The sequence below is a fragment of the Denticeps clupeoides genome, chromosome 16 (assembly GCF_900700375.1).
Source record: "Denticeps clupeoides chromosome 16, fDenClu1.1, whole genome shotgun sequence".
NCBI classification, from domain to species: Eukaryota; Metazoa; Chordata; class Actinopteri; order Clupeiformes; family Denticipitidae; genus Denticeps; species Denticeps clupeoides.
Window position 1 is genome coordinate 8318855 of NC_041722.1, and position 104332 is coordinate 8423186.

At 43.0% G+C, this 104332-nt stretch overlaps 7 protein-coding genes and 1 long non-coding RNA gene across 13 annotated transcripts; 6 read left to right on the plus strand and 2 right to left on the minus strand.

Moving 5' to 3' along the window:
* Positions 1 to 5076: 5076 nt before the first annotated feature.
* Positions 5077 to 6198, plus strand: LOC114766303 (interferon-induced transmembrane protein 5-like). Its single transcript, XM_028956996.1, has 2 exons — positions 5077 to 5343; positions 5475 to 6198. Exons 1-2 carry the CDS (start codon positions 5143 to 5145, stop codon positions 5694 to 5696), a joined length of 423 nt encoding a protein of 140 aa, XP_028812829.1. The 5' UTR covers positions 5077 to 5142; the 3' UTR covers positions 5697 to 6198.
* Positions 6199 to 8325: 2127 nt separating this feature from the next.
* Positions 8326 to 27733, plus strand: kcnq1.1 (potassium voltage-gated channel, KQT-like subfamily, member 1.1). Its single transcript, XM_028956444.1, has 17 exons — positions 8326 to 8740; positions 11273 to 11363; positions 13720 to 13846; positions 14377 to 14455; positions 14532 to 14628; positions 14749 to 14889; positions 15111 to 15221; positions 15363 to 15458; positions 15537 to 15653; positions 15754 to 15880; positions 16065 to 16118; positions 16205 to 16334; positions 24521 to 24596; positions 24691 to 24785; positions 25064 to 25110; positions 25264 to 25325; positions 27214 to 27733. The coding sequence occupies exons 1-17, from the start codon at positions 8487 to 8489 to the stop codon at positions 27421 to 27423; spliced, it is 1914 nt and encodes a 637-aa protein (XP_028812277.1). The 5' UTR covers positions 8326 to 8486; the 3' UTR covers positions 27424 to 27733.
* A 1910-nt stretch (positions 27734 to 29643) lies between these two features.
* cdkn1ca (cyclin dependent kinase inhibitor 1Ca) lies at positions 29644 to 30776 on the minus strand. The gene is made up of 3 exons (XM_028956993.1): positions 30275 to 30776; positions 30084 to 30191; positions 29644 to 29911 (listed from the first exon to the last, which is right to left on the minus strand). The coding sequence occupies exons 1-2, from the start codon at positions 30705 to 30707 to the stop codon at positions 30091 to 30093; spliced, it is 534 nt and encodes a 177-aa protein (XP_028812826.1). The 5' UTR covers positions 30708 to 30776; the 3' UTR covers positions 29644 to 29911; positions 30084 to 30090.
* A 2427-nt stretch (positions 30777 to 33203) lies between these two features.
* trpm5 (transient receptor potential cation channel, subfamily M, member 5) lies at positions 33204 to 44458 on the plus strand. Of its 2 annotated transcripts, none has more exons than XM_028956347.1 (26): positions 33204 to 33509; positions 34978 to 35093; positions 35393 to 35543; positions 35633 to 35813; positions 36364 to 36530; positions 36982 to 37159; positions 37598 to 37662; positions 37950 to 38135; positions 38219 to 38318; positions 38398 to 38516; positions 38633 to 38971; positions 39056 to 39199; positions 39354 to 39477; positions 39635 to 39780; positions 41447 to 41559; positions 41653 to 41751; positions 42015 to 42276; positions 42418 to 42536; positions 42625 to 42757; positions 42832 to 43006; positions 43108 to 43276; positions 43365 to 43543; positions 43630 to 43762; positions 43841 to 43913; positions 44003 to 44093; positions 44181 to 44458. In XM_028956347.1, the coding sequence occupies exons 2-26, from the start codon at positions 35035 to 35037 to the stop codon at positions 44279 to 44281; spliced, it is 3606 nt and encodes a 1201-aa protein (XP_028812180.1). In that variant the 5' UTR covers positions 33204 to 33509; positions 34978 to 35034; the 3' UTR covers positions 44282 to 44458. The 2 variants fall into 2 exon arrangements, with proteins under 2 accessions (XP_028812180.1, XP_028812179.1); XM_028956346.1 differs by having other exon boundaries at positions 35032 to 35093.
* A 2194-nt stretch (positions 44459 to 46652) lies between these two features.
* traf6 (TNF receptor-associated factor 6) lies at positions 46653 to 49940 on the minus strand. 4 transcript variants are annotated; one of them, XM_028956661.1, is made up of 7 exons: positions 49674 to 49940; positions 49104 to 49408; positions 48855 to 49005; positions 48623 to 48781; positions 48429 to 48500; positions 48238 to 48315; positions 46653 to 47825 (listed from the first exon to the last, which is right to left on the minus strand). In XM_028956661.1, exons 2-7 carry the CDS (start codon positions 49406 to 49408, stop codon positions 46956 to 46958), a joined length of 1635 nt encoding a protein of 544 aa, XP_028812494.1. In that variant the 5' UTR covers positions 49674 to 49940; the 3' UTR covers positions 46653 to 46955. The 4 variants fall into 4 exon arrangements, with proteins under 4 accessions (XP_028812494.1, XP_028812493.1, XP_028812492.1 ...); XM_028956660.1 differs by having other exon boundaries at positions 49524 to 49940; XM_028956659.1 differs by having other exon boundaries at positions 48855 to 49408.
* A 359-nt stretch (positions 49941 to 50299) lies between these two features.
* On the plus strand, positions 50300 to 60036 carry ttc17 (tetratricopeptide repeat domain 17). Its single transcript, XM_028956657.1, has 25 exons — positions 50300 to 50504; positions 51193 to 51282; positions 51438 to 51607; positions 51707 to 51818; positions 51917 to 52042; positions 52203 to 52312; positions 52419 to 52566; positions 52794 to 52933; positions 53838 to 53998; positions 54095 to 54207; positions 54304 to 54450; positions 54528 to 54643; positions 54723 to 54876; positions 54988 to 55059; positions 55144 to 55368; positions 55496 to 55682; positions 57220 to 57351; positions 57457 to 57731; positions 57824 to 57974; positions 58054 to 58174; positions 58282 to 58441; positions 58528 to 58611; positions 58734 to 58853; positions 59234 to 59377; positions 59483 to 60036. Exons 1-25 carry the CDS (start codon positions 50337 to 50339, stop codon positions 59612 to 59614), a joined length of 3558 nt encoding a protein of 1185 aa, XP_028812490.1. The 5' UTR covers positions 50300 to 50336; the 3' UTR covers positions 59615 to 60036.
* Positions 60037 to 72636: 12600 nt separating this feature from the next.
* Positions 72637 to 90468, plus strand: hsd17b12b (hydroxysteroid (17-beta) dehydrogenase 12b). 2 transcript variants are annotated; one of them, XM_028956947.1, is made up of 12 exons: positions 72637 to 72655; positions 78031 to 78224; positions 82421 to 82467; positions 82721 to 82796; positions 84277 to 84384; positions 84689 to 84753; positions 84837 to 84881; positions 86023 to 86057; positions 88157 to 88238; positions 88469 to 88534; positions 89523 to 89672; positions 89817 to 90468. In XM_028956947.1, exons 2-12 carry the CDS (start codon positions 78053 to 78055, stop codon positions 89922 to 89924), a joined length of 954 nt encoding a protein of 317 aa, XP_028812780.1. In that variant the 5' UTR covers positions 72637 to 72655; positions 78031 to 78052; the 3' UTR covers positions 89925 to 90468. The 2 variants fall into 2 exon arrangements, with proteins under 2 accessions (XP_028812780.1, XP_028812779.1); XM_028956946.1 differs by lacking the exon at positions 72637 to 72655 and adding an exon at positions 76966 to 77069.
* On the plus strand, positions 80608 to 81753 carry LOC114766267 (uncharacterized). The gene is made up of 2 exons (XR_003742762.1): positions 80608 to 80779; positions 81253 to 81753. It is a non-coding gene; the product is annotated as an uncharacterized LOC114766267 (long non-coding RNA).
* Positions 90469 to 104332: the final 13864 nt, after the last annotated feature.

Genomic DNA, 104332 nt, shown 5'->3' on the forward strand with positions numbered 1-104332 from the left:
GTCCTGTTTCTGAAAATGGTCCTCTTCCCCTACGCACCCTAAGTCGTGACAATGAGAGACTGATATTGTGCTGTTTGACACCAAAAAAATGCCAGTGCAGAGCAAATCCTTCAAAATTCATAGTCATTTGCCATCAGGATTGTGACCTTGGGGGACAGGTATCAGTCCCTGGGGTATGGTGTATAAGACTCTGGTGCTACTCTGTTATTCTGCTCTGACATTCTGGCCGTCATGTCGGGAGAGGGTCTAACTGGCCAGGAGCCATAATCCCAGTAGACTAGTCACTTAGAAAATGTCTGGGGAATTAAAGACTGAAGTTATCTTATGGCAATGACATTATCACAGTATAGTCAGCAAGCAATAAATCACAAGAGGTCACGAGTCTTAGTAATTTTGTCACGGTGAAGGCATGACATTGGTCAGCAATCAGATTTTAAAAAGCATTACATGGCTTATCATGGCATATCCATCTTCATTTCATAGGTTATGAAGCATGCCTTCATACTGAGGTATGTAATGCTTTTACAATTCACTTCAATAAATGGGCTGATCTGGCCTTAATTTATTAGTACTTTTCCGTCATTCTGTATTGTCTTCTGCTTTATTTAGACCCTTAAGGTAAATGAGCAAATACAGTTATACATGGATGTAATTTTGGACGGGAAAAAAAAAAGTCCAATTATTCTATTTTGGGCTTATGAATTTTTCCTTGTTTACCATTCCAGCACTACCTTATTACTTCATTTCACAATGCAGGTAATGCATTTAAATGACATTGCCTCCTCAGAGAAATTCAATCTATGAATTTCAAGCCATGTTGATGCCTTGTCTGGTGCCAGATGCAGAGAATTAAGCCTGTTTTTTTTTTTGTCTTTCTCCCAGAGACTGTGCTTATGTCATTTCCCGGCTCCCAAAACCTATATCATTTCATGTCACTCAAAAAAATTGCAGCTTACTCCCAGAAAAATGCTCTCAGTGACATGTCACATCAGGTCTAGTGGCTGAGACTGCTTTCAGATGACATGAACCTGGGTCTGTCCATTCTGCTTTACACAACTTTCTGCCACGTGGACACATTCATGCTGTATTTTTCAGAAGATTCGCATCTGATCTTTCGCAGGGAGACAGGCCTGGTCCGTTTGGATTTTAGAAAGGCATGTTTTATTCTTGTTTGTTTTTTTCCCCAGCCTGTTCTCCCAATAGGCCTAAGCCATTAAGGCTTGGGACAGCATGATTGCAGTGGTCTTTTTCATCCCAACTAGGTCAATCCAAAATGAAGAGACGCTGTCAAGCAGACTCCGGTGCTAGACGGTAATTGTGTGACACATGAGGGTGTTTTCATGTCCATGTAAGGGCTTACTTGTGTATGTTCAAAGGTGACAGCGCTCATTTCACATTCGTGTGGAACGGTTCACACACTGTTCCCATTGTTTGAAACGCATCATGGCAGTGCCACACAAGTGGCGCCTCTCTTCTCTTGTTATCGCTGCCGAGCCACTCTGTTTTCATCAAGAAAATATTTCAAGCTACGCTATCTCCAGAGGATGGCCTTATCACAAGCAGAAACGCACCAAGGTTAAACCTCAAATGAAAACCAATGTCAGTTTTTCATCTGTGCAGAACTGCCGCATCGTGGCATTTTTGCGGAAAGTGTGCGTGAATTAGTGCCGTGTGGATTTCTTCTGAGAATGCTTCAATACAGGGCAGCTGCACTGCTTTTTTTCTGCTGATGTTCACTCGTCCACATTAATGGTGCTACATCCTGCCTACAGAATGTAAATTAAAGTAAAAGTGATTGTCATTGTGAAACACTGCAGAACAGTACACGGTGACACAACGGAATGTGTCCTCTGCTTTTAACCATCACCCTTGCTGAGCAGTGGGCAGCCATGACAGGCGCCCGGGGAGCAGTGCGTGGGGACGGTGCTTTGCACAGTGGCACCTCAGTGGATCGCGATTCAAACTGCCAACCTTCTGATTACGGGGTCGCTCAGCCAGCACTGCCCAAAATGACATAGGGGACTAGTAGAAATTAAACAGCTGCATTAATAATTCATGGATTAACTCATTTTAAATTACAATAATACAATGACTTTTCACTGCATCTTTTGCTGTCTTTGAAATGTGTATTTGAATATTTCCAGGTTTTCCAGCCCTTCCCACCAGAAAACAATCACTCCAGCCCTTGATGAATATTTCAGTTGGCTTCACTTGCACACTGAGAATTGTTGGTACTATCTCAAACCATTAGTACTGTTGGTACTATTGCAGTATGAATGGAAGTAATAACACCATTAGTGTTACTATTACTATCACAAAGCTTTTAGCTCAACTCACACAATAAGTTCTTTTGGTCTAGCATATGTAAACCGATTTGATGTGATCAGGCATGAAAGATGCCCATGATGAATGTTAAAAAAACATATTCTACAATAAGCAACTTTTGTTGAGCATGCTGTGCTAGCATCATGCATGTTCGATAGCGGATGCCGTCTCAGATGGCCATGCATAACACTAATATTTATATTGTGCTTTTATTGTGAATTTTATTTACTAATTATTTGGTCTAGAGCGAAGTATTTCCATAATTGTGATGTGTCTTTCACCTAGTGGTGGCCTAGCGGCTAAGGAAGCGGTCCTGTAATCAGAAGGTTGCCGGTTCGAATCCGGATCTGCCAAGGTGCCACTGAGCAAAGCACCTTCCCCACACACTGCTCCCCGGGTGCCTGTCGTGGCTGCCCACTGCTCACCAAGGGTGATGGGTTAAATTCAGAGGACAAATTTCACTGTGTGCTGTGCTGCTGTGTATCACAAGTGACAACCACTTCGCTTTACTTTATTGCCTCTGCTGCCATGTCTCTTATCTTGTTGTGATTCCCCTCCACGCCCTTGTTCTCCGCCCTTTTTTGTCAAAAAATGTCAGCGTAAGCATGTCAGCCTCCGATTGGCTTACGCATGTCAGCGTAAGCCAATCGGAGGCAGAAATTGCATTGTGTATACAAATACATGACTTGTCGAATTTTCTTAGGAGTCGTACACTTGTGCCTCTCAAATCCTCCCAACAAACACTTTTTTTCTTTTAATGCGGCAGGCCTAGTTAATGATACAAAATTACAAATAGGCATAATCACAGTAATAGTACTACAGTAACTGCAATACTGCTGGATCTTCTCATGCCATGAGTACTGTGCAATTTTTTTGTGCCTGAAACCATTCACTTTGCATTACAATGTGTTACGATGCTACTGTGTGTGAATGACTGACAGACTCCTAACAGGTGGTGTGGTAAGAGTATCTTCAGGCATAAACAAAACATTTTTTACAACTTTCATGATCTGCTGCCCATGCTGGTCCATGCTGCAGGGTGACCTCCTTCCATTTCCAGAGCCTTGTGCAGGTTAGATCTGAAGCAACCTGATGTTATCATCATTGAACAATAACTTGGGCTGGATTTTTTTTTTTTGTCAAGTCACGGTTAAGTCAGAGCAGTTCAAGTGCTGATCACATTAGGTTAGCAGAGTGGAATAAAAGCATCTCGAAGGGGTAACATCAGTGAGTCACTACCTCATCTCGGGCCATGGCCACTGATGAATGTTGTCATGACATGGCATGACGGAATCGCTTCAGTTTCACAGAGAGGGGGCCACGGACACACACGCACACATGGTACACTGAGTACTTTATTTATTAAAATTAGACACACACTTTGGCGGATAATATTCATTCAAAAGTTACCTATATGCCTTTGGGTCAAATGTAATTGGACCAATTTCGCCTGTCAAGGACTTCATTATCTACTGAGTTTCCAAGCCAGAGTCTCAACACCTGACTGAGCTAAAATAATTGTTACAGCTTAATTTAGATCATTATGATCAAATTCAATCAGAAATTCAATTCATTAATTGAGTTCATTCATTCAGAGTTAAAAATAAAAAGATCATTACATGTCCACCAAAGTCACAGTGTGTATTGTCAACTTAGTTTTGCTCCACTCTCCTCCACCTGCACTAATTGATGTTCATGTTAGCTCCAACATAAGTCTGTGACATTTTCTTCCCCCAAACACCACTTTCTTTTCAGTACACGGTGACACAACGGAATGTGTCCTCTGCTTTTAACCATCACCCTTGCTGAATAACAGAAGGGGACACAAGACTAATGGACATCCTCCTAGGACTCGCAAATGAAGCCACTGACATCATCTATTCCATCTAAATGAAAGTAAAGGTAAATTATAAATCCATCAAAATCCTACTTTATACCCCCAAGAATAAGAATAATTTTTACCTTAGAAAGGAACATCAATAAAGTTATCTCAATAGCCCACTGATAGGACCAGGAAATCTGTCCAGCTTCATTATTCTCTATTCTGAAGTTTAATATAACATTTAATGGGCCTACCTGGTATTCTGATGGAAGAAGTCTGTAATATACACCCGTGTTATGACAGAGGAACTGAAGTATTCATCAGACACCGAGCTGAAATACAGTTTTGTCATTTTAAGGTCTCTGCTTAGCTGAATTCAAGCCAATGTAATTCATGTCACTGCTAAAAATACCCCTTGGCTTATTTCATGACAGCCGGGCTGCTGTCTCTCAGGCCCACTCAGTAACAATGCTGTGGATAATTTATAATATGCTGATTTCCTTTACGCCGATAATAACCCAGGGATTCAAAAATTGGCATTTCATAGGTATGAGGTACCACTTTTGCTGCAGCAAGCTAAAAATAGTGGTGTTTCATGCAATTTATGAGTTCATAATAACATTATTATCATGACTTTACTTTAATTAAACACTCTATTCAGTCAAGGGAAATTCAGATTTAATTGCTTATGAAATATTACCATGCTAATTTTGACAACCCTGCCCCCTGGGAACATGCTCTTACTGTTACTGTTATTTTAAACTTTTAAACAAATTTTTACAAACGTATAAATCTGTCCTCAAAGATCCTAAACCCCGCGGCAGCACAAGGCCGTCACAGTGACGTATCAGGGTCACAGCCACAAAATGACAGCCCTCTGGGCCCTTCCCTGCATAAATGCTGCACTTCCACCCCACCCTAAAAGAACAGCGGCGCACTGGGACTGTGTGAGAGCAAGTCCAGGGCTAAACGCTCCAACAGAACAAGGGATCAATATGGATAATGTCACTTACTACTGCTCCAGTGACTACACCCCACTGACCAGCAGCAAATCAACCCGCAAAGCTGCCCACTCCGCTATCGACGTGGGCCACGCTGACAAACTGCCCAAGGACTACTTGATTTGGTCCCTGTGCAACACTCTATATGTCAATTTCTGCTGCCTTGGATTCTTGGCTCTCATTTATTCAATAAAGGTTAGTTGTCTTGCTTCTGTCTAAAGGTGGTCCGTTCTATTTTTAGGCTTTAATCAAACCAAGAATGTTCAAGAACATTGCATTTCATATTTTATTTGGTTAAGTGATAACTGACTGTAGAATCTCTACAGACACGGGACCAGCAGGTCTTGGGAAACGTACGGGCAGCGGCGGAATGCTCGGAGAAAGCCAAGTGGTACAACATCCTGGCATCAGGCTGGAATCTGATGGTGCCTGTCCTAATTCTGGGCTTCCTGGTGCTCCTCGTGCTCTACCTGAGAAGCACTGATGGATCGTTTCAGATTGGTGGACACGGTGGCTTTCAGAGCTTTCTGAACCTCTTCCGTAGGTGAACCTGTGTTTTTGCTGGTTTCAGCCTCTCAGGAAATCTGACAGGGAAGAGCACAATGCATAGAGCAACGTTTTTTATAACCCCACCTTTTATTATCGCACGACCCATTGCATTCAGATTCTTTATTGATTTACACTTGCTTGCGTGACACGTCTCATTCAATCGGCCACTGGCTACAACGAACATCTACATGCTCATTAATATTTTATGCTAACATATGTCTATAGTCTTGCAGGACTTCTTTTTTTTAGGTCAAAATCAACATGACTGTTTTCCTTGCTGATTTGTAGATTTGTTTAATTTTGACAATGGTGAATAATCCATTTTATACAGCAGTAGCTACAGTGAGTGCAACTTGTAATCAGATTTACAGTTACATGCGGTGTCACGTTCCCTTTTTTTCACTTTTCATTCATTTATGTATGTAAAATGTGCAATGTGTGCACGTTTGGCCAACAGAAATGAATAAAAACAGACAAAATAAACGAAACAGAAATAATTCCTCCAAGACTGCTTAGTTTTGCTTTGTTTTACTCAAAACCGCTCCTTCTCGTCCGACATTTCAAATTGACCTTAATTGCAGGTTTCGTTGCCAGCTTACTATTCTTGCCGCGCAGGCTGGAAGCAGATGTAAGTTATTTAAATTTATGGTCCCAGACATAAGTGCTCATCCTAACATAGCAGGGAAAGGCATTTTTAGATGTACGAACACAGTCAAAATATACTTTCTTGTGACCTTGTTTCAATTTACACCGTTTACATCAAATTCAATTTATTGACTGGTTATTATAGTTGGAATGCATTCGTGTTTGTATGCTATGTCTCACTGTCAGCTATTTAGTTGCACTTAGCATATTTCCTGTCCATCTGCAATAACAGGTTTCTTTCTAGAATTTCTAATACTTGTGGCGATTAGCCACAATGGCGCTGGCGTGACGTGGGTTTAGAGAAAAGGTGGTGAAATGGTGCTCCCTGCTGCCATTGAGCAGCTATTACAGATCATCATTCCAAGCCACCAACATGTAGAGGACCCAGTATCCATGAGCATGAATAATACAATTATATTTTGCTGCATACAACTATGTCAACTGATCTTATGCATCATACCAAACATACTGGAAGTGACCAGACATCAAATATAAATGTCTGTGTACAGTCATGACATTATGACCGCCCATCTAAAATTGCGTCCTTTTCATTTCACTTTCGATCAAGTCCCACAAGTCGTGATGCGGTGCGTAAATGGATCAGTGCATAACACAAATTCTGGACTGGACTGAGGCCTAGTCAGCACCTCAAACTCGCTGTTGTGTTCCTCAAGCTACTCTTGTGGCATGGCACATATCCTGAAAGAGGGCAATGCTATCGGGGAATGCTGGTCCCTGGTCCCTCCATCTCTGAAGGTAAAAGGAAAACATTCATCTAGACTCTTCTCCGTCTTGGCCCCTCGGTGGTGGAATGAACTTCCCCTCGAGGTCAGAACAGCTCAGTCACTGAGCACCTTCAAACGACAGCTCAAGACCTTCCTCTTTAAAGAATGTTTAGATTAAATTGTAATTTTCTTGTTGTCGAACTTTGTGTACAGAATCTACAACAGAGTGAATAAAAAGATTGTGTTCATAGTTGGGGTCCTAGTGAACCGGAATTGATCTCTTCATCGATGGTAACTTGAAAGCACGTTGTAAGTCGCTCTGGATAAGGGCGTCTGCCAAATGCCGTAAATGTAAATGCTGATTCCACAAATTTTGGTCTGCAAGAATGCTTAGGAAGGTGGTGTGTTTCAATTTAACATTTGTCAGTGGAACGACCATCCACATGACGTAAAAGAAAATCTAGTAAACACTTTGTTTTACAGCATCTGGACCAGGATACCGTCTTCCATGGTTCCTCCATGGTCCTGTTCTGGTGCTTTCAGGAGCTTTCGGAGGTGGACACGGGTCACCGTGGGCACCCTGAATGGTTGGTGGCTACCCACTGCAGCGGTGACACCTTTCAATCTGAGCCAGCAGGAATATTGTTTCACAATCCTTACACTTGCCCATTTTTTTTCTGGATCCAACAGATCAACTTCAAGGACAATATATCCCATCACTGCCTGCTATGCAACTAGTTCCGTATTTTCTTAACAGCGTCTCCTTCCAAAAGAAACAATAGTGTGTTCTGTTTTTTTTTTTTTACTAATTATAAAAAAAGGATAATATGAGGCCGACAACAGAACCTGTCGCCATGTAATCTCCACGCCACGGAGGGAAAAGGAAACATGTTCCACGAAATGAATGCGTCTTAATTCTCAGGGCGGGCGCGACAGTGTAGCCCACGGTCAAGGTCAAGGTCGTCCCCGCGGAACCCGCTGTGCCCCCCAGAAGGTCACAGTGGACGCGGCCTTCTCCCTCGGCCAAGGCCGCTCGCTGCAGAAGCGGCCACGCAGGCTGTCCTGCGTGTCTGCCCGTGGCACGCGTGTCACCTCCACGTCGTGTCGTGGGTTGTGATTGTGACTGTGAACGTGATTACAGGGTAGTTGTTTTTTTGTTTTTTTTTCTGGTGGTGAAGCTGGCACGTGACTGGCCCTCAGGCCGATGATACCCCCCCCCCAAACTTCTCTTTCATCACCTATTCGTTTACAGAGGTGGAGTGAGAGAGAGAGGGAGAGAGAGGGGGAGAGAGAGCATCTTTTAAGATACCAGTCACACTTTACAGCCGCTGCTTTATAAAGACTTTACCAGCTGCCCTGTCCTCCGGACACTCGGACTAAAGCTTTGGAAGAGTCGGCGTGTGGGTGTGGGGGGCCGGAATGTCCTCCGCCGGGAATAACCGGAGCGCCTCGTGGATCCTCGGCGGGTCCGAGGGCCGCCCGGACGTGGAAATGTGCGAGCCGGCGGCGGCGGCGCGGCGGGCGTCGAACCTGCAGGGGCTGAACCTGAACCCGCGGGTGTCGGTGTACAGCACCACGCGGCCGGTCCTGTCCCGGTCCTACCTGCAGGGCCGGGTCTACAACTTCCTGGAGAGGCCGTCCGGGTGGAAGTGCTTCGTCTACCACTTCACAGTGTGAGTGTCATTATTACAATACGGTGATATAGCGCATTATTATTCTTGCACGTTTCACGATATCATTTATATATATATATATAAAAAAAAAAAACGCTAAATAAATGTGCCACACGTGCGACATAAGTGGACCGCGCTCATTATCGGCCGCGATAGGCAGCGTGTCCCTGTCTGGTCACCCTGTGACATGCTGGTGTTTAAAAGAGATGCCAGCAGAGTGTCCCTGATGTGTGACACTTTAGAATCGCACAACTCTGCTCATTTCGCACATGTTCGTCTTGTCTTGAGTGTCCTGCGTCCTACACGATGATGTCCAGTTATGTCCCGTTCGACCTGTTCATTGTGCAGAAAAGTTCTACTTTTCTCTGATAGAGATCTGTACAGTGTTTTACTTTGTTTAGTATGTTTAGTTTAGTGTGTATATACATATATATAATTTTTTTAAATTTTATGATTGCACTATGGGGCGGTCTGTGTGAAACATTATTTTAATACACGGTATACTGTGTATACTGTTGTACAGAATATAAATCAATCTCGAATCTTGAATTTTGAATCTTGAATCTATGCCCGGTTTAAAAAAATGAAGCCATCTTGGTATAATAAATATTTGAAGCTGCTAAATTTCCGTTATACTTCTATATAAATTTCTCCAGTAAAAACAGCCAGAAAAAAAAATACTGTCCTTGTGCGAGTCAAAGGTGGCCAAGAATTTGTACGGCCTTATCACAAGTCGAGGCTTTGGAAGGTTGGAGGGCTCTTATCATTACTGCATGACCAACGTGTGTGTGTGTGTGTGTGTGTGGGCATGCATGTGTGCACCGTGTATGACAACAGAAGGCCTTTTGTTTTCACAGTGACATTTATTTTAATTATTTCCAATTCACAAGCGATCAGTGGTGGCACTTTCTTTTTTTTTTTTTTAATCGTTTTATTTTATTATACAGTAATAAAAGCCAATTTGTCATTTTTGTGCAATAACTGTTGCTGTATTACTACAGTCGTTGTTTTGTGACAGTAAACATCGACCCTCGTGCGCTTATAATATCAGAAGTAAGTGATAACATTGTGGCCAGCTGTTGCTAAAATTCTCCCTAGAAGGCAATAGCTCAAGGCCTTCTGATGGCAGGGTGACGGCAGCGGTGACGTCACGGCGAAGCCATGGCGATGCGGCGGCGTGAGGATCCTCACTCGCGCCGGCGGCGCTCCTGTTTGTTTGTTTGGTCGCTCGCCCCTCCCTCGACGTTTCTGCTGAAAGCTGCGCTGAAAGGGGCAGGTGAGATGTCTTTGTGGCGCCAGCTGTTGCCGTTTTTGGGCTTTTGAATTTGCCCCTTTTTATTGCATCATTGTGTGTGTGTGTGTGTGTGTGTGTGTGTGTGTTGTTTCACACTGGACAACATCCAGTGAAAGGCCACACCCCTGTATTCTCTAACTCACTAAACCCCGGACGAGGGCGCGTACCTTGTCCAAGGGATCCTCGCTGCACCCCCGTCCCGTTACATATATTTCAATTAAAAATTAAATTGGTTGTTTTTGTCATTGTAATGCACAGCACGGCACACGGTGGCACTGCGAGTGTCCAGTGGGTTGTGAGCAGTGTGCAGCAGCGCGTGGGGACGGGGCCTTGCTCCAGTGCCACCTTGACGGCCCGCTTCCTTGCCTACATTGTCCCCTCTCGTCCAGCTCAAAGCCATTATCAGGTTCCTCATGTTTACAGTCACTCATGTTATCATTTCCAATAGCGAAGACAAACAGGCGATTAGATGCGCGCAAGGTTAATGTAAGCCCGGCTACCGCGTGACGTAGCACAGAACACGCTGTTTTTTCAGCCTTTACTTTGTCCTTAAGATATAATTGTCCTTTATTGTCCACTGTTATACTGAAAATGTGCCGTGAACTTGTCTTCTGCAGGAGCCTTTAATTGCCCCTGTTTTTTCGTTGTGAGTTTATTCGCTCATATTGACATAGAGTTGGTTTTTATTGCGTTTGTGTAAGCAGGGTATTGCGGAGAGCGTATGATCTCGTAAAAATGTCTTTTTTATTTTTTTGTGCCGTGGCTCTGCATTACTGCAGCCAGTGGAAATGAAGCACATTTCAGGTGAGATAAGGCTCTGTGTGCTCCCACCAGGGACTCAACACAGCGCAGAGGTCACGAACGCTCGGTGGGCCAAAGTGAGGCCCATATGTACACGTGCTCAGCATCAAACCGCTGGATGCTGCTCCAATAGAAAATGGCTGATTTACACAATAGAATAAACAAGAAGTGGCACGAGGCCCGACTACGCTCTACCTTACGCTCCGCTAAATCAACAGGGAAACTTGGCGGCGTCGCACACTCCTCCTGTCCAACGGCAGCATGTCACTTGCAAGTGCTCAAGACCAGAGCTGGTGCTCAGTGTTACATGGGTGTGGTTTGTGATGGGGTGGGTGTGATCGGGTGCATGGCGTCACAAGCGCGCTGTTCAGGGGAAAATGCAACTCATATGTGTGTCTATCTCTCTTGTTGTTTTTTTTTTTTTTTCTTTTTTTCAGGTTTCTTATTGTCCTGGCTTGCCTCATCCTCAGTGTGCTTTCCACTATTGAGCAATACCAGAATTTGGCATATCGCACACTCTTCTGGGTGGTGAGTTTTCTCTTTGTTTATAAAGCTGCATATACCTTGTGCAATGTATTTTTATGCAAATTAGCATATGGGTCTTGGAAACCTTTGACCTCAACGTACCCATTTGTAAATATGGCGTGGTAATGTGTGACTGGCCACCAGGGGGCAACCCATCCCATATAAAAAAGGCTCATGTACGTTAACCTAGTCTTTTAAAGCTTAAATGCTAGTCTTTTATTCATTATCAATAAATCAATTAATGTCCCGATTATAAAGGATTAACTAAATGTGTGATTTGTGGAATTAAATACCTTCAGTCATTTGTCCATTTACGTCCAGTTTAAATACGCTTAGCAAATCATAATTGTCACTTCTGTTTTTCTGAAGGTTACATAGTCCACTAATACCAACCTTATTTAAAAAATGGTGAGTTTGTGAAATTCACAATTCAGCCAGTCTAACTGCCAGACGCCAGAGATGAACAATCCCACTGTTCACAATACATTTTTGCACAATAAATCTGCTTTTCAGTTATCAGAAACATGACAATGGCTAAAAAAAAAGGTAATCAGACCCTTTGAAAAGGGAAAGCGAGGGGGTAAGATTAAGGGGCAGATTGAGTGGGGCTACAGTTTGGTGGCTGTAGACATTCAGGGTCAAAGTGCAACTAAGGCAGCAGCTAAAGGGATTAAAGCGACACGGCTTGCTCAGTGCAAGGTCCCCCCTCTGAATCACGAGTTATCTAGCCGACCAGACCTAGAAATGTCCACTTGTTTCAAGGCACTAAGCTTCTTCAAGAGCACGACAGGTGTCTCCTTTTGTGCTTTTTTTAACCTCAAGGGTTGAACCCCAAAAGACTGCCGTGCATCGCCGCAGTGAGATTCCAGCAATGACTGTCTGTAATTTCTCAGATCCTTATCTGCCTGCTTATATTTATTTACATTTTTTTATTGAACTAAATGCTTATATTTACTTCAGAGAATTAACCCTAAAAGAGGATGGTTATTCAGCAACAGCTGAACATTAATTTCATTCTTTAGATACAGCATTAGATAATGTAGATAGTAAGAAGTTTAGGATGCTTTGACATTCTTGTTTATAAGACATTTATTTTGCAGACCCTAATTGGACCAGATTTCAATGCAATTTACGCCAGTAAATGCTTAGCAAAGAATTTTCAATTAATAAAACTTTTGTTTTTTACATGAATACATAATTGTGATTTATTATTTTAATTGACCTCAATTTAAAACTACAGTAGCAAATTTAGCAAGATACTGCAGATTAATACATTACATGCAACTCAAAGGAAGTACACTTGAATTGAAGTGAAAAGTCAGCAAATTCACTCTTTCTTAGGACTTAGCATGTCAACAGCTCTCCATTTTTGGTGGGAGAATTCCAGACCATGGCACCATAGTAACTAAAAGCTTTCTCCTCACTCCTCTGGATTTGAAGGATTACCAGGAGGGATTACCAGGTACCAAGTAGGGGCGTATTAAAATTTGCAATTGCCCGTGAACAGCGACTTTATCAGTCATAGAATTTGCAAATAGTTTTATTATTACAATCAGAAAAGCTGATAATTTTTAGCTGTATCACTGTGTGACAGGACACAGGGCACTATTTTTGAATTGGCCCTGAGCTTGTTGAATAGTATATCATCAAATACGTCCTTGGGATTTACATAAAGAAAGAAGTAAAACAAGAAAGAAATGAGGCCTTTAAAGGAAATGTCCCCGTTGGCGCGCTGTGCCTTTCATGTCCCCAGATATCAGAAGGGCTCTAACTCCCGTCAGATCAGCTTTCTTTGTGAGCGTTTGCACTCAGAGTCGGGTCTGACTAACCTTTGCTGTCTGTCTGCCCCTCACCAGGAAAGGGTCACCCCTTTCCAGACTGCTGGCAAGGTCCCTCCTGCCCAATTCTCAGGCCTTGCCTCGCATTTCACTTCTCCCGACGTGTCAGGGAACAGAGGGCTCCCTGGCCAGGCTCATAACTCATACTTGTCTGTGGCCCTGTATCAGTCAGTGGGGGCCTCAGGCAGCAGCTCTCTATTGTTTACCTCCAACTCAGCAGCGAAACAAGGGCAACTGCTGTTGTCGGCCATGTCCGTGAACCATCCCTTCTGTGATTTCACATAACCTCATGTCAGCTCTTTCTGCATAACAGTGTGTGCCTATTGGTTCTGTCGTGTAACATTTGCACACTTGCAGAAGAGGCTATTTGTTGCATTTAAAGTGGGTGTTTTTGAAAAAAAAAATCAGATATTCTGATTTTTTTCATATAAAAGAAGTATTGTAGAGGAGCCTTCAGTAGAAAACGGATGAAAAGGTGAAAAAGTGTATTGAAATAAAGCCACCTGCCTTTGTCCCCACAGGAAATAGTGCTGGTTGTGTTCTTTGGTGTGGAGTATGTGGTGCGGCTGTGGTCAGCAGGATGCAGGAGTAAATATGTTGGTGTCTTGGGGAGGCTGCGTTTTGCGAGGAAGCCCATCTCCGTCATCGGTGTGGTAAATTTACTAGACAATATTAATGTTTGCTTGTTGTATTGAATGCATGCAATAATCACTACTGCTGTGGTTCTCAGACTTTTTGCAATGACTGCTACCTCCAAGAATATTTGGCTTACTGCCATTAGAATCAGCCTGTTAAGCTTATTTACACAGGAGGTAAAATGAATATTGTTCATTATACAATTATCCACTGTAAATCCACAAAGTTTACTATGTTGAAGATATTAAGAACAATATCAACACTGTATTAAAATAGTATGTGAAAGTGTGTAAATTAAAGTTAGTATTTGTCATAGAGGACGCAGCACTCATGTGTCCTCCGCATTGAACCCATTACCATTTGTGAGGTGCCCAGCTTATCTCAGTGGCCCCCTTGATGGCTGGTGGATTCGAACCTGCAACCTTCTGATCACAAGTCCTCTTTCTTAACCACTTAACCCACAAACCCTGTATTAAACCATATTTTGAGAACCAAGGCAATCGTGGTTATTTGGTGTTTGATTACCTGTTTGGTGTCGACAGACCTGATTGTGGTGGTGGCCTCTATCATTGTCCTTGCTGTGGGCTCCAATGGGCAGGTTTTTGCCACTTCTGCTGTCAGGTAAGAGCAGAATTACAAGTCGAAAATGTCAACGAATCCACCTTGATGGTAATAATAATGGTAATTCTTGTCCCAGAGGGGTTCGTTTTCTACAGATCCTGCGAATGCTGCATGTGGACAGGCAGGGCGGAACCTGGCGTCTGCTTGGCTCTGTGGTCTTCATACACCGTCAGGTTTGACAGATCACAGATTTATAGAACAGTCAGACTTGCATTGTTCATTATATTAATGTGTAATACTGTGTGTACAGTACGGCTCAATATAGTACAATATGTGTCTGTTCCTGTTCCTAGGAGCTGATTACGACGCTGTACATTGGGTTTCTGGGCCTCATCTTCTCCTCCTACTTTGTGTACCTGGCTGAAAAGGATGCAGTAGACAGCAGTGGAACCACAGAGTTTGGAAGCTATGCTGATGCCCTGTGGTGGGGAGTGGTAGGATGGATTTATTCAGTTCCTAAATTGATATTTAACTAGTATCTGTCCTTTGATGTTAGAGTACTTATCCAATTTTGGGTCTATAAATGGTAGGGGTCAGTAAAATTATATAGCCATTAATGACACTTTAAGATGACTGATATGTGTAATGTGTAAGTTCTTAACGTGCATAATATTCAGCAGTGATTTCAATGTCCATTTACGTTTTTTTTCTGAAGGTGACTGTGACTACAATAGGCTATGGAGACAAAGTGCCCCAAACATGGATCGGCAAAACCATTGCATCCTGTTTCTCGGTTTTTGCCATCTCCTTTTTTGCACTTCCAGCTGTAAGTTTACATTTTACGCAACAATGTACTGTCAATGCATTGCAAAGAAAACTACACTTTCACTGATGTAGAGTGCATTGACTGACAATGGCCTGATAATGATATGTAACAGTGGTTTTTAATTAACTTTGGCTTTTCTAGGGAATTCTGGGTTCAGGCTTTGCCTTGAAGGTTCAGCAGAAGCAGAGACAGAAACACTTCAACAGACAAATCCCTGCTGCTGCATGTCTTATCCAGGTCAGGACTAAACATTGATTTTCTCGTAATGAACCCTCATATGTGCATTACCTTTCTCACCATAACTTTGTCCTTTAGTCAAGCTGGAGGTGCTTTGCAGTGGAGAACAATGAATCTGCCACTTTTAAGCTGTTTGTACGAAAGAAGTTGTTTCTTCCAAGTACCGATGTCTCCAGCCCCAAACCCAAGAAACCGGTATTTCAGCTGAATTCAGCATTTCAAATAATAGGCATTCTAAAAAATATATCTATATTTTAAAGCATATATTAAGCACCATTGGGGTTTTCAACTGTAGGCAAAAATGAGGAAGAAACAAAAGAGCGTTGACAAGGACAGTGGCCCCAGTTCTCCCACTATACCCACTATTACCTACGACTTTGAAGACGGGAAAGACTCTGATGCCTACAACACCCAGCACTCAGGTAGACCATATGCCTGTTTATTTTTTCAGTTTTCACTTTGACATGTGCAGGGCATCAATCTTTCTATTCTTATACTGGCAACTGTAGAGCGTAGCATTCACTCATCACAGAAAATAATAATATAATGTGACTGTGCTGATCCTGTACTGTCTTCTGTTCAGCTGAAACACCTTTTTCCTTTCAGATCGACAGCAGTCATATACTTCCATCTCGTCCTTTCAGTTCTCTCCACCGCCAGGTAGTCACCCAGTCTTTCCATGAGCTTTTTATACTGAAATCCACACCAGTCATCTGAATGATCTTCTGTAATCTCTGCACTTGCAGTTAAAAAGAGCTCAGGGTTGTTGGAGGTTCACTCCCCTCCCCCAGTCCACCGGAACATGAGCTTTGCGGATGACCTGGACCTGGAGGCAGAAAGAGATACCACGCTCACACCCGTCACACATGTGTCACAGTAAGTGTGTTACAGATATCTCTGTCTCCTGCCTTTTGTGTAAGAAGTTGTAAGCTTGTAGTTTGTATTATGTGTTTAGAGTCCATGCAACGCACCCGTGGTGTTCCATTATTTTTTTCAGTTGTTCAGTACTGAAAAAAACACCCATTCCTAACATGGACATCACTGTTATATGCAGAATACACTTTACATTCCTCTGGGTGCGGATCGCATGCAGCGGTGCCATTAGCAAGACTGCTGGGTCCCATTAACTGTTAGCATGTGGAACAGCATATGGCCCATATCTGGACCTTTGTGTTTATTTGTGTTCATGGCTCCTAGACAGTCATCACCTCTGTATATACTGTGCTGTGGTCCTGGGACCTGGGACAGTAATACAATTACTTGGACCACAAGAGGGCATTGGAGATGTTCCCTTACGTCATCATACAGTGTTAGCAAATAGGAGTGATGAGAGAGTGACAACGCACTTGTAAACACAGTGGTTATGTAGATTTGATCAGTTTTGTGTTTATTATTATGATTGACGTTGCTTCAATCTAATATAATTTAACATTTACACTTTAATTGACACCAAACTGCACATTTCCATTTATTATATCTCATAATTTCTGTACATTAAGCATAATTAAGATATTATCTGGAGTACAAGTATTTTCTAATTCACCTTTTCTAAACGTACAGTTAAATGTGGCTTCATGTGTGAATCAAGGGAATTCATGTGTAAGAAATCTGATGGAATGAACCAGAAATCTTGAGATCAATTTGCTGGTATTCACCCTAAAGAGATAGAAAAATTGCCTTTTGTTGCTGAAGTTAGGTTGAAGTGTAGGATCATGGTTAGGTACCGAAGAGTCAGGTTACACTGAGGTTCGTTTATAGTATATAAGTTATATGTTTATTACCCTGGACTCGCCTGACATTTTAAAGACAAATGTGTCTATGCATCTGTGGGAGAGCTATATGGTGCAATATATTTTATTTTATAGCCTTGAAACTAATACCCTTTTATTATCACATGGCAGATATTAACTGTTTTATGTCAGAAGAGTTAGACATTTTTTCAGCACATTAGATTTGCAGTAAATTCAATTAAATGTTATAAAGGGATGTGACAGTTTGAACTGGGAAAAATGCATTTGTGCATGTTGGAAATTATAAATGTATTTTGTATATGTTACTTCATTTAAAGTTTAATGGATGGGATAATGACATTACGGTGAAAGTACAAACAGGAGCGGATTTGATTAGATAAAAGATAAACCCGATAGTGGACAGGCCGTATGTTAGCTCGCTGTGAAAGGACCCCTGTATTTATTCTGCACAATAGGCTAATTTATGACAATTTCACTTCTTTCACGTATTTTTAAATGTCCTTCTGCTGCCTGCCAGCCTCCATTTTAGTCTGAAATGTTTAATGAAGCCTTGCTCGACTCACACCAGGACGCAGGCTGAAGGCTTTCAGCACAATGGTGACAGCTGGACCTCTCTCTTTACTTTTTTTTGTGTGTGTTTGTATTTGCATGTTGCCAGTGAACTAGAAGCCAAGTGAACCGTCTGCCCTCTCCTCTTTCTTCCTGCACTCAGGCTGTCTGAGTCCTCTCATGGCACTTTACGTCTGCTGTGACCTTTGGCTCTGGCCTGTTGACTCAAGAAGTTAAAGAAGTACAATAGCCTCCTCGTGCCTACAGCTCAAAGAACTTCGCAGGGTTGGGGATAGGGGGGTGGGGCGGGGAACAATGGTGCAGCTACGCCTCTGCTGCTATGTGTACATATATAGCCATATCATAGATAGATAGATAGATAGATAGATAGATAGTCTGTTCTGCCATTAAAAACGAGCTCAGTGCTACAGTTGTTCTGCATGCAGCCGTGGAGAGGAAGTTTTGGCTGAAACGATAGATTTATACTCTGAAAACAGAGAGGGCCTTCTAAATGAGGGCTCGGCCAACCAGAGTGGCCCTCAGCTCCAGCAACCAGACAAAGGGCCATTGTCACGGCAACAATAGCCTGATTGACAAGCGGTCTCAGCCCAAGGGCTTGTGTAAGAAGGCTGCAATGTCAGCTTTGTTAGCAACACTCTTATTGTAAGGAACAATCGCTACACTCTGAGCAAGCACTGCCATTTCATGCAAGGGTTTTATCCTTATAATAAGCATGCACACACAGCTGCAGGAGAACTATTATTCCTTTTTCTATTCAGTCGTCCTATTCAAAGTGCCATTTATTGCACATTTGCTACATCAGAAATTAATGCAACATAATCATCATGAACATAACTTAAGAAGAAAAAAACACTGCTGGATGTTTGTTGAGGGAATTAGGATTCTGGAGAGCCAGTAATATCTCAGTTTGGCAAAATATCACATGCCTGGTTTCTTAATTTTTTCTTTATTTGTTATGCATGCAGGCCCAGCCACTAATAGCTGATTATGAATTTCCTTCAAGGAACTGGGTTTAGCTGACAGTGAGACACATCGCATATGTGCTCAGTCAAAAGGCAGCTGGTCATTGTCTGTACAATGAAAACTGGCAGGTTACGAGTGCCGCAATTAGCCAGGAAGGCGGGATTAAGTTTGGCACTTAGTGAAGATGTGATTAAACGTGTATGGAGCGAAAACTGCAGGTTGGATTTGAGTTTAAAGAAGAAAAAAAAATTCTGTGCTGATTGTCCTGGTTTAAACAATTGTGGCATAAAATCCATAAGACCACTTGACCCCGTGGTCAGTGGTGCATCCATAAATTTCACACCGCACAGATGCTCCATCAGATCTGGGGAATTTGCAGTCAGCACCTTTGTGTCAAATTATTCCTGAATCATTTTGCTGAAATCAGGGAATATTGTTTTGAATGGGTGTCTATACAAAATATTTTTGTCCTTGTCAGTGTAGAGATAAAATGTTTTTTACATGTTACATTTTCTTTTACATAGTTTTTTACATATTTTACACAATATTTTAATATTTGTCTGCCACATTTAGTTTCATTTTGATAGGCCAAGTGTGTGTGTGTGTGTGTGTGCACGTGTGTGTGTGTGTGTGTGTGTGTGTGTGTGTGTGTGTGTGTGTATATATATATATATATATATATACTGTTCCACATTTTTAAAGTGTAAGAAGAATGTAAAAAAAATCAACTTATCTCATCAACTTATGCTTATCTGCGTGGTGTTTTCCTTTTTTTTTTAATCAGTAGTTTGAATTGTTAGTGTTGCAGACAGTGTTTAGAACCACTTCCTCTTGCATGCTTTACATGAAGGTTGTATACAGAACAGTGTGTTTCCCATACTCGGAATGTATTTGCTGGTGTGTTGGTCTCATCTCACACTGTCAGTGTTTACTGCTTCATCTGCTAAACAGTGAGGAGCACGCATGGGACTTTGTTTCCTACACCGCCATGATTTGAAGATGCCTTGGTCTTGTGGTGTGACGTGTGTTTCCTACGTCGGTTTGTTGATTTGGATGTATTAGAGAAGGTAATACAGTACATTAGTAAAAATGCGATTTTTGCATTTCAATCACAGTGGCTGGATTTCTAGATCTGTTGTCTCTGGGTTACAAATGACAAAAAAAATCTGATCATTTCATGTTTTGTCTTTGTAGAGTGAGAAGGAAGAAGTTTGGCCCCCGGGCCAAAATTTAGGCACTTTTGGAAGAGAAAAACTTTTCTTCTCAGCAGCAAACATGTTAACATGTAGCAAAGTAACAAAAGACCCTTCCTCAAATGCTGAACATTAATATTATATCAAATGTTTTGCTTGCAGGAAACTGAAAAAGCTGAACCTTTTCTGAAAACCTTTTTAATATATTTGTTTATCTTGTCCTTTTTTTATTCAAGAGTTCGTCTAAGATTTTGGAAATGCAAAAGAAAATTTGCTGAATCCAATCATTTAAATGATCCAGTTATGTGTCCAGCTATCCCATTTGCAACCTTTTTTGTATGTTTATAGTGTGTGAGTGTGTTTGCGAGTTAGTTTGCTTTTACTATCGTTTAATAGGTTTTGTTGTGCTATAGAGTACAAGACCACTGGCTGTGAGGGGTGGCACAGGATTCCTCGGAGAAATTCTTAATAAAGATATTTAATACCATCTGTCAAAGCCCAGCTCTTTGATGATGGGGATGAAAGAGGGGATCAGCTGGTGGGAGCCACAGGGTCTCCTGCTGCAGACTGGACCATAGGGGGAGTTGGGGGGCAAGCATGTGTGTGACAATAAACAGGGGTCCCTAAGGTCCCCTGTCCTGTGACAGAAGCTCATATGCTGCCCCTGGTCAATGATTATCTGTCATTAAGTCAGTGGTGCCCGCTTATTAAAGTGTCCTGTTTGACATTTGAAGGCATTGATCGAGGAGATACGGGCACTTTATTGCGCACAGCCCCATCCCTGTGACCTCCAGCAGCGGCAGCGCTAATCAGCTTGTCACGTCTCCCCTCCCCACAGGAGTATTCTTGGACAGCCCGGACTCTGTTCTGCCTCTTAAAGCTGTAGCCATGTGCGGAGGCCCCTTAAACACCAGCAGACAAAGGGGTTCAAATTTTGCCTCATGGTGACGGGGGCAAGAGTGCAAGCACAGTGAGGAATCTATTATATCAGCATCACGGCATGCAGCGGGACGCATGAAGACGTTATTTACCTCTTCATTTATTCCCTTATAGAACAGCGATAGAGATGTTTCGAATGCATTCATTTCGTTGAATTACTTCATTGTGGCGGAGCGCCACAATGAGCGCCATAAGGCAGATTCCCGCAGAACACGGCAAAACAACGACTCCGTTTCCTCCGCTGTTTTCCGCCCCAGTTTCTTTTTAACCCGTTTATATAATGTTAATGCGAGACAGACAGCATACATTGATAGAAACAATATATATATATATTTATTTTTTACTAATTATGAAAGAAAACAGTATAAGAGAGGGACAATCTCACAGACCAGTAATGTCATGTAATGTCAATGTCACATCTGTTCATTCCAATGGACAAAACAAATGTAGTTACCACTTAGCTCCAGTCCGGTTTTTGAATGTTCATGGGATGTCATGTTGTCTTTTACCACTAGTGTACTATAGTATCTCCATTTAAACACGAACCCTGCAACACACACACACACACAAGATTTTAACGTGACACTTTTCTACACTTTTCTTCCCACGGTGGCCATTTGACAGGAATGTCTGCAATCAGATTTCTCAGGGCCCGGTGAGGGTTAATCTCTGGCGAATCTAATTGTTTGCTTTCCTGTTTATCCACTCCCGATGGCTGATGAGTGGGCCGTGGGGGCGAGAGAAGACAACCAGCAAGTCGCGGCTCGAGGCAGAAGCCCCCCGATGGCACACGGTACACACAGCCTCAGAGCGGGGCTCTTTGTTGCCGGCAGGTGATCGGCCGTTTGAGAGACGGTGTTAAAACGCCGGCCCTTCTTCTGCCCTCGCGTCGGTGGATTTTGCTCCATGCTTGTTTGTTTTACGCTGTTTCCTTCCCAATTATGTCTCTCTGAAGTGTCTGGAGTGTTTACGGGCTCCTGAGCTCCGGCCCTCCAGCACCGCGTTCAGTGCAGCCGTAATCAGCGCTGGAGATGCAGCAAACACCCACATTGTTTTACGGGATACACCCTGTGCGTGAGGCGGCTGTTAAAGGCTTTTTTGCGACGGGGTGTTGATTGCCGTTGCGCTGTTGTCATTTCCTGCCCCGCGGCTGCGCTTTTGAAGTGTGTCTCTCTGGGTGCGACTGTGATGTTCATTGTCAAGCGTATCCGTTGTGTGAAGTGCAGCACGCAAGCTTCGCACTCTGCTACTCGGCTAACGGGGATGACGTGGTGGCAGCTTCTTAATGGCAAAATTGGTTGAGGGCCGGGCAATATATCCATAAACTACTGTCATTGTGATTTAAATCATGATTTCATGATTTCTTGAGGATCCGCTTCTCATTGTCAGGTGTAATCAATATAAATAAACTATAAATATATATATAGTTGTGCATTCGTTTTCTTTTACTGTAGATATTTCAATATTGGTCGCTTTGCAAAAATAATAATCACAGTTTTTAGTGATCTTTAACAGAGGAGGGGATTCAGTGATCCTTTAGTCATTGGTTAAAACACATGCCAAATATAGATATGGGTCACTTAGTGATCTATAGTTGGCATGTGTTTTAACCAACCAATTTAACCAATAAATCATCAGTTACATACAAAATGACACAATATGTATTATATGTATATACACACACACATATATATATTATAAATCTTGTCATTTTGCATGTAACTGATGTTACATGTCATGTTTTTCTTGGTCCAGTAATATTTAGCAAGGATACCATGGTTGCGATTTTTTTTTTATCTCAGGTTTTGGGTGGGCAGGGACTGGATAAGAGGTGCAAACGCAGCTGTTGATGGGAGATGGTCCAAGGTGTTAAAAGCGTCAGAGTGCGTTGATGGGTCCATCACTCACACCCAGCTTCACACGCAGTCACCGAGAGATCCTCCTCACATCCGCTCTCGGCCAGCTTTGCCCAGAGCCAGGCCTTGTTGCCTGTGCCAGGAGCAGATGGTGACCCTGTGAGGTCATGCGACCATCATCAGCGTACATGCATCCAGGACCAGAACAAGAAATGCTGCAGGGACAGATGGGCCCATTCCAAGCTCCCCTCCCTAAAACAAGCAGGCCTGGGGATGTGCCCTCTGCCTCTCGGCTCTGCTGGTATCTCAGGCATTCAAGGTGGTCTGACTGCTGGAGACAAACATGCCCTTCCAGTAATCGCAGGCTGCTCATTTCCCCTCATCTGCGCCCTGCTCTGCTGATGAACCTGCCCAACATTTACAACCCATATTCATTCTTCTGGTAAGGTCACGTCCCAGACCACATGTTTTGCTGTCCTGCATTCTTCTTGGATGGTTCACATTGTGAATTTTTTTTTTTTTTTTTCGGCGGTATTTGGATGCAAATAAAACGACAGCGATATTCAACAGAGAAAAAAGGCCGATAACACTGATTTGATTAAAATCAAAATTAGCAGCTGACTGACTGATCAGTCAGACAGTTTCAACATTTCAGTACCTTCGTCACCTCATTAAATCTTCCGAAATGTTGGAAATGTCTGCATTGTAGCACACTCAAAGAAAATGTTTAGATAATGTTTAACTTCTGATCCTTTCACAGCCCTCTTTATTATTCACTATCCTTAACATTATTAAACAACACTGAGTCAGCATATAGAATGGGCTTTACCATCAGGCCCTAGGTGCGTTACTACAGAAAATCAAGAGCTTTATGCTTAATGCCTATACAAAAATGACAAAACCATAGTCACCAGAGGCACAAAGGTCTTCATATAGCAAGAAAAGGAATCACAGGGTCTATTCTGAGGACTTCCAGCAAGTAACAGGACAGGAATATATAACGCTGCTTGTTTGATTGTCTATTTGCCTTTGCTCAGCAGGAAGAAACCCAATCTCATAAAGCAGGCCTCAGTTCATTTTCTCCGCTTCTAAGCTTTCTCCAGAAGACGCCCATGGTCCGCATCCATTAAGTTAATGAGGCCCGGCAGTCTGTAGTCTGCGGTCCGGTCCTGCAGTTAAGAGGATAGCTGGTGTTTAACTGTGTGGAACTCGGTCTGAGCTAAAAAGCCCCACAAAAGTAAACGTGAAATACAACCCAAACAGCGAGTGGCGCTAACAAAGAATCTACAATTAGAGTAATCTGTCAGACTTCCACAGCGACGGGGACTGGGACCTCCGGCAGCTCGTAGCAGGCTGCACATCTGCCATATTATCTTAATAATACTGCTAACGCTCGTTAACGCCTGAGATGAATATCGGGGAACGCAGAATGCACGCATCCTGCTTCTCTCCAGCCAGTTACAGTCTTGTCATTGCTAATAGACGTTCCAGCATGACAGAGACCGGCCTACTTGGTTTCATCATCATGGGTGCCATCTGGTCTGCGGGTGAAATTTACCTGAGGGACTCTTCAAACAGATGGGGCAAGTGCGTAGGAGTTAATAGGCAGATGGCTCACATGCAATGTCTTGGCTGAAAAAAGGCACTCCAAGAAGGGCCTAAAATTCAACATGCCTTTCGTTTAAGTTTTTAGCTTTTAATCTCATTAATTTTAAGGCATGACCGGGTTAGATTTGGGTTAGTCAAGTAAAATCATGCATTTATTTTACTTTAATGTCTTTTAAATGCAGACTGCAGGATTCCCATAAGGTCGCAATCAGGGTGATCCAGCGCATGCACTACTTCGTGGCCAAGAAGAGGTTTCAGGTGAGAGTTCACAGGTCCAACCCATGCTGTGAGTACACCTCAACAAAAAGCTGCTTACACCTTGTTTTTATGCACTTCATGTGACATTTGGTAGCAAGCACGCAAGCCATATGATGTGCGAGACGTCATCGAGCAGTACTCCCAGGGCCATTTGAACCTCATGGTTCGAATTAAAGAGCTGCAGAGAAGGTAGGAAATTATTTGAAAAAAATATTGAAAAAATATTTTGAAAAAATATCCCTGTGTTTCTTTTGAACTGACTCTGTACCGGTACTGGCACTTTTTAAGCAAAACCCATCAAATTCTGTCATTCCTGATCCAGATCCTTAAACACATAAATAGCATTCACATAAATGAAGTGAACCAGCAAACGTTCTGATTCTGGCAATTTGAACAAGTATATGTTTACTGGGGTTTTCAATGGCATGGCGTCATAGAACCCGACTTTTGCACTGTGATTTTTCCAGGCTGGATCAGTCGCTGGGGAAGTTATCAATGTTTCAGACCAGCTCAGGTAAGAAACCAAAACGTGTTCCAAATCCCCAAAACAGTATGTGGAGTAATTCATTCACATAGAACTGATTTAACAAATTAATATCTCGAGCTTTCGGTTAAGGTTGCTATAAAGCTTTGTTCAATTTGAATACTTTTGTTTTCATTAATCTAGAGCGGACTAAAGATAAAGGCACTAACACCATTGGTTCCAGACTTAACAGAATGGAAGATAAGGTACGGTGAATTTGACCAAATATGTGAGAGTCGTAAATCTAAGTAGAAACAACTTGGGACATTAGGAGAACTTTTTCACTGTTTAACTTCCTTATGAAACTAGCTTAAATAACTTCTTCAGGAAGTGTCCAGAAAGAACTTCATCCTGTTTACAGGCTTCTGCTGATTTTTGTGACAGTAGCTGAGTAGATAATTGGAAATGGAACAGATATGTCAAGTGGCAACATGGGACAGAGTAACAGTCTTCATGTTAGGTTAATTTCCAAAATTGTCGTGTACCTAATGATATAATAAACATGTCTGTGTAAAGACAGCTGCGCACAGCTACTGGACATCTGCCTACTTCTAATTTAGCTGTCAAATGTGCATTTGATTTGTGTGTGAATCAGGAGAACATTTTTATAAATTAGTATTTCTGTGTTTTGACCACCAACTGCACACATTGGGATCACAAGTAGACAATTAATTGAATCAGAAGGGGGAAAAGTGAGGAAAATGTAAGTCTGTGCCCTCCCACCGACCCCCCAGCTGGATCTGAGCTCCCTGTTGTACAAACATTTATGGAACTCTGAGATCTGAGATGTTTCTCCCCCACTGCTGTGGATCCACACATAAGATTACAGACCCTCAGACATGCTCTTATGTTCAAACACACACATGCCCTCCTCACACGTTCAAGTTTCACATGGGTATGTGGGTATCTGCATCAGATAGCGTCACACTTAATCATCACTCGCCATCCTGTGGTTGGAACTTCTGAAAAGTGAACTTTCAACAAAGCAATTCTAAAATCACTAATATTTAAAGTGCAATTTTCTGTGTTTACTCAGGAGAGTAAAGACCCCTGAGATCTTCGGGCCTTTGGAGCTCCTTATGTTTACTCCTAAAGGTCTCTTTATTTACAGACTTAAGGGGCAGTTTGTAAAAAAAAAATAATGAATTAGTGTTACCCTGTTAGAGTCTCAGAAACATTTTCACAATGTAAAAGAAACGTGGCAACATGCAGCAATATAACAAACGGGCTAAATACAGGTTGCAGTAACTACCACCCCTGTTATCCATTTCCATACCGGAAAGCTGAACATCTGCTTCAGAACTGTCAAGAACAGAGATCATGAGACATTATGGGAGTACTTTATATGGAAGCAGGCATGCATTTTACTTTAAGACTAAGACAGAGAGAAAGAAATAAAAGAAGGACTAAACAGATAAGGTGAGATAAGGTGCAGGATCAGTGATCTCGTACAACTCCTCACTATAGTAATTAATGTCTTTAATTAACCAGTTGTAATGACCACAGTATGAGAGGAAAGGGTAACTTGGTGTTTGACAGAAGTTGATTAAGCAAGAAAACTCCATGAATAATATGACATATTAAAACAGGTTTGATTATTATTCACTTTAATTTTGGTTGGTCTGTTCTGTTCTGAGGTCATGACCTTGTTACCTTGCTCACAATTACTGACCTTCTAATCCACAGCTAGTCCCAGGATTAATCCTCCAGAAGTTCAGTTTTACAGAACTTTGTGCTGTCTTGTTTATCTTGTTTATCAGGGACAGGGGTGGCCTAGCGGTTAAGGAAGCGGCCCTGTAATCAGAAGGTTGCCGGTTCGAATCCCGATCCGCCAAGGTGCCACTGAGCAAAGCACCGTCCCCACACACTGCTCCCCGGGCGCCTGTCATGGCTGCCCACTGCTCACTCCCCGGGCGCCTGTCATGGCTGCCCACTGCTCAATCAGGTTGAAAGCAGAGGACAAATTTCGTTGCGTCACCGTGTGCTGTGTATCGCAATTACAAAAAAGAAGAAAAAATAAATTAGGAAGTTATGATATGCTGTTGTGAATGTGATATATATGTTGTTGTGATTTTCTTCCCCTTCCATTTTCAGATCACACGCATGGACCAGACCCTCAGCCGAATCGCAGACTCCCTAAAACTGCTGATGTCAGGAGTGGGACACGGGCAGCTGGGGGACAGCCAGGCGGACAGGGGTGACAGGCAGCAGGACAGACAGAGTATCCCCAGCCAGAGCAGCCTGCCCAGCTACGAGCAGCTGTCCGTCCCGTCCGCCGGCCTCTCCAACGACGAGAGCTGCTGAGAGTATCAGCTCAGATAAGGTCTCGTGGGCCATGGTGTCTCCCGTCCTACTGCTCACACAGTACCATGACCACATGTAGCGGGGGCATGCAGGAGTGAAAATGTGAAAAATGTGCGGGAAGTGGAACAGCAGTCTCATGCATTCTTAAATAACTGTTAAAAACACTGTTAATTACAATTAATTAAGAAAAGGGATGCAGTAGAATGTATGTGCACGAACACACTGAATTTATCTGACCGCAAACATATTCCAAGTTTACTGAAGTCGGTAATTAAACGATTTGTCGAAGGTGAATCCTCTTGTAAACCGGTCTTTATTTATTCTTTTTCCAATGATGTGTAAGTGAGAATCTGTAAGTGTGTAAGTTTTAATTGGATTTGTTTTTTTAATGCTGTGATTTGTTAGTGATCGCCATAACCCGCTGTTAATTGCTGTTCTTTCAGGGTTTTCAGTTCCCAGTTTCATCAATAAACAAATTTATACCGATATTCAATCTGTACTCGCAGCTTTGAACCTGAACGGATGCTGTATTGTACCACGTACTTAGCGAATGTAACATTTTGAAGTTTTATAAGACTTCCTTTCTGGTTTTGGTCTTTAATCTGAATAATCCATTATGTGCCCCAGTCTGGCAGAGGCGCCCTGCCAGGAATAATCTGCGGCCGCGGCTGCAGCAACAGGATGAGCGTGCTGGCAGTCGTGAATGTGCAGACGTGTTACCATGGGGGTCTAAGCCATGTGTTGGCAGATAAATGATGCCTCTTTGTTACGCTTTTAAAAGGACACCAATCCTGCCTCATTCACCCACTCCCCTCAGCAAATCTGAGGCACAAATGCCATTAATTCAAGCTAGTGAACCCATAGAGGTGATCCAGCCTTTAAGGTGCCGTTTGCCAGGACCTTCTCATAATACACAAAAAAAAAAAAAAAAAAAAAAACAGAATGACAGAGAAATCCATTAAAACAAAGTTATGAAAACCATCACTTTGCAACAGTGATGTATACATACATTTATGTATATGTGTGTTTATTTAGACATACATGAAATTCTTTTGCTTTGTATAGCCATGGAAATGAGATTGAACTTTGATATGCCTTAAACTCGTCTCTGTTGTACATAAATAAAAGGCTGCTCTTTCCATTCACGGTAAATGTAGGTCCGGGGTTGCGCTATTAAGATGGCAGACACTCGTTAACATGAAGAAGAGCTTTTGGTCCCAAGGGTCTTAAGAGAAGAGATATTCCCCCTGGACCCGCTAGAGTGACTGAACTCAAGTCAGTGCACCAAGGTCTGGACTTCATTAATTTTGCGTTGGGCTTTAATGATGAGCTTCTGGACAGAGCAGCACTACCGAAATGTGAGTTTGGCTGTAAAGGTGGCGTGAAGTGGCGCACGCATGAAACAGCAAAAGGAGTTTAACTATATTTATTAATCATTTTTTTAAAAAGAGGGTTTCTGTTTTGGCTGTTAAAAATGATAATGTTCCACAAAACTAACTAGAGACATATGATGGAGATTTCAGATCCATAATAAGGAAGGGCTCAATCAGTGTTTTATATGGACAATGGTGCAGGGTTTCTGAGTCTCACCCTGAGCCAGATTATTTTTAATTCCTGATCTCTTACTTTAAAGCCTCTTGACCGAAATTACCGAGGAGCAGACTGTTAATACATTTTATACATTTACATATACATTACACTTTTTCTATATGGCCGTTACATCTAGGCAATTTTCAGTCCAGCAGTAGATTACTGAGACTATAGAGCGACTGGATGCAGATGGGGTGTAGGCAGATGGTTAGCTTTTGTAGATCCACCATGTTGCTGCCAAGGGCTTTAATGGTGTTTGTAAGTGTTTCTTAAGAGAAATTGTTAATAGGGGTTGATAATGAGGGCCTCTGTATGGACAAAGCAGGGTTCCTTAGGCACCTGCTTCTTTCATTATGGGGAGAAAATGCCGTTTTCTATCGCCCTCTATAGTATCCAGCTGCCTTCTTTGCTGAGGGAATAACCAGGCCCACGAGTGAGATGGGTCCTCGCCCTTTTCTTCAGCGATTTGCAGTCCAGCTTTAATCCCGCGGGAGCTTTAAAAATGAAATGATTCGCACCCCCGCTTTAGAACAGTGACGAGAGATCATACCAGCAAATTAGACAAAATATGTATTCTGTTTAATTCAGAAATAACGAGATGTAATATAGCAAATAACAACAATTGTGGGGTTTTCTTTTAAATGCAAGAAAATACATCATTTGCAACTTAAAGGCAAACACACGAGAACAACGGCTAAAAATAATAATTATAATAAAAAATAAATTACATAAATTAACATCGTTTCGGACAGACACGTTAAATAGAGGACGCAGGCGTGGAGATCCACGCGTGAATCCGCAGCCTGTAATACTGTGGGGAGTTTGCTAGGTCCATTCGATCTCCAGGTCCTTCATCAAGGTTCTCCAGCAAGGTTCTGCGCAGCAGAAGACAGCCACCCTGAGAAATAAGTCAAAATTGTATTCCGTCATCTCGCCATAATAATAAATTGCGCGTAATTCTCCCGTGGAAAGGAACCGTATTGATTGCTTGTAAGATCGTGAAATCACACTTATGAAGTGAAACGGGCATCGAAGGGAAGGGGACAGGGACGGGGACAGGGACGGGCTACCTCGCTCCTATCGGCTCCTTTTGCGCGGTTTGCCGTCGGCGGCGGCGGCGGAGCCCGGCTTCTCCGGCTCCTTTGTGCTCAGGCCCCGTTTTCTCCTGGGGAACAGCTCTGGGGAGGGGGGGGAGGAGGAGAGTTAGAACCCGGCGCCGGGCGGCGGACGGCGGGAGGGGGGCGGCCGGCCGGCCTCGTACCTGTGATCAGCGGCGACGGGGACGCGCAGCTCCGCCGGCGACACTTGGCGCTGTCGCCGTGCTTCTCCTGGCTCGCCGGAATGACCGGGCCGACCGACGCGCCTCCGACGCCGTGCAGCGGCTCCGCGCCGAGCGCCGGGTCCGGGTCGGAGCCGTCTTGCGCCGAGTCCCGGAAGAACGGCGGCACCGACGCCGCCGGGACCTCGTCCCACTCGTACCGGCCGGACAGCGGCGTGTGGGTCGCGAAGTTAAAGTTCCAGCGACCGCGGTCGCGCTCGGAGATCTCGTCCAGCTGCGCGGCGAGCTCCAGCCGGACGTGGTCGTGGTCCACCGGCCCGAATAAACTCCGACAGGCGCCGGTCCGGGCGTGGAGAGGGAACGTCCTCCGCGCAGCCAGCCGCTCCAGGGCGCAGGAGAGCCGCGCGTTCGACATCGTCCGAGTAAACACCGCGGGTGGAAGGGCGTCTCCCGGGCCGTGTTACTTCATCCTGCGCCGGTTCGTATTGTGCGCCGACTCGTCTTGTTCGTGCGGCGTGGGGACCGGAGCCCATTGGTCGAGTCACGCCCCGCCCCCAGAGCGACGTCAGCGCCTTCTGAGCTCTGATTGGATGGAGACAGAGAGCCGACACACAACGCAGCGGGTTTATTCGGAGGTGTGATGTGATCCAGCATGGAGTCCTGGAGTCTGATGCTTCGTTCATTAAACGTAAATGAAAAAAGAAATACAGCTGGGTCTGCTTTTCTGGGTCGGAAAAACGGTGGTTTGGTGCATTAAAAAGACACCAAAAGGGGCAACACTCCTGTCCAGCATTGTTCAGGTTGTGAATGACCAAATAGTAGCTGGAAATACCTGTTAATGATCGAATATTTGTAGAGAGTAACTTTATGAGTAATAATAAGTCCAAATGGAATGCCGTGTTCATTAATGCAAGTCTGTTAAAGCTTCAATGAATATAAACCGCGTTAAAGGATCTGAAGAGCTTATAACAGTCGTACTGATTAAAGCTAATAAAAATGGCCAAATTCACACTATTACAGTATCTAGTGCATCAGCAGATGTGACTTCGACTACATCATTAGTTCAAACTAGCTTAAATCACTATTTATAATTACTTTTTAATCTTTCATTTTTTTATGTATTCAAGGGCATTTAAACTTTCGAACGGTTGTGTATATGAATATTTCGTTATTTTCTGAATAAGAATCCCTGTTTAAGCATCCGTGATTTTTTTAAACTCCTCCTTTTTCTCAAAACAGCACAACGTTCAGAACCCTCGATATACGAGACAGCAGATTGCGCGAAATCTTGCCGATGTCACGATCCGGTCCGAAATGGAGTTTCACTGTTGTCCTGTGTAATGTTCCCTAATCGTTCTCACCTGTGTTAATTGTATAAAGCTGCCCTGTTCGTCGTCAGGTCTTTAACGTTATGTTCCGTGTTCACCAATGTCTACGTCTCGGATGTGTCCCCTGTCTTGTGCGTCACCAATTAAACCGCTGTTCCGTGATGTCAGGTGAAAGCGTCCTTCATTCCTCGTCACTCTTCGTCACTCTTCTGACAGCCGATAAATGTCATGATACTGAAATAGATTTTAGTGATGCTGAAGCGTGCAGTCTCAGTTTTAATGGCGCCCCCTAGCGGTGGAGATCACCTTCCTTCACTTGTTGAGATGGAGAAGCAGGGAAAAGAACGAATAGCTGAAAAGTAACTGAGTCGAAGAGAAATGTAAATTATTTCTATTTGAACTCTCATCATCAGTACTTTTACAAATATAAATTTCTCACCAAGTTATAAAGATGGGGCACTGTCCCTGTAACTACTGATTGTAAGTTGCTCTGGATAAAGGCGTCTGATAAATGTTGCAAATGTAAGATGGGGCAGTGGTGGCCTAAGTGCCCCCGTAATCAGAAGGTTGCCGGTTCGAATCCCGAGCCGCCAGGGTGCCACTGAGTCCCCACACACTGCTCATCGGCGCCTGTCATGGCTGCCCACTGCTCATTAAGAATGATGGGTTAAAAGCAGTCACCGTGTGTCACCATGTGCTGTGCTGCAGTGTTTCACAATGACAATCACTTCACTTTCATTTTCACTTCAGGTGCACAGCAGAGGGCGTCATCACATGCTGCATAACAGCATGGTACCCTAACAGCAGCTCAGACAGCAGGAAGACCCTCCGGCGCCTCACTGGGACCCAACTCCCCACTCTGGAGGAGATCCATGACACCCGGTGAAGATGCAGAGGGATGAACATCATCAGAGACAGACACACCCTGCACACACACTCTACACACTGCTGCCTAGTGGGGAACACACTCGCCCAGAGGACTCAAACCCCACTTACTACCAAGAGACTAAACCCTGATTGTCTCCAGGGGGACTGTCACTGTAAATACTGATTGTAAGGCGCTCTGGATATGGGCATCTGATAGTGGCAGTGGCGGCCTAGCGGGTAAGGTTGCCAGTGCCACTGAGGTGCCACTGAGCAAAGCACCGTCCCCACGCACTGCTCCCCTGGTGCCTGTCATGTCTGCCCACTGCTCACCAAGGGTGATGGTTAAAAGCAGAGGACACATTTCGTTGTGCCTCCGTGTGCTGTGCTGCAGTGTTTCACAGTAAAAATCACTTCACTTTCTATGTAATGTAAATGCTGTCGTCTGGCAAGTACTACAGTTCACACGCCCATCCCGGCTGAGGAACAGCATCTACCCCACAGCCATCAAACTGCTGAATTCCCAGCACACACTCTCCCTGGACCTGTACACGCACACAAATCGACTCTACCTTATTATTATTTAATGCTCTGTTAAAAATGGTTGTGCACTTCTATGTCTCTTAGGACACACTTTAACTCAATACTTACTTTAAATTGTAAATACTCTAGACTTTATTTTTTACGTATTTTCTGTTGATCTTTGTTTAAATGAGCATCTGCTGGTTTTCTTCAAATGTTTTCTCGCCATCTATCTATTTATATTGATGATGATCATGGTGTGATTTTATTCTCAAGCTATATTCAAAATTATATTGATTCAAAACAGCAATGTGCTGTCAGAAGGTCATATCCATCTTGACGGACAGTGATGCTGAGGGGGTGAGAGGGAGTGGTTGGTGTGCTCACCTGTACCACGCTTCCTGGTGAAACCAAAGACTCATTCACAGCTGCTGGCTGGGGACAAAAGGGACGAGGACCAACAATAAGAGGCGCACCTGACAGCACTGGAGGACTCCACTCTGGTAAGTGCTCCCCTGGTCTGTGCCGAGAGTTCAGCCGTCAGACTGTAAAAACTGATGTTTTTTTTGTGTTAAAGTATTGCATTTATTGGTGACTTATTGTGGTGGCTTTGCACTACTTGAATGGTTCATTGAATTGAATTTTTAATTCTGCTTCGTTTTATTAATCTCTGGATAACTTCCTTGCATTTTTTCTTTAATAATAATTTTTAAATCATAGTAATATGAAAGAGTTTGTTGAGGTCTCAACCAATATTTTAGCTTGTCTTTATTATCATGTCATATATTTTTGTAAAATGACCACGCTGCTCTATATTCCTGAAACAAAAATATATATCCAAAAAATTCTCATGTAATCTGTGAAACTTATTTATTTTTTAAATCACATATTACTAAACACTACCATATAATTGGTTAGATATTATGAGCTTGACTAGCATTATTTTATGAATTTACATGAATTTGTTTAAATTATATGCAATTATAAAATATTTAAAAATGTAACATGCTCCTATATATTTCATCCATATATACCCATTTATCCAAACAAATAGAATGCATTTAATGTAAGGACCACCATTTTGGCCCTAAATGCAAATATTAATTTTGCATGGGGCATGTTTTGTGAGGACTCAAGTCCTCGCAAAATCCTGCGCATTCCCCATTCAAATCAGGGCCTCCCAACATTTCAATCCTTTTACATAAAAATCCCATGCAGTTAATAGCTTTGAAAGGGGTTGAGAAGTAAGTGTAGTATATTTATGTGACCTGATTCACTCTCATTCAGTCAACTGCAAATAAGAGTTTTGGTTCCTTTTTAATTGTCGATCCACACGTCCTGAAGTTATTACAATGTGTGCATATCGTGTTAATTACAACAAATAATGCAACCAAGTCTAGAATTAATAACTCTGTGAATTCTGAACTGAAGCAAGATCACATCACAGTTTTGGATTTAAGCATTAAATTGCTTGATCATCTTTATCAAGCATGGCTGACATGTAAATTCAAATGGACCTTTACATTTTCCATCATTTCTTTATTTTGGCAAGGAAAAATATGTGGTGGTAATTCCTGGTATTTGTTATAATAATAACAACAACAATATTATTACTGTTATATTAATATTATATTTGGAGGCATATTATATTCTAAAGTGTACATTGATTAAATTGCCATTGGGCTTTTGTCTAACTATCATTTGAATATATGCAATGTTTCCATGTTGTGACCCTGTCCACAAGTGTTCATACACCTGATGGAGGTACAGCCATCTTTAGTTGAAATGCAAATGAATATTTTTGCATGGAGTGTGGCTGAGGAAGGCACTTGCACTCCAACATCCTGCCCCATTCACCAGTCAAATCAAACCCACAACTAACCTCCCCAACACACACACACACACACACACACACATGAACACTCCGTGACCCTGAATGAGGGCCACTTATCACCCGCGTCATTTTGCCAGTTGTTTGCCACTGTTGGAGATGGCGCCTCATACAAGTCACACCTGTCGTCGCAGGGCATGAGACACCAAGGGAACCACTGCAGGCAGTGTGGAGAAGAGCTGGAGCTCACAGAGGGGTAAGAAATGATCTACTGTACTTCTCATGTTCACTGCAGGCCCGTTTTTCCTCAACTTGGCTGGATGTCATTTAACGCTTTTCATTTCTCTTCACAAGATACTTCAGAGGACAGACAATTCTTGCCAAAAACTGATCTTGACATAAACGTTACATGAGCATTCTGTAGTCACAGTTCATCTAGTTAGAATGGTGCTATGTGCTCTCTGGTTAATCAATGATGAATTCAGACCATATCTATCTTAAGAGCTTATGATCTATCTGATGGATAGATATGGTTAGAAAATGTCCCCTTTTCAGAGATCTGTATGGATGCAGTTGTTACTCCAAAGATGACGAAGAAATGGAGCGACTGGCACCAGACAGAAAGAAGGATGAGGAAAAGGTCCACTGGGCCTCGGGTCGTCTGGGGGACATAGACTTCATAGGCTCTAGTAGGACCAGAGGCAAGGTACACTGTTCATATCTGTTTGGTTGAAGTATTTTATGTTAATAAATAATTTTAGATTTTGATTCATAATCTCAAGCTTGTCATTGCAGTTTGTTCGAGTGGCCAGCTCAACAGACCCAGTTCAGATCTACCAGATGTTGACAGAGCACTGGGGACTTGCTCCACCCCACTTGGTGGTGGCATTGGTTGGAGGCGATGAACTTGCCCAGATGAAGCCGTGGTTGAGGGACACCGTGAGGAAAGGGCTGGTGAAGGCTGCCCAGAGCACAGGTGTGTCACACACACTGCTCCCTGGGGACCTGTCATGGCTGCCCACTGCTCAATCAGGGTGATGGGTGAAATGCAGAGGACAAATTTCACTGTGTGCACCGTGTGCTGTGCTGCTGTGTATCACAAGTGACAATCACTTCACTTTCACTTTCACTTTCACACCACTACTATGCGCTCCGGTGTTTGCTGGAAACTGTAGCTTTGCAAGAATTTGCATGCTATTAAAATCCTTTCCGCTGGGATTTGGCATGAAAAAATCCATGGAGTCACTCCATTGGACTCCATCTGCTAATGAGTGGTATTAAATTCCCTCACACTGTTGCTTCATTAATCCCGAGTGTGTTTTGTGGGTTTTATTGTCAAAAGTGAAAATGTAACAATTTTATGCAACCGGCTGTGAAGCATTTTCAACTTCTTTCAACTTTATGCCACAACTACATGAAGTTGAAAATGCTGGCTTTGAAATTGGATCTATTTTAACGAAAGCTTCTGCGCACCTAAACCTTGTTTAAGATTATGGTGACAATAAGGTCTTGCATATTCTTCACAGGTGCATGGATCCTCACCAGTGGGCTGCGTTTCGGCATCACTAAACACCTCGGACAGGCTGTAAGGGACCATTCACTAGCAAGCACCTCTTCCAAAGTACGCGTGGTGGCTATCGGCATTGCCCCGTGGAACATGATCCACAACAAGGAAGTGCTGCTGTCTGCTCAGGTGAGACTCACAGGCTTCGTCATGATGACACATGGTGGTCCATCCCTGCCATAGAGGTGATAGTAACATGGAAGTCGAGAGTTTGGTGCTGACCGAGGTTTTCCAACATAAACTCTACAAACATAAGCTGGGCTACAGATACAAGTCGTTTCAGTCGCAGTTTCCTCCCCAGAAGTAATGTGTTTACAAATTTACTGTGACCTTCTATCCTCGAATCTACTAAATCTTTAAAGCTACAATGTCCCTTTAGTACCTCAATTTCGTTGTGCTGTTGTACTAAGTAAGACTATGCAATGACAATAAAGATTTTAAACATTTAAACCTTAAACCACCAGACAATCACAGTTAACCCGACGGCTTATTGGCCATTTAGGAACTCACATATAAACGTGTACATAATATTTACATACTCGGCATATAATAAAGTTTATCTACAATAATTTCCTCACAGCCTGACCAGCCAGCGGCGTACCCAACTGAGGACCTGCCCCACGGGGCAGTATACTCCTTAGACTGCAACCACTCTCACTTCATTCTGGTGGAAGAGGATCCCCAGCGTCCAGGAGCTACAAGCGCGATGAGGGTCAAGTTGCTCAAGCACATCTCCTTGCAGCGCACCGGATATGGGGGTAGATCGGTTCTCATGGCTATTGACATGTGATACTTAGTTAACATGAAAATGTGTCCTGCATCCAATATCAAAATATGACTGGGTAGAGATGGGACCTAACAGAGTGGCATTTTTGGGGTATCTTTGCATTACTTTTTCCCTGTACTTATCTGTACTTTTTACTCATCACATCTTCAAAACAGTCTTGATATTCCCATTTCAGTAAACTGGAGTCACATTATCTATAATTAACGCGTTTGTAATCTATTTTACTGTCATAATGTGCTAATCTAGACAATTGGATGAGTTTGGAAACAGAAAAAATGTAAAACAAGAGGAAGCAAGCAGGTCTAGAAATGTCACCATGTTTGGCTGCACTGGCATATTTTCTTCATGCCCACAAAAACACGACACCTGAGTGAAGGATATGTCTGCTTTTACCACCTCTGTCTTAAAGGTACAGGCAGCATAGAGATCCCCGTTCTGTGCCTGCTGGTGCATGGTGAACCTAGGACCTTGAAGGTACTTTTTTCCAAGGCAACTTACTTTCCCTGTTCGTGGCGACAGTCTCATGGGACGTAGGGTCAAATTCCCATTCATGGATTAAGCCTGGTTCTAGACTAAAAGCGTTTTTTTGAATGGAGCATTTCACTGAAGTTCTCTTTTAGTCTAGGACTAGGCTTAATTCATGAGTCCAACCCATAGTGTTTTACTCAATGGTAGCAGTGGGACTTGTCAGAATCATCACTTTGTGACATGTCTATTTGGCAACTAGCCCTCTAAACCGGCGCTCTTGCTTCTCCCCGAAGAGAATCTTCAAAGGCATATTGAACGCTACACCATGGCTGATCCTGGCCGGCTCTGGCGGCGTCGCCGATATCCTCGTTACACTAATTAACAGAGGATCATGGGATGCAGACATAGTCCAAGAGCTGCTGCTGGACACATTCTCGAACGAACTGCACAGCACGGACATAGCGTGCTGGGTCAAGTTGGTAAGGAGATATCAGCGGCCTGGATCAATCAATTAACATTAATGGAAATATACTTATATGAGTAATTGGACCGTTTTTCCTAGATCCAGAAGATATTAGATCACAGGCATCTGTTAACTGTACATGATCCAGAGCAGGAGAGCTCTGAGCTGGACACGGTCATTCTGGGAGCTCTGGTAAAAGGTGTGCATGTTCTTGTTCTTTTTGCTTGAGCTTGGGTGCAATGCAAAGTTTGAACTTTGTGCAACTGTTTTTTTTTTAGCCTGTAAAAGTCAGAGCCAGGAAGCACAGGACTTTTTGGATGAGTTAAAGCTAGCAGTTGCATGGAACAGGGTGGACATTGCGAAGAGTGAGATCTTCAATGGAGACGTAGAGTGGAGGGTAATGCAGATCTTACGTGATTCGTATTTCTTTCTTTTAAAATTGCATGCTCATTTCAGCCAATCAAAGTCCTAGAAGAACACATTTTCTATTTTCTATGAATTCCTCTTTTGAAGGCCTGTGACTTGGAGGAGGTCATGATGGAAGCGCTGATTAATGACAAGCCTGACTTTGTGCGGCTGTTCGTGGACAACGGCGTGAACCTTGGTGAGTTTCTGACTTACGGACGCCTGCAGGAGCTCTACTGCTCTGTATCAGAGAAGAGCCTCCTGCATGACCTGCTGCTGAAGAAACTCCATGAGAAACAGCTTCTGCTGGCCTCCGCACGCCACCCTGGGCCCACCCATTCCGAACCAGGAGACCGTCGGGCCCGCTTCACTCTTCACGAGGTCTCCAAAGTCCTGAAAGACTTCCTGCATGATTCATGCAAAGGCTTCTACCAGAAGATCCCCTCGGTTTGTACACTTTGCTGCAATTTAACATCTTTTACTAGGATTCGAAAAAACATGATTTTCATCAGAGTACAAATTTATTGACAGGAGAAGGGCAGCAAAAGCAGACTGTTCCAAAGTCACAAGAACCTTCCGGATCTAGACCAGCTTTGTGAGAACCCATGGAGGGACCTGTTCTTATGGGCTGTCCTGCAAAACCGGCAACAGATGGCAAACTACTTTTGGGCTATGGTGCATTTTTTGGCCCATGCAGTGTTTGAACGTTTCTGGTTCTCGATGTTTTTAAAACCTTTGCTCTAAAAATCTGTCAAATATTTCATTTGAACGTGTGCGTTGAATATAATACCCATATTACTGAACGAGCCATTTTCTGTGTACATGCTAGGGACCCGAGGCAGTGGCAGCAGCCCTGGCTGGGTGTAAGATCCTGAAAGAGATGGCCCACCTCGAGTCAGAGGCGGAGTCCGCTCGCAGCATGAAAGAAGCAAAGTATGAGCAGTTTGCACTGGGTAAGAGCTAAAGCAGCACAATCCAGAATTTAAAAATATTAATATATTTTACCACACACCATGCATGAAAAAAAATGTTCTATGTGGAATTTTTTTGTGCAACACAATATATGACTTGTGTGTCATAGTATCATTTCATCTTTGTTTTGGCATGCAGATCTCTTTGGAGAATGCTATTCCAACAGTGAGGATCGTGCCTATGCCTTACTGGTGAGGAAAACGCACTGCTGGAGCAAATCAACAGTTCTTAATTTGGCCACGGAGGCCGATGCCAAGTGTTTCTTCGCTCATGATGGTGTTCAGGTAACTAATGGCAGTATTTCATCTAGAATATCTAATGCTGATTACAACATGCTGTTCAGATCACGTTTTATGATAAATGTCTTTACTTCATCTGCGTTGAGGTTGGAGTGCCATCTAGTGGACATTGCTAGTATTTATGAAATAATGCAATAAAATGACACAAAAAAACTAATAGCAAACATTGCAAGTTGAACATTTGAGTCTCTCCCAAGCAGGGAGCTTTTAATGTGATGACAGCATGTCGCACATTTGCCTTCTCTCCACAAGTTAAACAATGGAGACTGATTTCCAACACTTTCACTTTCCTGAACTTTCTTATCATTCACTCATATTAATGAGCATCTCATGAAGTGGCTTTGGATAAAAAAAAAAGCAGTCATGAAGATAAAAAGGGGCGACTCTGAAAAAACAGATTCATCAAACATACTTTGTTTTCTCATGCTACAACAATATACAAAATGTGTTTCTTTCATTGGATTCTTCAAAATGTCCTCCACCTTAGTCTCCATAACTGGCACAGAGCGCATCCAAACTTTTGAGTGGTAGTGTGTGTGTGTGTGTGTGTGTGTGTGTATCATCCTGAGTCCTGTCCCGGTAATCACATATTCATTCCTGATGTTGCCACTTGCTCCACATTATTTTTTCTCTATTTTTCTATTTCACTTCATGTTCACCTGATCTTTTCCCATAAGATCACATTGTTCTTCACATACAGTGCATCCAGAAAGTATTCACAGCGCATTAACCTTCATGCAAACCTTCATGGATCCTCAGAATTCTAACACCCCGTTTACTTGAGGTTTTGGGAAATTTATTAAAAGTAAAAAACTGAGAACATGTACATAAGTTATCACAGCCTTTGTCATGAAGCTCAAAATTGAGTTTGGGTGTCTCCCTGTTCCCCCTGATCATCCTTGAGATGTTTCTGCAGCTTAATTGGAGTCCACATGTGGGAAAAAAAAACCTGTTGACTGGACATTATTTGGAAAGGCACAAACCTGTCTATATAAAGTCCCACAGTTGACAGTTCATGTCACAGCACAAACCAAGCATGAAGAGGAATTGTCTGTAGACCTCCGAGACAGGATTGTCTGAAGGATTGTCTCTGCTGCTTTGAAGATCACATTGAGCACATTGGCCTCCATCATCCATAAGTGGAAGATGTCCAAAACCACCAAGACTCTTCCTAGAGCTGGCTGGCCACCTAAACTGAGTGATTGGGGGAGAAGGACCTTAGTCAGGGAGGTGAGAAAGAACCCGATAGTGACTCAGTCAGTTCCAGAGGTCCAATGTGGACAGAGAAGAACTTTCTAAAAGGACAAACACATACAGCAATCCACCAATCAGGTCTGTATGATAGTGGCCAGATGGAAGCAAGTACTTAGTAAAAGCCTGCCTGGAGTTTTGCCAAAAGGCACCAGAAGGACTCTCAGACCATGAGAAACAAAATTCTTTGGTCTGATGGGAACCAGAAGACCCAGGTTCAAATCCCATTGTGTCCCTGAGCAAGACACTTAACCCTAAATTGCTCCAGGGGGGACTGTCCCTGTAACTTCTGATTGTAAGTCGATCTGGATAAGGGCGTCTGATAAATGCTGTAAATGTATATAAATGTAAAAATGGAACAAAAAGAAAAAAGTATTTTCCCATGTAATCGGTACCCCAGGCGCTTCTGACTAAAATCTGGTGGGGAGCTATGACCACGGACACTGCCATCTCCAAACTTGTGCTCGCATTCTTCTGTCCCCCGCTCATCTGGACAAATCTTATCAAATTCAGGTAACAATGAAACCCATGTTCATTTCTCGCCGCATGATCACGGTGATGAATAATCTGAGGAGTAAATTTTTTTTTTTATCGCACACATTCCAGTGATGAAGAACTGGAGAGTAAAGGCCACGGGGACCAGTTTGCAGAGCTGGACAGTCTGGACACTGAGAAAGCACTGCTGCTGACGGATGAGGAACCCATGTAAACCACAAAAACAAACTCAACCTCAAATGTGCACAGCTAGCATGTTACAAAGGCATAAAAGAGTTGTTGTATTTTTTATTTAAGCGAAATAAAGTTCATAAAACTATTTATTCTCTAATTTATATAAAACTACATGGAATCTGTTCATATGTGCATGGTGAGAAATCATACATAGATTTTTTTTTTTTTCTAAACTCAAAAGGAACGGTGACAGACAGTTGTGCCTTGCGTTAACTCACACGAGACTCCTTGTGTCACAGCGAGGCCGATGCGGCGGGGAATCCAGTGCCCCAGAGCAGCAGTGCAGCGTGGAGCCGCTTCCTCCTGCGTCGCTGGCGCCGTTTCTGGAGCGCCCCGGTCACCGTTTTCCTCGGCAACGTCATCATGTACTTCGCCTTCCTCGTGCTCTTCACCTACGTCCTGCTCCTGGACTTCCGGCCTCCACCGCCCAAGGGCCCGTCCATTGCTGAGCTCATTCTGTACTTCTGGGTGTTCACTCTTGTGCTGGAGGAACTCCGGCAGGTGGGACAGACTGGATCTTCCAGCTTTTTTAATGCATCTTCAGTTTTAGGCATCTATTGTCAAATATTGCATTTCATACAGTGTAATAATCCTCTGTGTGGATCATTAAAAAAAAATTTTTTTTCCTTCAATACAACGTAGAGTTTCTTCACGGATGAAGACACTAAGATCCTGAAGAAGTTTAAACTCTATGTTGAGGATAACTGGAACAAATGTGACATGGTTGCCATATCTCTTTTTGTGGTGGGAGTGTCTTGCAGGTAGATTCACTGCAGTAATTAGCATTTCACAAATACATGAATGGCAAAAATATTAATGTCAGACATATCTGTGATGTTGTCTGCTCAGGATGATTGACAGCACATATGAAGCAGGGCGTACGGTGCTGGCTCTGGACTTCATGGTTTTCACCTTAAGACTCATCCACATCTTTGCTATTCATAAACAACTTGGGCCCAAGATCATCATTGTGGAGAGAATGGTGGGTTCAGCGATTCATCTCACGGTGGTGGCACGTTACGATGCGCCGAACTTGTCGCTCTCTCCTCCTCGCAGATGAAGGACGTGTTCTTCTTCCTCTTCTTCCTGAGTGTGTGGCTGATAGCCTACGGGGTGGCAACGCAGGCCTTGCTTCACCCCAACGATCCACGCCTGGACTGGGTTTTTCGCCGCGTGCTCTATCGCCCCTACTTGCACATTTTTGGCCAGATACCACTAGAAGAAATAGATGGTGAAGCACACTTCTTATCCACTTTTTTTCTGTTCGTTTGCAACGTGCACTTTGCCAGATCTTTCTTCTTTTTTTTTTTTTTGGTTTTCTGTGCTGAGCAGCAGCTCGAATGCCTGCAGACAACTGCACAATGGAACTAGGGGAGATCATAGAAGGAACGCTGCCGCCCTGCCCCAATATTTATGCCAACTGGTTGGTGATCCTGCTGCTGGTCATCTATCTTCTGGTGACCAACGTGCTGCTGCTCAATCTGCTGATCGCCATGTTCAGGTCTGCTGTTGGGCCTTTTGTAGCTTCGTCTACGTTACGAGCAACTGCTGCCAATTGATATCCGACATTTTATATTCCTTTTATATAGCTACACATTCCAGGTGGTTCAAGGCAACACAGACATATTCTGGAAGTTCCAGCGATACAACCTGATTGTGGAGTACCACAGCCGCCCCGCCTTGGCTCCGCCTTTTATCATCATCAGCCACCTATCCCAGCTGGTGCTGAGTCTCTTCAAAAAGGCCGAATCTAAGCTGGAGCACCTCGGTTAGTTCGGCGTCTTCACCAAACGGTTATGTGAGTGTGCAGTGTCGAGACTATTCACGGAGGACTTCTGCTGGTCGCCACTATAGAGAGGGAGTTGCCTCCGGGGCTGGACCAGAAGCTGATGACGTGGGAGACCGTGCAGAAAGAGAATTACCTGGCCAAACTGGAGCGACAGCAGTGGGAGAGCAGTGAAGAGAGGCTCCGCAACACCTCTTCCAAGTATTTAAATCGCCACGTTCCGGTTCTATGTGAATAGTACGGCGATGCCAGTTCTTCTAATGGACTGTTTTGTGACAGAGTGCAGAGCTTATTAAAAATTGTCGGGGGATTCAAAGAACAAGAAAAGCGCCTGTCATCGATGGAGAATCAGGTGTCTCATTGTGAAATCTTCTGACCTAGCTGTTATTGTGTAAAATGCAAAGTCTTGTTATTGTGACTAACGCAAAGTCTTGATCCCAGGTGAAATACTGCGTGGACGTGCTCTCCTGGATCGCCGAATGCTTCTCACAGAGCACCTTAAAGTGCGACAGAGACGCCCCCAGAGATCCACGTGAGGACAGTTAGTGGCCTGAAGGCCGTGTCACGTTCCATAACGCAAATTCTCTTCCACTTAACATGTCTTCCGCGCATTCTGCAGGTTCCAAAGCAGACCCGCGTCAAAGTGCAGCTGGTTACCGAGACAAAGCAGGGCAGCTGGGATACGAAGGCACCAAGAAAATACCGTACACTGATGAGTGAAACAGAAGGCCGCACAAAATGCAATGCGTTTTCTTCTCCTTGACCGAACTGCCCAACCTCCTTTTAGGAACTATTTTTTTTTTTTATATATACATAAAGATTATATTGGGGTTTTGTTTAGTTGCTTTCAATGTTTCATGGTTTTTAAATTAATGCATGTATTTCAATCAAAATGAATGAAGGGGAATAAAATGTTGAAATGTTCAAATCTAATGTATGATAGCGTTTTCAGATTTGTTTAAGTAAATAATTATGCCATTTGTGATTTCAGTGTTTTTTTTTTTTCATGGAAAGTTGTTGTGACAACCAAGCTACAGGTTATTTTAAATGTGTATTACAGCATCAGCTCCGGTATTTTTATGAACTATGGGAAAAAAAACCAAAAAAAAAAACCAAGTGTGACTGTCCAACTTCCCTTCTCAGCTTCCCTGTTTTCAGTCTGCAGAGAGCAGTACCGCGCTCCTTTAAATAATTCTGCATGGCCGAGGAGAAATGAAGAGCATCACACGTTCCCCATTGTTGGGTTACTAACCACACTAAATCCAAGAGCAAAGGGAAAACTACTGGGTGAACCAACCAAGGCGATGGGAGGCTAAAGAAGAAGGCTGTTTACACAATGCTCTTGATATTTCAAATGAATATGTTTATAACAACCAGAAATGACTTATCTTATTAGAATAGAATGTGCCTAAATCGGCATTATTTACATGGTTAAATTGTACTTGCTTCTTTACTATTTTAATCACATTTTATATCAAGTAACAATCTGGCTGAATAAGTTTGATTACTGTTGGGTCAAACTTAAATGTATTTGAAGTGACCATAATGAGGGTTTAGATGGAAATGTGTGTGTGTGTGTGTTTGGTGCTTTTATCTGCTGCAGAACAAACGCCTCTTGCAGGGAAAACAAGCTGACACAAAACGTAACAGGTAGAATAAGAGCTCCTGGTAACAGGAAGCTGGTCAACCACAGGAAGTTGACAGATCAACACTAAACCGAGCTTCTTCATTTCACAGGAGCAGTACGTGATCCTTAGCAACTGGTGCCCTGTTATCCAGGGATTATTAAGGTCACCTCACTTTGTGAACTGTGCACTAAAAGACCCGACAACTCCAGCGGTACAATGAGAAAGAGCCGGAGCTCACAAGCCCGTTTAATAAATGCAGAGGAAATGTGTCCTCTGCTTTTAACCATCACGCTTGGTGAGCAGTGGGCAGCCGTGACAGGCGCCCGGGGAGCAGTGTGTGGGGACGGTGCTTTGCTCAAGGGGACCTAAGTGAGACCTTGGCGGATCGGGATTCGAACCAACTACCTTCTGACTACAGGGCTGACTTCCTTAACCGCTAGGCCACCACTTCCCCATTTTTTATAATTAAATTGATAAAGCAAGAAGCAAAGAAGCTCTTTAACGAACATGCTGACGTGCTAACGGGCACAGGTTTCAAGCACTCAAAATGAGAAGTAAGGATCACGACAGCCGCCAATCAACCCACACCTACAGAATTCACCAATATGCATGCATTTGGACGGCAAAACTGTGCACAGACAGGGCCGGAGCAGGGTCTTCTGGGTGACCGAGATAATCACACACCAACAAGAAGAAGGGTGGTTTTATCTATTTATGCATATCTTGAGGGCTCCTGACCTGAGACTACCGAACAAGCCCCACGTTTAGCATAAGGTCAAAAAAAAAAGTGCTCACAAAATAGTTTGGTGATAAACTTGTTATATATAATTGTTTAACAAATCAATAGCAGACTGGAAATGCAGCACTAAATGATTTTCCCAGTTTCTTTAGTTACCATGCAATGAATGATGGAATGCAATGGAATTTTTCTTGCATTCTTTTTCTTTCGCACCCCACTGAGAGCAGGATTGCCCAGTGCCCCGCACCAGACAGCTGTCCCCATGATCCTCTGGTGTCACAAAATCTGGACATCAACACACGGCAACCAACCTCTACCGGAATGCACAGCTGCCCTACGAGCCCGGCATGGTGCACTCATCAAGAGAAAATAGACGTGGCAAGTTGAACTTCTCTCTGATGATCAGTAAAATTCCAGAATCTAATTTTAGGGGGGACATGGATGAGAAACATGGATGAGAAGGTACCATTCACAGCTAAATTATCGGTTTCGTTTTTCCTTCAGGGCAACTTCTTCAGGTAATGAAAAGATCAGTGGGTAATAGTTTTAAATGACGAACCACGGCGCTCAACTTTCCGCCCGAACAAGTAGTGAGTGAGCGAGCAGCCATGTGATCTGCTGCTTGCCAATTTGTGATAATGAGCAACTGCACCTAATAAAGTAAAATCACATGAGGTTCTCTTGTCTGCACAGTTTGAAAATTCTATTTTAATAACATGAAGCGTTTCAACTGAGACGGTTTAATGAGTTTAGTACAGGAATCTTGTTAATGGGCTGCAAAGCTGTTACGGTGGCCATTAAAAAAAGAAAGAAAAAGAAGACCCCGTTTTTTTTTTTTTTTTTGGCCCCCATATACAATCATAAAATGTACATGATCTCTCCCCTACTTCCTACCCACGTAAACTGGAGAGAAACATCTGGCTGCATTTGTAGCATGAATTTGCAATGTACCGGTGTTGAAAACAGAACACGTGCTTCCGAAATTGTCAGAGATGTGTCATTTAAAAAGAACAGAATCTTGGAGTGGCTAAGGTTGAGAGGTCAGCGAGGACTCGGGCCCTCTGGGCTGCATGCCCTCCCGATGCAGAGGGGCGTCAAAGCGAGGGGTAACCTCACAGCGCACCAGCAAGGCATCATCGCGCACAAACTGCCGCTGCTGCAGCATGGACAAATGCAGAAAAGTAACATAGCCAAAGCCCTTGGGGTTTCTGGTGATGGTTGGCCGCTGGAATGCCTGAAGATCTGGCTTGGTCTCCATCACCTCCACATGGTGCTGACTTTCGACTTGGTCCAGAATGGCCAGACGGATGGTGCCCTGGAAGGGCCAAGAGAGCTGACCGTCAAATTCTCCTTGCATGGTGTGCACAAACAGAGAGATGTAGTTGGCACATCTGGGTGCGCTGGGTGTCTGGAGGTGGAGCCGCAGGCAGAGCTTGTATCCTGGACTTCCCGTATAGAAGCCTGGGCTGTGGATTACTACTGGCTGACCGGCCTCCTGGTTGCGAAGATGAGCTGAAAAGTTCTCTAGTCGCCAAACATAGACCCCCTGGCACTGCTTTGCTTCCAGCTCATGGATGGTCTCCTCCAGGGAGGTCACCTTGCGACGCATCTCCTCCAGCTGGCTGCCTTGAGTGTCATTGTGAATGCTCAGCTCTCGCAGCTGGTGGTCCTGCAGCACCAGACGTCCCTCCAAATGTTGCACGGTCTCCCTCATGTTCTGCAGTTCCTGGTGGCACTGGCACGGGTCTCCTCCCCTGGCTGCGCCTCGATCGTCAGAGTGCGCCCCCGGTGCTTGGCCACAACCATTAAGGCTTTGTTTGCGCAAATACTCCGCCATATAGCGCATGTGCATCCCCGTGAACTCCTGCATGTGGAGGGCTAGGTCTTTTCTCTGCATCTGTAGTGCAAAACAGAGCATGAGTTAATATGCTGTGAGCAGTCTACCTGGCTGTGTTGTTGAATCATAAAGGCTTACGGCACATTGATCATCCTATGTTCTGTGCAGCCTCGGAAAGGGAGTAATAATATTTAATAATTCTAATTATGCAGCCACGACACAGAGGAAACGGTCATTCAAACTCAGGAGTGCTGAGACATTGCATTCAGTGTTCTATTGGGCTTATATGCAGTAGAGAAGAAAGTAGGTACACTTTAACTTTGTGTTTGAGTAGGCAGAGTAGAGTAAGTGGTACTAAAAGGCTTTCTGTTTCTATTTACAGAATGTCCTGTTAGTTAATCCTACATTTCAAATCAGGACCAATAAAATGTATATATTTATGAGGTCAGAAGCACATGTAAATATAACTCACTTTCACTTGACAACCAAAGAAACTGAAGGTGCAGTTTACTGGTGCTTTGACACAGTCGGTGTCGCAGTGTGATTCCAGCTTAAAAAAAACAAACAAAAAAAAAAAAACAGCAAATTTAAAAATAAATAAATAAATAAAAAATTGTTGTTTTCATGAATTCTCATCCTCTTGATGTGTGGAGATGGACTCACCTGATCACGAATCAGATCCAAACTACAATATGCACATACCACGCTGGCAAAGAGACACACGTGTTCATGAGCCTAGAGACCGAAGCAATGTGATATTCCAGCGTCAGGTAAAATATTAATATACAAGAATGCAACTGGAAATTAATATGAATTCTTATTAATAATAATAATAATAATAATCACAAGTGCTCCACCTCCTTCTCCTCAAAGACATACGGTTGAGCGCACTCAGAGCAGGACACAATGCGGCGAAGGCACTGCTGGATTTTGTGCTCCTCTAAGGCCCTTTTCAACACCGCGTCTTGACATTGAGGACAGGGGACCGTGGCAAATTTGCAATCTGTCACATGACTCTGGGATTAAAAAATCAGATTAATTAGTACCGCCTTTTACACCGTTAGATGTACAAGGGAGCAATGCACCTACATCCAAATGGCGGAGCTCCATCTTTTCATTGCAGCCACCATTAGAACAACGCACAGTGAGGGACAGTATCTCACGCTTGGCAAAATTATCCGGGAAGAGCTGGTCTTCCAGCAGCACTTCGTTATCTACCGGGCACTTCTGTCCTGTATCTCTTTTGAGAAAAGAATTGTTTTCCGGGCAGAGATGAATTAATTTTTTTTTTACACAGTACATATCTTCAGATGAGAAGAGGAAAAAGAAAAGCCTCACCTGATGGACTTTTCTATGCAGCTGCGACAGAAGCGATGGCCGCACGGCGTCTGCACGGCGTCCCTCAGGGCCATCAGGCAGATGGGACACTCGTACTTGCTCTCCAAGGGCGGGTCGAACTCCACGTCGTACCCCTGCAGGTCGGTCTGGGACTGGGAACTGCCTGGGAGGCTGGACGCCACGTTCAGGGAGTTCTCGCTGGGACTCCAGTAAGGGTCCTTGGTCATGGCCGCAGCGCAGGCAGACATCCCGGGGTCGCTGCATGCATTCTCCAGGCTGCTCTTCTCCGTGTCGAAGCACGACATCTGCGCAGAAGAAGCCGCGTTAGTGGGGAATAAAAAGAGAAAAAGAAACAACGCTGGCACTTGGCACGACGCGGTTCTAAATCAGCCAGGCCACGGTCTGCGTGAATAAACTCACGGCCACGAAGGGTTCACGCTCGACAAAGGAAAACTTTCATTCCTCGCGTCGCGTCCACGGAACGATCGCCAAAGATCACGTGTGATATCGTTCCCGGGATCTCGGAGAGGCGGGCACGGCGAGACTTTTACCCGCACGCAACGCGCTTACGGTAAAGGGCGGCGCGGAGGAAAAGTTCGAGCTAACGCCGCTAGCAGCTCGTCACAGTTTCCTGCACCGTCGATACATCATCGAGTCACAAGTTGCGCTGAAAGTGCAGCGAGGGCTTCCAGGTCAAAGTACTCGCAGCAATCTGTAGCTCCATTCGACTCGCCGATTTCAAACGAAAGCTCTATGTTTTAATACACTTAAAAAACGGGGGGTTGCGCCGTTTAGGACACAAAAATATTTATCGAACAATTTGGGGGGAAATTTTTTGATACGGGAAGTACGCGACGGGGCATGTCGCTGTTGCCAGGTTCGCTTTTTTAAAGCCACGTTTCGCTTTTTCATAGATTCGGTGGATAATGACAGTCACTAGATTTTTTACGTACATACCGTTTTTTTGCAGTCTTTTTCAAACACCAGCAAATTAAATTCTCCACGGTTTCTCGTGAATTATTATCGGGAAAGTTGATTCGGAGAGATAAATCAATTGCATTGAATAAATGACGTTGCAGATGGTCTCCATTTCATCTCGCACCCTACAACGTACACATAATAGCTGTCCCTTTTATTTCAGTACTACTGCGCAGTAAAGTCGTTTCCCAGACTCGGTTGCATGTTTCTCCGGCGAGATTTGGCAACGCTGGACATACTAAGGGACAGAAAAAAATGGCGGATTTGAGAGGAGCCAGCAAGGGAAGACAGTCTTGTTTGGCTGTGTCATGGAATGCGCTAGTTCGTGGGAAGCTCCTACTCCTTTTTTGCTTCCTATTCATCCAGCCTGGATGCGCTACCACTCACTGGGTGGTTACAGAAGATGGGAAAATCCAACAGCAGGTAAATCACAGATTGCATGCTAATTAGCATGCTAACTTTAGCTGGTTACCTTGTATATACCGCCTTACGAAAAATAAGCTCAGCCAGGGTTATAATAGTAATAAAAAAACACTATTCGTGCTATTTTACAATAGCCCCGTCACCCTTGGGTTCCCTTGTCACGTTGCAGAAATAAAACCCGATGGTATGGTTCGTGTAGTGTTTGGGGATGTGAGGGATGACTCGGTCGCTAATGTTCCTGTAATGTTTGTATGACAGCCTTGCTCTGTATGTAACCAGCTGGTTAGATTTTAACAGCTACCATTTAGATAAAACGTGACGCCGGGTGATAACGATAACATTTGTGTGATAACGTAAACTCGGGGTGGGAAGCATGGATTTTTTTTTTTTTTTTTCGTCTGAAAGTGTACGGCCACGTTTCCAGCTGTGAAGAAATCCACTTGTTCCCGTTCCCGTGTCGCACACTCCGGCACCTCCGTGCTAGTGCTGTTTCTGGAGCGGCTGACCTCGCCCCAAATTCCTGAACAACCTGGAAAGTGTTCTGGTGCACGAAGTCCTTTAAGGTCTTGCAACAGAACGCTACCGTGACGTGTTCGACTTGCCGGTGGTGTCTGTGCGTTCTGCTAAACGGCTGTTTTCATTTCAGGCTTGTAATAATGCTCTCATCCTGTGACCCATTTCAATTCAGGTGGATTCTCCACTCAATCTGAAACACCCACATGACCTTGTAATCTTCATGAGGCAAGAAAGTCGTGTGAACTACCTCAAGAAGCTCGAGGTAAAGCCACATAATTGGCGTGTTTGCTATATTGGCCGCGTCATGCTCTTCTGAAATGAAATATGTTATTTAAATGTAAATTTGGGCAGCTGCCAATCTGAGTAACCCCTTTCCACTCGGTCCTTTATTGCATCAAAAAATGCCTCTGTGTGCAGAAGCAGCTGGTTGCTCAGAAGATTCATATAGAGGAAAATGAAGATCGTGATACTGGATTGGAACAGCGTCATTACAAAGAAGATGCAGACTGTGTAACAGCTAAAGTACCTCTAGGTGATCTGGATCTCTACGATGGTACCTACATCTCTCTGGAGAGCAAAGACATAAGGTCAGTTTTGTGGATTTTCATTACAGTTGTGCTCTTGAATGAATCTCAGAGCAGTTTTGAATGAAATACTTCTGTGCGCTTCGTTCTTCTTCCCTGCAGCCCTGAAGAGAATGTGGATCACCGGTCTCCTTTACCACCTGATCTGGAAAAGCCTGATTGTGCGAAAATTCTTGAGCTTCCGTACAGCATCCATGCATTCCAGCATCTTAGGGTAAGACTTGCAGTGTTGCACTTAATAAATGGCTGTTTTTTGGGGTTTTTTATGCTATGTGGTATTTACTTTGTATGTGTTTTTTTTTTTATGTTCAGGGGGTGCAAGAAAGGACAAACTTGACCTCCCCTGTACTTTCAAAGGATGACCCAATCTTTAGCTCTCTGTCCAAGTTGGGTCCGTTGGATGAATTTGGACACAGAATACACCAGGCCCTTCTACAAGTGAGTATTTTTTAGACTTCTGTGGACAGTGCAGATAAGTGGGGTTTTCTTTTTTTCACTTGGATAGATTTGCCAAAACTCTGATGACGTACTGCAAAGAGCCTAGAACAATCGAATAAAACCCATAAACTCTAAAATGGAAAATATTTAATGCACACAGAACTCTTCATCTTGGGTCCTGTACAATATGGCAACTTTCTATTGGCGTATGAAAAATGATCCAAGGAGGGCGATAGATTGTGTCGTCCGTGCCCTGCACTTTTCTCCCAGGTAAGTAATGTTTCACCTAATCATTTTGCAGGGATTTAGTGGCGCAAATAGTCCATTTGAATGGGTTGCCTCTCAGGATGAAATGTTGACCTGTTTTTGTCTTCAGGTCCCATAAAGATGTAGCTTTGGTCAACATGGCCAATATCCTGCACAGAGCACATTTCTCAGCTGATGCAGCCATCCTGGCACATGCAGCGTTGGACCTGACCTCAGATCTCCTCACCACCCACTACACTCTGGGTAACATTTACGCTGTAAGTACCATGTGTTGTGCCTGAACAGCAATGCCAGAAAGTAGAATATATTTTAAAATGATGATGCGCCTTCCTGAACATCTTCAACCTGCAAAACCTCATCATGTCTCTTACCGACTAGATGTTTTGCAGTTAAAGCCGTGACAGATCGTAGCCTGCATGCAGTAGAACAAAATCTCATATTGTATGTCTAGTGTAAATCTCTGCTTTTCCACGTTTCCACTCAGATGCTTGGGGAATACAATCATTCGGTGCTGTGCTATGACCAGGCTCTACAGGCTCAGCCCGGCTTTGAACAGGCCCTGAGGCGCAAACATGCTGTCCTCTGTCAGCAGAAACTGGAGCAGCGTCTGGAGGCCCAGCATCGGTAAAATGCGTACCTATTTATTACTTTACTTTACTTTACTTTACTTTACTTTATTTGGCAGACGCTTTTATCCAAAGCGACTTACAATGGGAAGACACCAGCAATTCTCGTTCGATTTCTATAGAATATCAAGTATACAAACTAAGAGCCCTGATAAGGCTTAGACTTGTCATTGAAGAACATGCTCGGAGAGTGTTGGGTGCTAGACTAAGAAAAATTATAATGTATTTATACATTTTGTATTTATTTGTTAAATGTGTATGCATGTGTATGTGTTAAATTTGTCTGTAATATTTTTGGAATAAGAAGGTTTTCACCTTCTTCTTAAAAGTGGTGATAGTCTCGGCTAGTCGTGTGGAGGAGGGTAGGTTGTTCCACCAGCCAGGGACAACAACGGAGAACAGACATGATTGGAATCGGAGACCCCGTGAAGAAGGAATTTTTAGTCTCCTTTCGTTTGCCGATCTGAGAGAGCGTGTAGGAGTGTATCTAGGTAGTATTGTGTTGATGTAGGAGGGCGCAGTTCCATTTACAGCCCTGTAGGCAAGCATCAAGGATTTGAACTCAATGCGAGCAGCTACCGGGAGCCAGTGGAGGGAGGTAAGGAGAGGTGTAACATGGGTGTATTTTGGCTGATTGAAGATGAGGCGGGCTGCCATATTTTGGACCATCTGGAGTGGTTTTATGGTGACTGCAGAGGCTCCAGCCAGGAGAGAGTTACAGTAGTCGAAACACAAATTCGGAATAAAAGGGGGAGGCTGGCAAAAACTTGTTTCATGGTTTGTAGCAAGGTTAAAAACAATAGTTGCTCAACTAACATTCACTTGGGAAATGATAGTTGGTTGAAAACAGTTTCGGGCCAGCTGCTCCGCCGCGTTCCTCTGATCGAACGCCCGCTCTGCAGATCCCTCCAGCGAACGCTGAACGAGCTGAAGGAGTATCAGAAGCAGCATGACCACTACCTCCGGCAGCAAGAGGTGCTGGACAAGCACAAGCTCATTCAAGAGGAGCAGATCCTGCGCAACATCATTCACGAGACACAAATGGCCAAAGAGGCGCAGCTGGGTGAGCGACGCCTTCACCTACCAGAGAGTCAGAGTCACCCTGTTCTGCCAAGGCGTTAGAAACTCCAGTGTCTATTTGTACTTGCGTGCACTTTAGGCAACCATCAGATGTGCCACCTGGGCCCGCAGCAGCATGGCCTCTTCTGTCCGTATGACTTACCTGTGCGCTACCATCGTGGTGACCTGTTTGAGAATGTTCACTACATACAGGTGTGTTTGGCCAATAATACCATATCGAATTAATGCTACCAAGGAAGTGTATGTTTCCAACTTGGAGCCTTAAGTGTCACTGTCTCACCTTTGCAGTTCGGGGAGGAGGTGTCTGTGGCGAGCAGCGTAGCCCTGGTTTCAGAGATGAGCGTGAATGAGAGTCGAGGGCCGCAGGTCTACTCCTCTGTGTCTGGCAGTGAGAGTCCGGGCTCCCTGTGGGACAAAGAAGCATCATCTGATACGGTGAGGGCCGTATCCTCTTAATTCTCTTGTCATCCAATCCTATTGGAATATCAACCCAGATGTGTGTTTTATTGCAGGTTGGCCAGTCAGTGCTTTGGCCTAGGAGGTCTGATTGTGCACAGAGGTTCCCTTCGGTGCCCCCCTCTCACCTGCTGCCTACGTTCTACCTCCCCCCTGAAACACAAGGTTTTGGGTGAGCTTCTAAACGTGAACTTCAAGAGAGCTGGTCATGTTCTTTTTCATATTTCTGAAGTTTTGTTGTATGTATTTAGGCTTGAGCAAATACTGTATGAGAAGAAAAGCCCGCCTTTGTCTTTGGAGCCACCTGACTGCACCTCTGGTGCCCAGCCTCCTGCAGGTGATTCTTTGGCTGCTTTAGCTTGGTCTCTGGAAGGAAAAGAGCTTCCAGACTTCCATGCATCTCAGGTGAGATTTTTTTTTTATTATTAAATCATATAATAATTCATTATGCAGCATTAGCAAAAACAATTTTTTTTTTTTCTTTAAGTATTTAAACAATTTAATGTTTGTGCTAAGGTGCTGTTGTCACGCAGTGGGGGTTGGAGTTTGGAGCAGACAGGAGCAATAATAGCTCATGCAATGGAAAAGGTATAATTTATAAATTTGCTCCAACAATTTTACAGCTTTTGGAAATGTAATTGTTCAGTGGCCTACAAAATGCTTTGTTTTCAGATGAGCGCCCCCCGCTGGTTGGTGCAGAATGAAGCTGGCCTCTTCTGGCGTGCTAAGGGAAATGGAACTCGAGCTCTTCTGTGCACGTGGCATGCCCTTCACTCTGCCCCACCCCAGCACCGTGACCTGCCACTGGTCAATGCTGCAAACCTGCTACTGCACTACGGCCTGCTGCGGGAAGCTGAGCAGCTGCTGTTTGAGGCACTCGCCCTCAATGCATCGGAGGTGCTAGACTGTCCGGAACAATCCCTGCATTGATTTAAAAAAAAAAAAAAAAAAAAGCATTAAAGAAAGCATTATTATTATTTCTGTAAAAATGACCTGGCTAATTCACCTCTCCCTGTCCCACCAGCCCCATTCTGTGGTCAGCCTGGTCAATGTGCATCTCTCCCAGGGAAACGTGACTGGGGCGCTGGCACTGTTCCGCCATGCCCTATCCTTAAAGGCCGGTTGCGTCCAATGCCATGCCAGTCTGCCCCTTCTGCGCTGCCTGCAGTTTTACCCCTTCCTGTACAATCTTCAGCGTCAACAATGCCTGTGTGAGTCAGACTTTTCTGTCACAACCTGCAAGAATCATCAAGAGCATGTGGTTTTTTTTAAACATGCATCACTGATTTGCTGTTTTTAAAAAAAAAAAAAAACTTTTAGCATTGGTGTTTCTGGGGCAACTTCTTTGTTTAGGTGCACCGCCACAAAGTTTGGATCGACCCAAATTATTCACACTGTCTTTAGCACCAATACATCACTTTTCAAGGATTGGAAGATTAAAGTTTTCTGTCACTATGACTGATTTCTGTAGTTGACAGAATCCCATTGTTTTCTACGAGATGCGAGCCAGAAGAGCGTCTTTTGCTGCACCCGCGAACCTCTGCAGACTCTGTGGTCAAAGCTGAATACCTCTGCAAGTTGTGGCATTAACACTCAACCAGTAGAACCAAGGCATCGAAGCAGCAGTTTAGTTGAACTATCATCTTACCTTGACACCGCAAGGATGGAGGGAAGTGTTGGATGCTGTTGGTCTGCTATTGTGTTTTGACCGTGAGTGTTGCTTGTTGTTGGTGGCAGGGTAGAAATAGCATGTTAAAGACCTTTTTGTTACCTGAAATGAGGTATATTTATAAAATGCATTATGTGGTGCTCAGAAGTGGCGTAAACCATGCCTACTTGAACCTGTGACATGGAGCACTTGGTTAGTTTTTTTTTATTTTTTAATTGTCAGATTATTTGGGTTTATTTGGACAAACATTTTCATAGTTATGTAAATGGTTGGAAATGTGTCCTCTGGGATTTGAACCGGCAACCTGCTGATTACGTGTCCACTTCCTTATCCACTAGGCCACCACTCTTTTTTTCACCCCCACTGGTTATGAGTTTATAGTACTGTGTTGAGCAATAATAATTATCATTCAGTGTACAATTTAAAAAGAATAATGTAATGGGAACAGTTGTGCTGTATCTTTTAAATTAGAGCTATGTACTGTAAAATATTCCCCTCCAGTCGCTGCCTTGAGCTCCGTCTTTCCACCATTTCTCTTGTCATTCTCTTGTCTTTATTTAGCTTACACTGATTTATTTTATCCTCTGCCGTGGCAGAAGAACTTATTTTAGACCAGACTCTGCCATCTCAGCTCCACATTTAGCTCGATCCCTTGTGCTTTTTGTCACAAATTTGCCTCTTCGTGCTTTTTTTTTTTTTTTTTCGCTTCACCATCCATTTTCGCTTTTCCAATCCACCCACAAGAGTTTCCCCTAGTTTTGATTTTAAGTAAAAAGAACGAGTTTAGAAATACTTTTATTTAAGCTGCTAGAAGTAGAAGCTTCTGGTTTACAAATAGAAATCGTTTTTTTAATATACACAGATATTAATCATTTCAATTTGTTTAGTCAAATTAAAATGAAATATAGGAATAATAATTTTAAATAAGATTTGAGTTTAAAATTAATGTATTCATTCAACTTTTTTTTTTTTTTTTTTTTTTTTTTTTTACAGTGGGAGGGCACTGTCCTAATCAAAAAGATTAAGTAATTTTAGCCATGTTTGTGTTTGTTAAGATTAACATGATGCTCTGATTTCAGATGCCACTGGATGTACTGGAGACCTTGAACTGGAGCTGGAGGAACTGGAGTCTGGTAGCAGTGAGATGCAGAACCCTTTTGAAGTTCACGTTCCACCCATTTCTACTGTTGAGGAATCTGTTCTGTTCAAGAGTAAGAACTTCTGTCCGCTGTGGAGGTTCTTCTGTTTTGCTTTTGTGGTCTGGCTCTCATACATTCTTCTCTTTTGGTTCTTTTTTGCTTTATATCTCTGATCAGAAGTGGTGGTGGACAGTAATGGCTCCGGAGAGGCAGCCCAGCAGGTGAAAGCTGGAGAGGGTGGATCCAGGGAGGGAAAGCCGAACGGAGGAGAAGAGGAGGAGGACTGGCAGCTGAAAGAGGAGCTGATGGGGGCTTTTGAAGGTGCTCTTGATGTTGGGGGGAAGAGGGGAGACCTCCGTGGCATACGCGTGCTGAAAAATGACAGGGTGATGGGCGGCAAGAGTGGAGGACCTTGCTTTGGCAACTGTGAAGATGATGAGGGAGCGGAATGGGTCAGTATGATAAAAGGGCACGGGGATTGTTCTAAATGAACAGAGTTGCATTCTGGGGTTGATTCATGTTGCTGGCTTTATTATCTTTGCAGATCACTTTCCAGGTGAAGCGAGTAAAAAAGTCAAAAATGAAGGCATTGGAAGGCTGGAAAGAGGAAGATGACAGCCACCAGGGGGAGCCATTGGCTGGACACTCAGTTCTTGAGATCAGTGGACCCACCATTCCCTCACCTGGACCCTCAGGTTCTTTGCATTAAGTATAAAAATACATTTCACTAACTACTGTAAAGGGCTTCAAATTTAGTCGAATCTGTAACTGCAGGTCGCTGGCGGGATTACGCCAGTTTAGGATGGCCAGGACCCGAGGAGTGCCAGCGCACACGTAGAGTAGACCTCACTACCGTGGCCAGCACCTGGCTTGCTGTATCTGCCAAGAACATCGAGTCAGTGCCTTCTCTTTCAACACGTTGAAATGTGCAGACATCTGCTTGACCCTCCTCGATTTTTAATTTTTATTTTTCCCCCCAACCTGCTTGCTTTATGCTCACAGCATCACAGACCACATTGACTTTGCCACACAACTTCAGGAGCCAGCAGCAGAACCGGTATGCAATTCCAACTTGGCAGCCAGCATGCATACGCTGGACCACCTGGGAGGAGTGGCTAATCGAGGTGGTATACACTACACAGGGGAGAGCCAACTGCGAGAGGTTAGGCCCGTGTTGCCTTGTTTGTGACCATTTGTTAATAACGTTATTTATGACCACTACAACATCACTTCCCTCTCCTCCTTTAGGTTTTACAGAATCTCGGTAAAGATAAGTTTCCCCCTCAGTCCTTTGAACAGGTGGGCACTCGTATCGCCAAGGTCTTAGAAAAGGTAAGATAATCCTCTTTGGGATTTTTTGCTGATATAAAAATCATATTTTTGCCTTTTTTGAAAACTATAATGCCTGAGTCATGTTTAGTTTTGTTTTTTGTTTTGTTTTATCCCTTATCCAGAATCAGACATCCTGGGTTCTCTCCAGTATGGCAGCTCTTTACTGGAGAGTCAAAGGCCAGGGGAAAAGGGCTATTGACTGTCTGCGCCAGGCACTTAACTATGCCCCCCACCACATGAAGGTGAAACTTTTAGCTTTTATAATAATGGCCTTTAAAATTATTAAATTGTTATGTTATGTCCTACATGTGCGCTTGAAGGGCCTATACAGAATGTACAGCCTTCTGGAATGTTTTTTTAGGTTTTTAATGAACTCCAGACGCAAGACTGTATTCAACTAATGGTTCAATGGTTCTCCATATCGTTTCTTAACACACTGCATTCAAATTGACTTAAAAGATTACTTAAATATATTTCTGTAAATGTTGCTGACCATTTACTAAACATTTATATTGTGTCTTAATGCAAAAAAAAAAAAGAATTAAGACCTATAGTTGTACATATAGGACAGGGGACATCCTTAACTACATGTTGAAGCATGTTCTGACCTCTCTTCCCACAGGATGTCCCTCTCATCAGCCTTGCAAACATCTTCCAGAACGCACGACTGTGGGAGGACGCTCTGACCGTGGCCCGCATGGCGGTTGAAATTGCACCACACTTTGTCGTCAACCATTTCACGCTTGCTAATGTCTACATTGCTATGGTGAGTCAGAAGCATGATCATTTTTAATCCATATTCTGGTTATAAAACAGGAACCACTCTAACGAGGACTCGTTCATTAATTATTATTATTATTTTGTTTGTCAGGAGGAATTTGAGAAGGCAATGCATTGGTACGAATCCACCTTGAAGCTTCAGCCTGAGTTTGCACCAGCCAAGGATCGCCTCCGCACTATCCAGTGCTACCTGCTCACTAAGAGGGATCGCCGCGCTCCTTAACCACAGTCCGGTTATAGGCCAGGCCGGGCGCACCGAAAGATTCTCCATTGACGTCAAATCTCCTGTTGCATATCATAAACGAACGTGCAGTCTACTTGGACTGAAACAATAAATACCCCCCCCTCCACCACCACCACCACCACATGGCAGTTTGTAAAGCTGCTCACAAATGTCACCACATGAAAGATTCATGACTATCCTTAGAGCCCCTCCCCCGAAAAAGGTATAAATATGTACTTCAGATCAGGCAACAAAAAATAAGGTTGGTTTGACACGGTTTGCTCTGGAGGGTTGATTGTGTATTTTGGTGTGCTGTTTACTCATGCTGTTCGACAGGTTGGTCCTTTATCAGGCTTTGTTCTCAGAAATCTCATCAGTCAGAACCCAAATCTTTAATCGCATTTCTTCTCTTTTTCTCTTTTTTTTTTTTTTTTTTTTTTAGTTTGCTGCTCCAGTAAAGAAAAAATTCCCCGCTCTGGTTACTTGAAGCCGTTTATTTCATTTTAATTTTTGTCCGTTTTATTTTGATCTGAGAAAGTGTAAAAACTGGACTATTTTAACTTGCTGTTCCCGAGGGGGGGGACCATTTTTTGCACCATTCCCTGGAACAGTTATAGGGGGCGTGTACTGTAATGGTGGAAACATTTTCATGTTTTGGGTAAATTTAAGATCTGGTGTGTTCATTCTGCAGTATTTATACAGAGAGAACTTTTCATTGGCTTTTTGTCTGTGTGATCATTGTCTGCAAACATTCGTTAATCTGGATGAGTGGACAAAAAGAACATTTATAAAGGAATGGGCCTTCAAGTTGTGTGTTTGTCAGTTTTTATTTATTTTAATAAACCTTCCCCCACTATGGAAGTGTAATGATGATTGCAGAGAGTAGTCCAAAACGTTTTATTCAAGCCAGGCTGTAGAAAGGACATGACGTGAGGGTCAATTGAAGCTAAGTGTCGGATTGATGTTACAGTAATGATCATATATTTCTCACCTCAGTCATTTTATCAAAAAAGCCGTTTTGGATTTTTTTTTTTTTTTCATTAAAATAACACAAAATTGATCTAAACTGGCTGTTTATGAATGGAATTGGCTTGATGCTCCGTTCTCTAATGCAAGTCTGTCACTTTAAAAAGTGACTATTATCTTTCTAATTATCTAAAGTCTACAAAACTGAGTGTTTCTATTCAAACTGTAGTTTCTAATTCACTCAGTAAAAGCCGCCATTCATTGAAAGCTCGCCTTCGTTGAATGGACGCTTGGACCAGCCGAGCGGGAACAAGAGCGCCGCGCAGCGGGGAAGCCTGGAACTGCATCTGGGCGCTCCTCTCTTCGTGGTCCCGCTTCACAAGCCGGAATACAACGACCAACAAGGCTGTTCGTACTTTTTTATCACAGTACTACATCACCATCGTCATAATAATAATAATATTGCCATTGTTTTGTTGGTAACTGTACAGCAGCGGTCGCACCCTTCTCCAGTGGGAGAGTCTGAACTCGACGTCAATGCTCGGTCACTGACGTCATGACGTAGCCCTCGAGGAGGAACGCCCCCCAACAAGAACGCGAGGCTTCTGTGCTGGGAACGACGCGTCTTGCGGCTGTTTTTTTTTTTTTTTTTTTTTTAATCGTCCGAACGCTTCTGGAGACTCCGGCCTTGATGCGAACATCACGTGGTTCCTTCCCACGGAACCCCGAGTAAAATGTCCCCGCCACGGCTCCGTCGTGATGGTTTACACGCAATAAAAGCCTCTTGTGTTGTTGACCCCCCCCCCCCTCGATCTTCATCCTCTGTTCTAAAAATAGACAGGGAGTTTGATCGGGATCTAGAAATAGACGAGGGGTGTCACGCCTATAAAAAAACAGCCTCCCTCGTCCCCCTCGTGTCTCTTTTTCACCGTGGCGCGTGATTAAATCTCGACGGCGTTTGCCTTTACTTGTGTGTATATGTGTGTGTGTGTGTGTGTGTGTGTGTGTGTGTGTGTTTTCTCGTGATATGTGTCCACTGGATCTCGAATAGGAGCCCTGTGACGGGGCGGGGGGAGCGGAGTGGAGTGGGGGAGCTGTCCACGCCGCGGTGCTGCAAATACAAATCGTGTCCGGACAAGGCGCGGGATTTGTCACGCAGCCTCCTGGGCGTGTGGTGGATTCGTGTTAAAATGCCTATAATAATAATAAAAATAATGATGATGATAGAAAGTGTCACGTGCCTCAATCTGCTTTATTGCGTCTGCAGCGTGGTTATTGGAGCAGGATAATTTAAAACCCACAGCTCCTCGTTCTGTGGGCTTTGCAGCAACTTTTTGCCCCATCGACAGACGGAAAACACACACACACACACACACACACACACACACACACACACATTTACCTGAAAGCTCGATGACCTAAATCCACCGTTACTTTTTTTTTCTACTTTTTCACGCGTCTTGTCGAAATGATGGTGGCGGCGGGTCCGGCGCACCGCTGCATGCCGGGAAAATGTGCGTGTTTCATCCCGGTCTGACCCGTCTGGCGTGCTTTTGACCGGCAGGACCGGAGGGGGGGGGGGATCGGAGCCGGAGTCGTGACTGCCGCTGAAGTGAGTAATGCGCGTCGGCTGCGTCAACGGAGGCGCGCCACCGCGCGTCCGCGCGCCCGCGCTCCGGAGGAGACAGATGGAGGGAATCGTGACTGACTGTGGAGACGTCCACCAAAACGAGACGACGGACCCCCCCCCCCCCCCCCATCATCGTCATCATCATCATCATCACCACCACCCTTCCCCTTCCAAGGTGCACGCGCATTTATTTGGGGGGGGGGACGGGGGACGGTGTCTTCACGGCAGAATTATGAATTGGAGTGCAGGGTGGTGTGTGTGTGTGTGTGTGTGTGTGTGTGTGTGTGTGTGCGGCTTCCAAAAATAGCCCCTGAACCACCAACTCCGCGGGGAGAGAGAGCTGCGTGTTTTCAGACACGATGCGTGGGGAGCAGCGGCCGGCCGCGACGGGGTGATCGGTAAGAGATTTCTTTTTATAATCACTGCTACTATTATTACTACTATTATTATTTTCATCAGTCGTATTCTCAGAGCACATTCTCAGATCTCTGTGAGGCTTTTTTGGCGAAGTTCAGAACTGACTGTACGTCACGTGAACTGCGGTTTGGTGACTTTTAGTTAATTTTTTCTTTATTCTCTTTTTTTGAGAATATTGCGCAGGAAACCTTCGAGTTTCCACCGTTTTTCATATTTCTGCAACACCCCCCCCCCCCCCCCCCCCCCCTCTTTATGTTTCTTAAATTTTTTTTGGTAAATTTATTTCTTCATTTTTTTTTCTGAAGGGGGGTCCCGGTGTTAGGAAGCCGCTGATTGGTGGGTGACGAGTCTCCCCGCGCGCCAATCAGAACCCGGCGCCGCTCTCTATTTACCGCGAGCCGGGGCGCCGCGAGCTTCTTCCGTCCGCGGGTCCGCGCTCCGCGGGTTCCATTTTATTCCAGCGACAGCGACGAGGCGAGAGGAAACTCACACGTCCCCCCCGACCAGGGGACACGGGCTTCCGATGGATTACGCCGGTTTTGTATTGTTATTCATATTATTGTTCGTTCGTTTTTTTTTTAAATTAATATGTACATTTTCATTGCACACTCTGGGTGGCAGTTCGAGAAAAGACAGTTTTTTTTTCGAGCCGAGGCTTTCAACCCAACCCCAGACCTTTGGAGATGTTTACCTGCTGGACATGCTGAATGCTAATGGCAGGACTGGGAAGAGCTGGTGCTCGTCTGTGGATGGATGGAGGGATGCAGGGATGGAGGGATGGAGGGATGCAGGGATGGCTTCCCGAGCTGGATGTGGAGCACCTGTCCTCTGCGAATCTTTTTGCGGTCTGGGCTTGCTGTGGAAAACTCTCGGTATGGGAAGCCCTTACCCCAAAAAGCATCCGCGTTGGACGCATGCAGCTGCCATGAAGCTCCACGCTGTTGCACCTCAGTTGCTTGTGAAGATGGCTCATGCATTCATTTTCTAGATTCATTTCAGCATAGAAGCGATGGGTGTTGTTTTTGAAATATCAGAAACTGGGAGCAGAGAATTAAATCAATGGTCATCAATAGGCCACCGTCGACTGTACACTGGTTAAAATATACAGCATGTTGAATAAAATCATGATAATTATTGTTTGATTTGGTGATATTCATTTGTAGAATGCACTGTATTCTAATTGTAAGTCTGTTACAAAAGGGTGCTTTTTACCATAATTACCCCACCAAACTCCCCCAATTATTGTATATATTTTTTTGTTTCGACACTTAATCATGTGAAGTATTTAGCTTCAGAGGTTTTGACAGGTAATCCGTTCTTTTAAAGACAGACCTGATCACTGGGACCACAGTACTGACTGATGGGAGATGAGGTCCAGGGCCATCAAAAAAGGACGAATTAGGAGGGACAGTATCGCAGATCGTGATGCTGGGTCCCCAAACTTTACCCGGTGTCACGATGTACAGACCAAACCGCTAACCGATGGTCATCAGACGCAGTGTGCAAATGGAGCCGCATCATCTGATTAGAATCTATGAATTGTGTGAAAAAAAAAGAGTGCACATTGGCTTATTTAGCTTTAATGATTCAAGTCACTGGAATCAGAATACAGTGTGCACGCTGTTCTCCATCGTCATAACAGCATGTGTAATAAACGCATATGTTGCTGTTATTACACAAAACAGATTCATCTCGGATAAATTATGCGTTCACAATTCATTTTTTCCTTAAATCCTATGCAATGTGAACTTTGTCCGGTCATAACACAGATTTCTCTATCTGGGAATCCGATATGCCTGTCAAACAAGGAGAACTCCATGCTGGTTATTGTAAAATCTAGAGGGATCCAAGTTTTGTCATGTAATTTTAATGTTAATGTCATTTAGCTGTTTTTTTTTATTTTTTTTTAAATCTACATCTATTCCTGTATTTTCTTTCCTCAAAATGCTGCACGCTTCTTCACATTTTAGACATCTCCGAGAGTCCGTCTTGCAGAAGTAGACAAAAAACATGCAGCATGCCAGATAAACCATATTTAGAATTCATTTGCATCTATATACTCTTACAACTGTAATATTATTGGGAATTTAGGTGATTTTGAGTTTGAACAACCTGCAGGAAAACAATGTTACACCTTGTTATTATTACACCTTTTCTGTAACACACAATTTTTGAAGTCTTCATTGGCTGTTAATTTAACGTTAAATGTGAGTTATTCACAATGTGAGCAAGTTTGAGTCCAATAACCGATTTTAGATGAAAACAAATGCAAATGTGCACTAAATGAACAAAACGCAGAGCTCTGTGTTGACAGTTCTAACGGAAGTGCAGCCTTCTGACGTCTTGTGTCCTGATGCGTCTTTGTGCCGCTGCTGATTTGATCATGTCCAGCTGTGCCCCTCCATACATCCAGCTGTTTCAGGGACACTAATTCAGATTTACATGTACAAGCCTGTTCCTCCTGTGGCACTGGGTTCATTTTTACAAATTCCAAATAAAATAAGCTCGGCTGATTAGCTGCTGTGTGAGGACCGCTTTTTATTTGTTAATGTGAGGAATTAAAGTTTAGTTTAGAAGGCCTCATGGACCTTTACTGTCATTTTTACGTTCTATATTTCAGTCAACGTGTGCTTTTAATTCAAGTAGTTCTGGAGGCTTCAAAAGAAGAATGTCCTTTAAAAATGATTACACCAGCACTCCAAAATACATAAATATGATGCTTTAACATGATAGATTATAGAACATGGTCATATGGAGATCCTGAAATCCTCAGATTTGGCGCACTCTATGATTGTAATGGAAAGCGGAGTGTATGTGAACCTGCACAAAATTTCACACTTTGGCATTTTTGTTAGTCAAGTCACATCAGTACAAACAACAAAAAGCTCATTTTCCAGTTTTAGAGGCACCATAGTGCCCAAAAAAGGCAATGAAGGGCGAACCACCAGATCCATCGCGCAGCAATCACAGAGTGAATGTGCGTGTGTGTGTGTGTGTGTGTGTGTGTTCTGCGTTTGAGTGCTGCAGGAACGTGTTCTCTCTTCATTAACATGTCTGCGTTTGGACAATAAGTATATTTCTAATATGATATAGTAAGTATCTCTCTAATATGATATAATTAATAGGACTGATGCAAACAATCCTGTTTGGATTCTAGTAGTAAATGAAAGACAGGATCCTGTTTTTTGTCATTACAGTATTTTCTAGTATCACAAAAAGCTGTTGTAATAAAAGTTAAACTCTCCCATTGTTGTGAAGTCATTCAGATTTGGTGCAATTCACACACCAGAAACATCCTCCTACTTACGGGAGTGAAATCGGTACCACATTCTTTTTTCATTGTGCTTCCACATGTCTTTCAGTTTGTAGATTTATCAGTCTCTTATTTTAATGCTGTCATAAGCTGCATGATTTCTATCCCGTTACACTCCACTCTCTTCACGTCAGTACAAAAGGGCTAGTGCTCCTGAAAACCCACAACCCCCCTTTTCACCGATCTCCCAATTTATGGGTACACGTGCACATGTAAATATACAAGCTCTTCTTCAGCAGACTGCTGATCACATTCCCAATGTCACATTATTGTCACATCTCATCATCATTAATCCGAATTAAAAAAAAAAAAAGTTCACTTTCTTTGGGGTTTTTTTGGCAGAATCTCATTATATAATGCCAGTAAGGGTTTAAAACGTCAAACGTTTCGGTTTCTTAATGCACTGGAGGACACAGGATTTTGAAGTAACTGGCTGCCTGTGCACGTTTAGACATTTGCTGTTTGATTGAGAGGTTTTTGCACAGTTGAGTTTGTGAGAAATGCCACCCAGGAACTGTTCAGAGATTGGCTTAATGCAGGATACTGTAACATGTTTGTTCATAGGTGAGTGGAGCATACACTTCACCTGGATTTCATGATTTTAGTGTAGCGAAAGAATAAAACGGATCGGGAACCATCAAGACAAATATATGGTTTTACTTTCCACTCTTTTAGTTCGTTATAATGGTGATAATGGTATTGGCAACACTCTGAAAGCTCACTGCACCACCGGAATTCAAAATGCATTTTCTTTACTAAAGCAGGAAAAGTGTAACAGAGTAGCAAAACAAACGAGCTAAATACTGTATGTACACATGTATAACCCAGCATAGCATGTAAAATGATTGTTCTTCAGTGTTTTCATGTTTGGTGTATGTGATGTGGAAGTGCGTAAGATATTCAGATCTATTATCAACGTATCTACATTTTGAATAATAAAAACATGTAATATGCAGTCTTACTAAGTTGGGATCGTTATGAAAGTAAAATGTTACTAGTGGTTGTTAGAATTTAAGAACATTGGTATGAGATTAATGTAATTGCATATTCTAACATGGTCAAAATGGAATTGATTTTGCGTGCCTTCCTTATAGAAGTAGAACCGTCTTGCATATAAATAAAGTGATGGTTGTAGAGACAAGGCATTTCTTTGATGACATAATTCCATATTTCTCAATGCGCAGATTGCTGCAGGACTCAAAATTGAGCAGGAGTCAAATGTACCTCCCTTCTGGTGTTATCAGAAGCATCTTCCAAATAATCCAAATGAAAATTTTTGGACAGCTTAGATTTTACTTTAGTGTGAATTACGATATGCAGTTTGTTCTGCAGTTTATAATGAAACAGGAATAACCTGAATTTAATTAAAAAGGTCTAGAAGATGCAAATACGCCCCATACACCTTTAAGATGTTCAGCCTGCAATGCAAAAATGAAGTAAAGCATTAAAATTATTCACAATTGTTCAAGAACAATTAATAATGATTAAAACAAATTTAATTAGATTTGAGAAAAAACAGCTGCTTTTGAGATGTGCTAGAAGAACTGGGCATTGGTCTCATCCAACCCTGTAAACTAATGAAAGATTTCCAAATTCTGCAATGAACGGCTTAGGTAAGTCAATATTTGATTAATATTTGACAGGCATTTTTTTTACTTTAACAAAATTGCTTGCAGCTTGTAACATTGGTTTTGTTTTCAGTGGTTTGACTGATGCTTTTGACTTTTACACAATACTTTACATGTGATGAATTCACACAGATACAGCAGATATCTTGTCCATAAAGAAAACACCACACACTTCTCCCTTTTCCTGAAATGTTCCCCAGTGTATGACCAGCCACAATGCAACGTATATGCAATAATACCTCAAAACATGCAGCACACACATTTATTAGGTCAAATATTACCAGCATATAAATAAGATTATATATGATGCACCATAAGAAAATAGGTGGTAACTAGACTATTGATGATAATGATTTTTTTTGTTGCCAAATACAAGAAAATATGTGTTTGGTGTGTTAAAATTAAAAAGATTCTCTTTCACACAAAGGTAAAAGATACATCTGCATTTTTATGAGACAATGTGCACAGTATTGGGGTTTACCTTTCTTGTTCCTCCAAAATGATTTAAGTAAACATGCATCAGTTGAACAAATTGTAGGGTGCAGCACATTTCTGACGTGAGGTCTGAACGAATAAAAAGATTACTGTGAATGCCATTGAATGCTTTTTGAAATGCTTATTTGTGCAGCGGTTGTTAATAAAAATGATAGATGTGGTACAATAAGCTTGCATGTTTGGAATCTGTTGCTGTCGTGATTAAGTAGAGATGATCAGGGACGAAAGTCAGTTTTTTTCATGATGAACGCTTGGGAATCTGAGTGCTGTCTTGTATCAATCAAATTTTATGCTCTTCCTGTCTGAAATCAGTAAGCACAGAATTATAATTTTAGCCAGTCATACAATATTTTTAATGATCACTGTGCCAATATTACATTAGAATTTTATATCTGTTGAAAGTCAGCTTTGAGCTTCATGAATTAAGGCAGAAAGACTGGTCCTTTTTAGTGATTAATTTAATTCATACATAAAAACAAGATTGTAGGATGTCTATAACATTATGCCATGTCTATTTTTTATACAACTTTATTTTGAAAACTGTAATGTAAATCAAATGAACTACAAATTATTTTCACTGTTCTGTTCATTGATAAATGATAAATATACTTTTGATTACAATTACATTGCATACTATACAGTGGCTTATATTATGCTCACTTTTGTTCTTGCCTTGAAACTGTCTGACTAACAAAAATCATATCTATTTGACTAAAACAAATAAACTTTTCTTTGTGTATTTTTGTATTGCATATTTTCTTTGATTATTAATGCTGTAATTAGAAATGCATATGGAAATACAGTATATAAACCACGGTTGAACATGTGAGTCTGTGTGAGAAGGTTGAAAAGAATCCCCTCAAATTCAGTACAATCCCAAACATAAAGTAGCTACAGAATGGACAGTAGACGTGCTGTAGTTCTGAGAAAATTGTGAAAGTAAAATACAGTCAGCTCTTCTTCTACATTTTAATCACAGGTAATGTCACAGAAAACCACAATGTTACGGAATGAAAATGATTGGAGTTTGGCAGTTGCTGATGGAAAAAACATTTGGACAAATAGTGGTCAGTGGAATGTCCCTCACCGCCTGAAGATTATACATATACCAAACTATGTATGAATAAATGAGGCAAATGGCTTTGAGAGTTCTTCTTCAGAAAATTGAAATTGAACAGAATTGAGAATAACTAGTTTCGTTCCTCGTGGCTCGTACAAATAGACCTTCTACTTTATTATTCCACCCGCATCAAGCATATAATTTCATACTTGGTCATGGCTCTGGCAGCGCTGTGTAGTTCTTTAGCTGACTTGGCCAACCAATGTCTTCTAATTTATAATATTCCATGAAAACGTTACATCACTGAGGGCTCTGGGGCATGTTTTTTTGTACTGCAGGAACAGCATAGGTACACAGTCTAACAGTCTAGTCTGGTGATACAGTTACAGTATTGGGGCAGTTTAGGAAACGGTCCCCGTAATCAGAAGGTTGCTGGTTCAAATCACTGAGGTGCCACTGAGTCCCCACACTGCTCCCCGGGCGCCTGTCATGGCTGCCCACTGCTCACCAAGGGTGATGGTTAAATACAAGGGAAACACTTCACTTTCAATTTATCAGATGCTCTTATCCAGGGACAGTCACCCTGGGGACACTCAGGTAAGATGGATTTGAACCTGGGTCTTCTGGTTCGCAGGCGAGTGTGTTACCCACTAGGCTACTACCACCAATGCAATAGTTGTTTATATTTTTCTCTATGTTCTAATGGTTTTGATATGTGCACAGTGATAAACTGAAGACCTTTTAGTTGATGTATGTGTCAGTTGCTGTTTACTGTATTTTTGTTTATTAATTAAAAATATTATTAAAAATGCTAAACATGTTACAATGTAAGTGTCACTTATTACATTCTAAAATTAATAATCAAGCTTTCATAATTTTAATAATCAAAACATTATTTTCCTCTTCCAACATCTTTTCCTCTTTCAACATCTTACAACATGTACAGCTATGTTATGCATGGAAGTGATTTGGGTAGATTCGGAGGGGGGTGGATACTGATCATGGAGTAGACATTTCTACACTCTGTGTTCTAAACTATAGACCACATTAGAGACAGTAAAATCATTTAAGAAAATACATACACTTACAGTAGTGAAACTGTACATACTGGTAATCCTTGCATTAATAATCTGAAATGAATAAAATGCCATCAGGCATATTGTATTAATAATAACTAAATGTAATGTTCTGTGTGTGTATGTATGCACAAAACATACCCCATGTTTTTTGCCCATTTCTTTATATCGTCCCAAGTAAGCCTTGTAATGCATGGCTACACCTATAAAAACCCTCTAATTATTGAGGAGAATGAAATCAGTCTTCTCAGTCAATCTGCACAATAGATAGAGAGCAGATTTTAGTCATTTGTGTTTCTGTGCTATGTTTAATATGGAATACGGGTGGTAGTAGCCTGGTGGGTAACACACTCGCCTATGAACCAGAAGACCCAGGTTCAAATCCCACTTACTACCACTGTGTCCCTGAGCAAGACACTTAACCCTAAATTGCTCCGGGGGGACTGTCCCTGTAACTACTGATTGTAAGTCGCTCTGTATAAGGGCGTCTGATAAATACTGTACATTTAAATGTAATGTAAATGAATAAAAATGATTTTACTTTGGGATGGACTAGAAGCACTGTTTATCTTCAGATGAAGATGTTCATCTTGAAGTGCATGACATTTACAGTATAGGGCAGTACAAAAGTTTGGACACACATTCTCATTCAATGTGTTTTCTTTATTTTCATGACCATGTACATTGGTAGATTCTCACTGAAGGCATCAAAACTATTAATGAACACATGTGGAGTTATGTACTTAACAAAAACTGAAAACATGTTTTATGTTCTAGTTTCTTTAAAATAGCCGCCCTTTGCTCTGATTACTGCTTTGCACAATCTTGCCATTCTCTCGATGAGCTTCAAGAGGTCGTCACCTGAAATGGTTACTGCACAGCTGACAGCGCTATTGGTCAACTGTTAAAATTCATATTATGGCAAGAACCAATCAGCTAACTAAAGAAAAACGAGTGGCCATCATTACTTTAAGAAATGAAGGTCAGTCAGCCCAGAAAATTGCAAAAACTTTAATTGTGTCCCCAAGTGGAGTTGCAAAAACCATCAAGCGCTACAACGAAACTGGCACACATGAGGACTGACCCAGGAAAGGAAGACCAAGAGTAACATCTGCTTCTGAAGACAAGTTCATCCGAGTCTCAGAAATCACAAGTTATCAGCAGCTCAGATCAGAGACCAGATAAATGCCATACAGAGTTCTTGCAGCAGATCCATCTCTAGAACAACTGTTAAGAGGAGACTGCGTGAATCAGGCCTTCATGGTCAAATAGCTGCCAGGTAACCACTGCTAAGCAGAGGCAACAAGTAGAAGAGATTTGTTTGGGCCAAGAAACACAAGGAATGGACATTAGACCAGTGTAAATCTGTGCTTTGGTCTGGTGAGTCCAAATTTGAGATCTTTGTTTCCAACCGCTGTGTTTTTGTGAGACGCACAAAAGGTGAACGGATGGATTCCATATGCCTGGTTCCCTCTGTGAAGCATGGAGGAGAAGGTGTGATGGTGTGGGGGTGTTTTGCTGCTGACACTGTTGGGGATTTATTCAAAATTGAAAACACACTGAGCCAGCATGGCTACCACAGCATCCTGCATTTAGTTGGACGATCATTTATTTTTCAACAGGACAATGGCCCAAAACACACCTCCAGGCTGTGTAAGGGCTATTTGACCAAGAAGGAGAGTGATGGAATGCTACGGCAGATGACCTGGCCTCCACAGTCACCGGACCTGAACCCAATCGAGATGGTTTGGGGTGAGCTGGACCGCAGAGTGAAGGCAAAGGGGTCAACAAGTGCTAAACACCTCTGGGAACTCCTTCAAGACTGTTGAACTCTTGAAGCTCATCGAGAGAATGCCAAGATTGTGCAAAGCAGTAATCAGAGCGGCTGGGTGGCTATTTTGAAGAAACTAGAATATAAAACATGTTTTCAATTATTTCACTTTTTTTTGTTAAGTACATAACTCCACATGTGTTCATTCATAGTTTTGATGCCTTCAGTGAGAATCTACCAATGTAAATGGTCAGAAAATAAAGAAAACATTGAATGAGAAGGTGTGTTCAAACTTTTCTACTGTATTTTGATGTGAAATCAAACGTCCTTATCCAGAGCGACTTACAATTAGTAGTTACAGGGACAGTCCCCCCCTGCAGCAATATAGGTGTCCCTTGCTCAGGGACTCAATGGTAGTAAGTGGGATTTTACTGTTGGCACTTATATGCTTAGGATTTTAAAAATGGTAAAAGTATACAAGAACTGTTTGTTTAAAAGTTTAATGGCGATCACATTTTCTGCAGTTAGCTGGAAATACTGGTCGGGGATCAATTGCTTTAGTCTGAGATCGATTGCTTTAGTCTCCGCCCACTAATCCAGGAGCAGTGTTTCCTCATTCGAGTAAAAGAGAGTCGCTGGTTTAACATGTTCCCGTCCCTGTGATTTTGATTCTTCATTTATTCAGGTATTTGCAACAATGCCCACTTGTACATATAACTTTTGTAGTTGTAAGATCCCTGGAAATAGTCGTGTAATGTTGTCATTGGTTAAGAGAAATTTAGATTTTTTCAAGCTCAGACATGCACATAATGTAGTTTTCACGCACGTTGTATATTTCGTCTTGTGATTGTACAAACGTGGTGAAATAACATGTGCGATGCATTTCATGTGAATGGTTTGATTAAATTAGTGCACAAGTTTATACCATTTCACATGAGCGGTTATGAGATGTTATGACGATACGCGTTTCGTGTGAATGCTTAGAAGAATTAAAATTTTAGTAAAAGACGTGCCTTACATCTGTATGTTTGTATGGTTGTAGAAATTTGACTAATGGTCCAGTTAAGGATATGTGATAAGTTGTCACGTGTGGGCGTGGCTTTAACAAGGGACACATCTGATTGGTGAGCTTGACAGTCTATCATACAGGGACAGTGCAACGTGATTGAACATGGGGGTGGCACGTGTGCCCTTGGATCCGGTTATTATTCCATAGCTTGCTGGTGCAAGTGCGGTTGTCAGTGCCGAATCCTAACCACTTGCCCGTTAGATTATGTGCATATGCAAGGGTCAGGGTTTCACTCGGTCAAAGATGAAATAGGTGGGTTTCAGTCACACGGCATTTCTAATGGAGGCCAGGAAGTAAAATGTGAGGAAAGCCTTGGAGGAGAGTTTGTGTTGTACGGATTAGACCCAGTGTCTAGATACAGGCAACATAGAATTAAAGTGTTGAAGCGGGCAGTGTTTGGTCTTCCCCTGCAAAACACACACAAAGTGGGAATAGAGCAAGCTGATATTATCAGTGTCTCCAGAGATCTAGAACATCATCGTCTTAGAAAGCCACGGCTATTTTGTGGCAATGACCCCCCGGCATGTAGAACGCCATTTGCTGATTTTTGAGAGGAAAGGTTGTTTGCTCCGCTGAACGCCCCCACACTCTGCATTCACCCAGGCCTGTTCTCCCCAACGCCCTAGCCTCTCACTCATGGACTAGCCAACCCTTGGTGGTTCGGGAACCTTCAGATTTCGTGTCTGTTTCCTTACCCGCTAGGCCCTAAAACACAGTCTCTTCGTTTATTCAGGGGCGTAACAAATTTGGGAGGCTCTATGGCCAGAATTCACTGAACTCTTTGACAGAATGAGTAAGTAGAGTACTTACTCTTGTCAGATACCCAGACTTCAGATCAGCTTTTGCTGGAGAGGCTAAATGTTGCCTGTGCTACTGAGGATGAAGGAAGAAACAAAAGTAAACCCAGCACCCTGCAGCCCTCACCTGTGAATACAGTGGAGTGAACAGACAAGCCACCTGAAAGAGCCCAGTCAAGGAAACCAGAAAAGGGGATTCCACTTGACTGGTGGCAGATTCAAGATCTCTAAATAGGAGTGTCTGCTCTCTGTAGCGGCTCAGGGCTGAGATAGCCCAAATCAAAGCATCAAATGCACCTACTGCAGCAATGCCAGAAAGACACCCTTCACCTGTCCTACCATTACAGCATCAGCCTTAAGCATCTGCTTCATTGACCCCTCAGTATGCACCTAATCAGCCTTTCCCTGTTCATGCCCCGCAAACGTGTTTAACCTGCCAGCTGCCCAACCCTCTCAGGAAGATTTGACCAAACTGTTCTAGCCAGATCTGAACCTGCAATGGCCAGATGGTCTTGAGTGTTATGAGACCCTAGTTAAAGTCAAGAAGGGGGTATATCCATCCATTAGCATTGACGTCTTCAACCTAACTGACCAAGGACCAGGACCCACATTAATGGGCACAGTATAGACTCTTTTGACAGTCCTCCATGACAAGATTCTTTAGACATCAGCTACAGTGAATCACACAAACACAGGACCCCAAAGTCATAGCAGTGAGCTTTGGGATCCAGCTGTAGACCTAAATCATCTTCCTGGAGACCAAAAGGCAGGTAGTTAAACAAATGCTTCAAGAAGAATGTCAATCTTCTTAAAGGTCAAATGATTACATAAGCTGTATTGAAAAATTGCAGATGACCATTTCTCTCAAAGACACAGATCCAGTCAAGTGCACATATATCTCTATCCCTAGCCCCTTGTACTAGGAAATGGACCACCTCCATGACCTAATAGCTCAGGGTTGGGTCAGGAAGTCAAATTCCTCATACTCCTCACTGTATGTGTTAGAAAATGACACACACAGACTGTGCATAGATTACAGAGACATGAATCGAAAGACACATTCTGACGGCCAGCCAATCCCTTAATTTCAAGACATTTTGAACAAAACTATTACCTCCATGGCAAGCTGGAATTTCTGGTATTAAAATGGGAAATCTCAGTTAAGATTTGTGATTAACTTTATAACGCTCCTACTTTCACTGTGTATAGTGATAACAACCCGCTCACTTACATCTAGTCAACAGCAAAACTGAATGTTCAAAATAGTTCAAAATAAAATACAGGCCTGGAAGAGATAACAGTGATGCTGACACCTTGTCGAGGATGCCGCTTGATGCTGAATCACTAATGAAGACCTGCTTGGAGGAATTGCCACCAGACACCATCCTTCCCAGGAATTAGAGACGCTGCTGGACTTTCTTGCCTCTGTTGAGCTGGTGTTGAGTGCTCAGGAGAGGTTCTCTGCTAGATGAACACCAAGGAGCTGCTCAGTGGAGAGTGGTTCTCTTCTGAAGTCAACAATCTCTTTTTGTCCACGTTCAGACCTTACATTGTTGACCTTACATCAATCTGTGACTCGTTGCACCTCCTTTCTGTACAATCGTGGCCAAAAGTTTTGAGTGACACTACTTGTTTTCACAAGTTTGCTGCTTCTGTTTTTATCCAGAGTGTTATGAAGAGTGATCAGATGATTTGCAAAGTCCCTCTTTGCCATGAAAATGAACTTATTCTTCCCAGAAAATGCATTTCCACTGCATTTCAGCCCTGCCACAAAAGGACCTGCTCAGATCATTTCAGTTATCCACTCATGAACACATGTGAGAGTGTTGAGGAGCACAAGGCTGGAGATCATTCTCTCATGCTGATTGAGTTGAATAGCAGAATGGGTGCTTTAAAAAGAGGGTGATGCTTGAATTCACTGATCTTCCTCTGTTCACCAGGGTTACCTGCCAGGAAACATGCAGTTGCATAAAAAGAGCTTCACAGTCAAGAATATTGCTACTACTAAGATTGAACTTAAATCAACCATTTACCAGATCATCAAAAACGTCAAGTAGGGAGCTTCAAGTGTTGTGCAGAAGGCTTCAGGATGCTCAAGAAAGTCCAGCAAATGCCACAGCAGTCTCATAAAGATGCGGTATTAAGATGCCACAAGTGCAGAGCTCAGGAATGGCAGCAGGCTGGTGTCCTTTTGGGGAAAAAAAAATGTTGGATCCAAGATGACCGACTTCAAAATGGCCACTATGGTCACCACCCATCTTGAAAAGTTTGCCCCCTCACATATACTAATGTGCCACAAACAGGACGTTAATATCACCAACCATTCCCATTTTATTAAGGTGTTTCCATATAAATGGCCCACCTTGTAGAATGGTACCAAAACATCCTCCGACAGCAACTATCCAAGGTCAATTTGGTGAAGCAGGATGGAGCACCGTGCCATAAGGCCAAAGTGATAACTAAGTGACTCAGGGAACAAAATTTTCGGTACATGGCCAGGAAACTCCTTGGACATTAATCCAAATGAGAACATGTTGTCAAACCTCAAGAGTCAGGTGTACAAGAGAACCCTCACTAATTCTGACCAGCTCCAAGCACTGATTATGAAGGAATATGTTGCCATCAGTCAGGATTGTTAATTAATTGCAAGCATGCCAGGGCAAATTGCAATGCAGCCATGCTATTTCCAACTTGCTGCAGTGTATGGACTCCAGAGTGTTCTGCGAACCAGCATTGTGCATAACCCATAAGGTTGTTTATCCATAAGGTTGTCATGTACAACTCATAAAGTGCTCAAAAGAATATTGCTAAGATGGACAAATGGACTGTATGATGTCCTTTTTGCAAAGATTTTTTTTATAACAGACATTTGCTGAAATGCTACTTCTCTGAAGAACTTATTGGGACTTGAAATAGGAACAAAGTGGCTTATTCTGGAAAATGTCAGGATGACATAGATCTCTGTAGGGGAGTGTGTGACAGACGGAAAATTTGGTTTATTGTTAATTCATTTTTGAGTTTAATAGCGATCACATTTTCTGTAATCATCTGAAAATACTAGTTGGGGCTTGATTGCTTTAGTCTCCTCCATCTTGTCCAGGAACAGCCCTGCTTTGTCATTCCAGTCAAATTGCTGGAGAAGAAGTCAGGTCACTCCCGTGATTTTTGTTTCTTCAGTTATTCGGAAACACAGTCCCGTCACTCCTGTGATTTGGATTTCTTCATTTATTCAGGTATTTGCAATAATACATTCTGGTACAAATAATTTTTGTAGTTGTAAGAGCCCTGGAAATATATGTTTAATGTTGTAATTAGTTAAGAGAAGTTTAGCGGGTGCGTGCATAAACTAGTGGGGTTCTGACCAGGGCAGGCACCATTTTTGCGAGCTCAGACATGCACGTAATGTAGTTTTTATATTTTTTCTTATTGTGGTTGAACATGTCAGTTAACAAGTTAAAATAATGCATGCCACTGCATTCCATGCAGACAGGTTGAGTGGTTTGATAAAATCAGTGCACAAGTTTATACCATTTTGAATAGGCTATGAGATGTTATTCTTAGATTAATCGAAATGTTAGTACAAGACATGTGCCTTACATCCTCCCACCTGTATGTATGTTTGTAGGTTGTGTAAATTTGACTAATAACTCCAGTAAAGGAACTTGCCCGTGATGGTTTTTTTCATTTATTTAGGGGTGTAGCAAATTTATTTAACCTCTAAACACCCACACATCCTTTGTAATGATTATTATTTTATTGTAACAGTTGCATACATAATATGCATACATAATAATTATGCATACGTAATGAAAACTATTGAGTATTTGAGTTTGTGTATGAGAGAGAAGCCTCAGTTAATATCCCAGTTCAGTAAAACGGAGAAATCAGCGACGGTCCTTTTGAAATGCTGTCAATAAAACGTCCAAACAGCAACCTCCAACAAACAGGCACAGCAAATAAGAGTCGTCGCCATCCCCTGATCCCATTCTGAAGGGATGAGCACGATAAGAGGATCATTTGAATGACGTGCCAGCTAACCAATCAGCGGTCGACGTCCGTGTGACGTAAACGCGGAACACCGGGTTCGCGTCCTGTGACGTAAACCCGGAACACCGGGTTCAAGGTTCAACTCGTGGACTGGCCCCCTGTTCTCCCCGACACGTATCTGATTTGTCCGTATTTCGTTGCTTGAAGGAGGCGAGGGACTTTGGCCGCCATGCAGTCCGGTTCCCCGCTGGAGCTCGTCAAGCCGCCGCTGTTCTGGATCGGCGCTGCCACGGTCGCCTGGCTGTCGCTCAGCTCCCTGTGCCGGCTGCTGAGCGGCTTCAGGGTGTGGATACTGGGCAACGGGAAACTCGCGTCTCCCTCCAGGCTCGGCAAGTGGGCAGGTTAGTACAGGTGCGGTGCCGTGCTGTAGTACCTCGCCGTCCACTCGTGACGGGAAGCCCACGCCAGAGCCCGGAGTCACGCTGCAAATAAAGCGAAGTCGCCGATCGTCCACCTTGTTCATTTGCTGCCCCCTGTCTTTTAAACAGAAGCCACAAGCGACCCACCTTTCACCCCCATGGAACAGGCATAACATTCAAACCATGGCGTCTTATGCAGATTTTTTTTAATTTTACGCAGAGCCTCAGCTGCTTTTAAAAACGATGCAAATCATCGAATCATATTCCAAGATAGTGTTTAATGACGGAGCGACCTGCGATACAGTTTTATAGTGGAATAGTTTCATTTACAACATTTATCAGACGCTCTTATCCAGAGTAGTTACAGGGACAGTCCCCCCCTGGAGCGACTTAGGGTTAAGTGTCTTGCTCAGTGACACAATGGTAGTAAGTGGGGTTTGAACCTGGGTCTTCTGGTTCATAGGCAAGTGTCTTACCCACTAGGCTACTACTACCCGATTATTAATATTAATCAGAATAATGATTGCTTGGGAGCACAGGGAATGACATCATTGTCAGGAATTATTTTTTTGTGAAACCATGCAAGAATAAAACTTTATTCTGGACACTACCACACTGTCCCCTATTATAATGAATGAAAATTATGCGACAGAAAAATACGTATTCCTAAGCCCTGCGAAACTTGCTCGGCTGCCGGCCTGAACTTTTTATTTTTTATTTAATTTATTTAATTGCTCAAGCCTGAACCCTCATGCTGTTTATTTCAGAGCTGTGCTGCTTACAGTGTAGTGGTTTCGCACCCGGTTCTCTGCGACCACCAGATCGAACCTTTATTGTCTGCTTTGTTACGGCTGTGCTGTCCTTTACCAGCTAATGCAGTCGGAACGTGGACTTTATTCCGGACGGACGACGGGATTTGTAAAGTGTTTCAGAATAGACCAGCGCCACTTAATCATCACCCGAACTTGACTCGTCCTTTCGGCTTCCTATTGACCAGTTTAGGAGGCCACTCGTCATCGCTGCACGAAAGCGCTAGATGCAGACGTTCTGAATTCCAGCTGAACGGATCTGTCTCCGGCGGCATGCGTGCACTGTTGTGGCCACAGCTTCGCTGAATAGGCCCATTGAGAGGTTCCACGGCGGCCAGGCCGGATCCTCGTGAATGGCCGCGTTTGAGGGAACTCGCCTCGGCAGCACGCCTGCGATTGGGCGCCCCGCGTTTTGTGAACGGCGTCTCGTGTGATGCGCACACTGTAGGACACGTGCCGCCGCCGTGCTTCGCTGTACAGACCTCCTCCTCCTCCTCCTCGTCCTCCTACCGCCGAGATTCCGTGTTCTCCAGCCCTGCCTGCTCCCCCTCCCTTCCCCACGGTTCATTTATACCAGATCACAGTATGGGTTTTTTTTTTTTTTCTTTTGCAGAATTCTATTATGTAATGAACCAATTACAACGTTTTATTCTAAACTTAAATTGCACAGGGATGCGTTTTTATGACATAAAGCCGAACAAGAGCAGGGAAATGAGACATTCATTAAATGTACAATATGCAGCAATATTAGGAACCCCCAAGTTTCTTTTCTTTTCCTCCTGTGTTTGAATATGTTTGGTTCTTTCTGTGAGCCCCTGCTGCGTTTGCACCTGCTTTGGCTATTTTTTTGCAGGACTGTCTTTATTTATACTGCATTGTACTCCATGTTCCTTTCTAAACCATTTTATTTTTATATGTGTGTGTGTGTGTGTGTTTTTTTTTTTTAATGAATCTGTAGCAGCGCAGCCATTCGTGCTCCTCTCCCCTCAGGGAAACCGAGTGCATTTCAAAGCTATTTTTAGATTTGCCCATTTTAAGACCCTTTTTTTTTTTTTGAATGGCACTGATGTGAAGCAAATACATGGAAAGGCACGTGACCCCCGTGCTATTTAAAGAGGCATGTTCCTGAGAACGGGGACCCAGGAGGCTCTTTGAAGTCTCTGCTGCCAGAGCCAATGAAGTGGGAGGATCCCCGTCCATGCCACGCCGTTACATAACCGCGCATACTGAAGGAACATCCATGGGCAGCGAGCAAAAGATGACCCGCCCTAACCCCTCCAATACCTGCTCTTTTATGAATAGGGTCCGATGTGCGATTTCCTGGGCTAGTGCACGCAGCAACGGGGGAAAAAAAGCCCTTCTGATGAAATGATTTAAGGTGACCTTTCACATCGGCGCAACGCTGAGGAAGAAGAGTGTCATACAGCGGAGGCTGCCCTCCATGTCTGATGTGCAGATGCAGGCGCCGGCCGAGGCCGCAGCTTCCTGTGTGTGTGTGTGTGTGTGTGTGTGTGTGTGTGTGTGTGTGTGTGTGTGTGTGTGTGTGATGCCAGGGGGCTGCTGAGAGTAGCATCTCGTTGGTATTCAAGTGCTGCGGCGGTTCCAGACGAGGCTGCAGTGTGCCTGCGTGGTATTTTTAATCTCCAGGTCTTTTTTTAGCCACGGGAATATTTAGCAGCAGCAGCAGCAGCATCGGCGGCGTTAGCATCAGCGCGCTTATAACCGCGGGTTTGGATTTGGCTATTTCATTTTTAATCGTCTCGTGTTCATAGATTGTCTTCCACCTGAAATACATTTTGCATTTGTCTGTTCCACCAGCGATTTGATGCTGTTACGGAGTAGCGGCCTTGTTATAGTTATACAATTTTAGAGGCTCAGAATGCACAACTTTGCTTTCCACATTATTAACATTTAAACATTTATGTTTTAAAATCATTCATAAATAGTTTTGCACTTATAGCCAGAGGAGTAGGCCTGTGCCCACCGAGGCGTACAGATCACCAGGAAAAAGGCCGAGTTTGCTCTTGATCAAAGTCTAATGAGCTAAACAAACCATTTTTTTCAGTATTTTCTTTAAAAGTATCAGTATCTTCCCCATTCTGTTGGTAACCAGCGTGGAAGTGATCATTTTCCACTTACAGTTTCTCCAGATGTCGATATTAGATGCTTTTTTTTTTTTTTTTTTTTTTTTTTTTTTATAGGCAGGTAGATTCCCAGCAACCGTGTCCACCACAGGTCTGCAGAATGGCGGTGCCTTTCATCACGGGCCAACTTAATGTCATCGAAAAGGTCACAGAATGAGTATTATAAACTAGTGCATCTAGAAAAAAAAGGGTCATTAGCAGTTTTATTCTTCATAGACGCTACTTTCATCACAAGTGTGAATGTTTTTGTTGTTGTGTAATAGCTGACGGTCCAAGGTCCTCCAGGCCCTCAGGTGATTAGGAGAAATATCTTTGTTTCAGTCTGTACAGTCCGTACTTGGCAGGTACTTCCTGACATGACAACAAGCGACAAGATGCCGTATCAGCAGATCGTAATCCTGGAACCTGTTGTGTGCTCTACAGAGTGTCCACCTCAGACATTTAATCTATGTTTGCATTCAGAGGTCACTTCCTTTTTCTTATTATAGGGTGGTTGAACTCAATATTTTGCAGAAATGTGTTAATTCGTAAAAAAAAAAAAAAAAAAAGTAGATTATGTGCAAACACGCAGCTAAAACGAAGAAGAAAACGAACGCAGCACCGGCTGGAACATTCCCGAGAGAACATGGTGGACCCGCGCGCCCATTGAGGTTCGCGTGTGCAGCTGTGCGTTGCGAAGACACTCCGAGATAAGTGGCTGAGTCTCCGGCGCTCCCCCACTACACTCTCCTTTCCCCCGTTCTCTTTTCACTCGCTCCGTTCTATTTTTAGCTGCCCCCAAGATCTGTCCTCGCCCTCCCCTCCCCTCCCTCCTTCCACGTCTTATTGTTCGTCATCTCCCTCCATTTTCTCTCTCTCGCACGCCTCCCTCACCCGGACAGCCAAATTAATCTGTAATCAATCCGGGTTCTTTTTTTTTTTTAACCCCCCCCCCCCAGGTTCTGACAGAATATGAGGAGAGGAACGTCTCGGGCGCCCTGTCAGGGAGTGAAGGCTTTTTTCCGTAGTGTTCCTCGGGCTGTCTGCCTCCGGCCTATTTTTAGCCGGAGGTGAGCTGAACGAGGGCTGATGTACCGCACGGCTAAAAATAGCCGCGCTATATTAGCAGGGCCCGGAGGATGGCGGAGGAACCTGCTCCCCGTCCTACTTCCCCGGAGTCGCACCTCACGCACCACACCTCCCCCGATCTGATCCGCTACCCTGTTTCTGTTTCCCACCTTTTTAGTGGTAACCGGAGCCACGGACGGGATCGGGAAAGCCTATGCGGAGGAGGTAAGATTCCAGGGGTTTTCATTAATGCCCCCCCCCCCCCCCCACCCCCACCCGCTACGTGGAAATCACGGTGACTCATCAGGAGAGAGGTTTTCACCGGCGAGATCAGGGGAGGCCTCCTCCTTCCGCTCCGACCCCTCTCATTTCACCTCCACGCGAATAAAAAGTCCTGGCGTTTGAGGGGTCTGTGGATTTTTACGATGACTGTGTGGTGTTTTTTTTTTTTTTTTTTCTCCCCCCCCTGTGTCCGCAGCTCGCCCGGCGTGGCTTCGCCATCGTGCTAATCAGCCGCTCTCAGGATAAGCTGGATGAAGTCTCTAAATCCATTGGTGGGTGTTGAGCGGTTTCTACCTCGGCTGCTAATTTATTTAACCAACCGGTGGACTCGTTAATAACGGCGGGGGGGGGGCAACAAACTATACATTTCCATGTTCTGGGATATATTTAAAAGTGTGTGTGAGATGGGGGCTTGAGGGGAGCGAGTACGTCTCTCCACTAAATGAATGTCAGTCGGCTCGATGTTAATGAGCGCGGCTATTTTTAGCGGCGCGTTGAAAGGCGGGCGCTCCGCCAGCGGAGTTGCCTGGCTGCTGCGACAGAGCAGGACTGCGCAGATGGAGGTGCAGTCGGGGGGGAGGAAGGCGCCGCGAGGAGCGAACCAGCCCGTACCCCCCTGCCACATCGGGGTCACGGCCCGTCAGAGCGCCGCCTTACTCATTTACAGCTCAAAAAAAACGAAACAAATGAACCACGTCACATATACCCAACACACACACACACACACACACACACACACACTCCGTAGAGTGATCGGAATCTGAGGAGATCCACTTCAGCACATTTCTCTGAATGAAGGAGAAGGGCGTCTGCCGGGTGCGGGCTGTGAATGGCGCACGACGCGTTGAATGGGCGCCTTCTCTCCTTCACCCGCCCCCCTTCCCTCGCTCGCTGCAGTAACGCTGGTCAGCCATGGAGGAATAGGTTGACACTGAGCTGTGCTGTATGGAGATGGGGTTTTAAAATGTATTTTAAGTCATTTCTTTAACAAGCGGCCCCGCGATACAAAAAGGTTTTTGCTCATATGTTGATTCATGTTCGATTTCAACAGGATCTGATGAGAGATTCAAATGCTTATAGTGAGGCTTCCTTAAACATTGAATGCTATGGATGCATGTAATGCATGTACACGCTGATGAGATGCCAGAGACCATCGTCAAAACCTCATCACTTGCCTGACATGTTGTAGGAACAGAAATGTGGGCTCTTCATTGATTGGGATCCTTAAATTACGGAGTTATGAGCTCTATCATAAAATTCGTCTGGGCATCTTTTGGTCAAGATGATGTGACTGATACAAAACAGAGAGAAACGGCAATGGGAAATACTACTTTTGTAATGCGAACTTTGTCACTTTAATACATATAAAAGCATAAATCCGGACGCTCTTTTGACATCTGTAACACGGATGGGTGGAGGAAAAACTTGCCGATCTGAGGTTTATGCTGAGGGACACTGAGTCACTGCTCGGTTAGCCAGTCTTTCAAGGTGTCTGCTGCTTTAGTTTATTGTCATCTTGTTTTATGGAGTGTTGGATGGAAGATCTTCAAAGCATCAAGTGTTCTGGCTGATTTTATTGTACAACAATTATTTGTACATTTAACCCCTTAATCTTTTTTTTTTTTCCTCTATAGTGATTGTTCCCTTTATTTGATGTGTGCATTGGTAATTATCATGAGAAATACACAGAATAATAGATACATATACAAACAAATTGAGAAAATAATTCACTTTCATCTTATTTCCATCTAGAGAGTAAATTCAAGGTTCAGACGAAAACAGTCGCTGCAGACTTTGGGTCTTTGGACATCTATTCAAAGATCGAAGCGGAACTAGCTGGTCTTGAAATAGGCATTTTAGGTAAGTGTGTGTGGCTCTGCAGGAAAGGTGGTGAGTAGGTGGGCTTCTCTGTAGCATTGAGTCACCATTTACTAAGTACACTGCTGCCCTCTTTTGGTAGAACTGAACGTCATGTCCACAGAATATTTAAAATATTTTTTTGCTGGTCTTCTAATTCATAAAGGTTGCTAAATCATTAATATCACTGTGGCAATCATTTCTTTGCATTATAATATAAAATTATATTATATAATATAAAAAATACATTGTCTATTTTTGTATTTTTATTATAGCAGTATAAAAACTTTAACTCTTTGCTTTGCAGTAAACAATGTCGGAGTTTCCTACTCCTACCCGGAGTTCTTCCTGAACGTACCCAATTTGGACACTGTAAGTCGGCGTGATGTTATATATCACAGAATATGTTTCAGAAAAATGATCCCTTCTTCTCTAACCCTATGTTTTTATTGCAGTTTATCAGCACAATGATAAATGTCAACATTACATCGGTTTGTCAGGTCTGTACCATTTTAATTAAAGTCTTATACCACAGAAAGTGGTGTGTAATAATAAACAATTACAGATACCGGAGTATCTTTAATTACAATCAATGGATCTTTCCATATTTTCTTTTTTTTTTTTTGTAATGGCACATATAAACACAACAATGCCAGTGTTTGTTAGGTTCTAATTCTGAAAAAAAGAAAAAAAATGTATGCATATGTTTATTTTTGTCGGAAGTATAATATTGTGCTTGTTGACATTTTGCAATTGCACAGGCTTACCTGAAGATGGTAGACATTCTCCTGAATTTGTGGCTTGCAGAAATAATTAATAGGAAACATTATTAGTATGCAGAAGACAAATAATACATCACTACAAAGCGGTTTTATCAGATGCTTTTTACTTTCTCTGTTGCCAGTTGATTCCAGGTAGAAGCACACTGCCTCCACACAGACCCTTCAGCTCACTCTGAAGTCATAGAATTCATAATCTTAGGGAATATATTCTTTTGAAACTAGAGAAAATATACATAAAATCATATTCTCTAATATCCTTTTGTAGATTTTTCATATCTGGGGCTAGTTGCAGCTTTTCAAAAACGAAAAAAATATTATTTGATAGTTAATACTTTAATGTTACTGGGTGAAAGTTTGTGAATATGAATATGAAGTTATATCTGTGGACAGACAGCAGGGGGCAGTCTTTTTTACATCATACAGTAACATATGCTTTTAAATGCTGGAGGATCACCCCAACCTTCCCAGGGGCAAAGAGAGTCTCGAGGGGGGTGTTCAGCATGGAGCTTGATCATTACTTGTAATTACACTCATCATCAGTGTAATGGTAATGTCAGTAATATATTTATTATTGTGAGGTGTGATGCATTCTCGTAAAATAATAAATTGTCGATTTGGTGATTTGGGGGGTAAGTAACATATTGGGTAACACTCTCGCCTATGAACCAGAAGACCCAGGTTCAAACCCCACTTACTACCATTATTTCCCTGAGCAAGATACTTAGGTTTAAGTCTCTCCAGGGGGGGACTGTCCCTGTAACTACTGATTGCAAGTCGCTCTGGATAAGGGCGTCTGATAAATGCCGTGAATGTCAATAAATGGTCAAATCTTTGCTGAAGCCTCTTTCTGTGTTTGCAGATGACACGTCTTGTGCTACCAAGGATGGTGGAGAAGTAAGTAGCTTGTGTGTGTTGTGTCTGATAAGCGGTTTTCTCAGTTTCAGAGATTTCTTTCAGGAAAAGGCTTGCCCTTTGGCAGCAGAAAAACAGGTGGCCTTCACCATCACAGGGCTCAGTCCTGTTCCGTATTCACTTTCAAATTCCACTGTTCTGGCGAGAGCCCTAGTGAAGGCTGCCATGGCAACACATAAGCCATTAATAGCTCTCGCTGTATTTTTGTGGAGTTGATACTTGCCTGGCTAGTATGGCAAATAAATAATGAAATAAATCAATAAAAATATTGCAGCAGACGCAAGTTTCAATGTGTTTAGTCCTGTTGCCAGGACATGTTCCAGTACGGTTTCTTTGAGTGAAAGTGATCGTTTTTAATCATGGTGATGCACAGCCAAGCACAGCACATGGCGCACAACGAAATGTGTCGTCTGCATTTAACCCATCACCATTTTGGTAGTCTGAAAGGCGCCCGGGGAGCAGTATGGCATCTTCATGATCAGGGATTTTGGTTACGAGTCAGCTTAGTTAGCCATTAGGCCACCATGATCTGTCTGAGCGAAATCTGTTCAAGAAACAGCACTTTATTCTTAGATTATTTAAGTTTTATTTTTGGATTTTTTGCGTTTTGCCTGGCGCATGGAGCCTGAAAGGCACTGTGACCTATGAGAGAGAGGGGCCTGTCCTGAGAGCTTCATGCAGGGAAATTGCGCTGCTGACAAATCAGAACCCGTTTCAGCAGGAGCACTTTAATATTACTGGGACCCCATTTGCATGTTGGAGTGCATCTGTGAGCAGAGATGGGCAGAACTGGCAGCTCTCCCAGACTGAGCCTTCCCCCTGCTCGACACTCCAGACGTCCATGAAGACGCTTGTGAGATGATGCTAGACATACTATCTGTGCCACGTTATCCCTCACTGCAGAGGTGCTTCACACCAGGTCTGGTGCAGCTCTTTACTTATAGCTGTGGCTCTGCAGCCTCAGATGCGCTTCTCTCTTCTTTCTCCAGCTGGTTTCATTCCCTTTGTGGGAAGAATAGTTTGAATCCTTGTTCTCATCACTACAACAACTCTTGAGTTCTAATCAGCATCTGATGTTCCATCTTCAACATTAGATTGAGGGGTGATAAGAAGCAGTTAGGTGACATGACTTGTATCAGAGGAGTCCCCGGACAGGCACCGTGACATTCCAGCTTCTGATTAAAACATGAGACAATGAATCAGTTGTGATCCAGTAGTAAGAAATACAATTCATGGGCGTGGTAAGCAGAGGGTTGAGGGTTGTGACCTTTTGAGTGCAATTCCAGGGCAAAAGCTCTACTACCAAAAACTGTCTTGGACTGAGCTTGGGGTTTGTTCATTAGTAAAATGTATTAGACTGTTAGAAAACTAACCACTGTTTTTGTGGGTGTGCAATTATTTGTCATGAACACTTATCTATATTAGTTGCTGTGGATTAGGGTGTCTGATAAATGCCAAAAATGTATTACATTTATTACATTTAAGGGATGGGATGGTAGTAGCCTAGTGGGTAACACACTTACCTATGAACCAGAAGACTATGGAGTCACAGGTTCAAATCCCACTTACCATTGTGTCCCTGAGCAAGACACTTAACCCTAAGTTGCTCCAGGGGGGGACTGTCCCTGTAACTACTGACTGTAAGTCGCTCTGGATAAGAGCGTCTGATAAATGCCATAAATGTAATATAAGGAAGTGGCCCCAATCCACCAAGGTGCCACTGAGGAAAGAAAATGTATAAAATGTAAATGATTGACAAGCACAGTACTTCCCCATTCTGGATTATTCCCTTGGCCATCAATACATGCATCATGTAGCACTGCTTGTATCACCATTTATAAAACTATGTATTTCACCGCATCTCCAGTTGGACAAAATTACCATTGCACCAGCGCGTTGCCTTTCTGCTGTACTAATCAAAATTATTTCTTGTGCTGATTATCTATAATAGAAACATTCATTTTCTGTCCAAAATATGCTTTCATACACCATTATCAGAGAGCTTTCTGAGTGCTGCAGATTGTTTGAATTTTGGATCTAGTAAATAATAAATTTATTATTTATTTATTTTATTATTTCAGGTCCAAAGGTGTCATCTTAAATATTTCTTCTGCCAGTGGCATGTACCCTGTGCCCCTGCTTACCGTCTACTCTTCCACAAAGGTAAGGCCATAAATAAGTTATATGTGATGTTTTCATCTTTGATGAACAATTCATGCAGAAGTCTATTCTTATTAAAACCCTAATTTACCCATATTTACACCTTCCACTGACTGGCTGGCCGCGTGCGTGCTCCCAAATAAAGTCATTATTTAACTAATCCGCTGCCAAAGTCCTTCACTGTACTTAAGACCAGCAAAGCACCTTTCAAAGATGCCTTCAATTTCCTTTAGGCTTTTGTGGATTTCTTCTCCCGTGGGTTAGACGCTGAATACAAGAACAAAGGGATCATCATTCAGGTGAGATAAAAGCTCACGTCTCTTTCCTCCAGTGGCCTCATCCGACAGCATTATGACCTTGGACATGTTGAGTGGTGTCCTTGCTGAATGATAAGATGGCTCCTCCTTGTGTCATCTCAAGGCAGGTTTGAAGAAAGATATATATTTTTTTTCGATGCATCAGTTTTACGGCCACATGCCTTAGAATACTGAAAAGCTTTATTTCTTACCAGACCTTCATGAATTTCATAAATTATATGCTCTTGTTTATAGATTATATGTATAAAAAAACACCCCAAATCATGTTACTACCAACACCTACTTTGCGGTGGTTAAGGCCCCGTCCACACGGAAACGTTTTTCTCTGAAAAGGTAAAAGTTCTATCCTATCTGGGCTTACATCCACATGGAGACTGCGTTTCATGTCCACAGAATGGTTATTTGCTGAAACGGATCCCCTCTGCATCTCCGCATGGACGTCAAGATTTCAGATAACGCTTCGTGTGGACGCAGATTTTTTTTTTAGAAACCGAGAACCCGTTTTGGAGGAAATTGTTTTCGTGTAGACATTGCCTGAGATGGAGTCATTATATGTTAAATATGAAATGTGTGATAAGTAGTGCCACCTGGTGAACCCAGGGACACGTGGCTTCACATCAAGAGAGACATAAACGGCTGCACTACTGCTGGGTGCAGAGTAAATGGTCATGTGACGTTAGTCCAGAGAACAGAGTGCATTTTGTAGAGCAGCAGTGTTTCTGGACACATTATAATCATGGCGGTAGGTAGGTAGGTTTGGGCCAGTGAAAGGATAACCTAACGTCAGATTGTTGTCTTTGTCATGGATCTTTTTACTCTAATAGCTAAAAATGACGCTGTTTTGTAGTATTTTGGAAAACCTTTTTTATTTATTTATTTTTTTATTTTTTTATTGTGAATTACAGAAAGTGAGCGGAAAAACTGTAATTATGTACCAATTAGTAATTACCATGTCTCTCATCCTATTCAGAGTGTTCTGCCATTCTACGTGGCTACCAAACTGAGTAAGATCAGAAGAGCCACACTGGACAAGCCCAGCCCTGAACGCTATGTGGCGGCTGAACTCAACACCGTTGGGCTGCAAAGTCAGACTAATGGTTACCTGCCTCATGCTATCATGGTAAAATGGCTACATAATCCCAGTTAAAACATATACTTTGTAAAATGCATTTCTTGTACTTTAATATTAGTCTATGGAACTTGCATGCATTTAGCTAGTTTCCCACGGCAATGTGTAATCTGTTGGTTTTTTTTTTTGCCTCAGGGTTGGGTGACTAGTGCTCTGTTTCCCGCAAAGCTGCTCAACCACTTCCTTATGAGCATGGGCCTATCACAGCGCTCGCGTTTCCTAAAGAAGCAGAAACAGGGTTAACGGCCACAGAAGCAGGAGCGAAATAATGCTATAAACCAGTCTGTTTTATATTTCTTTTTCTGATAACTAGTTTTCCTAAGTCAAATAATCATATGAGCGTTTGATTGAAATTACTTTGGAAGGGGCATTTCTTTGTTCTTTATTTAAATTGACCAAATTGTAATTGACCAACTGTAATCTATAGCAAGCAACAGAGGGTAAACGGAGGCACAAGCAAGCTGTAATGCACTTTGGGTCATGACTCTAAAACTGTGCAACCAGGGGTGTGAGTTATGATTGAAGTATTTTCTATACGTATCTGTTCAAATATCTTTCTACTAAATGTCCTGTAAAAATAAAAACCGCAATTGCGGTTCAGCAAGAACAAATAGTTTTTTTTTTTTTGTTGTTGCATAAATCCATTCTTTTCCTCAAATATACGGTTTGTGAGTTTTTAGATGTACTAATGTTATAAAAGGAATATAACAGCAGCACTTAAATATGAGAAATTGTTGAAATGTACGATTGTTAAATGGAGTGCTCAATAAAATATGTTCAAATAATAGTTTATGTTGGTAGTTTTTACAGACAACTCCAGTACTTATTTACAACTCCAGTTTTTATTTATTTCCCTTCATGACTGCTTTGTTCACTGTTGTCATCATGAGTAGATACTTCATGAGATGCTCATTAACATGAGTGAATGATTGGAAAGTGGTAGAGAGAAGCCAAGCATGTTGAAATGCTGCAATCTGGGAAAAAGGCTCCCTGATTTGCAGAGATTACATAATTCCACTTGTGTTGATTCATAGTCCCGTGTCTTCAGTTTAGTATTATAATCTAAAAAATGTAAGACCTATAAATGAATAGGTGCATCCAAACTTTTGACTGGTAATGTAAAAGCCACTAATAACTCCTTTACTATATTCCCTTGGATATGGCACTGAAAATGGTTGCTCACAGCCAAAATCCTTAAATATTCATTTGGGATTATCGCATCCCAAATGTATTAATTCGATCCCACCAGCGATGTTCTCGCTCTCCCAATTCTCTACAGAAGCTCTGTAACAAGCTCCCTCCCCCTGCAGCCAGAGGCCATCTGTACCGCGGCCCTAAAATAGGACCGCATCTGCACCTCACACGTACCTGCAGAAGGTGCACTGCCACACAAATAATTTGTGTAGCAGTGGTGGCACGTTGTCTAAGATACAACTTGTCTGCGTCTTCTACTGCCATTTCCCTTCTTTTCTCAATCGCTGCCTCTATCTTTCACCGTCTTCGGCTGCTCCTTTCTCCTCCACCCCACACACGCTCCATTCATGTATATTTCCGGGCCTTGATTCCGAAGCATCAGAATGGAAGCCGGAACTGTGACACCACCGGGAAAGGGGAGGGGCTTGTCGGAGAAAAGGACTGGGAGAACGGGACTGAGTGGGAAGCCGAGGCCTATATAAACCCTCGGCTTGGCTGTGTGTTGCGAGCACAACGCGCTGGCGCCGAAACAACGCACCGGAGAGAAGCCGCGTCTGATTCGCCAGCTCTTCACACGCTGCGGTCTGAAGAAGATCAGACGAAGGCCACCCTTTCCCCACTTTATTTAAACTTCACACAGGAACCTTGGCTCCAGATATCGCCATGGCAGCACATTCGGTGGAGGCGGCCCGATTCTCCACGGAGGAATTCCCTCACCACGTCCTCGCGGCCAAAGCTCTGCTCTGGAACCAAGAGAGCCGATTCGCCTGCGCCGGCATACCCGAGGAGGAGGAAGTGGGCGTTTCTACTCTGGAGGAGGAGGAGAAAGCCAGACGCTCCTTCCAGCAGTCTCTGGATGCCTTGTGCAGGAGGGCGCGGTGGCACCACGGGCACGCCTGCCAGGGATGTACCCACGCGGCCACGCAGGTCAGCCTGGGTTCCTGCCACTCGGATTCGCTGTAGTAGGACCGGCATATGGGACACGCCAGGGTTGCAACTGTTTCAAAGTGGAGCCAATTTTTCTGCTCCGCCGCTTTGATGTAACATCCTGCTCGTCTTGGTCTGGAAAACGTTCTTTTGATCCTGTTTTTTTTTTTTAATGCTATTAAAAAAGTTTTTACAAATGTGTAGCATGTTGCCTTTGATATAATTTTTGGATAACACTGCTTCTGTTTTGCTCATTTTCCTCTTGATTAAATGTCCTTACTGTGTCTGTGTCTTCTGAACTTTCCTTTCAGGACTTTGTCATTCTGAAAAACCCTACGATTATCTGGAAAATCTATTCTTTGCTGTTCGTAAAGAGCAGACGTGCTGCTTACTGGGGCGTCTTTTCAGAGGAACATATGGCGCTTATCTTCACTCCGTACCAGTTCCAGGTCCACCACTTCGGCTGTCTTCTTTCTGGCTGGTTCTTCTGTCGTCCCGTCTGACAGACACTTGAATTCACAGCGAAAGGCATGATTACGGCGTAATTGCCGAGCCGCAGCCTCAAGTGTCTGCTGCTTTTTGGTGCCGCAACCTTTTATCAATCACGTCGCACATGCTAATTAGCCTCAGACTCGCTGCCGCGGAAATTCCAGAAAGAGCCGGCAAATATTTACGTCTGAGCGCGGCAAGAGAAGGGGTGCAAACCCCCGCCCGCTTTCCACAGGCGCTCTTCTGCTCCTGCCATGTAATGAATCCTACAGACAGTCCTACAGAAGGAGAAACTGAGCCATACCTGCCGGAAAAAGTCCCACAATGTGCAGGGTGATGACCACGTCCTCTCAAGAGGACGTCCTTCTCTTATCGCCCCACCATCGGTTTAACAGTTCTGGTGTAGGGAGAGGGGGTTTACGGTGTTTCCATGTGGTGTCACTGTTGTATCGCCCAGATAAACACGAACCCTTTGGAGAGAGTGAGGTTTCCGCCGAGGGCCCTGCTGTGACACAAGCCAGTTTGTGTACATTAGTGTCCCCTGCGCTTTAATCTCGGGCTGTAAATTATGGTCGCCGCTCTCAGACCCTGTCTGCTCCGTCGGGTGACATTTAGCTGCTCAGAAAGCAGACCTGCAACCCAGGGGACGAAATAAATCAGCACCCGGGCCACGGAGGATGCAACCACTGATACGGATGCTTCTGTTCTATAAAGGGCTTTGGACTGAATGCGATGTCTGCAGCAGGAAAAAAAAAAATCACCTTGGGCATGTGTTTGGGTTCAGTAAAATAAAAATGCAGCTCCAGTGAAAGAAAAGCCCTGATTTTTTCCCGGCATAAAATCAGTATTAGACAAACACCTGCATATGACTCATGGCGATGAATAATGAAGTCTGTCTGAGCCCATAATGTTACAATATTCTGCATATTTCACAGATCTTGCAGTAGATGCAAGATCTTGCACTGATGAAAGATGGGAGCCAGTTGGAAAAATGGAGAATCTGAAATCAACCTGCACAAATGTCATGCAGCTTTTTTATTTATTTTTTTTACATTAGTTACTGATCATGTTTTAATATTGATGATTAAAAACAATTAACGACTAGCTGGATCATGCATTTCGAATGAGGGCCTAGCAGACTGTACCTGCTTCAGACACTCAGGTCCTTTGCAGTGCAAGGGCCGCTCCTGAGGACCTTTTATGATATGGTCTGCTGGGGCAGAAGCATCTCTGTTGGGTACAGAAAGAGACTGAACAGACAGATCTGGAGGGCCAGCTCTGTTATAGGATGCCCTCTCGACCCAGTGAGGGCAGAATGGTGGCTACACTGTCATCGCTGTCGGATAACTTCTCCCACCCCAATGCAGGGGACTCTGACGGCACTGAGCAGCTTCTTCAGTGGCAGGCGCCTTCCTTCAAACCTCTCTCAGACTCCACAACAAAGTCCCTGCAGCTGACCACACATAAATAGACTAACACACACATCCAATACACCATGGTGTTTTTTGTATGTATCCGCTCTTTACACATAAACAAACATATATTCTATATGTACAGTACAGGCCAAAAGTTTGAGAACACATTCAATGTGTTTTCTTTATTTAAGTTATGTACTTAACAAAAAGTGGAGACCTGACCTCCACAGTCACCGGACCTGAACCCAATCCGGATGATTTGGGGTGAGCTGGACCGCAGATTGAAGGCAAAGGGGCCAACAAGTGCTAAACACCTCTGGGAACTCCTTCAAGACTGTTGGAAAAGCATTTCAGGTGACGACCTCTTGAAGCTCATCGAGAGAACGCCAAGAGTGTGCAAAGCAGTAATCAGAGCAAAGGGCGGCTATTTTGAAGTAACTAGAATATAAAACATGTTTTCAGTTATTTCACCGTTTTTGTTAAGTACATAACTCCACATGTGTTCATTCATAGTTTTGATGCATTCAGTGAGAATTTACCAATGTAAATGGTCATGAAAATAAAGAAAACACATTGTGTCCAAACTTTTGGCCTGTACTGTACATACATACACATTTTACTATTTATATAAGTTTATCTTTGCAGTGGATGAATGGAACATTAATGCAGACAAATTTTAAACTGGAATGAAACAAAGTTTTAAAAGTAAAGTGCCAGAAACAACAGTGAGAAAAGGAGTAACATCCGGTATGTAGTGAACATTTTGTACACAGTTCCTGTTCCTGTTAATTACTGTTTACGGCAGTAATTAACCTTGGAGCAAAATCAATAAACGTTTGAAATCATATAGCCATTATAGAACCATTTTTAAAATATCTGATTACATTTATCTAACATTCTTACCCAAGAGTGGCATGCAGTAGTTACAGGGACAGTCAGGAGGTCAGCTTTAAGTGTCTTGCTCAAGGACAGGCTGGTAGTAAGTGGGACTGGAATCTTTCATCTAGGTCAGAGGTGAGTGTGTTACCCACTGGGCTACTACCACCCCTGTGGATACATTCCATTATAAAACCACATTATTGATGCACATCACAACACTATGTTCTAAACTCAGAGCTGGAGCCGTCCCATCCTGTTTAAAGACAGCATGGAAATGGCGCATCCAATGTGAAGAGTTTAATTCATGGAGCGTCCAGTGCTGGGAATCCAATAAACCAGCAATATGTCATGTCCATTTTCATTACTTCGGTCTATAGCCTGCATTACGATGTATGTGCTGAATTTATATTTCTGTAAGAACAAATCAGTCACTGCCTTTAAATGTGTGGCACATATTATAGATGGGCAGATTAGAAGAGTGACTGATGCAGTCTTCAAAGCCTAATCCATCATCAAATTACTGGCATTAAGTTCACATTGCGAGAGATAATGTCATTTACGGCTAATCAGCTAATGGAGCCCAAATCCATTTTTGCCTAAACAGGAGGGGCAGACACACATTAACTTAATAGCGAACCAGAGACAAGGGATAAAGCTAATGAGCGCAAATATTACTTTCAGCGACCTTTTATTCAAACTCACGAAAGTGAAAAGTGGTCTACACGATGTCAAAAGTGACAAAAACAAAAAATGTAATAAATCGGTCACAATATGACAGCCTTTACAAATTTCATTTAAATATTAAATATAAAAAATTCTGAATGTGTTAAAACAGGAAGTTCAGAAAACATTGGCTTTTAAGTTACTATTGAATTATTAATTAACAGTTCCTTTTCACTATCGTCATCATCCTAAAATTAATTGTAAAAGCACAATGCTCTCACTCTTCGGATGTATTATTCCAATAGGAATGACTCTAGCAACATCTTCTATAAATATGAATGTTAGAAGTGCTTCCAATGAAATTAGCAGACTCCGAACAAAGTGAAGAAATATGAAGAAATCATATTTGTAAAAGCACAGTGGTGGCCAAGCGGTTAAGGAAGCTGGAGTAATCAGAAGGTTGCTGGTTCGAATCCCGATCTACTGAGGTGCCTCTGAGCACAGCACCGTCCCCACACACTGCTCCCCGGGCGCCTTTCATGGCTGCCCACTGCTCACTCAGGGTGATGGGTTAAATGCAGAGGACAAATTTCACTGTGTGCACCGTGTGCTGTGCTGCTGTGTATCACATGTGACAATCACTTCACTTTATATTTTGGCATGCACTCTAGTTTTATGGACAGGCAAGTCTCAAGGGACAAAAGTACCTTGTTGTGTACCATACCACTGCTCAGATTTAATATCCTGATATGTGATGGGGTATAGGATTCCGCAAAACAATTGAGGAAAGAATAATAAAGCTGTGCTGTATATACATATAGTCTCATTTCATATCAGCCCTTTCATTTTCATCTCTATTTACATGCTGTAGGAGTCCTTCAAAAAACACACAGCACCCTCAAACTCGTGTTATTTTTCAAATGAAGTGCATGTCCTGTGATGTCTGTGCAAGAAATAAATGATCAGAGCAATGATATACTTCGGCCTATCTCTGATAATTAGTGACACTGGCAAGTGGCGTGAAAGGCAGCTCTGATAGTTCCATGTCTGATGAAGGCAGACGTCACGTTTCATTTTAATCTCAGTTTTGAAATGCACCGACCAGGCGTTTTTTTCTTCAGCGGGGGTTTATTAATCTTTCTCCTCAGAATACTAGCCCTTTGTCTGATTTCAAAATGCTTTTTTTTTTTTTTTGCAGATGGCAAAGAAGAATGAAGAAGATGGGATGGATGTCAGTGAGTCCTTCAAAAAGGAGGTAATTTTCGGCAGGCATACTGACATAAAAGCATCCAGTGATACTTGAGATTTATATCTGGAATATCCAGTGGAAGATTTGGCTTGGGTGTGTGTGTCACCCACAGTTTCCACATAGATGTCTGCTGTTTTTTTTTTCTTAGGCACTTTCAAGTGAACGAAGTAAACCTCATCATTACACAATTAAAGACATGATGTAACTGAGTGCTACATTTGAAGATCTGAATTTCATGCTCTCTAGTTGTTTGTTTATGTGCCAAATTCAGTGCCCACACACACACACACACACACACACACACACACACACACACAGATACATTTTATCTGCCAGCTCTTCAGCCACCCACCCATCTGTCATTTAGCCCACATTTTCAGCTGCTCTACTCAGCTCAGTTCGGCGAATAATTCATAATTTGGTGATATCTGATCCTCCCTTTCTGTTTTCACAAGGCACAGTTCAGCCCTACAAAATAAAAATTATATTTTAAAGCTATTACTGAAGTCAAACACTCGGTTGTTAGATTGTTGTAATCTGTTCAGTATCTAACCTTGTTTAATGTGACTGTGTACTGCATAGTAATGTCTGTGAGCCATATATTATATATTCAAGTAGGAGAAGAAGCAAAAGAAGGTTTCTATAGCAACAAGGGAAGCCTTGTTGCCTTAGAATCACAAAAATCATTTGCGCCATGTAAGTAGTGGTGTCATATAACAATAGTGTGCCATGCTGGGGAAGTCAGGAACAGCAACTGACCTACTTTCGTTGGTTCTCCATCAGTTTCTAGAAGAAAGCATGAGCTTTTCATCATCAGCAGGCAAAATGTGATTATACATAATAATACTAATAATATATATCAACATGAAGCAAAAATGTTATCAGAGTGGGGTTGATGTTATATTATTTATGTATAGCTGGGATAGTTCAGGGAAAGTGTCCTCCATGCAGACCAACCATGGTACAAACATGGTAAAGGCTAAAAAAAAAATCTAAATTCTTCCCAATCTTAATTTATATTCCCAACCTAATTTATATATAATCCATAATGACATACTTGATAGAGACAGACAACTACTTTTTATTGTTGTCATTTTGTATATATGAAAGGTACCCTTGCTGAAGTTTTACATGAAAAGCAAGCGAGCAGAAATTTTCCAGTCCATTAATGCAAAAAGGCATGATCCATAAAATATATATATATATATTGCCCCTTACTGTCAAGGTCATTTCTAATAATTTCTTTTCTAGTGGAGCGCCCCAATTAGAAAGTGCACAAAGCTAGTATTTTATTACATTGCATATCTTTTTAAAAAATAGCTGATTTATAGCTGAACCTATTTACTGTGATTGAGTTATGATGTCATTTTAACAAAACTAATGTTACTAATGATTAAGAAAAAGAAAGTCATTCCGAAGCATGAAGGCCACAGAGCCAGGTTTGGTCACACTTTCTGCAAATTTCATTTTCCTCTTTCACTACATGTATAACTGACAGGAGAGGGGTAATTTATAGCACCCTAGGGTCTTCTCTCATTTTTCAGAACAATTGCTGCCTCTCCCCCCTTTCGCCTAACACAGTTCTATTAAACTGTCACATCTTCCCAAACAGGTGTCATTGTTTCTGAGATCCCCTTTCACAAAGACACAGGCTACTAAACTGCTCACGTGAAGCCTTTTAAAAGATGGCAATCATGCAAAAAATGTATGGCGTATTGGCAAATGCAGAATTACCGGGCACCATGGACCTCTTATTTTTCAGCTCTTGTTCTGCCAACGAGAGCCTATAGACCTCATTTCTCTCCTTTATTAAAAATGCAGGAGACGTAAATAAGCAGCAGACACAAGACCAGCGCAAAGTGTAACAAGGTTATGGCGAATGCTGTAATGAGTCTGTCAGAGGGATCCCTGAGAGTGAGGAGGCTGCAGGGATCCCTCTCCTCCGTGCGCCTTTCTAGGAATAACTGCCATTTCTAATCTTGGCGGTGGAGGAAAAAAGCCCACGGTCTCCAGCAGGGCTGTGCTTAATTAGGAAAGAACAATGAGACCAGGCCAGTGGGCAAGTGCAGAGTACGGTCTCTCCGTCGCTCTCCGAACAACACGGACGCATCGTGTGCTATTTTTATCAAGGGCCATGATGCTTAAACAAAAGTAAAATCTGGTTGGCGAGGTACGTTTGAAGCCACTTATTTGTCATCATCATGCTTGTTAGGCATGGTGACCTGTCCCTGAAACTCCTCTGAGGCTCGGTGGAGTTTCTATTTTCAGAATGAACGCCTGCCCTGCCGAGTGACCCCATCAATCCAGTAGGGGTCACTGTGACCTAGGGCACACACAACTTGTTAGCGTGTCTAACAATCTAAATGATTTCACAGACATGCCTCGGGCGACTCCTTTTTCCAATCTATTCAGCCACCTCTGTGACTCAGAGCAACGCGTGTTTGTACGTCTTTTGTCATAAATCCAACATTTTGGACTGTAGGTGTTGAAATCTGTGGCATTTGACAGACTAAACAGGCAAGACAGGTGACTGACAGTCAGCTTTTATTTCATAGAGGCACTTCACAGAGGGACTTTTCAACGCCTTGCACCTAAGAAGACTAATGGCGGCAAGGCTGCCACTTGCTCCGCCTTACAATGCACTTAACCAATTTCCAAGTCTCTGTGGGCAGGGTCTAAAAATAATATGCCAGTCATATTCCTAAGTCGGTCGGACTCAGATCATTATGTGTGTTTTGTTTTGCATCCATATCCGGATTACAAATATAGTCTCAGAGGCAATTATCAGAGACCAAGCGCATTTCCCACGGCGGTGCTGTGAGGCAACACCATATAACACCACGTACGTGTGTGTGTATGTGTGTACGTCAGGAAAAAGATAGCTTTATGTAGTGTTAGTCTGTGTCCGTCATGCTCTCCCATTTCTTCCTGACCTTTTCAATATTCCGGTTGGGTAGGGATCAGTCAGTCATGTACGCATGGATGTCTGAACGCCACCGTTCTCCATTTTGAGTTCCACCTGTGCCACAGATTACACTGAAACACATCTGTCAGTCATTGCCACTGTACTAACTGTGCCTGGGCGTGCAGTGCTGGGTAACCTGAACTGGAAAAAAGCTAAAGGCTACAGATCAATAAAAAATAATGACATTCACACAGTATTAGAGTGGATAAACTATCTAGCGTTTATGTAGTGCCTCCGTGGACAAACACATTGACCAGATTCATGGTATAGGATTGAGCTGCATGGACCACGATGTGCTGCAGCTGCAAATTCATGATGTGCTGCAACTGCTGGAGTCAAAAATCAAACGGCTTTGGTGTTCTTGAGCGTCAGGAATGTGCTGGAAAATGTAACTTTGGGGATGCTACTGCACTGCTTGATGAAGACAATGCTGAATGGCAGTCTGATTAAGAAAGCAGTGACATTATCGGCGTATGTATCTATAGATGTGGAAAAAGATGTGGATTATTGGATTATCTTCAACCCAAATCTCCGCACCCCTAGTCGGGACCTCGGCCCAGTCCCCTGATTCACAGCTGTGACCTGCTTTCACCGTTTCCTTCACAAGAATTGGGCCACTTTCCTCACTATTGCTTTTTTCTCCCACTTTCATTGTTTTAATTTTTTTGTTGGTCATTGTTGGATGGCTAAAAGAAATCAAAGTGGAAGGTCCTAAACTCTGTCTGCCTCTGACAAACAGAGGGTGACTTCTATAAAGGACACCTCACTCAGTGTTTGCAAGAGTTATCTTGCTTGCAGTGATGCCCAATAGTCAAGGATCTTATGTGTCTTACCGAGACTAAATCTGAGACTTTCGTTTCATAGACGTAAGATGGTTATACAAGTACCCTAATGGCTGTCTTCTGTGAGCCGTAGTGGAGGTCGTGGTCTGGGAACATGCCAGAGGTCTGGGGGGTCTTTTAGGGTACAAAACAATACCTTTTGCCATAAATATGGCACCCAAGAATGCGCATAAGGCTTACCTCAACATGCTTACATGTGAACACTTGGACAAAACTGCTATGGCATTTATCTGAGGGAAAAAAGATCCAAACCTGTAATAACCCCTGAAAAGCCCAGACACATACACACTCATTAGCACTATGCCAGCATCCCACTCATACTGCAGAAATAAAAGTCTGTATTTGTTAAGGTGAACGTCACTCAAAATGAACTACGAAATGACCAAACCTAATCCGAGGTTCGTAGAACTTCTCTGTTCGTAGAACTTCTCTGGGATCAGCTTCCGGTGAAACATTTAACATTTTCCAGGTTGCAAGGAGAAACAAACCGAAATGCAGATTGGCAGCATTTCTTTTTAAACATAAAGAGGATCTCTTGAACATTTTCAGTAATCATCTGCAGTTAGGACAGACAAGCTAGTTCATAGTTATTCTTAGTTGTTATAAATCGTATATGACGTAAATGGTCCATGTGTTTTCCAGTACGATGGTGATGGGCAGATGGTTTCTGAAGTTGCAGGTGCTACCTTTACCCCAAGTCGCTTGGAAATAATTGCTCGTTTCGAAGGCTATTACAGTGAAATTATGCTTTCCTGGTGCTTGCTTCTGTGATGTTTGCATGCGTTTTGCTATCTACCATTCCCCAAAACGAACACTCCTTCGCTTCCTTTCCAGTTGGAAGGGATCACCGACATCATTTTATTCTGCGGTATAGTTTCATATAAAAAAAAAAGAAATCTGGATTAGCAGTGACCTCAGACACAGGCTCCTCCAGCCCAGCTTCATTGATTTTGCATCCCCTTCTTTCCCCTCGAATTACTTCCTCCGACGTCCATCTTTAATAAAGGTGGCCTGCTGAATGGTTTCCATTTATCGGTTAATTATCACAGTACGCTGGGACCCCTGGGTGCCTCATGCAAATTTTGCATCTGAGGCTGAGCTGGGACGTGCGATGTGTGAGTGATATGTAAATGTGCGGTTGTGCGCACGCAGGACTTTTATCTTTGCTTGTTTCCTCGACAGCTTCATTAAAAAGGGGCATTGCTTTCCCCTGCCGGGATTTTGTTACCTTTAGCGTCGCTGTCATTAAGAGAAGGATTCACAGTTTCCCGCCAGGGACTGGTGGAAGATCAACGCTGTCATGCTGCTTTCGGAACGATTTTGGAGTCTGCTGTGGATATTACCCAGTTTGTTCTCATCAGCATGTTAACCGCAAAGTGCATGAAGCAAAAATGCAGCACCACCTGATGCCCTGTTCTGGTGAGCCTGAATTCAGTCTGAAGACGAAACATTTCTCAGTGTTTCTTAACACTAGAAGTCCCAGGTTTTTCTGAGCAGCCAAATGTTCCATTTGAAGGTGTCATAATGACCTTAAAATCTCGTGGCATCATAGTTCCAAACATCATCCTCGACAAAAAACTGCGTGAAACCTTCACCTGCCACCAGCAGACGTTATTCCATGATCTTAATGTGTGCGTCACACACCACCAGTGGGGCTTCTGGCTTCCAGGGTGTAGTGGAATCAAGGCGACAAGCACATAAATAGACCAGGACAATCACATATGGGTTTGAGCACGAAGGGTTTCGGGGATTAAGCGGCATGTGCCACTTTGTGGGGTTGTCCACGTGCCCTTGTCGGAGTCAGCAGGCTCCCTGTGTACTTCCCTAACCTCTAATGCCTCTACAGTTTTAGAAACTGGAAGTTGCAACCCTCTTTAAATATGAATTGGCAACCGTAACGCAGTTCCAGAAATAATTGGAACTACACACAGGTAACAATGCAATAGTGAAATTGCAGCATATTATGAAATATACCGTGTGTGTCCATATATATATTACAATATTCATATTACATTATATAAAATATATATTACAGCACATTATATAATGTAGATGTGACATTAACTGCTGATATGCAGCAGACCATTCCCTGTGCATGTCAAAATGTGTTTCCTAATGGTTCTTTTAACGTACATTTGATATCATAGACTGCTCCTCTTCATTGTTCAATTACGGCACGTTATCACTGCAGTAACCACACAGAAGAAAGGAGCAGGATGGGTGCCGTGGATTCAGGATATTGGGATTTAAATGGCTTCCCATTATCACGGCTAATAATTCCCCAAAACAGCTGAAAGTAGCTTGATAACCTTGTGTGAGGTCATATTCGAGCCCTTTTCTGTACCGTATGGAAGCATACTTCATTACAGAGGATATTTGTGCATCAGTGTTTGGGATATGGAAATGGGTGCGGTTCTCATTTTTCAAGAAAGCTAATCAGCAATTTTCAGCCGTTGACTTTGGGGTAGGAAACAGCCTCTGTTTTTTGGAGAGTTGTCTAATCTAATCTTAGTAACTAGCCTGTAGGAGGAAAACAAACATTATACGATGGGTGATGATGCCAACTTGGGAAGGCAGAAAATCTCCACTTTGAAAATCCCTGCTTTGGTGGCATTCTTGGCCTGAAGTTAAGACCGCATGGAATTGAAGCAGTTTTATTTTAATTGAATCGCGGGCAAGTACCTCTGAATTTAGCAAGCTTTGATTTAAATTTGGTTTTAAAGTTGTGAAATAGTGAGCCTTTGGAGGAAAATAATTTTTTTTTGTTTGTTATAGTGATACAAATGGTACCAACTTGTGTTCTGGAACTGATGCTTCTGTCTGGCTGCATCCTCAGACATTTGAGCTGAATTATATTGTCTGTTGCCGATTTAATGAACTGACGCACTTCCAACTGTTTGAGCACAATCCATCTCACAGAAACTAGATTTTGGAGTGCTTTCATTAATAAAGTAGATTTAAGAAAATCTGCTTTTAATTGAAGCCTCATTTGAAATGCAAATATGTGTGTGTGCATGCACCCTGTACTTTGGTGCATATCTTTCATAATCAGTGTTTAATTTATGCATAGGGAAGGGAATAAGATGGAATGGTATATTCTCTTTGGTTCGCACATACCTTACTTGCATGCTGGCCGGTTTCATTGTTACCTGGGAAAGCCGGTGTGGAAGCCAATCGCCCCGCGGGAGAACTACTGTGGGCGGGAGTGTTTCAGGCAGAGCAGAACGTAATGAGGCAAATTGGTAAAGGAGTCCCAAGAGAGGAATTTGAATGCATGATTCAGGCACAAAATTGAAAAATGAACCGTCAGTTTTCCAGGCAAACTAACATCAGCGCAATTCTGCAATTAAAGTCTGGCACTCTTGATGGCTTTGGTGGCAAATCAGCTCCCCCACCTGTCAAAGGAGACGGGCCACAAAATTCATTTCTCCCTCCATTTGTTTACCACACGTCAGTCTCCATTGTTCACTTGCCATCCTGTAAATTAAGCAGCATTACATCGAAATGCACTGAAATTAATTCAGCAAAGAATAATGAAGTTACAACAAATTAACAAAGAAAAATATATTAACTACATATCTGCCAATGACTACTATGAACCATGAAGAGTAAATAAAATGCAGAAAATGGGCAGAAGATGGTTCTCTAAACAACAATGTACAGTGAATATATGTGCATAATTTTTTTTGCATAAGATTGCATTGCAAGTGGATGCTTGGAAGTGACGTCTGTGCTCCACAGTGACACTGCACAATTTCCACAATAGTCTTATTCCCAGATAAAAGTGTTTTGTTCAAATTCAGCTCTCAGTTGTTGTAATCATGGCATTTAACAGCAAGGTAGCCTAGCTGGAAATGCCCAAACACTACATAGCCACTTTAAAGGCACAATAGCTACAATAGATCCATGTGAAAGTAGGGCTCAAGTTGAATAGGCGGTAAAAAACACTGAGCTCTTGAATGTTTCGAAGCTGTATCATATTTGTCCTGCCTTAGCAGTGGAATAATTGCAGTGTTCAGTGTCGGAAT

Coding starts and splice junctions, on each gene's coding strand:
- trpm5 (XM_028956347.1), top strand. CDS start 35,035: ATGAGACACCAAGGGAACCACTGCAGGCAGTGTGGAGAAGAGCTGGAG. Junction 37,663..37,949: donor GTGAACCTAGGACCTTGAAG/GTACTTTTTTCC, acceptor TTCTCCCCGAAG/AGAATCTTCAAAGGCATATT. Junction 43,914..44,002: donor TGTCATCGATGGAGAATCAG/GTGTCTCATTGT, acceptor TCTTGATCCCAG/GTGAAATACTGCGTGGACGT.
- kcnq1.1 (XM_028956444.1), top strand. CDS start 8,487: ATGTCCTCCGCCGGGAATAACCGGAGCGCCTCGTGGATCCTCGGCGGG. Junction 24,597..24,690: donor TGGCCAAGAAGAGGTTTCAG/GTGAGAGTTCAC, acceptor GACATTTGGTAG/CAAGCACGCAAGCCATATGA. Junction 24,786..25,063: donor ATTAAAGAGCTGCAGAGAAG/GTAGGAAATTAT, acceptor TGATTTTTCCAG/GCTGGATCAGTCGCTGGGGA.
- hsd17b12b (XM_028956947.1), top strand. CDS start 78,053: ATGCAGTCCGGTTCCCCGCTGGAGCTCGTCAAGCCGCCGCTGTTCTGG. Junction 78,225..82,420: donor CAGGCTCGGCAAGTGGGCAG/GTTAGTACAGGT, acceptor CCACCTTTTTAG/TGGTAACCGGAGCCACGGAC. Junction 88,535..89,522: donor ACAAAGGGATCATCATTCAG/GTGAGATAAAAG, acceptor CATCCTATTCAG/AGTGTTCTGCCATTCTACGT.
- traf6 (XM_028956659.1), bottom strand. CDS start 49,367: ATGCAGCGACCCCGGGATGTCTGCCTGCGCTGCGGCCATGACCAAGGA. Junction 48,782..48,854: donor TGGAGCTCCGCCATTTGGAT/GTAGGTGCATTG, acceptor TTTTAATCCCAG/AGTCATGTGACAGATTGCAA. Junction 48,501..48,622: donor ATGTCTTTGAGGAGAAGGAG/GTGGAGCACTTG, acceptor TTCGGTCTCTAG/GCTCATGAACACGTGTGTCT.
- LOC114766303 (XM_028956996.1), top strand. CDS start 5,143: ATGGATAATGTCACTTACTACTGCTCCAGTGACTACACCCCACTGACC. Junction 5,344..5,474: donor CTCTCATTTATTCAATAAAG/GTTAGTTGTCTT, acceptor GAATCTCTACAG/ACACGGGACCAGCAGGTCTT.
- cdkn1ca (XM_028956993.1), bottom strand. CDS start 30,707: ATGTCGAACGCGCGGCTCTCCTGCGCCCTGGAGCGGCTGGCTGCGCGG. Junction 30,192..30,274: donor CCCGTCGCCGCTGATCACAG/GTACGAGGCCGG, acceptor CCCCCTCCCCAG/AGCTGTTCCCCAGGAGAAAA.
- ttc17 (XM_028956657.1), top strand. CDS start 50,337: ATGGCGGATTTGAGAGGAGCCAGCAAGGGAAGACAGTCTTGTTTGGCT. Junction 52,934..53,837: donor CGTCTGGAGGCCCAGCATCG/GTAAAATGCGTA, acceptor CCCGCTCTGCAG/ATCCCTCCAGCGAACGCTGA. Junction 54,644..54,722: donor CCTGAAACACAAGGTTTTGG/GTGAGCTTCTAA, acceptor GTATGTATTTAG/GCTTGAGCAAATACTGTATG.